This window comes from Lepeophtheirus salmonis, chromosome 14 (genome assembly GCF_016086655.4).
Source record: "Lepeophtheirus salmonis chromosome 14, UVic_Lsal_1.4, whole genome shotgun sequence".
Taxonomy (NCBI): Eukaryota; Metazoa; Arthropoda; class Copepoda; order Siphonostomatoida; family Caligidae; genus Lepeophtheirus; species Lepeophtheirus salmonis.
This window is the reverse complement of record NC_052144.2, coordinates 39,221,405-39,365,583: the sequence shown is the minus strand read 5'-3', so window position 1 is coordinate 39,365,583 and position 144,179 is coordinate 39,221,405. Positions and strand designations below refer to the sequence as shown.

The 144,179-nt window shown below is 32.1% G+C and overlaps 3 protein-coding genes across 3 annotated transcripts; 2 read left to right on the top strand and 1 right to left on the bottom strand.

The window, feature by feature from the left end:
• Positions 1–479: 479 nt before the first annotated feature.
• LOC121129090 (activating signal cointegrator 1) lies at positions 480–2,553 on the bottom strand. Its single transcript, XM_040724762.2, is given in 7 exon segments — positions 480–648; positions 712–906; positions 971–1,280; positions 1,329–1,465; positions 1,467–1,849; positions 1,918–2,274; positions 2,396–2,553. Coding segments are annotated over 7 exon segments (1,566 nt in total). The 5' UTR covers positions 2,497–2,553; the 3' UTR covers positions 480–565.
• A 773-nt stretch (positions 2,554–3,326) lies between these two features.
• Positions 3,327–6,612, top strand: LOC121129089 (uncharacterized). The gene is made up of 3 exons (XM_040724761.2): positions 3,327–3,553; positions 3,618–4,329; positions 5,193–6,612. The coding sequence occupies exons 2-3, from the start codon at positions 3,618–3,620 to the stop codon at positions 5,438–5,440; spliced, it is 960 nt and encodes a 319-aa protein (XP_040580695.1). The 5' UTR covers positions 3,327–3,553; the 3' UTR covers positions 5,441–6,612.
• A 41,521-nt stretch (positions 6,613–48,133) lies between these two features.
• Positions 48,134–97,134, top strand: LOC121129235 (uncharacterized). Its single transcript, XM_040724945.2, has 2 exons — positions 48,134–48,306; positions 95,003–97,134. Exon 2 carries the CDS (start codon positions 95,039–95,041, stop codon positions 96,854–96,856), a length of 1,818 nt encoding a protein of 605 aa, XP_040580879.1. The 5' UTR covers positions 48,134–48,306; positions 95,003–95,038; the 3' UTR covers positions 96,857–97,134.
• Positions 97,135–144,179: the final 47,045 nt, after the last annotated feature.

The window sequence follows — 144,179 nt, the reverse complement described above, 5'->3', positions numbered from 1 at the left end:
AGGATGTTAGAGAATTTCGAACTTAAAAATTTCCCCTCTTATTATATTTGACAATAATTAATTATCATTGAACTGTATTTCGAACAGATCACAATGGTCATTGATACGCATTTTTATATTTAGTTTAATTGAATGGAAAATTATAACATATTAATAAAAATTATTATTAAAATTAATATCTTAATTGTATAATGTAAATTTGATATCATTTCACCTCTGATCCCAGCACGAATCATACTCATTTTTTTGTGTGGAATATTAACTGGGCATTTAGACAAGGGACACCAATGTTAAGTTGAGTTACTCCTGCATTGGGAAGTGAACTAAAGTCACCTGAATATATACAAATTCTCCAACGGAATATGGACGAATTATATTAAGATATATTTTTTGTTGTTTGTTATATCGGACCGATAAATGATATCAAAGTCGATAATGAAGTATTTATGAATAAAATAAAAACGATTGTAAAATGAAGATAGATTTAATACATGATTTATTTCTCGAATAAATTTCCATATTAAGCAGTATTATAATAAAAAATAAAACAAAATACTATTTATCGTTATGTACCATTCAATGGAGGGTTCAAGGGTCCATGCTTCAAGGATTTTGATAAGGCTTTATGGATCTGAGGATTCAATTTATCTAAAGAAATATAGAATTAATTAAAAATTTGATACAAAGTGTAATGAGAAATCCTATTATTACATATCTTATGTTGTCCTGTCATAGGGAGCTTGAGCTTCAACTCTTGTGGATTATCTGCAACAAACACAAATGGGGACATGGACTCCCCATTCGGAAACTGTTCTCTGTAATCTTCTTGAGGTAGAACATCTAAAATATCTACAGATCCCAGTAAGCAACTTGTCGGGAGGTCAACAGGAAATTTCAAATCAGGATCTATGCAACAAATTGAATCATATATCTAGATAAAATAATTAATCATTGCTCGAAAATATATTACTTTTATACATGGACTTATAAAACTCTTGTAATGCTTGAATTTCCTTTGGTTCGGCAACTTTTGCAGCAGCATGAATCCAAAGTCTTCCTCGGTGATGAGAATACCATGATCTTCCCTCATCCACTTTAATACCCGCAACAAGGTAAGAAGCCCAAGGTTGATGCATAGTGAGACACATGCCCGAATCTGTCATTATTTGTAATTCCTTGTCTTGATATATTCCTGATCTACGATTAACATTTTCTCCTGTTTCCAAAACTTTCCGTTTCACCTTACTACTTGGATTACCTTCTTTTTCTTTGGATATATACTGATTCCATCAATAAATAGTGGTACATTCAAATAATAAATAACTTACTTGAGGTCTTGGACGATCGATTGTGGGATTTAAAATGTCACTGGGATGATTATTTTGGGCTTGATTTTTTTTTATTGGATTCTTTAGAAGACGTTTCATAAACGGACTTGACAACCTCATCCTTGGATGCGTCATAGTTAGAAAATTCATTTACATCAACGACCTTCCGACCAGCTAAATCGATTGTCATCTTCTTTTTTAACCTAGATCCATACTTGGAATCATGAATAACCTTTTCACGTTGTTGGAGTGTCTCTCGTTGATTTTTATTTAACCACTGATTCGAATCCGTACTAAAGTAATCATTTTCATCATCAATGACTTGGGTTCGCTTCTCACATGTCTTATCAAATTCAAGCAATTTATTTTTATGTGCCTCAGCTTTGCTTAACTTTGTTTCTGAAGCCATTAGTTTTTTCATAAGTTGCTCAGACTTCCTTGAGCCCCGATTCACGATTTCCATTTCTTCTTTCGTGCAAACAAGCGTATCGCAAGACATACAAGGACCAGATCCCTCTTGCCTGAATGATACAAATAATTAATTAGTTAAATGATGGAGGATTCCAAGAAAACATGTCAAATTCAGTACTCGCAAATGATTCGTCCACAGTTTAGACAATTATTGATGAGTTTGTGCTTAGTAGCCTGGCATTCACAGAAATGCCTTCCAGATAAAACAAAGTTATCTGCATTATGATCGCCATAGAAGTTGACATATTTAGTCTTCGCTCCTCCTTTGCCACTAGTATTATTGCCCTTTTCGGCTTTTTTATCCGTTTTTTGTGGAGACTCCCTCAAAGGAGGCTTTTTGTAAGGAATGGGTTTATTGGAGCGGGTGCAAAATTCATTTATGATCGCAATACGCTCTTTAAAGTACCCATCAACATCAAGGATATCTTTCAAGTAATTCACTTGACTCTCAATTGTATCCATGGACAAAACGTACCTTAATTGTTCAAATAATAAATAGCATTAAAATATATATGAGTATTAATTGATAATTATATTTTTCTAATAATATAAATAATAACGAATAAAGATTCATGAGCTATAAAGTAAGAGCTTACGATACAATTTCATCGGCAGATGAGAATTCCAGTACTTCACATAAGCATTTATCTAACCATTCAGAAAGTGAATCCTTGGAACAATATTTCTTCTGCACCATTTTGATCTGTCAACGTTAAGTTAATAGTTATATGTTGGAACAACTAGAAATAAATGAATAGTAAAAAAATAAACAAACAAATTATTAACGGAAGTTAACTCTATTATTTCACGCAATTTATATCTAATGTTTTTATAAAAATATTATATCAATCATGAAAATAATTAATTAATACATTGAGAGTTAATATTATTCAACACCTTAAATAGTCTAGTTATTTATTCCTTAAAAATATTATTCAGTCTAATTTTATTAACTTTAAATTCGATTTTTTTAGATGGGTTATTTTCAAATCCAATTTGAAGAAAAACGACTAATTGCAATCATCTCTCAATAGATTCAAAATACAATGGACATGTGCTGGTATGTTGGGCTAAATTTTAATGTGTCTGAATTGAACTAGCACCGGGTAACTAAGCCAAAAACAAAAAGTGTTACAACCTATCCCAATCTCCCCTACATAGAAAAATGGAAAGTGTGAGAATCTGTCTCGATCTCCCCTACGCCCATAGAGGAAGAAAAATATTGGGAGGCGACAAGGTTTTTAAATGGTCGCTTGGCTTACTTAGGCAGACAGATAATAAATATTCTGATCTTGAGAAGTTTAATACAGCTGTTGTGTTTGTTCTACTAGACTATTATCTTCAAATCCCCAGGGAAAAATCTGCCTATTAAATTTATGGCTGTTTTGGAAAAATCATATCCCCTGAGCATACCAAAGTTAACAGCTAAAAGCAATGGAACAGTAATTTGCATACCTTGTCACCTCTAAACACTAGCTAAAGGACTCGGGTTTCTTTAGTCACCTGCTCTATTTTTATTACCTCATAACAGTCACTCATCATAAGTCATACATATAGCATTTACATCACTCTTGTCCTGTAAAATAATAGAAGTAATTTCCTCAAATGACGTCATCATGAGATTTATTTATTGACATATAATTGCCGGGATTCAAAACTATTTCTTTATAGATCTTACCTTTTAATAATAAATAAAAAAATAGTGGGTATTTAAATTTGAACAAATTCAAGGGATTCGTAGAACTGTATGAAAGGTAATTTTGCATCTTAATAACCGACGTTTATTAAATAATACAAATTTCACAATTGAAATTATAGATGGGCTCTACAAATGCTCTTTGTCTTCAATGGAACGATTTTGAGTCCAACATAAAGCGAGGTTTTTCCCTATTACGGGATAATGAAGACTTTTTCGACGTGACCCTGGCCTGTGGATCCCGTCAAATCAAGGCTCACAAAGTGATACTCAGTGCTTGCTCTTCCTTCTTCCGATCCTTGATTAAGTCTGTGCCTCATGAGCATCCTCTTCTGTATCTCCGAGGAGTGGATTTCAATCATTTAGAATCCGTTCTTTCCTTCATGTACGATGGGGAGGTCCGTGTGGAACAGAAGGATTTGGACGATTTCCTCTCTGTGGCACAGGAGCTGAAAGTAGGAGGTCTCATGGACGAAGGCACTCCGATTCTTATACCCACTCCAGACAGAAATAGTCCTGACGTCATGATTCAAGACAAATCCCCTTCCTCTGACTCTTGGATCCCATTCATAGAGGACAATGAGAATAATGGTAGCAAGTGTGCCGACTCCAACTCCCCTCTAATCATTGACATGGAAGATGGAGTAGTATCGGATCTTGATGACGAATCGGATTTGGAGACTGTCGAGAGCATGCATTCTTTTACACCTCTTGCATCTCAAACTGGAAATGCTGAGAAACAAAATACACCCGTCATATCTTTACAAGAAATAAGTACGAGCCAAAATCCTACAGTAGACAGCGAAACATTCGAGATCTCAGCTGAAGCAAATAGTAAGTGTTTTTATCATATAGATTTCAAATGAATTATTGTATATTTGACATAGTTATAGGATTAGGTAGAAGGAGACTCACAAATATATAACTACTAGAGTTGAGACTCGGTTCGCCCTTAAGTTATTTTCTAGACCTATATTTCTTTAATGTAACTGTTTAAAAGTTACTAACACATGGGCTAAAAAGTCCAGGTTTGTTCAAAATAGATTTTTTTAAATCATTACTATTTATTTGCTTTATGGACTGGAGTCTTCATAACACTTTTCAAGTCATTGTTTAGCTTGAACGGTATTTTTTCCATCAAGAAGCAGTGTCAAATTAAAACACGATTTTTTTTTTAAATCCATTTTTGTAGAAAAAAAACGAAAGTAGCATCACACTTTACACAATAACTCACAAACTAAATAACAAATTGTCATGAAATTTTGACAATCGTCTTTTGAAGGTTCCTACTAACTGAAAAAGCCCGGGATTTTGTAGCCGGTGGGTTATTCTTGTTGAATTTGGACCTTAAGCAAGGTTACCACACACGACCGTAATCACCTGGGGGTAAAGCAATAATTTTCTACTAGTAGTATTTATCGGCCTACCAGTGAGGAGTCATTCATGAGGGGGTTCCGCAGGGGGGGGAGGTCTGTACCCCTACGGACAATTGTACAACAACCAATTATCCTTTAACAAAAGTATAGATTACAAGCTTCTTGAAGGGAAATATACAGAAAATTCAGAAAATTGTAACACTTTTAGGCCAAATGAATTTATTGTAATTAGTATATGTACAAAGTTAGGAATAAATAATATATATAAACTTCACAATTACCTAAATATGTATGTTTAATGAATATTTGATTATATTCCAGAAATTATCGACTCTGAACTCCTCAAATGCATGTCTAATCGTGAGAAAGATAAAAAATATAGCTGTCTTAAGTGTCCCTACCGATCTCGATTTAAAAGACATGTTATGAATCACGTTGAGGCCAGACATATTGTGATTGATTCTTTTCCTTGCAAGAAATGTGATCTCTCATTTAAGACTAGAAGATATTTATCCAAGCATAAGGCTCGAGCACATCGAAGGGATCCAGTATATTTTGTTGCGCCTTGAATATCATAACTCATTAACACACATTATATATATATATATTCTTATTTCACAAATATTATTATATTGACATTGATTCCCGATATATCCAAATGTTCCTATTCAATGATTACAATGATTTGTTCTTAAATTGCATAATAAATATAATACATATTTTAACCCTTCACTACCCAAATATATTTTTTGTAAAACAATTTTTTAATGAAAAAAACTTTATTGTCTATTTATCAAATATTTTATGAATAATATTTTTTTTATGTTTCTAATTTCGGTACACTAGGATTTTATATAGAAAATAATTATTTTTTACGTAAATTTTTATGTGCGCAATTTGTTACACCAGGAATGTAATTGATATATCGTTTGTTATAAAAATTAACTTTTTCTTATAGTTTTTTTTACTCACCTGAATTTGATTCCTTTGAACGAAAAAGTGAACAATGCACTAAAAAAATAAATAGTATCGACAACTGAACAATTATTAGCTTGTAATCAAATTTTATGGCAGTTTTTAACCTCCATTAAATATGTAATTAACATATAAGGATTATCACTGGGTGAATGATTATTTTTTTTCCATTAAATGAATCTAAGTTAACATACCAAATTCGATGCGTTGGGTAGTTAAAGATTAAATGAAAATTCAAAACTTTTGTTTTATTAATTATTTTAATTAAAAAACCCGTTTCACTCATTCGTCTAGCATTACATTTTTTAATATGAAAAAAACACTTTTCAGTCAGGAAAAAGTAATAATATTATACTGGGCTCCGTATTTCGTTTTTCTACAATCTCACTAACACCAAAAAATTACATTGTTGTCAGCTGTCGATATTTTTTCTTTCTTCCCCATACAATAAACCAGTGACCGAAACAAATACCATGTGATCAATATTTGTCAAAAATTGTTGGCTACTCGACAACTTTTTTTTGTCCTCTAGGGAGTGTCGAGTATATTTGAATATTACTCGAGTTGAAATGTCTGTAAAGGAAAATCTACATTGAAGAAGGAGAACAGGAAAAACAGTTGTTGCGTGTGCTCTTTCTTCTTTCTTGTTCAGTATTTTATAGGTCATCGTGGTGTGAACTTCTCCCTTTGAAGTAAGCATTTTTGTCTATCTTTTGTGTAATTAAAAAAAAAAAAAGATTAATGAAATAAACATATATTAACCCTTTATAGGCCACTGATTAAAATTTGATATTATATATTTCCGAGTCCACTACATTGAGAACTGATTAATGATTAATAAAACCTTTTCATTATGAAGTATATCAATAGTCTTCAAGATAAACTATATATTTTATTTACAAATGCATACTACTTATATCAATATAATGCACTTTTATAAGTGGGAATCCCTGGTGTATCAAATCTAAGAAAACTGAAGAATGAAGTATTCACAGGTTATATATATATATTTAATTTTGAGGCTGTCATTTTATATGAACAGAAGAACGATAACGTAAATAAACATTTCAGTTTATAATTATCCCTCTAAAAAAACAACCCTTCCTAATCATTATACATATATTACTGATCAAAAACAACTAAATAAAATCCTTCAACATGCCTAATTGGGAACAGAACAGGAGCAAAGAAGAATAAAATATAAGAAACAATAAAACATTAAAAATACAAACAGGCTCCATAGTAAGACTATTTCTTTTTAAAAGCTTTCTAAGATATTACTTTCCACTTTAAAGAGTCAACACATTTTGTGAACATCGAGGTGTAAAACCTAATAACATCACCTCCATATTTCCATCCAGAGGTGTCCGGAACCATGAAAGAGAAGGCAGCATACCATTTTCGGAGAGTCCGCCTGTGGTTGCTCCGTAGCCCTTCATCTCTTTTCTCCACTCTCTGTTCTCTGACCTGTTCTCTCAAGCCATTATGCAAAGTTCTTCAGCTCTTGTTCCATGGGGAGTCGCAACAAAAAAAGAAAGTATCCGTCGTGGTCGAAGACTTGCAGAAGATATGCGTTGTCCTTATGGTGAAAATAATACCAATGCTAATAATAGTTTAGAAATTCTATTTCCAGAAACTAACACAGATAATCGATCATTATTTTTGGTTCTATTAAAATTTAAAATGATTAATCCGTCCAAATGTATCAAAAGAAGAACTTCTCAACTAAATTTTGCTTTGATATCAATTTTTTTTTTAAATCTGTGCTTTGTCCTGTTTTGACCACTTTGTTTCTCTTTTAATTGAAAGTTCTTCCACATTATGCCCCAGACTTTTATCTGCTTCTAATAATATAAAAACTGATTTTCGGTGGTTCGATCAAGGGCAGGTAAGAGATCAGTAGTAATGACGTTTTTTTTTCTTCTTCTTCTATCTTTTGCACAATACATTGATATTTAATCTTCACTTTTGTCATCGATAATCTATTTTTTTATTTGTTAAAAACCATTTTCCTTCTACCACACCAATGGTAATATTTATTATTATTGTCTATAATTAATTAGTAAAAATCAATATTTGTTGAACTTTTAAGTGAAGTCTAGCAAAATTAATTAATACCAGGTATATTTAAAATAAAAATAGAATCCTTTGAAATATCATAATTAGTCTGTAAGACGACATTGTTATAGAAATGAAACTAAATGAGTATTTTGTACAGTGTTACAAAAAGATGGATTTCTCAATTATATTTCATTTTTAAATTTGAGGATTTTTGCGTGGAAGTACATATTTTTTGAATTTATGTGCGATAACATTATTGCTTGGTTGAACCAACTCGACTTAAATTTAAAGTGGGAACTTATGGCGTCACTAAATTTAAGCCATCTCAAATTTACATTGTATTGTTACAAGTAGGCTTAGTTGCTTTTAATCATAGCTGTTTACAGAGTAAAACATATATTTCTGAAAATTTATTGCCTTTATCCTGATTTGACTTTGATTTTTGAATCCTGCTTCTTTCAAGATGTGGTTTTTATTGTATCTCTCAACCAGGGGCGTTGCTAGCTTTCATCATTTCATAGTCGTATAATTTCTTATATGTGTTTAATATATAAATATATACTAGCAGAGAGTGCCCGTGTTGCAGGGTTAAATAGAAAGGAATAGAAACAGAGAATGAAGGTAGAAGAAAAGAGAGAGATAGAAGGATATAGAAGAAACACGGAAAATGGGAGATATATAGAAAGGTAGAAGGTAAATGAGGTTTTATTTCGGTCAAAAAAGCCTCTTAATTACCTCAAGGGCCCAACAAAATATCATTGGAACATGCTAGGTTATTTAATACGTCTACTTTCTAAAGTTCAGACTTATCTGTTAGACCATTTTGGATTCTAAGTGTGATAACGCCAAAAACAGACTTACAAGTATATATAAGATATGCTTTTTTTTTGCAGGGGTGGGGTGTAAATTTTTAGTTTTAGCGGGGCTCCAGCTCTAGAGGGATGGTTATCTGCCGTCTTCCTCTCCTCCTCTTCTTCATCAAGCATAGAAAAATTCACACTCAACAAGGGGGTGTGGTGTAGGTGGTACTGCCTTCGCCAGTCGAAGTAGCGTACTGGGATAACACGAAAGAAAATGGGAAATGTGCTTTGGGCAATTGAAACCCCGATATGTATAGTTAAAAGACACACGTGAATCAACTTTGTCCTCGTGTGAGAAGTTTGGGGGGTGTGTGTGTGTGTGTGTTGTGTATCACCATTGATTATTTATTTACTTCTACTAATATGACGTAGGGATTAGTTTTAGCCATAGTAAATCAATGTATCTTGTAGCAGTAGTTTATACTTATATATATATTATCTTATTATATTTATTATGATGTACGTCCTCTTAAATAGTAATCCCTCACGAACCTACCCTAGTGTATGATTGTATACCCAATCCAATCGTCTACTTTATTAGCTCTTCCTCCGGTCCGTTACTTCCATACTCAGGTAGCGTTTTTGGAACGCTTCACTTCTTGAATAAAGTGATATTCCTATATATATCAGAATCTCCTAAAATTACGACAGCATGGGTTGAACGCCCCAATTATTGTAGTCAAAAGTGGAAAACCCCTTTCTTCGAAGTTTTTCCAGATGTGTATTCATATACTTTATGCGTATTAGTTTCAAATAATGTTGTGTGAGTCCATATTTATTCGGACCGTCCAGTCTTAGCACGGGTCCTATCAGTCCTTGAGAGTGGCTCTGTCGACGGTTGGCCCTTTGGACTGTTCATGCTAGAACTAATATAAGAAAGAAGAGAAATAAAGCTTAGTTACGTCTACAAGGATCGAATTGTATAAGTTTTAGGACTGATATTCAGAATTGAAGTGGACCGTACCGAGACTTCAGTCCTAAATTAGGACCGACACAACACTAGTTACAAGTACCAATCAGTTTCATAGCTCAGAAGATAGATTCAATCAATCTTACTCATGCTCGCTTGGATTATGATGCCAAAGATTTATTCTTGGGAGTTCTTATTATATCGCTAATACATATTATTAGTGCCTGTTTTTTTTCGAATTGGTAATCTGAAGAATGAATTTTCTTTTCCTTAGTAGTTGTCATTATTATTTAATTCATGAGAGGTTAACTTCTTAACTCAAATATATACATTTATATTCAAAACCTGACTGGACATTCGCGTGCGCTCATAAAAGATGGAGAGTAGTAACCTTGAGGATTTGTTGCGTAGTTATAATTGTAAGTCCTTGTTGGACTCAGAGTAAAATTGATGATCGACATGGGCGTAATTCTTGCCAATTTCTTCGGTTATTTTTTTTCGCCGTCCTACTTTGTATCAGCTGATTGACGCTGCTCTCTTCCAAAACATTCTTCAAATAGCCATGTTTACTATGTTGATTTTTTTAACATGCCCAAAATACACACGATTTTCAACATTATAAGGGTATTAGTATTTTAAGATCCTACAAAAAACAGAATAAGGAAATGCTATTGAATCCATTGTCACGGGGGAAATATCTATTTCTTCTGGAATTAGACAGGCTGTACTAGAGAGTACTCTTGTACTCCATGCATTAGAATGGCACACAAGAAATCTAATGAAAAAAAATATTGAAAACATTGCTACATGGATGTTGTCTTAAGGATCCAACCGGTGTCTGTATTTCGTTTGAAGGTTTACAAGGGTAGAAATACATTATTCCCAAAGAGTAACAAAATTTTCAGTCACTTCCAAATGTGTAGTTCCTTAAGCCTTTGACATCCAAAAGCTTGAGAGGTCATCTTTGGTCTCAAATTCCATGCTTATTTCACTGTTGGAATAAAGGTCAATAAGTTCTTCTGCCAATACTTCAAACTCGTCATGCAAATCCGCCAGTTCACATTTGAAAGGATATACTATTCAGCTGACAGTATATGAATCATACTCTGGAAAGTAGTCGCAGAACATTTCCTTAAGTTTGATCAGGTATCTTGTGACTGGTTCCTTCATGTAACTAACACTGCAGTCTTCCATTACCTCCAAAAATTTTAAATTACCTCATTTGGGATAATTTACCCTCTGTTCCCGACCTCTCGATGTTCCCGATGCTCTCATCCCTGTAACAGGTGCAAATAGTACTCGGCGTTTTTCTTTACAAAATAATTGTTCACGAAGGTGATTGATTGCCTCTTCGTTGGACAAAAATCTATGTCCTCAGAGCGGAATATTTAGATGAGGAAACAAGAAGAAGTCGATTGGCGCACGATCTGGTGAGTAAGGTGGATGGTCAAACAGTTCAAGTCGTAATTCGTGGATTTTTGCCATGACGACCACTGAGGTGTGAGACTTCCATTTTCATGGCTTAAACTTTGGTGAGTAATTCTCAACAGATACTAGATAGATTCAGTAGCTTTTATTTACGAGTGCTGCCATCTTCACGTTGAGGTCGGAAACTTTTCAGACCATCTTCGTACATATTATCATTTATTGCAATAAACATGCTACATATTTTTGGAATTAATTAATATTTACAGTTAAATATTTACAATTTGAGCAAAAATTAAAGGAATTATATTTAATCAGAAAAAAAAATATTGATAGGATTTTGAAGCAAAAATTGTGTTTGAGTGATTAAAAATCGAACCAACTAAAAAAAATAAAAAGGATGGAGTTGGCTCTGAGTTTTTTAAACTTAAAAATTGAAATACAAATTGAAATCGAGTCAATGATTTATCGAATCGACACAATACAATTATGATGGATTCACCAAGTGGATTTGAATTTGAAATACAGAATAATATTCTATATAAACATTAATTTCAGAAAATACTAGTTTAATGTAGGTGAATGACTTGTTGTGCGAGATTGGGATGTTACAAGGGGAGTGGCAATTCCTCTCCCATTTGAGGCGAACCAAACAATATTCAGTTTGTATTATTTTTTTAAAAGCCCAGAAATTAAATTTATGAGTTCAAATTAAAAATTTAAAAAAATAAACGACATTAATGAAACGTGTTTGAAAAGTAAATTTTATCAAAAAAAAAAAAATCCTAGTGTCGAATTTATATTGAATTAGTTATTAATATTTCGAACAAAAATGAAGTATTCTTCCTAAAATATTATCATCTCCTACGCTTATGACTGTAAAGAATAGGTAAGTTCCCGGAATAACTTTAATTTTGATGATTTTTAGGGTGGTTGTTATTTTTGCTTTAAACTATTTTGTCTTAAACCAATTTTTCCTAAAGGATATTTTGACTTTTAACCTTATATAAATGAGGTTTATACGAGGTGATGGTATACCATTATTTTTATTTGAAATTGATGTTCCTTTTGATTTTTTTAATCAAAATATTTAATGTATATTACTATAAAACGCGTTAAATGGTTCTGTTCTGTTGAAATGAAGATGAAATTATGCTCTTTCCTCATATTATGCTTGTTTGTCAGTCCATGAGTATTTGCCAATATGATTAATCCATCATGTCTTATAACAACTGATAACGGAGAAGTGATTGTAACTTCTTCTGCTCGAATCGTTGTCCTATTTGTTTATTTTGATTATTGTACTACTTTTAGTAACTATTATTTCATTGGTTCGAACTCATTAAATAGTGAATTTTTGATAGTATCCATAATTATAGGTGCGCAAAATATATATGCCACCACTTTGGCGCACTCTCTTGGGCAAACTCGGGCACTTAGGGTGTGATTAATTATTTTCTATAGCTTTTTCAAACCTGTATTAGTTGAAAAAAAAGAAGGAATCAATTGACGAATTCCTTGACCAATCCGCGTCAGGAGCAACAAAATAACAATTACTCGAACTCTGGTACTCAGTGAGACGTTCGTTTGTAAGGTAAGAAGGGTATTTGAGGCCTTTAAACGTGGGTTTGAGTTCTGTCCCATATCGTGGTGTTTGGGGTTGTCAGCTCTGAAGGCCACGTGTGTTACTGTAAGGCCTTAGAGCCAAAACAGATGCCTACCTGGACGTTTTAGAGACCAAGTTGAAGCCTTGGATCGATCTAGATCTGAATCCAATGGATTTTTTTCTTCTATTTGAGCTGTGATTGAACGGAAAACTTACCAAACCACTTGCAACACCAAATACGAACTTATCAGTGGGACCAAGAGGGAGTTTCAGGATTTGCCAACGGAATAAGTGGAGAAGGCCTGCTCGCATTTGCATGTATTGTAATTTATTTATTTATATTTTAAGGTGAAATATCCTTGAGGCAAAATGGCTCTTAGGTAAAATAGTTTAAGGCGAAATTACTAAATGACAATTTTGAGATATGAATTGAATAGGTTGTTAAGTTTGAATAAGATGAGAAGATGCTAATTATGGTTGTAAAAAAATAAAATATGGTATATATTTTTTCGCATTATTTTGATTGAAATACCATAATATTTTGCAAGTTTCAATATTTTAACAAATAGATATATTAATGAAAATATTCTGAGAATCACTTCAATAAGGTTTACATAACATACCAAGTGGTCCATTAAAATCATAACCCTTTGAATTTTAAACTTCAACAAGATATAATTAATTAATTAACATCAGAATCTCAACAAAATATATACTATACATATGTTAGATGTGTGTCTGAGACAACCGCAACGATGGCTTCCAGGTGGCGGTGGTGGTGGAAGGCCTGGCACCCACTGCGGATGTAGTCCTCTGTCTCGGCGTCCCAGTGCTGGCTGACAGGTGCTTTGAGGTCCTCAGTGTTGAAATGGCAGACACTTCAGGCCTTTTCCTCGACATACACCCGAAAGGTGTAGACAAGGGAGTTGGCATCAGGGCTTCAGGGCAAAAGTGTCAAAAAAGAGTTTAAGAGACTCATTTAAAAGAGACTTGCAACGGAGGAGTTTAGTTTCTTGCATGGACTTTCATGGACTGGAGGGGATTAGCCAGGGTCGTTTTCTTTAACCATTCCAGGTTCAGTTTGACCTTTTTTCCAGAGCTTTTCTTCTTCTCCAACGTTTCAAACTTGTCAACGGCGTAGACGGTTGTCCTGGAGACCCCAACTGCTGGGAGTGCGCGAATGGAATTTCGTCATCACGTTCGAGAGTCATTGTCTCGACTTTTACGTAAGCTATAGGGCTAAGGTTTGTTTTGTTCTGTAACAACAAAATAATGTGGAACATATCGAAAATTGAATTTATTTCAATCACTCAACCCTAATTAATTATTGAATTAATAAGTGTTCAGATTTCAATGGACTACCCGATATATGTATGTAGTGTTGTGTCAGACCTTATTTATTTAGTACTTTAAGGTACTAAAACTGATTAAAAAAGAAGAAATAAAGTTAAGTGACGTCAACAAGGACCAAATTTAAAGAAAAATTCAGGACTGATATTCAGGATCTGACCCGTTTTAGACTCAACTGGACGGAACTGAAGTCTTCCGTCCTAAATTTAGAATTGACAAAACACTATGTGAATATATTATAAAGTTTTCAATGAAATAATATAAATAATTTCTGCTCCAATGAGGCAATTTAACAAATGTCCCTCAGACTCGATAATATAATATCTAATGCAGGATGTATTCTCCATATTATATTGGTTCCAAATATATACATTTTTTACATGGTTTCATTAACTATTATCTATTCAAGTACATATTATTTGAATGCTCAACGCTCCGTTCCAAATAGAGTATTCATCATAAGATGAGATGGAGGAGTGGTATATCTATATAATAACTGAGAGATGCAAACATATTATATTGACAAGCATAGATATATATAGTCTATAACTGAGTATACAATCTGATTGATGTTGATAAAAAGTGCTCACAATATAGACTTGTCATCATTCAAAATGGTGTGTCTAATCCCTAGGATAATGATTTTAAGGTGGGAATCAACGAACAATAACTTTAAGTTGGTTTGAATGAAAAATGTTTATGTAAACACACAAAGGGGTTGGAGAAAAAAAAGGGGAGGGGGAGCTCCAATCGGCATATTAACAAATTAGGCAATCTTAGCATATTCGGTCAATTAATTGTATTTCTCTTATTTTCAGGTTAGTCTAGAATTAACAAGAGACGTCTGCAGGATTAGATAATTGGCAAAGTAAAAAGCTCTTAGCATTATTGTCCTACTCGACAATTCCCATTATTTTATCGACATTTTCGATGATTGGCCTACCAACTTGATCTCATCTTTGACGTCCATATTACCAGAACAAAATCGCTGGCACCACCGTTTTGCTGTTGCATTCGATACTATATTGGGTCCCTAAACAACATAATTTTTTTTCATTTAAAATATTTCATCCATCATTTGACGAAATTGTATAAAGCTAGAACCATATATGCGATATTTAATCCTTCATTTCCATGGGCATAATCATTTTTATTTGAAACAAATCATCAATTTTTGTCTAAGATTGTGTAAAAATATTTCTGTTTATTTAAAATTGTAGTTTTATGTATGGGCTACACCTTCTATTAATTTTTTTTTTTGTTTTCTACGTATTTTTTGAAAAAACAGAAATTAAGTATTATTCAATTCTCGAATAACCGTATTTATTCTCGAAATGGTACTTTTAGCGCTTGTTTGAAACGTAAAATACTCAACCAAAATGGTTCATCTGACGAAATTGCATAAGCATGGCAATAAACATCCATGCAATATTTAAACATTTTAGTTCTTACTGATGACTAATAAGCGATAAGTATTAATAGCTAACAAGATGCGATTCATAACATAACTTTGCCGCCGACAACAGCTGACTCCTAATATACTACTGCAGCGCAATCAACTATTACTTCGTCATTCGATATATTCTCTATGGATATAGCTCACTTAAGACATCTAGCAAAAAAACGCTCAGAACTTTTTATTTATTTAATTTAAATTTAAAAAAATCACATTTTAGCTCCATTGCATAATTTAATTTAACTTTTGTTTTAAAGAAAATAATTCCTTAAAAAAATTTATCCCCTGTTTTCTCATTAGATTTTTTTCTTCCATTTCAAATTATTTTTTTTTCATTTGAGGGTTGGCTCCAGACACTCTTATTAACTAACTAATTAATTTAACTAGGTAACTAATATAACACATCTGCTGAAAAGTCTCAGGTTTCAGACATAGATATCCCTATTTTTTTTTAATTCGCCTCAGTTAGAACCAAGCTTCAAAAGAAAGCTCTCAGAACGTCATGACAATATGATTTTTAGTTTTGATTGATTGTACTGAGCGTGACGCTATTTTTGATATTTCCAAAACAATGGATCAAATATCAATTCGTATTTTAATTTTACAGTGCTTCAATGAGGTGGAAAAGTAAAGTTCAGGCTGAGAAATGGCTTGACAAGTGTTATGGGGGCACAGCTTCATAAAGCAAATAATAATAATAAAAAATTTGATCGAAAAAAAACACCCGGTTTTTTGTTAAGCCCGGGACTTTTCAGCCCTTATGCTACTATAGTTTGTAGTCCTTTTACAGGTCTAATATTGCCCTACAATTAACTAATATCTCATTCAATGTATTTGTTTTGAAATCTTAGTGGAGACGCTTCGCTACTGACTTGGATATATTTTACCCATTCATCCATCAGGGAGTCCTAGCTAAGGGGAACACTGCATTACCCTCCCCCCCTCCCTTTACCATAATCTTCATTGGAAAAAGTCAGGGGGGTTTAGATGAGGTGAAGAGGAGGTTGAAATGTTTTATCATAAAAGTGCTCAAAATTATATTTGGAGTTTGTTATAACAATATTTACAACTTAAGTTACGAAATTAATATATGGAATATTCTTAATTTAATGACGTTAAAGTTTATGGGACTTTAATTCTTGGCCCCCTTACGTCATACAAAAAGCCCAGTCTCAAATATTCGAGCAAAATGAGTTACCTCCTTTAAAAAATTCTCATTTCTTACGTCTTCTACTATTCGATTCTATTAACATACTAAATAGGTACTTATAACTTATTTCAGACCATCTTAGCGATTAATAATTATTGAAAAGAAAAGTTCATTCTGATTAATTATTATAGATTCAATTTTGATTATTAATGGATACATACACAAAAATTATTTAATTTTTTGCTCTTCAAGATCGGAGATTTAGGAAATAAGTGTGATAAAAACATTTCATGACTTGTCAGATTATACCATTATTTTTTTCCCACAAAACTAATTAATTACAACAAATCCTTAATATAGGAAACATAATTTATTTCATGGCCTTCTTAATCTTTAAATAAAAATACTGACAAAACAAAACCTCATACCGGGTGGTCCCTTTAATCTGAACACTTAATAATTCATTAATTAATTAAGGCTGAGTGAATGAAATTAATTCATATTTTGATATATTAAAGCATAAAAAAATTAGTTATAAAGCTCTTTAGCCAACATAAAATTAGAGAGAATTATACTTGATCGTGATCGACGAAATTCCATTCGCGCACTCCTAGCAGTTGGGGTCTCCAGGACCACCGTCTATGCCGTCATCAACTCCGAAACGTTGGATATGAAGAAGGAATCTGTCAAAAAGGCCAAACTGGACCTGGAAGTGTTAAAGAAAACAGCCCAGATCAATCCCATCAAGTCCATAAGGGCCCACGCAAAACATATCAGAGTTCTACACCAGATTGTCCAGAGAGCTATGAAAAATGTTGTTGTAAAGAGCCTTGTGAGGGTGGAGAGACCACATTTGACACCAGTAATGAAAAAAAAACCCATCTCCTCCCTTGCAAGACTCTTATGAATAAGTCTTTTGAGTTCAATTAAGTTATTTTGACACTTTCCCCCCCCCCTCTCCAGCCCTAATGCTAACCCCCTCGACCACACCTTTTGAGTGCATGTCGAGGGAAAGGCCTGCAGAGGCCGTCATCCAAACACCCAGACCTTCAAAGCTACTGTCATCCATCACTGGGACGCCATGACCGAGGACTACATCCGCAGTGGGTGCCAGGCCTTCCACAGCTGTCTGGAAGCCATCATTGCCGCTAAGGATGGCTACATTAATGATTAAGAGAGCTCAAATTCACATCTATTTATAGTTTTAATTTTATTGAAGTTCTATTGTTAATAAATAAATTATATCTTATTCAAGTTTAAAATTTAAATTTGTCAGATTTTAATGGACCATCCAAGAATTTGTACATAAAATTTCTATTTTATTTATATTGATAAAAAAAATATATATGAATATTTGTCAAGTATATATCGAAAAATTGCATTGATATAAAATATCGTACCATCAAAATTGACTCATACCTAGTGTTGGATCGGTCCTAGGACTGATATCGTAATCAGTTTTCCCCTTCCCTCCTTTAAGTCTTTTTTTTATAAGTCCGATCTTTTTTATCATTCAACAGTCTTAATGACTTTGGTCCTTCAGTCCTACGGTTCCAACTATCTATTTCTTTTCTTCCTTCCTAGTTGGATTGAATAATATAAAAACAAAGAGAATAATGAATAGCTAGAACGTATCATTATCAGTTTTAGCCACACACACTTCATACTTTACACTTCACTTGACGTTACCTTGCTAAAAAAAAAATTGTATGTAGAGTAATTTTATTTTTACGTATTTACGTCATTTTCCCAAAAGAAATATGAAATTATTTAAAAATGGGGAACCTTTGAAACCCACTGAGTGATGCTCTCGTATAAAATTTAATCTGATGATGTGATAAATTTTATTATTGAAGGAATAAAAGTCCTTATTTGTATGGAATTGGCAAGAATTGGCCTTTTTTGAAGTTTCGAAATTGCTTCTGTAATGACGTCTCCACCGATACCTGTACTTATTTATGAATAAACATTAGTAAGCAAAAAAATAATTCAATTACATTTTTTCAAATGTTCAACCAATCATATGATTATACTTTTGACTAACCCAAGTTTAAAAATAAAGGCTCCTACATTTAGGGGGGGAGGGGAGTAAGGGCTGCAGGGACACCAAAAGTGTAGAAAAAGAGTTCAAAAGACTCATTCAAACGAATATTGACATAGAGAAAATGTGTTTCTTTCATTACTTGTATCAAAAGCGGACTCTCCGTCATCACAAAGCTTTTTTCACCCACTTTTTTTGATAGTACATTCTGGTGTGAAATCCCGAGATCCCTTGCATGGGTTCTTATGCACTTGAGGGGATTGGCCTGGCCTGTTTTTTTTAACTCCTCTAAGTCCAGTTTGGCCTTTTTGACAGGGTCCTTCTTCCTTTCCAACGTTTGGACTTGCTGTTGGTGAATACGGTGGAGATCCCTAATTGCTTGGAGTGTGCGAATAGAAATTCTTCGAACTAATTGTTTATGATTTAATATATCGAAGTAAGAATTAATTTAAATCACTCAACCTTAATTAATTATTGAATTAGTGGGTGTTCTGATTTCAATGACACCCTGGTATTGCCAGTTAGATCTAGATCTAATTTTAAAAGAGCATTATTTTGTTCCCAAGTGTCTCTGTGTATATTTTCATCCAAACAGCATAAAAAAGAATGACCACATCAATCCTGTATTTAAACATAAAATTTATACAAATTTTGAATCGTAAATATGGCGCAATTAAATTAATTTATATATATAATTACATTATTTGACATTGTAATGCGATGTAATTTGAAGAATCATTACTCCATTCCCCTAGTTTACCTCTCTTTAATGCCCGTCAATAGTATGAATCAGTAACAAAAACATGGATTAACTTTACCTATCAAATCGATTTAGCCCGAAAGTTCATTACCGTTTAGTAGATTGAAATCTCATTAAAGCACAGTGTAATTAACTAGGCGTTAACTTTAAAGTATTTGTCTTATAGGTATGGACTATAGACTGATAATATGGATTTCTACAAAAAAAAGCTTATACAAATTAATTCACACATAACAACAATTATGAGAAGAGATTTTAACGTGAAATTAATACTGAATATAGACACAATAATCAATGCTGTAAGCTCAAATAGTTGATCCGCAAAAGTACAGTCGTAAATTATTTCCTCCTTTGACTTTAACGAATTAGGATGTGAAAGGAACAATCTAATCATACATTATTTTCCATTGACAAAAACTCTAAGCCAGTGTTTTCAAGAATCGAATTATTCCAGATGAAGGGATTCGTTGGAGAAACATGGTTCTTATGACGTTAAAGATGCTAAACTTTCCGATCACAAGGCAAATCACATAGTATTCAAACCCAGTAAAAGGAACTAAGAAATAAAAAGACGAGGATATTTAACTAAAAAATTATGAACAATCCAAAGTTAACAAAGAAATTGTAAACCAAATTCAAACGTATCCCAAATGCTATAGTTTGGGAAAATGTGTTTCTACTTGTGCAATCCTTGCTAAGAGAGATATATGAGGGTTGTCTGAAAAGTTTCGCATCTCCATTTGAAGATGACAGCACTCGTATACAAAAGCTATTCTCGTCTATCTGTTGACAGTTACTCCCAAAAGTTTCAGCTATTTTAGACGCACCTTTGTTATGTAAGAGTCGTTTATGAGTGTTTTTGTGAAAAAGGGACAAAATCGAGGGGTGTTGTGTTAAAATTTGACGCATTTATGTCAATCCAACTCGGAGTAATTTAGCCAATAACAAAAAATGCCTCCTGAACAATTATGTTGAAGAGAAACACGCCGAATACTATTTGGACGGGTTACAGTGATGGAAACATTGCTGAGAAAAGTACGTAAAAGTTACAAGGAGACTATGTTAAGTAATGAAAAAGATATCGAATATCTTTGTTTGGTCGGAAACTTTCAAACTACAATTTCGAACCTTTCTTTCTTTTTTTTTGGAACAAGACTTCAAAGATAAATTAAAAATTTCATTGTATCTCTATCTTGAGCCATTTTTGATTTTGATTAAAATCAGAAAAATAATATTTCATGAATTCATCAAGGATCGAATTTCTTTATTTAGAAATACAAAAAACATGATTAAATGGACCAGGATGGACTGGAATTCTAATTTAGGGCATACAAAATACTATATGCATCTAATACTTCCTAATTTGTTAGTGAATGTAAATCATTTCAAACAGTAATGCCACTCGTATGGAATTAAATCTTTTGTTAAATTACAAATACTACTAAAGGAAAATAATTCATTTCACTTATCACTAAATAGAATTTACTCTTTTTCTAATCGGAAAACTGTTTTAACAAATAATATCTTAGCAACTTGGAATGTGAATTACCATTAAACCTCGTAAGGTAAAAAATACATTATGCCGGAGTAGAAGAGTTTAATAAAGTGGCTCGATAGCTCTGAGTTATCGATGACTAGCCCTAGTACTCGGCATGGCCGGAGTTATTAGGTGGCGACGAACAGGCAAACTTTTCTTAAGGAATATAGAAAATAATTCCCCAACAAGTCCTCTCTGTTTTTCATGAGAACGTTCTCACGTAGTTATTCAGTCAATACAAAGACGTTCTCTTACTCAAAAGTAGAAAAATAATTATAACAACTGAAGAAAAAATAATAGTATGATTTGATGAAGCAAGGAGTAGTTTATCTCGTTGCTAAATCTCATCAAAAGTCACATTCATTTTTTTAAATTATAAAAAGTACTTTCCTTTTTTTCTTTTTTAATATGAGTGGGACTAAACGCCCGGGAAATTTTACTCATTTTATACAGTGCTCCCTGTATATGTTACTCCCTGTTCTTTTCTTTACAGTTTAATGCTATATGATATACATCAGCAAACACTATATAGAGTGCGCCCTATTACTGTTTTTTAAACATTCATACACAAATAAATTATTATTTACTATCTAGATGACTTCTAAGTTGAGAATTACATTTTTTTTTTGCAACAGAACAGATCTTCCACTCAATTTACTGAATACTAAAATTGTATATCAATATCAAACAATGAAATGGCATAATTTCCTTAGTAATTGAAGGAATCAATAGTTGATATTATTATTATATATATACCCCGGAGTGCAGCTTAGTTTTACTAATAAAGATTTAGATGGATTGTTTCGATGAATCATTTGGAAATATATGGATCAGTACCCATTGTATAAATGAATTAATAACTTTTTATACAAACATTTTAGGCAATAGGGCATGAGTGTAGTTCACTCATATTAGTTTGTAAATAAGGTGACAAAAAGTGGCGACATATTGTGACAAATAATACAACTCCCTGAATGAACGTTTGTATGTACTTATTCCCTGAGCAGCAGAGTAGGTGTCAAATGAAAAAAAAGTAATGAATAGGTGATGTTGGTGCAACTGTTAGAGAAGGGTTTTTTGTTAGAGAGAAAGGAGAAGGTAGAAGCAAGACTTTTGGTATTACTAAATAAAGAACATTCTTAACATATATAATTAGACATGAAAATCTTGTCTTAAATGGGCATGTTAAAAAAAACGAAACAGTAAATCAACATGGTAACCCTGACAATTTGAACAAGGACCGATGTGGATTCTTAATTCTACTCTGATTCGAACAAGGTCTTACAAATAACTCTGCAACAAATCCTCAAGTTGGACACATGAATGTCCAATCAGGTTTTGAATATAATTGAATCTATTTAGGAAATGATGTTCACTACTACAGAATTAAATAATAATGATAACTACTAAGGAAAATAAAATTCATTCTTCAGATTATCAATTCCGAAAGACAGGCCAGCTAAAAAAATATACTGGATTTTCATCATTGATAATTATGTTTATCACATAGATTAGACACGAGTGTTCTCAAGTACTTATATTAGCTCAGGCTACAGAAAGTCACAACAGCTGGTGGATAATATATATTTTTTTGTTTTTTCATACCCTATTAGTTTATTTACTTTAGATAAACACTAGGGCTGGGACGGTGCACTAAACCAACAGTTCGGTGCGAACCGTGGTAAACCCTTCACGGTACGCAGTTCGCTACAGTATAATAGTAAAAGGTCTTTTTTAATAAAATTAATGTAGTTTTTCAAGTTTTTTCGATATTTTATTCTTACATAATTTCTTTTCCGTACAAATTAGTTATGCTTAAATTTACTCAACTTCTCTACAAAATAAGGGGTGATATAAAATATACACGTGTTATATAATACCGTGACCGGAAGTTGTTTCTTATTATGAATTCGAACCGTTTTTTTACCGGTGCACTTTAGCTGACGAACAAGAGGAAGAAGGAACACAAATAAATAATTTTGCATCAACATAGACTTAGTAAGTGTTGCTACATGGAGGACTTTAATTTTACATGTTCATAGTGTTTTACTCAAGAAGTTGTTAGACATTTTAACATATACGTTGAGTATTTTTAATACTTTATTACTTATTAATGACTTTTTGGTTTGAAATGTTTAAATTAAATAGGATGAGACTAATAACTGGATTGTACAAACTAATAAAAAAAAGCGTTTTACTACTTTGTTTTAAAGCTTTAGATGTCCCCAATTTGGTGTTGATCAATCGTTTGTAAGATCCATTTGATTTGGTTTTTGAAGCAATGGCCAATACATTCCTAATATTAGCCATTCCATTTATAATTTATTAAGTTAATGTACATATTTACCAATTTATTTTAAGCACCACAATATAAAGTTTTACTTATGGGAATGTATCCCGTTAGGAATGGGATTGAACTTCCTGGTTTTGGTTATATCCACTCTATCTCATATATATCAAATCATTCATTAATTTTCAGTATGGATGTAGATTGGTTCTATCTAATATTGACACTCCTTGAGACTTTATGTCAACTTCTATCATCGTCATACATTTTGAAGTTGCAGGATGTGAAACAATTAAACAATTATGCCTTTTTTGGTTTGTATTGTTACATAATATGTAGACATGGCATAATTATCAATACTTTACCTTTTCATGTACAAAAACTCATTATTCTAAGATGATGAGAATAACCTATAAAAAATTTAATTCCACTAAATTGTCCTTTTAGGTAGACCATCGAGTTCAGAGTTTGAAAGGAGACAAAAGTTCTATATTTCGTCAATACAGACTAAAATATATCATCAGCCCGTATTTTATAATTATTGATTATGATAGGAGATGATTCTAATCTATAAAAAAATATTTACAAAGTTTTTCTTAAAGCTTTCCTATGGAGCAAAAAGAGAGAATAACATAAAACAATTTCGAACTTTCCTTTCTGAAAATGTAATAAAAGAATTCAACAAATTTTTACAACTTTTTTATCTGTTTTTTTGCCCATGGAAAATTTTATAGATAAAAACTTTTTATTCACTTTTTATCGATTAATAAAATGCCTATGAAAATTATTTTATACAAAATAACTAAAAATGTCTCCTCAGTAGTAATATTTAGTAAGTAAAAAGTTTTTGTATTTTTCCATAATCTTATGGAAATGTGCTACCTACAGATTACTTCGTAGTATGGTGCAATTTTGCATAGATTATTTTCATAACAACTTACAATTTTTCAACAATAACCATAATCTAAATTCGAAAAAGTCGGAAAACAAAACGCTCTACTGAGCATGATTCATAAGAAGGAATTTTTTATTCGAAGACATATGCAAGATTAATCTTCCAAGATTTTGTATTTTAATTCATTCAGAGTAAAGAACAGCCTTTCTTGAGTTTCTTTACAAATATTGCGCAATCCTCCCTCTTCAGATCAAAACCTCCAAATTTTTAGAGAATATAAAAGTTTTGATGGCCATCGGGCATGGAGTATAGCACCAGTTGCCATAAATTTTACACGTCATGGTGATATATCACCAAGGAATATATAAATAGATGTGTGTATGAGCTCACTTAATCCTTAGTGACGATGTTGGCTTCTAGGGGGCAGCAGAAGTCCTGGTACCCACTCCAGATGTAGTCCTCTCTCACGGCGTCCCAGTGCTGGCTGAGAGTGGCTTTGAGACCCTTGGTGCTCGGATGACGGACATTGTATGCTTTCCCATTGACATGTACCCAAGTCGAGGGGGTTTGCATCAGGCCTTTAGGGTGGTCGAAAGTGTTTGGGCCATAAGGGAATGCTGTTGGCCAACAATTCCTGTGCCTTTTTGAGGTGTGTGCAGTCGTACCATCTTTCTGAAAAACTATTTTTTGCTTGCACCCACGGCAAAAATTTCTCCTCTAAAGCAGTCACGTAGTCGGATCAAGTGAGACTATAACCGATCGGGAACCACAAGAGAAGGGCTTCCTTGCCATCAGAGGCTACAAACCAAATGAAATGGCGGAGGCAGGGTGGCTTGTGGTACTAAGTGTCCTCTTTGATTCATCAATCTCTCTAAAGCCAGAGTACCTGTCATTCTGCCTGTTCCTCACGGGGTCAACTGTCCAAGTCTTTTCGTCACTGAAGATGATGACGGGTTTGGCTTTCGCCTTCTTGACGTCATTCAAAAGAGTGTTATGACGGAAGAGATGGGCTTCTTTCATTGCTTGTGTCAACTCTCCACCCTCGCACCCATACTTTTTTTTGACAGCTCTCTTGATAGTCTTGTGTGAAACCTCGAGATCTCTTGCATGGGATTGACCTGGGCTGTTTTTTTTTAACTCCTCCGGGTCTAGTTTGGCCTATTTGACATAACCCTTCTTTCTCTCCAACGTTCGGATGACGGCGTAGACGGTGGTACTGGAGACGCCCAACTTCTTGGAAACTTCCGTCGGGATATTAACAGCGTCAAGGAGTGCACGAGTGGATATTCGTCGATCACGTTCTAGTCTTATTTTCTCGACTTGTACGTAAGCTAGAGAGCTTAGCTTTGTTTTATTTTGTACGTAATTGTTTATACTTTAATATATCAAAATATGAATTAATTCCAATCATTCAGCCTCAAATAATTATTGAATTAGTATGTGTTCAGATTTCAATGGACCACCCGGTACATATCATATCTTCTTCGAGGCTAGCTTTTCACAATTTTCAATTCCAGTATTATGTTTGGCTATATTAATAGATTGTCATTTTTTAAAATTATTTTTTGAGCATTTGTATATGAGGAGAAGACGTCGGTCCAAAACTTGACTGGAATGCTGTGCTTATGATTCTCTTCATCATATTATCCCAGCTTACTTTTATGTTGACGGGTTACATATTTCAGTGATTAATAATTATTGATAGAAAACATATTTATTAAGGACCTAATTTTTTCATACATATGTATGTATTTATAATATAAAGGAAGTCGAAAACAAAGTTATCAAACCTTTATCCACCTTGAGATAGAATTTCATTAGTGAAATCCTATTTTCCAAGGAAACATAAGCTCCTTTGAGTCAATCCTGCTCTTCTGAAACATGAGAAAAATAAGAGTAACTAGAACCTTATCAACCATTCAAGTTCAAAAATAATGTTTTTTGGATTTTAATATAATATTATGTTTATAATATAATGTTACCTGATGTTTGTAAAAGTAAATAAAAAAATCATTCTTGACCTAGACCCCAATTTGGTTGAGTACGTCACAAAGATTTATCTTTTGTTTAAAAAAAAGTTTACAACAAAGAACAATATCATAATATTTTATAGGAAGTATCTTAAGACCATTTTATATATATATATATATATGTACCTACGTAATTACAAATATGAGTTAAATGTACCACTTAATTATTTTAAGTATATGTAAACAATTTTTATATTTTATAAGCATAACTTCTCATAAGTAATATCACAAAAGGTAATAAAATAGTTTGTTTTACATTATAGAACTAGTATTAAGATAATTATATATGTTTTTAATCTTATCACACAAGTCAACCTAAGTCAGTACCTAATTCAGGTGGTGTTTGACTCATCAATTACAGATGTAAGCATAGGCTTCAAGCATAGACAAAGCGTTCTCTTATAGGCATTAAGATTTAAGTCTTGCGTCACAAAGATTCACATGGTTGTCTTGCTGGTGTCAAATTCACTAGCAAGGCCACTGACGATCACCTTACAAATTCTGTCTTCAATGGTCCCTATAACTGCCTTAAACAATTCTTTTGGCCTCTTTGACATTCATCTGGATATTGTAAAAGCTTTTGGTGTATCTCTTAAGGCCATCTGGCGCACAGTAGAATGGTTACATTACGGCTCTTTAGAGGTCTCTGATGGTGATTTTCCATACACGGATATCTCCAGAATTGCAGCTCTGCGTTGTTCCATGTTTTTGGTAATGACACTTTATTTCTTGGTTAACTTTGCTTATTTTTTAGTTCACAGTTTCTCTAGATAATAATTATTTATAATGAGTGATTACGGTTAAACATCGAAATGTAAAAAATAGGATCAAGGCGTGCAATTTAAAAATAAGTTTTAGATTATGAACAAAGTGGCCTGTATAACTGTGTTTGAGGTATATAATTAGTTTTTTGGGTATCATTATTTTTATAATGATGGATTCAGTTTTTACTATTTTTCCTGTAACTGATATCATCGGTGTTATTAATTATTTTGCTATTGGTTCATCAAGAAACAGGTGTGTTATGCTGCCTCTGATGGTGAATGGTGTTAGTGTCATTGGACTACCTAAACGGGAGATGATAATTTTGAAGGAAAATGACAAAAATTGTAAAAGTAGTAAGTCACTTTAATCAGACTATTGCTTTTAAAATAGTAACGCGTCAGATTGCTCTCTGTGGCAAAAAATAGTCGGATTAGAGTAACGCGTTACTGGCATAATTGCATATAACAATGATCAGTGATCTATAATGAAAAGTATATTTATTTATACATCGATGAATAGTGTAATTTTTTAAATTCTTCATATTTGATTTTTTAAAACTTGTAAGCGTCTCTGGCTATGGGGCAGTCAAACCAGCTAGGAGGTAGTCAGCTAAAAACAAAACAAAAAATGTTGCATGTCTCTAGTCTTTATATTCAGTGAAAAACCTATTTACAAGCCCAATGTATAGAGTATTGTAAAGAGTCCTTTGTATACTGGGTCACCAAAAAGTTTTGGAAGATTTAAATGTACTGCAGTTCGGTTCGGTACGTTTTTACCCCTGTATATATATTATCACATATTAAATATATTGACTAAAAGTTTGGTTATTATTATTACTTTTTACATTAATAGATTTAGATAGTGAACTAAGATTTTAATACCGAAGCATCATTTTATGTATTTGTTTATACAAAAAGAGATCATGACTTACAAAATAATAAAATTCATCCAGTTGTGGAAAACCAGTGGTATAATGGAGGGATAATTTAAATCACAATGTTTCCAAGTTAGGTTCACGATACCTTGCAACTACAGGTACATTTGTATCAAGTTGAAATAATTTTTTAGATAGCTGCCGATATTGTGACTGTAGAAAATGTAGGCAAGCTCATTTTTTTTGCAAAACAAGAAATCATAAATAATAATATCTTATGAGCCCTTTGGAAGTGACGCAAATTGCACATAAAGTTGACAAAAATGATCGTCACAGTGGAGTTTCTTATTTTTTTCTAAAAAAACGAGTATATAGCGTGACTAATGGATCTTTCATTTTCAAAAATATATGTTTCTAGAGAGTTTAGTTTAGCAGCAATATCCATATAATTTTTACTTTTTTGTGGCAAAAATTACTTGAAGCTGATGAAATAATACATATGTTTACGTTAAAAAATATATGTAAAACTATTTATATTTGTATATCTATACAATGTTAAAAAACTGAATTGTTATTAAGTAAAAGTTTATTTCGTGCTAATTAAGGATGAAATAATTAATGGATTTCACGTTAATCTCCATCTAGTACCCCCTAAAAATAGCCTTACACCAACAACAATTTCTTTAATTGTGTCATTAAAAGTATTATTTTTTCATTTTCATCAAGTAAAAAAATAAAAAGTCTTATTATTTGACGGGACAACAATCTTCAGTCTATAATAAGAACCGACACAACACTAGGCAGAGGTAAAGCATTAAAATTATTATTATTATATTTATGATTGCTTCATATAAATTAAAAAAATCTAATTCCAATATTTTTTATTTTATAAAAACACAACTTCCAATTACTAATCATAGTCATTAAAATATCTTTTTATATGTAATCATATGCATACATTCACACATTTTTAAGAAACATACCTAAAAGAAAGGACGGAAAACAAAAAAAAAAAAACATAGCCCAGCCGGCTGTCAAGGGAAAAAGATAAGTAAGGCATTAAAATTAGTAATGGTACGATTAAACGGAATCGGGAATTGGAGAATGGGTTTTTTTTTCTTGAATCTTCATCGGGAAAATAATGTTTAATTTGTGATTCTGATTCTTATGTATAAGTATTTATTACTGGTATTTAACTATTTATTACTTTTCTAAATAATGAAAAAAAAATTATTAAATATATCCGTTATCATTTTATGAATATTTTCATAAAAAAATTTATGATAAAAAATGATCGCAAACTGAGAAGAACCAATTGAACACAAATTAAACGTGAACAAAAGTGTTCGAAAAACATGGACTCGGTGCAGCTATTGTTAGTTTAGGGAAGAACAGTTATGAAAAGGGATCTAAGAAAGCCTGTCTATGCAAAATTTGCTTTTGGAGAGTTTGCCGTGGGATTACTCGCCCTAGGAAAATTCGCATTGAGAAAAGCTCACCGGGCAGAGAAATTGCCTTCCTTTATTAAATGTAAATAATATTTTATGTTATCAATTATAATTCTGTGAAATTTATAGTAAAATGGTGTTTTTTAACTATTATTTAAAATATTAAAGAATCGGCATCGGCAATTTTTCCCGGAAGCACATCGGTATTGTCTTTGGGATTTTTTTTGGGAATTGTCCAATCACTAAATAAAATAAAGTAACGAAACGCGGGAAATAAAATGGTGTAGCGTTTTAACATTTTTTCACAAGATGCAGTTTTCATATGACGTCACTCAGTTAATATTTTTACTGACGTAGATGATTAATGTATCTTCCGTTCTTTATTATTTCTTTTTAGCCTGAATAAAAAAGAGACTGATTAAGTAAAGAGTTTATTATTTTTGATAAAGTGCAGCTCATTTCTACCACGAACCCCCAAATAGTTTGAGTCACACTTCAACTTTATCTCCTCAAAAATGAAGTTAGGTATTTTCCTTAACCTCAAAAGGTCCAATTCAACCAATCATATCCGTCCCTTATGATTTTATGATCTAGAGGAACTCAAATGAACATCTTCTAAGAACTAAAATATGTTATATAACATCATGTTATCTAATAAGATAAATAATAAATTTTATTAACATCATCAGTCCTAATTATTTTTCCAAATAATAACAAAAACAGTGCCTCTGGAGGGTAAAAAAGTTTACGTACAGCAAGACATCTTTCAGCTATTGATCTCATTGGTTCTCTTTTCGCTACTTGGTTTAAAGTTTTAGGCAGAGGAATGTTGCAGGGGGGAGGGTTTTGCTCTACTATTTAGTATTTACCGACTCCGAGGCCGAGACTGGTGCTGTTATCAGTTGAAAAGTAGTGGATGAAAGATACACAAATAACATTTATAAAGAACCCTGGTATATTTGATGATATTTCCTTCTTTTTCTAAAATGACACTTATTTAAAGAAACGGTCTTTTTACAGGCTTGCAAATGTCCCCTAGAATTAGTTCGATAAATTGTTCTTATCAGCTATTACATAGGACCTAAGATCTAATAATCCTTTTACCGTAAAATCGTGGGTTGGTTAATTATTATGATTATATATTATTATGTAGATTCATGCATAGTGACAAAAAAAAATAAAGATATTTTCTGAAAGTGCTCCTAATTTAAGGGCACTATCAATCTAAAAACACAAAACAACTATATCTTAGAAAGAAATAGAAAGATACGTATATTCATAAATAAGGGAGGTTATTGAACACTAAAGCACATTCATTAGACTGCATTCCACACTTAAAATCTCAGCCCACCTCCAAATTCATTTTCTCTGCATGATGTATGAAGTCAATAATGTATGTATAACTAGACATACAATCAACTTTAAATAAAATAAATGAATGAATCAAATATCAGGGATTGACATTTCCTTTTGAAGGAATAATTTTAAAGCCATATGCTTACATATCCGTTGCTGTCGTCTATATTATTTAGTCTCAAAAAATGTATATAAAGCGTACGAACATAATATATATTATTCAATTTGATGCGTGACAATTTTTTTAAATAATTATCTAATCAAATTCCAAGATACAGATGTGGTTCGTCAACACAAAAATCAAGCTCGAGTTACTTTTCTCAAAAATGAGTGTAGATTACATTCGTCAACATAAAATCAATTAAGAAACGTAGAAAATCCTTATTTATTTTTTACTTCATTTATAGGGTTGATTTTATCAAGTAGTACACATTTTATTATTTTCAATTTTTCAAAGGTAAAATTGAAACGAGAGGTTTTGTGAGGACATTTATTTAGCCAAAACATCTGAAAATAGGGTTTGGCACAACTTTTATTCTTATGTGAGCCCTCAATTCTAATAACTGTCTCAATACGATGCCTAAATATATTGCAGACCTTAACTATGTAGTCATACACGATCTTGGTACACTCCTTCTTGATGGAAGCCTCTCAAGACTCGACATTCATGTGAGGATTAGTACACAGCCTCTCTTCTAGACGGGGTTAGTGTCTGGATAGGAAGGCGGCGACATGTTCATGTCCCAAAAGTTGTATCTTAGGAAGTCCTCGATCTTAGGGGCGTGACAAAACGGAACTTGAGTGAAATCAAAATGAATCCAAACTTTTCTCTGGCCCAAAGTAATGCTTAACCTTATCCAGAACCTCGGTGTAAGCATATGCATTGGCCGTGGGGGACCTGCCTTGTGAGATAATAATATTAAAACATATAAAGGCAGTGGTTATATCATGGGTCAAAATCTCTTTGAGGCAAAATTACGAGCGGCAAAAATGTTTGTATAAAACTTAACTAGAACCATTATTGACAATAATTCATAAAAATATGTCTATAAAATATTCGGAAGTATATTGTATAATGTATATATACGAGGACAGAGTTGATCTTATAGAGTGGTACACTTAATTTAAATTTAAAAAAATAGGAAATTTATTTGTCGATTGTCTTCAAACCTGGTGAAAGGGAAAGTTTTATAACTCAATATTCCTTATGTAAAGTTTCAACTCAATTAAAAACAAAATAAACGAGTACAAGTAAAATAGAACAACAAAGGAATGAAATTTTGAACAATAAATGTTATAGCTTTATAATTGTACAAATTTATATAAGTTGATCAACAGGAATTTCTCATCAGAAATGATATTGCATATTGCTCCTCCAGATAATATTAAATATTCCTATTCCTATTATATTGTTATATATTAATTATTTCTTCACAATTTTCCTTTTTCCTTCTTTGCCTACTAGCTATATAATTTATCTGATCGAGACACAATGGCAAAAAATCATCGTCAAAATAAAATGATTAGAAATTGAAGAGCCACATTGGGGCTAAATTAAGTCACGTAAATCAAACAAAGGTTTTACATAGTGTTGAGCCTTAAATGATTTTTTTCTAGAGTGACTTGCAGCAATAGTTCGGTCCATATATGGGGATCTCAGACCGTTGACCGAAATTTAACCGTTTTCTGTTAGTGGACTGATATTTTCAGTTTCAATATATGGGTTCATTCTTTTCTGTCTCAATCTATGGACCAATTTTCTTCCCCATCTTGATTTGTAAATGTGCCGAATATGTACGGCACATGACGTTATCAACAATTCATCTATAGAATCAGTCTAGACCGAATGTTTCATTGAAACCGATTCAAATCAAACTTCAATAACCCTTCGTTAGTGAACTAGGATTTTCTGAACCCCCGTTTTGATAAAGTTACTTTAAATCTGTTTAAAATAGATTTTAATGCTGGAAACTGCATTAATATGCTCTTAAGGCATCTTTCAGAATAAAGTCTAATTTTTGCTTTTCGAAAAATGCATTTTCTAGGTACTATTAGCAAATTTAACAATTTTCAATCAAGCTTTGCCAAATTTGATTCATTTGTTCACTTTTTAGGTCGTTCTTTTGCTTTTCTATTTATCTTTTTTCAATTTAACGTGGATGCATTGCTACAAGTATAATATCAGCTGTTATTCCATATATCAAATTCAATCTCATCAAAATTAATGACCCTATTTTTAGTAACAAAACTTTGTTAAAAGGAAAAAATATTTCGTAGAAGTTTTCATCAAAAATGAAATAATAAATTTTCAACTATATTAATTACAAATTATATTTTGCTGATGCCTGAATCTAATGACGTTAAAATTCATGAGTGTAAAATTTCCTTAATATTTTGGTGAACATTTAGCATCAGTTCATTACAACGTCGAAAAAATGATGTTCACTAACGGATGGTTAAAGAACTGAATTAGTTAGGTCCACTAAAAATCATAACAGTCTCAGACCGATCTAGAATTTTCAGAGCAGCACTCAACATTAGTTTCAAACTATAGTAAACATTCAGAAATTTGAATACAAATCCTATAATAGACCCAAAATATGTCAATGAAATATTGGGCTGTATGTGTAGATCGTGGTGTGTTGTTCCTTATTTATTTGGTCCAGTTTAGTCCAATCTTGAGAGCATTCCTTGCGACCGGTCCTTTAGACTGTCAGTAGTATGGTGCTAGGTAACTTTGCCTTAAACTATTTTTTGATTGGGATATTTTGTCTTAATATATAAATAAATGAGATCTATACGTTATTTTTGGTTAAAATTGATGTTTCTTTGGAATATTTTTATCAAAATATGTAATTTCTGTTACTATAAAACGTATTAAATGGTTATTTTTTGTTGAAAAATGATGGAATTATACCTCACAATTTCAATGCATACATCAACGAATATCATTTTGTGATGAATTCGAACAAGATACAAAATATTTAATATAATTAGTAAAATAAGAAAAACAAAAATAAATAAACACGGCAACGATTCAAATAGAAGAATTGTTAATCACTTCTCTGTTAGTAATCATCATAAGACATGATGGATTATTCATTCTAAAAAAGACTCATGGATTGACGAATAAGTAAAATATGAGGCAAGAGCATTATTCCATCATTACCCAAACAGAAAACTAACATTTATTGCATTTTATAGTAATAAATATATCATATTTTGATTTAAAAAATATAAAGGGAACATCAATTTCAACCAAAAATAATTAATAACGACATATAAACCTCATTTTTTTATATATTAAGGCAAAATATCCTTGAGGCAAAATGATTTTAAGGTAAAATGTCCTGAGGCAAAATAGTTTAAGACAAAATTACAAAGCACAAAGTACTAGAACTAATTAAAAACAAAGAAATAAATTTGAATGACATCATCTAGGTTTGAACAGGACCAGACTGAGACTGAACTGGACGGGACTGTTGTCCTCAGTCCGATATAAGGACACTATTTCTACATATATGATGTAAAAAAAAAATAGACATTTACCTAGGATTTCTTGATTTGTGTTAACTTCTGTTAACTCAAAACATATGTATGTAATGTAGTAATTATCCTAATATAAACATAATGATGAAGATATTAGGACATTAGGGGTTTTTCTTCCTCATTCTTGTATTGAATGGTCTTTAGATTGTAGGGACAAAAGACCATTCATTATTGACTAAATATCATTTGTGGAATTATAATTATTACATTTTTTTACTAGATATGCATTTAATTTATTGCATATATTAGTATCATACATTAAGTTGTCATATTTTTTATGTAGCAAGTTACTGTTATAGGCTAATATGAATAAATAGCTTGAATTCCTATCATGAAATCCCCTGGTTTTGATTGATAAGAAGTACGATATTTTGATAAATGAAAATATCCTTTCAATTTATAACTAACTATTTGATTATTGGAAAAGTCAAGGATAATGAAGTCAGTTAAAAATTATTTTTCAGAAAAAAAGAGCAGTTTCTTAGCAATTATTGTATATTCAATTAAAAAAAAAGTGCTTATGTTACAGAGATAAAGATATGTCGCGGATTTTTGGGAAATGTCCTTGGGCAAAAAAGTTTTCGGGCAATAGTCCGTTACCGCCTTTTAATATATACGGATTGCAGTTATGATTCGATACTTACAATATGGTACAAATGCAATTTACATTCTCGACAATATCTTTATACTCAATCCACAAATTGCACTCCCAGGAATATTATAGGGGGAGAAAAGGTCCAAAATCATCAGTTAGTTAGTCAAATAAGTCAATCATACCAACTGCTATTTTATCTCTTAAGTACTCCTTGACTATCTTTGTTATATTATTTATACACAAATTATAATATTGGTTAGTAATATTTTTTTTAAAGTGTAGCTATATGTATATCGGTAGTTGCATAAATACGCGGACTATTGGTGGCAAAATATTAAATGTGTAATAAAATTCGTATGACGTATTTTTTTTGAGAATTATATAATAGAGAATTCATTCTGGTATAAAATTTAATATAATTACTGAATATAACCACCATCAGCTGCTATGACACCCTCCAAGCGCCCGCGGAAGGCCTTGTACACATTGATGATGTAATGGTCTTCCATGGCTGCCCATTCCTCATTGACGCTGACCTTCAATGAGTCCAAATTCAGGTGGCGGGTAGCACAGGCCTTCTTCTCAATTTGCCACCACACACTATAGTCAAGGGGATTCAAATCAGGTGATTGAGGTGGCCAAATATTTTTGTTCCAGAATGGCATGTTGGCAGCGAGCCAATCCTGAGTCATTCCAGAGGTATGGACAGGTGCCCCATCCTGCTGGAAGATAAAAGGGCCCATTAGAGATCTTGAAGGCCTATGGAAGGACCTTGTCATTCAAAATCTCCAAGTAGGCCTCTGATTTAAGTAGGAAACCAGTTTTGAACCATATTAGATCCATTTTTGCCCCATTTGATGCAATGGTACCAAACATCATCCCAGATGCTGGATGTTTGACTGTGGTGATTGTCCGAAGCTCCTCAACCCTGTCCCTATTGTCATTGAAGGCCACCACACGGTCACTTGACCTGTTGAACACTGGATCAACAGTGAAATTATTTTCATCTGAAAAAATTATGATGCGACTAGCCGGGGCATGCTTGATATCATTCAGCATGACTTTGAAACGTTCTAGGCGCTTATCCCGTTGAAGTTGAGATAATAAAGGCCGCTCAATCATCCTTAGAGATCGGCCACCAACTTCTTTTTTAGCCCTGGAAATGGTGGCCTTATGAACATTCATATCTTCAGCCACCTTTGTCATGGAAGTCTTTGGGTTGGCCATGAAGGCCTCCTTCACCTCATCCACATTGATTTTCCGTGGTTTGACGGTCCGAACACCCTCCTTCAGATCTTTTCCCTCCTTGACAAGCTTCTAGACCTTGGACACAGTAGTCCTGGATAGTCCAGTGTCCTTGATTATCTCCTTGACATACCTACCGGCGCAGAGGAGAGTGGCAACTATATGACGTTTGGCCTCGTCATTCATCGTAAACGACTTTGTTTGATGTGGGTAAGAAAAACAAAAACAAAGCCAAAAGATTTACCGAGTTACTTGCACTAGAATTGTTTAATTCCGGTCACGGAACCTCGAGATATAAGCGTTTAAAAATTTGTCCACGTATTTATTCAACTACCGGTATATGATGGCCAATATATATGGTATATATAACTATACAACGCCTAAACAAGAAATTGTATTCCTGTCCTTTTGGAAACAGATCATAAACATTATTCTTACTACTTAGTTCATTTATCAAAAAAAGAAATATGAAATAGCCATGACGTATCAAGTGAGACGAGTTAATCGACATCTGACAAAAAAATAATGCATATTCTATTTTTCTATTAGCGAGATAACGAAGTGTGAAGAAGGAAATGTGAGACAGACGAAGAGAGATACGTAGAAAGGAAGCCATGAAACGGGATTTCCCGAGAATTCAATCCCTTTTTTGGAAAATATCTCTATTTCCTTTCACTCAGTGCAAAGATGGACATTTATTCAGCATGATAGGACGTTCTACCGGAATGAACTCCGGCATGTCCATTGACGTCACATATATGCCGGCTTGAGCCGGAAAACAGACGGTAAAAGTCCATACCGGACCTGATGCTAGATTGAAATCAAAACTAAGTGCCAGAATTCCTTCTTCTCAAGCCCTGTACATATCATTAAAAGTATTTTATACTTTTTGAGATATTCAAAATTTTATTCTTGACCTAATCCTATTTCTTAAAATAGTATTTGTATATATATATTACGTAATATATGAAAAGCTTTGTACAAATACACGTTTAGAAGCAGATGCATAAGACATGTACAACAATCATACATACCTGTGGTTACATGCTATTAGAAATCTATCCTTAATCATCATAAGTACATAGTATAACATGAACTCTGTCGGACTCCGGAAGTATAGAACAGTGATTTTTAATTCGAATCATCCAAGGTTGTTTGACATAATTTCCCCTCTATTTTGGATCAAAGATACTCACTCGTTCATATATATGTATATAAAAGGCTTTAATCCATGAGATTATCATCCATCAACTCAATGTAAGTTTAATTTGATGCCTTTACGCTGATAGGTTTAATATTTTGATTGATCCATTTATCTTTGAATCAATCGAATTTTATATCTAAGGAGTCAATTATTTACAATAATTGAGAAATAACTATCAACTTCAATTTAAAAAGGGCCATAATTTTATATTGACTGATATTATTTTTTATTCAAAATACATTTATGCGAGTATTTTATACATTAATGTTCGGGTACGAGTATTAGTAGTGATGAAAATCGTGTGTATTTTGGGCATGCAAAAAAAAAAAGATAACAAAAATTAACATGGCAGTTTAGCTGTTCTGACGTTTTCATTAGATCAGCAACAGTCAGCTGTGACAAGGGAGAACGGAAGAAGGAAATGAACAAGGAGATTGGCAAGAATTACTCCGATGTCAATCCTTAATTCTACTCTGAGTCCAACAAGGACTTGCAATTCTAACTCTGTAACAAATCCTCAAGGTTACTCTGCGTCTTTTATAAGTAGACACGAATGTTTAACCAAGTTTTGAATATAATTGAATTTAGTAAGATAGGAAGTTTACTATTCAGGAGTTAAATAATAATGACAACTGCCATGGAAATTCCATTCTTCAGATTACCAATTCCGAAAAAACGGGGAGATCAACAATACAAAAGTACGTGGTACAGAATAGATTTGAATGAAGTCCGTACCTTATGCCGTACCATTTTTTAGACGGTTCTATACCCGTATGTTCCTACCATTTTTTGGCTCCGTAATGGTACGTAGGTAGGCTTTTGATACAACTTGTTAGGCTCTGGTATAGTTAATGTAGAATTATAAAATAATTGAAGAAGTGCTAAGCACTTAATTCTCCGTTAACCGTTAATTATCATTCGACATGTTGGATTATTCATATTGAAAAAATACTCATGAATTAACAAAATTTACTCGATACTTCATGTAATCATCTCGTTTGCTTGTTTGCGGTATGTATGGTTGGGGCTAACTCTATGGGAAGGTAATTGCCTCTTGCCTGATATTATGCTTATGATAAGCCATTCTGTGGCACATTATAAGCTCAAATGCTTACAGTTTTGTCAAGAGAAAATAAAAAGATCAAAATGGAATGATATTTTGAACTAATAGTTTATAATTAAAATGACTGTTATTATGGGGATTGCATATGAAATTAAGAGACCTACAAACTATAACTTATTCAATCTGCTAATATACAACTCATATAAAATCACAAATTGTACATAATACACTGTACAAATTATGTTTTAATCGGCAAAGAATCAACCCCTTAAATTTTGACCAATTATACTTCAGTTATTATCCGACAATCAAATATCATTATAAAGATGAATACATTTTTAAAATGTCTATATTTAATACTTAAACATAAATATGTACTTTTTTTAAATTGATTATAACAATAAATAATGCGCAGGATTTTTATAATACGCACTTACAAGTTGAATTATACATTAGGGTGTTTTTATTAAAAACTTTTTTCGAATTTCGATTACCACTATTGCAGAAAAGCTGTGTAATGGTATGAAAGTTATCTATACAATATTGTATTTTCCTTCGAGCTCAACTTTAGGTCCCACATCTCGATCAAATTATAAAAAAAGACAAAAACCCTTTACATAGTGAACAAAGATACTAAGAAGATATTTTTAGATTCTAAATAAAATAATGTTGATAAACATCTTTTTAAACTATAAAAAACTTATAATAGGTTTGTTATTAAATTAAAAATTAAAAATAGTTGGAAAAATTGGATGATCCGCGTATTATGAATATAATTATTTTTTCTCTACTTCTAAACATTCTTCAAATTGTGAGGATTAGCATGTTGATTTTAGGCTTCTTTTTTTTTAAGCATGCCCATTCTACTCTGGATTTTCATCATGGATTATGATTATCCTATACCTTGGGCTAAGCATACAAGTGAGGATGAGGAGAGGAATGGAGCGAGACATATGGTACTGTTGATTAAAGTTTGTTGTACAAAATCAGCTGCTTATGATGCTACGATTTTGGAGGATAGAATATGTCGTGTGTTTCCTCAATATTCCATATTTCTATATTATAGATCTACTACTTTGATTTTTCTGCCCCGAAGTTGCAAATATTATAAGATATACGATGAGATGAGAAATAAAAAAATAATGATCATCACTTTACCCGTGACAATAGATTACTAGTTAATTGATAAATTAAAGTATCATAACGTATTTCGTGATAGTAAGTTATAAAAATCCAACCAACAAAACTATAAAAAAATTAATTAGAAATTTTCATAAAAGTTATGACTATGTTTTGTTTTAGTTGCAGTAGCAGTTTTTTAGGGTTTTTTTTTAGTAGTAAGAATTTTTCTAAGAAAGGTAATAATGCCGTGTTAATCGAAAGGAAGGCTGCTGGGCTCTTATTGACTCAAAAGCATAATCAATTCTTTATAAAGCCTCATCAGAGTCTTTTGAATGACATTATGGGTACGGGGAGATTTTTTCTCCGATGCAAAACTTTCAGAATGTATAATTATTCACGAATTAATAATCTATAATTCATAATCACAATATATGACAGATTTTTGTATATAAATATGAGATATTTTAAGTATTTTAATCGTTTACTAATTACTTCTTTTAAATGCGTCGCTATATTGGAAAGGTTGGGAACCACTGGTCTAAGTATTGAACAGGAGCGTCTCCAGGAATATATATATATATATAGACTGGGTCTTTGGATTTTTTTTGGCGGAAAAAAATCCAAAATTAAATCTTTTGAAAATTATTTCTAAAATCTATAGCTATTCAAAGAAAATTAAATTTCTTGGAAAAGAAAAATTAATATTTTTGAAAAAAATTTAAGAAATTAAATTTTAATTTGTAAATTTTTTGAAAAAAATTTCAAAAATTTATATCAATTTAAAAAAATTTCAAATATTAATTTTTTTTGCTCTGCTTCATAATTGCCTGAATGACTTTTTAAAAAAAGAAATCTGTGAAAAAATTTTTTTTACCCCTTTTTGTTCGTAAAATTTGTCATCTTCACCAATTTTTTTTTTTTTTTTTTTGGGGGGGGGGTGCTACAGCCCCCCCTCCCTGTGGACGATACTGTTGAGTGAGTATCTACCTGAGAGTATGCTTATGAAAAACCTCGAGCAATGTCGAGGATTTTTTTGGGCGTTATTTATAGTATTTAAACAAAATGTGTATGTTCGTCGACGCCTCATAACTCCGTACAATGCCGGGTACTACAAATAAAATTAAGGAAATACTTGTGCTGCGAGTATAAAAGTGTCGTTGCTATCACTACATACATAAATATCCTGTGGTTACAGGAACGGACAAATTCCTTTAAAATTACTTTGTAGTCCATTTCTTAATTATAATTAAAGTACCATAATTTCTTTTCCTTTGTTTTTATCTCAGGGACACCAGTCGTTAGAAACACATACACAAAAGATAAATGTCAGTTTTAATGGCTAATAAAAAACAGCTTTGATAATGATAATTATTATTAGTGAACTATAATTGTCCATCATATTTAAATGTTAACTAACAATGAAAGTAAAGATACTAGAGTAGTAGATATCCAAATTACATACAGATAATATGTCTATATCTTTTACAAACATTAGCTTTAAGTATATAAATATATTTTGGAGCCCTAGGTACTTTCGTCTGAAAGCAATTTTTCCCCAAAGATATTTCCCCTTAATAAATAAATAAATGAGATTTATACGTCGTTCTTGTTTATTTTTGATTAAAATTGATGTCTCCTTTCATTTTTTTAATCAAAAAATAATAATGTGTATTACTATAAAACGCATTAAATGACTGTTTTCTGTTGGAAAAATGATGGAATCATGCCCAAGAGTTCAATATATAGTCTTAATTAATAAGAACCTTTAAAAGTGCAAAATAATGATCAAACCCAACTTATTGATAATGTATCCAAGTTATTGATAAGTATAGGTAGAATTGTAAATTCTAAGCACTTTTGTTATTTTAAAAAAAACCAATAACTGACATGGTAACCCTGACAATTAAAAAACATTTTTTAAAAGAGAAAAGCAGCTTAGGTGCCGCAACTTTTTTTAGATTATTTGCGGGTGGTTATGATATGGAAGAAATAAACAGAAATTCAACTCCATATCTGGCAAGAATGTAGTTGAATTACTCTCATATTGATTCTTAATTCTACTCAAGGACTTACATTTATAACTTTCCAACCAATTCTCAGTATTACTCTTTGTCTTTCATGAGCACACACACTAGTGATTACTTTATGCATATTTTTTACTCTTTAACATTGAAAGAATATTGATAAGAGTTTTGAAAATTAAAAAATACTCCTCAAATTACCAACTAGAAAAAAATATCATATTTTTAACAACTCTAGGTATACAAATTATACTTAAGGGGGGAGGGTGTATTACTTTTCAAAAAATTGATTTTGGTTACAGGGCCCTCCTCAAAAAATGTACTGAGGTCTTGTGATTTCAAAAATGTATTTTTTTCTTCTGATGGATTAACATTAACACAAGAAATGTCCTCTGAAGTTTTGGCCCTCCAAGATCCTCTTTTAATTTCAGTTGATTTATAGGCTTATACTTTCCTATTGATATATTATCTTCTCTCAACATCTTATGTACATTTAGCTATTATACAGACTCCTCAGTCTAAGATTGAAATTTTTTTTTAATGGCGTGTCTTTGTCCTTTTTGTTATATTTCGATATTTGACCCTTATAACTTATTGTGACCAATTGTCTAAAGAAACCATAAACAAAAAATAGGACAAGTCAATCTGGAAATAAAAGTGTTATAGCCAAAAATATGGAGGAGCATAGAGCTGCCATTTCCTTTCTTTGACTACATCGGCTGAAATAACTTACAACTAAATTATTCTCACGTTCCAAAACATACACAAGGAATGATTAGATATCTTTTCTTTTGCAAAAAGACGATTAAACAACATTCAAGTTTGTTTTCTCGAAGAGGTTCCATAGCTCAAAGTATGAAGAAGAAGAAGTTTGTAATACTATAATTCGGTTCCAGGATGAGGCGCCCTGGAGAATGTTGCCCGTCATTTAATAATAAAATCAGAGTACCTCGTTCCAAATCTTATTTTGTGAATGGCAAGGCTACCAAGCATACTAAAAACCACTGCCACCACTTCACAAAGCATCTAAGTCCTCTCCAAATGTTCCAAAATAAATTCCCTGCCCATGGGTTATTCAGACTACGGCAGGCCCGCCAAGCAGGTTAAAAACTACTGCCAAAACTTCAAAAAGTACGTAGGCCCCCTTTGAGTACTGCAGAGAAATATTCTTTTTTGTTGGTTGTGTAGTTAATGTAGTTTTAAATTATTCAGAGGGTCCCTACATGCTTTTTGAAGTGGTTTTTAATCCGTCTAGTGGCCCTGTCATAGGACAAAACAAGTTTTGGGGTTGAGGTATTATGATTTCGTTATTAAATGTCCATTAAAAAAACCACTCACATCAACTCACTCAAACGACTGTTACATAACAATTGCACCTCTAAAATGTCTGAAACTTTGATGAGTAACTGTCAATTAATGCTAGATACATGTAACTGGCTATTATTTACGAGTGTTGTCATCTTCACGCTGAGGTCAGAAACTTTTGAGACCACCTTCTTATGTTGCATGGAGAAAGCTGTAAAATATTAATTACTCTTTCCCTTATGAACATTTTATAAAAGATTACAACAATAATGCATTTTTGAATTTATGAAGAAAAAGTCTACGATCTACCAAGTCGAATAGGTTTTCAAGAACTATGTCTTCAACCAAAAGCAACTCTTTTCAATATCAAAAGGGCGTTGCCTCCAGGTACACACTCAAGACACAAATTTGTAAAACACATTTTGTGGGATGAAATGGTGATATATCTATACAATACATATATGTACAGACATGTGACTAGCATCAACAGAGTTTGAAATTGCTTCCAAATTGCATTTATATACATATTATTAAGAATATAAAATATACCTGTTCATATAATAAATCTTAAGGATCAGGGACACGGTTATGTTAGACCTTACTTATTCGGTACAGTACAGTCTTAGGACCGGTCCTATTGGTCCTTGGGGCCGTCCTTAACTCACAGTCCTTGGAATTTTTCATAAAAAATGTGGATGGTTTATTAAGTTTATATGAGATATGTATTGAGAATATTGCAAAAATCTTGCAAAGAATATGATTTTATTCATTATAATAAAAAACATATTATGTTGTTACTTAGTTAAATAATTTATTCTATTGTATAACTGAACAATTAGAAAAAAACCCCAAAAAACACACCCTCACGAGGGATTCATTATACTTTCTTTAAGGCCTACAATTGGGACCAGACTACACTGGACAGATAACTTCAGTTCCAAATAAGAACCCACACAACACTAATTAGGGGGCTTGGCCCCCTTAACCCTCTAGTAAACTCCACCTATGCCCACAAATTCATAGAGACATTCATTTCTATAAATATATAAATAGCCAATTTGAACGGATCAAAACGGTCTGAAATAAAAATACACAAAAGTAAATAACGAAGTTATAAGGGATGATCTGCAACTATTATACGTGGAAAATTATTTGATTCGAAAACAGAAAATATCTTGGGCAGCTGAAAGGGGATTCTAAAAGTTTCCATGGTGGAACTAATAATCGTATATGAGTAGTATTGGATCGGTCCAATGTGTTTCTGTCTTTGTATTTCTCGTTTAGTTTTTTTTTAGAGTTTAACAATTCAAGGACCGATATATTGGTCCTTCAATCCTACGGTCTTATCTATCTTTATGGCTATTCTTCACTCATAGCTATGATTGAATAATATAGAAACGAAGTAAGTAATAAGTGATAGCTAGAACCTACAATAATAACTTCTTGCCATAGACCTACTTTAAATTCCGCTATCTTGTCTCTTGATATAAGTTATGTTGAGCAGCTGAAAGGACATATTTGTAAAGGACTCAAGAGAGTTAGTAACTACGTCATTTCAGTTACTTTAGTTACTATAAAAGACAAATGAGGACTGGTCATAGGACCGGACTGATAGGATTGCAGTCCTTTTAGTTTTTTTAGACCAATCCAACACTATATATGAGTTCAGGTGATCAACTGTCCTCTTACCCAATATCCTGTCCGGAGTGTCGTGGTACATTTTTTCTTCATAAATTTATAGAATGTCATGTTATTTTGAGGAATAAAGAGTTGAAGATCGACTATAAATAAAAGTAAAAAATTTTAATAAGGAAGTTGAATATTTTTTTTTCTTTTGAGAAAACAGAATGCAAAACATATTTTCCAAAAATAATAGCAACAATTTTTGCTATTGTAATTAAATCATTTTAAATATATTTATCAGTACAGCTGTGTTCATGTTAAGCTTAACCTTCATAGTATGTAATAATAATTTTTAATTACTCTTATTAATGTCTTACAATGTCTTCTACCTACTTGCTGTAATATAATTTTTAGAGAACACGTTTCTTTATTTTACCTCTAAAAAAACAATTTTGAAATGAACAGGCCTGACATTTTTATTCTAAAGTTATATTTGTGTCATCATATTTCAAGCCAAGCAAATGTAATATATTTAATTTAGAAATAAACCGACTTTGGGTCGGCCCTAGCATCTACACGGTGCGGATCATAAATTGAGAGTAAAATGAAAAGTACTTGAACATCACTTAACTAATTAATTAATCATAATTATGGAAAGTTTTTTTAATATACAGTTAATAACTAAATTTTTGGTCTTCTTCTGCTACATTTTTCCTTCTCCCAGAATCTTTTTTCACCAAAAACATCGAAACAGTATTTGTGCGTGGCATTGGAAGTATGATAGCAATGTGTAGTATACAGGTTTGATTTTCAACTTTTTCAAATTTCGGTTACGAGTAAAATTGCCTTTGGGTATAAAAATTGACTATGCAAAGTTGCATTGTCTTACAAGTCATCTTTAGGTAGCAGAACTCGATCAAATTATGGAAAAGGCAAATAGGTATACCTTTAATAATTTAATTTTTTTTTCAGAAAGGTTTGCTTTAGAAAAAAATTTTTTATCAAGATTTCGCTTGATAGTGTACCTGCAAGATGGAACAATATAGAGGGTAGTATCCAAAACAAAAATTGAGATAGCAAAGATTTAACCGTGGGAATGTTGCGTCTTGACAATGGAAATAATGAACATAGATAAATATATTTTAGGGGGACCCCCCCTCCTGACATCCCCCCTTTGGTGCTCAAAGGTTTCAATATGAAGTTCTTTTTGTTATACGTCATTTAATATGATTATATTTATAAATAATATGTATATTATCATAAAATGATTATCTTATTCTATTAGAAAAAATATCAAGGGATTTTCCAAGGGTTCAAGAAGCAATAAAGGGTTGGGCTCGCACTGTTTGTTATAGAAAGTAAGTGCCCTAAAAATATATATATCTATGTTCATTTCTATTGCCAAGACACAACTTTCGTCATGGTCAAATCCATGCTATCTCAATTTTTATTTGAGACGATACCCTCCGTAATGAATATGTTCTTATCCTCTAATACGTCAACCAATATTTCTATATCATTGATAAATTGTGTCTCTATCTTTGAATAAAGTCTTTTTGCATAAAAAACAAGTGGTTGAGTCATCCGTTTTTCCAATTGGGTTATATTCTGAAGAAGCTGGAGAATTATTAAATAAATAAATTAGAAATTCGAGAATTAATCACAGAAGAAAATCATCAAGAATTACAGATCAGATTCACCATCTTCTGATAAGCAGTCACCCCTTAGTATCTCACCTTCGAAAATATAATTCTAAAGTAAATAAACATAATTATTGGCAGATACTAAATCAATATTTATATTGATACAGTAAACGATGAATCTGATGAAATACATTAAATTTATGTTTTCGTGAATTTACCCTTTTTCAACATTTCAAATATATTCAAAAAGATAAATGCTTTAAAAATTATAAGAAATCAGTTGAAGTAAATATATTTTTGAAAATAAGTTAATTTAAACTTAAATTGTAAAAATCAATATATAATATACATTTTTGCTTTTTTGGAGGAATAAAGCACTCTGCGGCCTAATGAACACCTCCGAATTGACCTTTGGAACTGTTAATCGGAAAGGTATGATGTTTTAGAATAGGTAACCCCTAATAAACTTGTTTTAGTGTGATTTTAAATAGTGAATATTATATAGCTAACTAAAGTATGAGGACTTTTTGCATGCTTATTGATTGATTTTTACTTAATAGTGTTAAACCCCTAATAAAAAAAAACTATATTGTAACTATTGAATAAGAACATCAAAAATTGTATAAATAAGAATCAACTCATTGCTAAATAACGCTGGTATATAGCTACAAAAACAATGAACAAAAATACTAGCACATAGCCAACATTGCTCTGCTCTCGACTTGTATATAGCACACTATACAGGGCGTGCAGATCAAATCAGCCCTTGTGTACGCTGGGGATTTTGCTATGATGCAGATGTCTGATGGCGTCCCCTTTTTCCAGCAGAAAAGTTATTGTATCAAAAAACTTTAGTGATGTTTTGGGCATCATGGCAACAGCTGCTCCAGATAAAAAGAAGATTGAATTTACAGAGGAGAAGCGCTGTTGCACCATGACGAATATTTTTGTCCCCAACAACATTGATATTTCAAATCGAGAGGTCTCAAATATGACAGGTATCCTAATCCGGACCGTTCAAAAGATTCGTAAGGATCTTCTGGAGACTGATGATCTCAGACATGTCCCTGAAGTATCTGAGGAGCATTGATATGATCTTAACCTTCATTGACTCTCTGAAGGAAATATCTTCCGGAGACTGATGATCTCAGACATGTCCCTGAAGTATCTGAGGGAGCATTGGCCTTCCCCCAGCAGTTCGGATCTTAACCTGAGGGATTATTATGTCAGGGGCTACATTGAATATAAAACAAATTGAACATGTCAGGCCATCAAGGACTCTCTGATTGCATCCATCAATGAGACAATGACCAACATCCCAAAGAACTACCTAGTAAACGCCTGCTTCTCTTTCTGGGCCTGGGTCCTAGCTGTTACATTGAATGAGCTCTTTTTTAATATTCATATGTACAATTAAAGCCAATTTTCTCGTAAATCCGCCGAAAAATGTGACTTTAGTCACAATTTAAAGATTTTAGAAAAATTCACCGATTTGATTTTAAAAACCTGTATGTCAATGAAATGTTTGCTGGAATAAAAAGGTAGCTTTTATACTTTAAAACTGCATATAACTTGTTGATCCTCTTATTTATGTATAGAGTTTTTATTTTTTTAGTGTGGGAAATCAACAATCTATTTCTATGTATTTAAAAGGTATTTCTTATTCAATTTTAAAATGAAATTATAATTAATATGGATTTATAATACATCAATATTTTATAGACAAACACATTTTGTAAGGAATTCCATGCCTAAGGTCTTAAGAAACGGACATTAAATACATATTTTCCTTCCCAACAGCTGAGAAAGCTAATTTATTTTTTAAAAATCTTATGATTATCATTAAAAAAATATATTTACTTTGGTACAAAAGTGAAAACTGTCAAATATTGTTTGAAATAGAGTCATATAACTTCGTTTAGTGCATAATACATGGAGAACCATCTAATAAAATCCATTTTTAACATTTTATTTAAGGAGCGCGAATGTCTACATACAAGGATTACACAGGGCCTGCTTTGAGTCTATCTACCATGACTTTATTTTCCAACAGAGGATGATTATCTCAAATTAAAAAAATAATAATAATGGTATCAGATATTTGTTTTTTTTTGTAATCAGTTTGTTCTGAGACATTATGTGTTAAATTCCTTGCATCGTAAAACCATTTTAAATATTGTTTACAAGCAAGTGTAAGAAATGAATAAATAATATCAACGTGGGAGAGTGTGAACGTACAAAAATTCAAAAAGAGGCTTCAACTGTATCAATTGTCTAAGGTAAATTAATTAATTATTTTTCATACTTTAGTATGTTTGGTACAAATTCGAATTATATATAGGTAATATAGATGTTAAATATTTAAATATAGTAAATTTACAAGTTTGTCAAACTATAATCAAATAACTTTTGAAGAAAAATACCCTCTTTTTGGAAACATATTATTTTGACGACTATTTTTTTGAATACTTCTTATTTTCTAATAAATGATTTTTCAATTCGATTATTCAAAATATATTTAAGATATTTAAACCCGTGTTCAATCAATGTTGTCATTACATAAATGATTTAGAATATTCTGCGGAGGACAGAAGACAATTTGGGGTTATAGTACATTTTGGGTGGGGTGCCAAACTTAACACAATTGATACCACTTATAGAGGCGCGTTATGAAGCGTTCTCATATAATTATTTTTAGGAGAAGGGGCGAAAACTATTATGCTGAGATAACCTAATATATTGGCAAATCAAAGCCCCATTGGACCACTGTCCCTTCTACTATTCTTATAGTATATAAGTATCAATGATTCCCAACCTACTTATCACTGATGAATGCCTTTTTTTATATCTTTCGGCAAATCAAATATCCTCAACCAAATTCATGTAATATCTCGCGGATCCCTCGATGATGTATCAAGAAGCACAAGGAAAACCATGAATCCTGGTTAGGGACCATTGGTCTATAGAAATAGTAATTTAAGGGCTAATCCCTGCATTCTATTCACGCTAAAAAAATCTATAAAATAATAGACACGAGACCTTAATCTGTTGATGAAATCTAGCTCATGGTTTGTAAGTAACATTAATGGAACTACACTTATCATTGTAGTGTTGACTAGAATGAGCCTTGATCAGTGGTCTTTGCAAAGGAACAACGCCCTTTTTTTCTGTTTCTTTTATCACTCTTTCTCTCATATATGTATCTACATCCGTAATTATACATTGCATCTACGTACAGCCTATAATCTATATACAACATTTAAAGAAGTAAAGATTAGAATCCAAAGCTCTTATTTTTGAATTGGAAATGAATTCAATAACCATCGTCAGAGTCGTAATGATACAATAACTACTTCCTCCGTCTGATTTACGGATATATAAACCGTGATTTATTAAGATCCTTGAGATAGTTTTTGATATTATATTATAGTTGTACATATGATATGTTTTTTCCCCCATATTTATTAAAGGAAGGAATCCACCCCTATACAGGGTGCGTAAGCTATCTATACCAACAAAATGATTTTTGTTTTTCAAACGCAATTTTCTCTCCAACAAGTTATCAAATTAAAAAAATAAAACCAGATACTAAAAGTTTGATAGATTTTGAATTACATTATTCAATAAAATAACATTGAGGACTCCATTAGCAACCATGCTGATCCAGGGATTTACTTGGTCTGTAGCACCTCCAGGTAGGTATCAGTGTTGACCCTGAGGCCTTGGGGGAACACATGAGGAGGCATGACGTGGCCTTCGGAGCTAACTACCCTAAACACCATGACGTGGTCTGGGAACTCCATCTAAATGGTGAAGGGCACATTCTTGAGGTAGAAGGCCAACCACCTGTTCTGACGGTTGATCTTCTAGACCTGGCAAAAGTTTGTATCGACCGAGAAAAACCAGAGTATGTTACGATGAAATGGGTGCTTCAGATAGTTTAGGAGATTTTGGGAGTGCTTTAAGCTTTTTGCGTGCCCTATTTTGTCTAGATGAACATTGCTCTTAATCCTCCTGCATGAGTAGGAACGAAGTTTTTCGTAAATGCGAAGCCGGATCAGCGACTCTTACGGGCCAACTTATCGAACAATCACCCTGAAGGACTTCCTTGAGTCCTCATTAACAATTTGATGAATTCTAGGGACGAATTCTAGCGTCCAGGGACTGTCACTCCGTCCTTTGACATCAACCTTCTTTGGAGTTGCTTCATAATCACCTTTACAGGGCCCAAATTCCCTTTAATCTTACGAACGAACGTTTTACTGATTCCCGATGATCGAGCAATTATTATGTTGTCACTCCCGGCATGAATATACATATATTGGAGAAACTCTCATAACTATGCATGAGGCCTATAGAGATCATATCAATACTATTGTAGATTCAATTAAAGTATAGTTTGCATATATTTTTGACGCAGGACTTATTAATAGCTACTTGAATGTGTAAAAATTGTGTCTATGGATAAAATGAGTGCGAGGGAGAATAATAGACGGAAGGTCATCATATATGGTCTTCCAAAAAATTATGAGATTAAATCAAAGTTTCAAAACTTGTAACCATTCGTTCATGGTAAAACTTTATAAGTTCTATGCCCTCCCGATCTTAATGAACGGATCTAAGATCTGGAGTACTTCCAGAAACTACCTGATTAAGTCCTTGGAAAAGGTGTATCCACTCTGGATACAAAATAAAGACTACAATAAACGAGACTCTCTGCTCACAACACCATCTACCTCCCAAAACCAAATGTATGTACACATTTTCAAGCATAGTTTTTATTATAGATCGGCTACTCTTTGGAATGATATATCTTTATGCTTTCGCCAGGGAAGTGAGGCTGACCTCATGGGATTTTTAGTTAATATTGCGACATATCTATATTATTTACATCTTGGGATTATTTTATTTTGTTAATTTTTTCTTTGTACAATTATTTTAATATTCTTTTCTCTAATGTATTTTGATATTACTTTTACTAAGAATGATAATTCTTAGTTTTTCTAAACACAAACTATAAGTAAACCTTTAGAGGATTTGATTATTGTTCGAAAAATAAATAAAAATATAATGGGGATGTACATATAAGACGGTTCGTTTTTCAACTTTTTTCGAATTTAGATTATGGTAAGTGAGTTGAAGTTGTGATATGGTATGAAAATTACATATGCAAAATTTTATTGTTCTACGAGGTCATCTTTAGGTGGCACGTCTCGATCAAGTTATGAAAAAAGACAAAAACTCTTTAGTTAGTTAATATAGATACATTTTTAGATTACTTATAAAATAATTTTGATAGATATTCTTTTTTTTTGCTGTAAAAAGTGTTTAAAGAGTTTTTTTCTTTCTAAAATTGTCTTATGCAACAAAAATGAAAAAAAAGTGAGAAAAATTTCATGATCTGCGAATAGTGTCCATTATTTATGTAAATTTTCAGAAAGGAAAGATCAATTTTTTTCGTGTTATTCTATCACAGGGGAGATTTATAAAAAAACTTTAATAATATTTTTGTAGGTTAGACTAATATCAATCATAATTAAAAAACTGCAAAATAATAATTTAATCTTTATTGACGAAATGAAGAACTTTTGTCTCCTTTCAAACTTTGAACTTGATGTGCTACCTAAAAATGATATCGTAGGACAATGAAATTTTTGATAAGATATTTTCATATTATATAACAACTTTTTCGAACCAAACGTAATCGAAATTCGAAAAAAATTGGAATACAAACCGTCCTAATGTACAAATCAAATTTTATCTGCATAATTTATTCTTAACTCATCTTCATATTATGTTCATACAATAAATCGAAAACAAAAGCAACTCCAAAGTTTCTCCATAAAGGGCGTTTGAAGGACAAGAAAAGGCTTTTCCCTCAATGTTTGTAGATCTACATTCTATTTAACAAACAAATAATGAGAATCCATAATCTACGGCGGATCATTTGTTAAGAAATCCATTAAAGAGAGTTTGAATGTTTCTTTCTCCTCCTTCGATCCATAATACTCATTTCCATCTCCTTCATAAGGTCAAGGTTTCAAGCCTCTACTATTCAAGGTTACATAATAAACTGTCTCGTCATTTCCTAGAATTACATACTTTTTATTTATTGATTATATAAATAAACTGGTGAAAGTTTCATAGAAAAAAAAAAAAAACATTAAATATATTGTTTTAAAGATGGACAGAAATAAGTTACATAAAAAAGTGAAAAAAAGGAAGAAGACACATTAAATAGATAAGTTTTCGCAATTTGTGAAAATATTATACATGCAAATCCTTAAAATATGCAAAGAAAGACGAAGCATATGGACTTTAACTAAGGATATTTGAAAGACATCATGGATTTCATGCTCTACTTTTTAACATAAATATTGAATATATTTATTTAAAGTCATCAATTTGGTAGTAGGCTATCCTTCTTGATATAAATTACCCAATTATATAATAGGTGCCCGGTAATTTTGCCTCACGAATATTTTGCCTTAATATATAAATAAATAAAGTTGATAAGTCGTTGTTGTTTATTTTTGGTTGAAATTGATGTTTCCTTTGATTTTTCGAATCAAAATATGTTATATTTATTACTATAAAATGCATTAAATGTTTGTTTTACTTTGGAATAATGATGGAGTTATGCTCTTGCCTCATACTATAATTGTTGGTCAATACATGAGTCTTTTCTAGTAGGAATTATCCATCATGTCTAATGATAATTACTTACGGACTAGTGATTTGCAATTCGTCTATTCGAATCGTTGCCGTGTTTATATATCTTTGTTTTTCCTATTTTATTACATATTTTGTGCCTGGTTCGAATCAATTACATAGTGAAACATTGTTGGTGTATACATTGAAATTTTGGAGCATGATTCCATCATTTTTTAAACATAAAATAACCATTTGTTGCATTTTATAGACACTTTTTTTATTAAAAATTTTTAAGAAAACATCAATTTTAACCAAGAATAACAAAAACGACGTATAAATGTCATTTATTTATATATTAATGCAAAATATCCTTTAACGTTACAACAATAAATATACCTCCAACATGGTACTGCTTTTTATTTTTTTATGCAATCAGTCAATATATTCTAATTTATTTACTAATCCTTCTCACAAAAAATAAAAGTGAATACAAAATTAAAATAAAGTTGTGTCAACAAGTTTCAATATTCGTTTGGGGCTATTAATACGAAAATCAAATACATATTTATACAATGAAAGATTCATAATTATGAATAGAGCGTTGATATTCCAAACGTTATTTCCGTTTCAACTATAGAGTCTCTTGATATTTAGCCATGAAAATACGTTAGCACTATAATGATACATGAATATGTGTACATAATTATTAATTCAAATAAAACTATGGGGGACCTATGAGTAACGATCTTATCAAATATATTCTCAAAAATGAGATGTATTATGATATGATGCTATAGAATAAAAGCTCATTTAAGTTAAATTTATTTTTTTAGATGACTATAGATTAAATACATAAGCATGTGATGTATTAACATAAAAACAACCTCAAACAAAAATCAAAAAGATGAAAAATGTGGTGCTTCAAGAAATTTACCAATCTTGAACAGAAAAGGAGAAAATCCTTTTCTGGTACCTCCATACAGCCTAATATTTCATTGACATATTTGAATCAATAATAGGCTTTGTGTTCAAATTTGTGGGATAAGTTTCGATACCCAAGAATTTTAGGTATAGTTTAAAACATTTATTTGAATTAAGAAACTAATATTGACCCAAACGGGGGAATTCGAATCTATTTTTATTTTTTCATTCTTTTATTCTAAAGATCAATTTTGACTACTTTAAGTATAATTTAGAGAGTCTGCAAAGGATTGATCAAATAATTTATTCATAGAAATTGACGATAATAATTCGTCAAAGAATACAAATGTACTTAATCCAGACTCAATTTGAGAAATTTATTCTAATTTGGGTATGTGTTGATGAGTCACATATATTGAGGTGGTAATTGAGAAATATTTATATCAGCGTTTCAAGTCCTTAGGAAATTGCCATTAATAATGATAAATTTAGCTAAATAATATATATTATTTTAGTTACATAATCTATTTTTAAGTTGCATGTAATTGCTATTTATTTCCTAATTCGCTCTCTAATATTTCCTCAACACTCTCTTAAGTCCGAACAAGTTCTTATTACCCTATTTTGAGCTGTTGGGGTTTTTATTATTATTCTTGAAACGTAACGAAATGGATCCATTTTTGAAGCGTATGTTGACAGGCGATAAAAAACGGGTCACATACGAGAACAACAGCCTAAAATAGAAAATAAGAATATACAATACAAAGAGTGGTGTATTCCATCTAGACAAAACCAGGCCACACACATTTTCAACTACAGGCCAGAAGATCCATAGGCTTGGATGGGAGGTTCTATTGCGCCCGTCGTATAGTCCAGACCTGGTGCCAAGTATTAATCACCTTTTCAAACATTAATAATATTTTCTTCATGGTTCAAAACATTGTCTAAATAGAGGCTTGTGAAAATGAGCTGGTCAAGTTTTTTATCAATAGGAATAAAGACTTCTTCAATGACGGAATTATGAAATTGCCTTCAAAGTGGACAAAAGTTATAAAAAACAAAACGGCTCTTATTTTTATCTAAATAGGATAATCTTAACTTTGTTAATTTTATTGTTAAAATAATGTGAAAAGCGCTCAAAACTTTTGACTTCACCTTTTATTTTTTTTTGAAATGTGCGGTTATATGAGTTTTATGAAGATTATAAATATATGTACTTACATTTCTTCAAAGAAAACAACGTCTAAGGTATCATTTCTAAAAAAAATATTAACCTTCCTCCTCTACTGATCGGACCATATGTCCTTCTTTTTGGAAATTAAAATATATTGGTCGCCTTATCAATATGAATACAGAGTAACTGAAAAAAATAAAAGACAGAATCGGATTTTATGTTTAATTATAATTAAAAAGGGTGAAGTTTGAATTATTTGAAATTTGACAACACTTTTTGAAGAGATAACTTTGAGAACTGGAGACAAATCCCTATTTATTTATACATGAAAAATTATGAAAAATGTTGATCAAAAAATGTGTTTAGCAAATCCTTAGAAGGTCTATTAAGGAACCCTCGGATTATTTGGAACATCACTTTGAGAATCACTGGTTTAAAGTAATGGAATCGATGTGTGTCTAGGTATAATTCTTTATAATGATGATCCTTGATGTAGTAGTGTTTAGTTCAAGATCCCCTTGGCCGGAAATCAAAACAAGATGTTCAAAACATTGAAAGATTGAGACCAGAAGAAACTAATTAATCTGATTAATATTGATATTTTTATTTTTTACTCGAAAATGAATTTTAAATATTTTTATATAATAGGATGTAATATTAACAACAAGACCAAGACTTTCATGTTGGTAACTACGTCACAAACTCGGAATTTATGTCATGGGTGTTAAGATGTGTTTGGATACTGTAATGTGTTTTTTTTTAAATTTATGAATGTCCTTAAACTTTTCCCACAGAGGATAAGTACACCAGAGTAATACGCTCACTTTTTATTTTCAATTTGGTTAGCACCCATGTATCTAACGTGCTTATTATAGGGCTCGTAAATAATAAAAATCTACATGAAGTGAATAAATCTCATCCGTATCTAAATGTGAACATTGTACAATCGTTGCCAAGAGTACAATCATTATTTTAAATATTTATACTGAATATTATAAGTTAACATTCACTACATAGGTATTATTCAGCGTCAATATTACAAAGAAAGTTAAATAGTCTTAATGATGGATTGATATAGATAATATTAAGAATAATGGTATAAGTAATAAGATTTAGAACGAACTTGGGAAGGACGTCTGTTGTGAATTTAATACATTAAAAAATCATTACAAGTGAAGGTCGAATCATGGGAGGAGATGAGTTTTCTTATCCCTAGAATGTACTACATACATGGATACACAACACACATGAGAGGTGTACACAAATATATATATGTACATAGTTAACAAGTGTTTGTGACCAATAAATACGCTCATTTCTTCTCATTAATTATACAGACAAACGCCCATAGGCCATAACAGACAGACTTGGTAAATGTTTTTACATCACAGATATTTATAAAAAATGATTTTCTGGAACGTTAGGATGTATGGGTCCCAAAATGTTGAGATCCCAATCAATTCTATCTTTAATTTTAACAATGTGTCCGGACGGGACGCAAGATATTGATAGGGATGTAGCAGTTTTAAATACCCATATACCCATCTTGACTAAATCACGTCATCATCAATTTTTATAAGAGGGATTAACACACTAGTTAGGGCATGAATTGAAAATGGCGATAAATTATTCTCATGAATGAGATATACTTAAAGTTTTCTTTAACTATATCAATCGGACATACCAGGTGGTCCATTGAAATATGAACAATTATTATTTCAATCATTAATAAAGTTTAAGTGATGGAAATTAATTCATATTTCGATATATTAAAGCATACGCAATTAGTTACAAAAATAAGCAAATCTGAGCCCTCTAGCTTACATACAAGTCGAGAAAATGGCACTTGAACGTAATTGACGAACTTCCAATCTCACACTCCACGCAGTTGGGCGTCTCAAGGATCCCAATCTACGCCGTAAGTAAGTCTGAAACATTGGAAAGGAAGAAGGGCTCTGTTAAAAAGGCCAAACTAGACCCAGATGAGAAAGAAAACAACCCGCGCCAATTCCAACAAATCTATAAGGACCCCTGCAAGAGATCTCGACGTTTCACACCAGACTGCCCAGAGAGTGGAAAAGTGTGTGAAAAGAGCCTTGTGAGGGTGGAAAGGCCACTTTTGACAACAGGTATGAAAGAAACCCATCTTCTCTGTTACAAAACTCTTGAATGAGTCTTTTGAGTTCTTTTGAACTCCTTTTTTTTTTTGGACACTTTTGGCCCTCTACAACCCTGATCCCAACTTCCTCGACTACACCTTTTGGGTGCATGTCGAGAGGAAGGCAGAAGAGGGATTTCAGGGTTACAATTGCCTGAGAGCCACGAAGGGAGTTCTTGTGCTTCATTGCCAATATTATACTTTGTACTTTAGAGATAAGCCACTCCATCTTATACTGTGAAGACATTACAATGAGCCCATGCGAGATACATTAGTCTTACATCAAAGTGTATCCAGATCTCTTCCCCTCAATTTCATGGATCTGTGTAATTTTTACACATTTGTAGAATAGATGAAACGTGGTCTCCAATTCTTCATGAAAAAAATAACAAATTTTCTCTTTAGGATCTACTCGAGACTTGTTTGTATAAATACAGGATGTTCCTAGCCTTTACTTCAACCATTTTTCACGTGTATCAGGTAATGGATTCTTCAAAATAACGTTTAGATCCACATTTTCCATGCCAACTCTAAGAACAAGTCGGTCGAACATTCGCCTCTTGCGATAGATGATGGATTCTTCTCTTCATGACTAATGCTGGAAGCTTGCTCAATCATTTTGTTTGGAAATACTTCTAAGGCAATGAAAGGTAGGATTGGAGGACGGAGATATTTACTTTTAAAATCTCGTCCTGAGAACATCCGCCGGAAGCAAGTTGATCTAATTCTAAATATTCAGGACTGCAACTTTGGAGAAAATTATAAACACTATAAATAGCATATGGAACGTTTTTCAAGGACCCATAAAAGGGATGGGACGGATTTTAAGTCCTCTATTAAGGACCAGTATAGGCCTAAGATACAAGGAGTATGTTATATAGCTTTTTTAGAGACTGAACTCTCGATCAATCGGCTTATCACACATTTTTAAATACATACACATCATAAAACTTTCTTGCTTTGCCCTTGTCTGTCTTATTTAAGTATCATCTGTTCAAATTTCTTTTGCTCATTTTTTTGTCAGATGGTTTCTTATCAAACACTATCATACATATAATTAATTTAAAGAGAAAGAGGAGGCAAAGTATTTCTATTGTGGAGAAATCATATCCTGATGGGTAAATCAATCCTCAAAACATATTGGGTGTATATAAGTACTACCTAATCAAATTCCACTAAATAAACGGACATATAAATATACCTCATGGGTCTACCACACCATATGGTACACATCATCGTCATCATCATATTATTATGTGTAATTGTTGTACGTTAGGGAAGTTTGCTTTTCAACTACCTTCGAAATTCGATTACCAATGCTTAAGAAAATAACCGATGCAAAATTTAATTGCCCCACGATATCATCTTTAGGTAGCACATCTACTACAAAGTTTAAGAGGAGGCAAAGTTATTTATTTCGCTAATAAGGATTAAGCATTAATAACTATTTTTCCTTTATTAATTATGATAGACATTATTCTAACCTATGAAATATATATATATTTTAAAGCTACCCTATGGAGAAAATAAGAGAGAATAACAAAAAAAAAAAAGATTTATCTTATAGGGAAATGTAAAAAAAATGATGCGTGCTATACGCAGATCATCAAATTTTCCTAACTTTTTTTCTATAGTACAATTTTAGAAGAAAAACTTACAAATTACATAAAATTATTCAATGCAAAGACACTGAAAATTTCTTTTTAGTATTTAAATTTACAAAGTAAAGTATTTTTGTCTTTTTTCATAATTTGATCGAGACCTAAAGATGACATCGTAGGACAATGCAAAATTTGTATATATAATTTCCATAACATATTATCATACTTTTTCCACACTAGCCATCATCGAAATTTGAAAAAAGTTGAAAAACAAACCACTCTTGTGTGCGTCTCTATATACACTTTATTTCCTCTTCTCCATCAGTCAAACGTTGAAGTCGAAAGTAGATTGGAATAATCAAGTGAAAGTATTTACCATAAAATTCAATTTCGTGGGATATTTTTTAATGTCTTTCATTGGTTACTTTTACACAGAAACTTGCGTACGTATATTTCTATGTACTCACAATATGTTCGTGTTTTATTTTTTAATACTAAAATGAAACTTAAACCCCTGTGGCTACATATATAGCTCGTGTAAGGTGAATTTTTTAATTAAGAGAAATAGATTTAACCCTTCATTAGTGAACTGGTATTTTCCGTTTTGAGTATGCTCCACATACATCTTCAGAATGAATGCAACTTTTTGTTATTGCGAATATGTATTTTCTTGGAACTATTCAAAAATTTTAATCAAGGTTTGGTTAATTTGTTCACTTTTAGTCGTTCTTTTTCTTTGTCTGTTTCTCTTTTTTTAAATTTTATCTATACGCGTTGTAATATCACCTGTTATCCCATATATATCACGCAATCTTATCAAAGCTAATGATCACATTTTTAGTATCAAAAGTTTTTTAAAAGTAATCAATATTTTGTAGTAGTTTTTATCAAAAATCAGATTATAATATTTCAACTACAATTATATCTTGTTGATACCCGAACATAATGCAGTTTTGATTAATTAGCATAATTTTGAGTCTCTGTTATCTGTGTATCATGAAATACAATCCGCTTAATATTCGCTTTGGTTATCGTTTAACTCAAAAAAGGATGTTCACTAACGGAGGGTTAAGGTGTAGGAAAGGGGTTTTTTCTTTTTCCGGGATATTTGCCTAACAGCGAGATACCGAGGTACAAATTTCTAGCGATTTAGGGGGCTCAAGAAATTTTGGCTTGTGACAGTATAAAGTAAATACGTATTGTGAAATTTAAGAATACATTTAACATCTTAATTAATTTTGAATTATTTTAAAATGTATGCGTGGATGGGATTTTTGTAAATAAAAACAAAAAAGTTTGGCAAATAGAAAAGGAAAAATAGTTGGTCGTTGTACTTTTTTTCTTTTTTGTTCATACTTTAATAGATCATCGTGGTGCAAACATCTACCTCTAAAAGGATAACTTTCGACTATATTTGGTGTAAATTGATTTAATGTATATGAATTTAAAAACAATTACAATATTTTCCCTAGATTTCATAGTTCAGGGAGGCTTAGTCGTAAAAATTATCTTAACAGCTACGTAATTACTTATATAAATAGGTTTATTTTATATATACTAGCAGAAGGTGCCTACGTTGCAGGGATGAGTAGAAACAAAGAATGAAGGTAGAAAAGAAGAAACAGAGATAGGGATGTTGAAAGATACAGAAGGAGAAGTGAAGATGCCTACCGAACATTTTTGTCGGTTTGTTTCAATACATACAATATGTAAAGACAAAAGGTCACCTTCAATTACTTAGCATGAAGTTACATCTGCATATTTTGCATACATATGACACTTTAAATAACAATAAAATCATCAATATTAAGAAATATTCATTTATTTTGCAATAGTATTTTCTTTGGAATTTTTCTTACTATATCCATGTATAAAAAAAGGAATAATAAATGTAAATTAGAGTGGTTTGATTTTCAACTTTTTTCGAATCTAAATTAAGCCTAGTTTGGAAAAGTTGTCAAGTGGTAAGAAAATAACTTATGCAATGTACCATTTTTTTACAATGTCATCTTTAGGTAGCACATCTAGTTTAAAGTTTAAAAGGAGACAAAAGTTGTTTAATTCGTCAATAAAGATTAAAATACGGCATTAATCATTATTTTGCATTAACTAATTATCATAGACATTATTCTAACGTATAAAAATGATTTAGAATTTTTGCTTCTAAAGCTACCCTACATAAAAAGATTTTGATCTTTTCTTTTTGAAAATATAAAAAAATAGATGGACTCTAAACGTGGATCATCAAATTTTTAGAACTTTATTCTCCTTTTTTATTCCATTAGACCATTTTAGAAAAAAAAAAATAGGAAAACTTTTTATTGGTTAAAATTTTTTGATCAAAACTATTTTAGTCAAAATAAACTAAAAATGTATATTGAGTATCTATATTCACTAATAAAAAGAGTATTTGCCTTTTTTTAATAATTTGATCGAGATGTGCGACCTAAAGATGACCTCGTAAGATAATAAAATTTTGCATAAGTAATTTGCATACTATATGACAACTTTTCCGCTCTAATTGTAGTCGAAATTTGAAAAAAAAAAAAATTTCAAGCCGTAGTAATATAAATACATAAATATAAAGTGCAGTAATCATGTCCTTGAATGATGTATGTAGATTGTACAATGTAATGTACAAAAATACATATGTTGGTTAACTCCAAGTCAATTCAACTGGCGTGGCTACTTGTTTCTATTTTAATAAAATAATTGGCTGATTCTGTTTGTTGTCTTATGGACACTTTTTTATTTATTGATAACATGCATAAGAAGATTCTATTAGAAATAATCTTAAATAGAAAATGATTAATTAGTTGCGACATCTTAATACTTAATTATAAGGTCATAAGTACCTGTGCTACAACTTTGGACAAGGTTATGTCCATGTATGTGAAAATAGAGTTTCTTCTTCTGGTATGTAGAAATAAATACATATATAGGTTGTTTGTTAGGCGTGTCGATCCTTATACCTACTCAGACAATAGTACAGACTACTAGGGCAGCCCTTAAATATCAATGCTTTACTTTTACTTATACAGAGTGGCCCATTAATGTCTGAAAAATTTCAATTTGAAACTTCAAAAAGATATAATTGATTAATTAACATTAGAATTTCATCAAAATTAATACTATAAATAGATGTGTGTCTGAGCTCTCTTAATCGTTAATGTAGCCACCCTTAGCGGCAATGATGGCTTCCAGGCGGCGATAGAAGGCCTGGCCCCACTGCGGATGTATTTCTCTGTCATGGAATCCCATTACAGGCTGATAGTGGCTTCCATGGCCCGGTGTTTGAATGACGGACACTGGAAGCCTTCCTTTTGACATGCAGACAAAAGGTGTAGTCGATGGGGTTGGCATTAGGCGGCCAAAAGTGTCAAAAAAGAATTCAAAAGAGTCTTGCAACGGAGGAGATAGGTTTTTTTTTATTGCTGGTATCAAAAGTGGACTTTTTCATAGCTCTCTGGACAGTCTGATGTGAAACCCCGAGATATTTTGCATAGGTCCACATGGACTTGAGCAGATTGTCCTTGGCTGTTTTCTTTCACTCCTCCGGATCTAGTTTAGTCTTTTTTACAGAGCCCTTCTTCTTCTCCAACGTTTTGGACTTGATGACGGCGTAGATGGTAGCCCAACTCCACAGTGTGCGCGATTGGAAATTCGTCGATCACGTTCAAGTCTCATTTTCTCGACTTGTACGTAAGCTAGATATATCCGTTTTGTTTTGTTAGCAAATAATTATTTATATTTTAATCTATCGAACTAAGAATTAATTTCAATCAGTCAACTCTCATTAATGATTGAATGAGTAAGTGTTTAGATTGCAATGGACCACCTGGTATCACCATTTCATATTTTCCCTCCAACATAGTAAAACTGTGTACACTGTATAAGTTTGCGCGCAAATGAGTTGTTTAGACTAATTTTGCCATGAATTGAGATATTCAAGAATAATATTGGTATTGGGGAACTGATTCCTCTGTTGGTTCTTAATACAGTTTAGCAAGGAAAAAAAAGTTTCACATGCATATGTTGAATAGAAAATTATCTACAATACTTTTGAGAGCACCAAACAATTCATGAATGCTATTTCAAGCAAGCAAAAACCATTCATTTTGATTACCATGGCCTCATCCAGGCAACCTGTCTAGCTCACGTTCTTCTAGATTGGTACTAAGACAGATATACTTTTGTTTCAAAGTGGAGCTGTATTGGAATGCTATGAACTCAATTTCTAAATTATCTTTGTTTATTCATTTCAACAAATCGAACAAATTTTGGTAAAATTTGCCTTGTCAGGATTTTGTATGATAAATTTCTTCAAGTGCCCATAATTGTGGAAATTTTAACTAAAGTTGGTCTTTCAGAAAGCATAAAACTAACGTAAAATTGTCTTATTCAGCAAACCCAATCACTCAATTTCTCATGGTTCTTTTTCAGTCTATGAAAGTATTTGTAACTTTTAGTTTCGAAATCATATTAGAAAATATGTAGCTTACTTTCAACAGCCAATATAATCCCGAATATAATAACGATACTTTTACCATATCCTTGTAGCTTAACATTTAATTCATTGATATGCACTGATAGATCAGTAAAAAATATTAGTCTACTTTGTGAGACATCATTCTCATATAACGCACAAAAGTCGTTGTTATTTTTCATGTTTAAAAATAGCTTTATCTCATTTAAGCATTCGACAAACTGTTCAATAACTTTTCCTTTACCAAGCCAGAGTACATTATTGGATTAACAATCCAAGATAAAAACTTCCCATCAGCTTTTTTTTTATAATTTTGCCATCACTGGTTTAGACATAGGTATAATCAGTGATGAAAATCCTCCATATAATGGGCATGTTAAAAAACAAAGAAATAGAAAAACAATATGGTAACCCTGACAATTAACGGAATGTACAATTTCAGTCATCAATTGAAGAGTCAAGGACGGTCATCTCTGAATATCCCTCAAATGTTAAAATTTTTGGCATAAGAAATTATTTTCATTCTAAGAAATAATTACTTCTAAATATTTAGTTTACTAAAATAGTTTATTTGTTGAAAGTGATTCCTGAATTTATTTACGCTTAATCGTACATTAAAATATATCATATGTAGTATGCGTAAAAATAACATAACCCTGACATACTTAAGATCATAAATAATAATTAAGATATTAATAATATTTATATTTATTTATAAATGTACAGATATTATTGTCAATATTTGATGTTAAACAAGTATCTTTACTTAAGTTTGTCTATATACACTATACATATTTGCTTGTAAAAATAAAGACATATCTCTAGTGATCTCTGCTTATAACCGAATTGTGTGATCTCAATATTTACATGGATTTTTTTTCTATTTCAATCTATAGACCAATTTTTTTTTATCTTCATTCGGTCATCTCAATATTTGATCATTTTTGTAATGATTAAATTTTAAAGCAGAAAATTGCTTTTTAGTTTCTATACATTAACATAGTCAAGGTTTTAAGTATCGAAAACCAAACAAGGATGTGAGGGCCGATCCAAAAGCCAACATTTTGAAGAGTAGAGACAAGACCAAGAGCATTAAAAGTGCTCTCAAGACCAAGAATGTTCACGAGATGTGTTCTTAAATAAATGATAGTTCAATATAGGGAAAAATGTACTTAATTAGCCACGTCAAATTGGTTTATGTAGAGCTTTTTTTTCTCTTTTAGGAAAAAAAAGATTAGAAGATGCAATTAAAATTGTTATCTGACGGATGCATTCTTTTATTAGGATCAACAAATGTTAAGATATTTAATGAACACTTGCAATAACAATTCTGAGATAACAACAGTTGCATTTATTCTAAAAGATGTTTCAAGAGCATATTAAACATTTCCTGCATCAAAATCTATTTTAAACAAATTTAAAATAATTTTTATACATTTGGGTTGCAGATAATTCCAGTTCACTAACGAATGGTTCTTTTATAAAAATATATCTTCTAAACAGTCATACATTGGATTGTGTTACTTGATAATTATATTTTTATCAACTTGAAATCCTCGTTTTCAATTTGGATGATAAGTAGACAATTCCTTGTCTTAGTTACTCTTTCAAAAAGGCCATTAATATACTGCATCTTAGAACAGGTCAGCTTCTCAAACTTTGAGGCGCATCAAGAGGGGAGGGAAGAGGTGTTTCAAATTTTCAAAAAGTATCTTTATTTAAGGAGTTGTGCATTCATATTGCTAGATTTAGGGATATCCTAGGAAAGGGAACAAGCTCAAACTTTTGAGAAACACCGTCTTAAATTGTGATATTGATGATGAGTGCACAAGTCAGCTTCTTCTAACTCACTGGTTCTTAGCATTTTTTGGTAAATTTACTACAATAATTGCTTTATTATTGATATTTACCCCTTCTCTAACAAATTTTATCAATTTATATAATATTTTTTACTAATATTTAACCCTTGAGATAATAAAATATATCTCTCGTCGCAAATTTTGCACAGAGTAAGAAATATTTGGTTATGATATATGAACACTAATTGATCGAATGGGATTACAATGGATGGATCCTAAATACTGTAAAAAATTAACTTCAAATTAAACTTAAAAAGTCATATTAATTTAGAGATACCGTTCTAAAAATGTTTGTGATAAATTATTGATCAATTGTCCACAAAGTTTGGTCAATCTTCATTTATGAGAGAAGAGAGAATAAACAGAACCAATAAATTTCTTAGAGTGTTGAAGTGTTGAACATTGTTTTTAGTGATGCAAAAGTTTTTTTCTGTTGAGACTATTCTCCCCTGAAAATGATCAAAAAGGATACTATTTACCCTGTAAGATTTATTGCATGCACAAACGAGAGTCAATGAGGGTATAAGGGACCATCAGCTGGTCCGGTAAGATGCTCATTATTTTTGTGCTTTCGAGGGTCAAAACTAAGAGCAATGAACACGTGGGCACTATCCTGTAGAAAAGCCTCTAGCCATGAGCCAATTTTCATTTCTTGTAAGAGACTTAGACCTTTCAACAAGATGATGCTCACTCGTACACCTCCAATATGAGGAATAAGTGATATGGGACTTATTTCATTAGCTTTTGGAGCAACAACTTTTAACCTTTATCCATTCCAAATTTGAATCCATTGGATTTTGAAATCTGTCCTTTTTGGAGGAGAGAAATAGGTGACCATTTTGATTTTTTTTTTTTATCTATTACTATGATATTTAGGAGTATTTATGGGAAATTTTCGATTACTAAATATAGAAATTCAAAAGTTACCCTTTTATTATTCATTTTACAGTATTTAAGATCCACCCTGTATACTGTTTTTCGAATTTATTTCATTACTAATTTTAATTGCAAATCTAATTTCTGCAAAATTAAAAAAGTCTTAATGACAAGTAGTGCATTTCTTATTTATAAGTTGATTACAAAGGAATTACTTTTTTAAATATTACATATAATGTAATATTCATGTAATTATTAAAATGAGGAAGTTTTTACTGTAAAACAAATTTATTCCTTTTGTGTCGATTCATCCTCACTAAATTATACAATATATATGTATGCATGGCTGATTGAAAATTGAGACAATTACTATTATTTTTGTGACTGCTATTGTTTTTATCAACATGGATGTATGTATTATATTCATGGATACATAAATTCTTTATTGTTCTATTATAACTCATTGTGGCTTAGAAGTCTACTACAACCTTCAAACTTATCTTTTTTATCCTTTACCTACTATTGATAGTGGTAGTACAGTTGAACTTAATTGTATAATACATCGTCCGTCACAAATTGCGGAAAAATCATTATAGGCAATTGGCGATAAAAAAAATTAATTTTCGTCTTTTTGTAGAACAAAGGTTTTGAAGATCTGAATTTTAGCTTTCAAATGATATTTGTTTTGATCAAATCCGACAACATTAGTGTTCGAAATGGAAGCAAAAAGACAAAAGTTACAGACTTGCTTCGTGCTGGACTACAAGTGTCTTCTATTTGTGAAATTGTCCCTAGAGGAAATACATTTGTTTGAGGGGAAAAAGAGGATCAAGGATGAGGAAAGTCTGGAGATGAATCTCAGGGAGTAGAGGGATTCACAAATTGAGGACTGAGAAGTTTTTGGAGCAATTGGGGGGACACTATCGAGTATAATTCAAAAAGGTCAATGTGAAAACTTTCAGGGCAATCGAGTGTCTTGGAAACTACAGTGCGCAGAGCGGTGAGGGACCTTGGTGTGATCTCATATGTCAGAAGGAAACATCAGATACTTACTGAATCAGCAGACTAGATAGAGGAAAATGCGTCATTAAATGGATGAAGAAGAAACCTTGATCTACTGCTCTAGTATTTTCAGATAAGAAAGAGTAGACTGTGGCCTACAATACCTGGTACGACATGTATATTGCATTCAAGGTGGATGAGGTGCCCCCATCAATACCAAAAAGCATATCTCCAGTGCCATGACACTCGGGCTTTTTGCCTCGGATGGGCAGCGCATTCCTCCGTATTGGTTCCCAAAGGGTCTCAGGGTCGGAGCCAAAGAGTACCTTGAGGTCATGGAAAGAGTCATGAAGCGCTAGTTGGAAAATACCTATCCTGAGGGTAACAATATATGGCAGCAAAATAGCGCTCCAGGGTGTAAAAGCCAAGACAGTCCAAGAGAGGTGCCAATCTCTTCTGACTGATTTATGGCTATTCGACTCTTGGCCTCCATCCTCCGTTAAAGCTCCTGTTGAGGAAAAATGAGCTGCTATACCGAACCACTATGTTGTGAGGGTCTGCAGTGTCTTCAGTGGTAGAATTGAGGCAATGGTTCAGACAGAAGGTGGACATTTTGAGAAATAAAAGTTGAATATGTGAATAATTAATTGTATTGGCTTAGGCTAAGTCGTTTCCACAATTCGTTGATGCAAGCTGTATCTTACATTCTACAACTACAGGATTTGGATTATTAAAAATTACCACTCCATCAATTTTCCGGGCTTTTCTATTGATTCCTAGACCTTTTTTATCTTCCTTAAAGAAGTTCAAAATTTTCCTCTTGCGTAAGAGTGTATAATATCATTTTTATCATCGGCCTCTAACATATTATGAGGAGCAATGACCTCAAATGGTATTTAGATCAACAAGGAAGACTAAATACTTATTCAAGAAGTGTTTGGAGTAACTCCAATCTTCTTTCAAAAGGATAGAGAATCCCCCACATTCCTATGGGAGTGAGTGTAATTTGGAGCGAACATTTTTGGCCTTCTTGTTCTTTTGATTGCAGATCCCTGGACTTTGCCATGTAGGGTATGTTGAAGAAGAAGGTCTACGCAAAGAGTAAGCAATAATATAATATTCCGCAACTGTCTGTGCAAGCTGTACTATTGATTTTAATAGACTTAAGCCTGTGGTTCGTAGCAAAGAAGAAAATATTGAATATATTCTTAATATATATCTTATGGACAATACGTCTTATTTAATACACATTTGGGTAACTCAAACTCCTGAGAAGATATGAGCTAATATTGATGCGATCATCGTGTATAACAACCCTATATCTGAGCTTTTTTTTACTCCATGATTATTAGTATTTTTAGTTAAAGATTAATATCTAAATGGTGAAGGCCATGAAAAATTATATTTCCTATATTAAGGATTCCTTGTAATTAATCAATTTGGTGTAAAAAAAAAAGATTAATTTATAATCTAGAGAGTCATGGAATGTTGGTTCCTTTAACCAAATTAAAATTAGACAATAATAATTAATCTTAATGAACTTCAATAATAATTCATTGCTAAGATAGTTTGAAATCAGTTATAAATACATATTTAGGATGAAGAATAGATAAGCATAGAATTAAAGAATTTGAGCGCTTCTGAGATAAAATATTTTGGCATTCCTCATCAAATGATCTGAAGCCCATAAAACTCTTCAAAGTAAGGCTGTGGTTCCAAACTTTTTGAGTTCGATACTTAAAATTTGAGGTTAGACAATGTGAGACTCTTACACATCTAATTGAGAAATGAATATAAAATTTGGAGTGCATTTTATGCCAATAGATGACTTAAAGTCCTATAAAGTTTTACTTACCAGCAAATAATATAAATTAATTGACTATATTGATCAAAAATAAAGATTTTAACTATAAAAGAAAAAAAAAAAAGAAATACAACAAAGAAATAATCCGAATATATATTGTAAATAAAAATCAAAGATATATTGACTACATGGAATCAATTTTATGCAATCCATTCTCTTATTTTTCTTATGAATATGAACATTCATAATTATTTAAGTTTTGATGACACTCTAAGTAATGTCAATTTAAATTATGTATTTCTTTTTGGGAAATCATCTCATGACCCCTTCCCTGTGTACGGCGACTCTCACTTTGGGAACCACTGATGTAGAGTATGGTCAAGGGATGGGTCAATGCATTGTTAGGCTCAACTAGGACTCCCTTACGGCAGCTGCACAGGCAGTGTGGACCTAATATCTTAAGTAAGTTACGAGGCATATCTGCAAAGTTTTTCGGATCTAGGACAATAACATTGAATTAGATTGTAAAATTGTTGGGAGGATTGGATCCCTTCACCTTTTTTTGTTCCTTCATTTTCTGCAAAGTTTCGTTCGTTGTTGATTTTCTGAAAAGTTTACGTTCATTTTGACCGGTACATCAAATGAGTTCTATCCAATAGGTTATCAATTTTAATCGATACATATGTTTTCACAATATAATTAGTTATTATATTTTCTATAAGAGCCTTACAATATTTATAGGATTCATTCATTAAAAAACATTTTTTTTCTCTTCCAAATATTACCCAATTGGAGAAAAGTAATTTTGAGATAAATTTTTCTAATTGTGGTCTGTGGCAAAAAAGTAACCATTAAGGATTGTAACATTATTTTTGAAACCGAAAAAGTTCATTTCCATGCTTTAGAAAATTTATGAACGAAATAATATTTGTAATTGACATGCAAAGTGGATTTAGTAAAATGTCTCTTATTGTTTTTTAAACTTAGATTAGGGAATAAGGTATGAAGTAATTAATTAAAAGTTTCTCTTCTTCAAGAAATTATATGAATATATAGGTCTCCCTTTATCTCCTGCACCAATGACACATCCTCTATCCAGGATCTTCTCGAACATTGATTAAAAAAAGTGAAGCGATGTACCGTCGATACTGTAACCATTTGTAGGAGTGTCCAAGAAGGGGTTTCTCAGGAGGTCCACTTCTTTTTAAGCCTCCTCCAAGGTTAAAAGAAATACAAGGTTATACCATAACGCTTTTCCGACTGATGTTTGACTTCCGCCACATTTTTTATAGTGACGTCAGAGAGTATATACTGTTACTATTAATAATATAATTTATAGAATTATAGGCTGTTAATATACCGTTGTTATACTCTATGACGTCAAAATCTGTCTGTCTTGCCAGCAGTTGGTACGTTACATCAAATTGGAAATTATAGCAAGCCCGAATACATTATTGTATAACTATATTCTATTAACCTTCGCCTCTTCAAATATCTTTTGTATTCCAGGACTGCATCAAATCCCTACAGATTGTTCAAATGACCCAAAGCGATGCAAATCGTTGTTGGATGATCATGAGACCTTGACGCTTCTTTTGTAGATGGATAAAGACGTCGAGGTATTGAAATGAGGATAAAGTTTCTGAGTTAGACATTTATGAGGGCCTGGAACTACCCAACCAAAACGATGTAGAATTCATTTTTTACTATTGAGTATTTCATTGAAATTCATTGGCTCATTAGGCCCAAAAAGCCAGAAAAAAGGCATTTTATTGAATATATCCTTAAAAATAGTTTACTTATAGACAAGATAACATTCAATTAAGGCAGTGCTAACATAAAAAAATAAAAATTTGGGAGTTAAAAAAATTAATGTATAATACACAGGATTTAAAAAACTGGAAAATCCCCTTATTATAAAATTGTAAGAAACGAATCATTAGTCGTAGATTGCAAAGTCACTCCCGTGTGAGAGAAATATCATTTACTTTCCAAGGACAATAATAAAAAGAACAACAAAGACAACAAAAAAACAACGATTCATATCCACACTTTTTTATTCATTCTAAGTGGTACCAACAGAGGATAAATATGTAACGTTTAATCATAATATTTTCTCATGGGACAGTGTTGTATATGCACAACAGATGCTGCATGAAATTTCCCATTAGCATGGAAATCTTAAGGAGTTAAAAAAAATTCATTACCAAAATATAAAAAAGTATATTTTTAATAGGGAGCTGACGTCATCTCAAATGCATATAGAGTGCAAGGTAGTCATGAGATCACCATTCATAGGAAATCTGGGAGCAGACAGATTCAGGTGTTTGAGGTCTGACATACGAACAAAGAAAAGTGTGAGTCATATTCTAGGATGCTGCCCAACAATCAGAGAACACTTTGAGCATTTGAAGAAAACCCTGGGGAAATATACTTCAACGAAGGCCTATCAGAAAAAGAGATTAGAAATGGAGTTATTATAAAAAGAAAAAAAGATACACTAAAAAGTAAATCTGAAATTAAATGCGAAAAGATGGCGATTCAGGGAGTCTCAAACAAAACGTAAGATAAAAACTGGCATCTAACAGAAATACGATTCCAAATATTCATCATCCCCTGACTGTGCTCCTCTCTAGATTATGGGATCTGGGGCTATGAAGAAAGTAAAGCATGTGCCAAATCCCATTCCTTTGTCAACGCCCTTAAAGCGGATGTTGATGAACAATGGACTGCGACGCCGAACGACTATTTTGTGAAGGTCTCCAGTGCCTTCAGAGGGAGAATCAAGGCTATGGTTGAGGTAGAAGGTGGACATTTTGAAAAATGAAGGTCGAATATGTAAATAATTAATTGCATTCATAAAGATTTTTTCTATCACCCCCCCAGACTCCACGAGGAATTGGACTTGTATAAGTTTTTTCCCGCGATTTTCTGATGTAGGATGTACATATTCCCAACTGATTTTGAACCCTTTTCTACTTTTCTTTTCGAAGTACATAAAGTTGGGAATATAGGATTAAAAAAACCAATTTTATGGATAAATTTACATATAGAGAATGACTATTGTTAATCCCTCATTACGAAAGGTTAAGTATGGAAGATGCTCAAAAGATATGTACATCATATGACATAGGTATATGTACGTAAATTATATTCAGTCTTCAATTATATCAACATTGAAGTATCATTCAAACAAACAAAACTGATTCTACATCCATATATATATACTCTTATAGGGGGGGAGGATTTTAAATCCACCGTACGGCCATTATTGTATACCTCTGTGCCTGGCTCTCACCCAATGACGCAAATAATTCAATAGGTAATGATGTTAGATAGTTAAATTGATGTTAACAGATCCAGTGTCATGATATACTTTTAAATTGGTGCGATTTGTCCAAATTGTGTAATTGGAACCGAATTTATTACGGAAAACACACATTTTTAAGACTTTATGGATATACGTATTTTTTTACATGAATACAATTTTTTAATAAAAAAATTGAATTAAATCCCTTGTTCTTGTGAGTATTTTAAAGCAAATATCTTTGAAATCGGTTGACTCTGAGTGGAGTTATTTCCCACTCAAGTTCGATTATCCTTAAAAAAAGGCCAAACTTTGAGAAACTCCAAAACAGGCCCTCATGCTCGCTTAAGTCGAATATTTCAGACATAGGGTTCTATTGTTGATATACACATCCGCACCAAAAATTATTAAAATCGATGATGAACATGACTAAAAAGTGTGTACACTTGACATGGAATCTTCTCTTTTCGCCAAGGAAATATGAACTTCTATTTCGTCTGATCTGAACCCCTTCGACTTCTAATTGTGGCTGTATTATAGGGAGAGTCCAATAAACGTGCACATAACATTGCCCCTTCCATTATAGAAGGCAGTGGCCAATATGGAGAAAGAGTTCCTAATCAGTGCTTGTCCCAGCTTCAGGTCCTGGTTTGAGGCTGTAGTTGAAGCTAAAGGTGGTTGGTTTGAGTGATTGACTTGACTATGGAATCTATGACGTAAGAGAAAAAGATTTGTGAATTGGTGAATATATTTAGGGAAATAAATTGTAATATTCTTAAACTTTCCAGATTTAAAGTTCCCACCCTGTCTATATATATATATATATTTGAAGGAACTTATCTTACTTTAATCTCGTATATTGCAGGGTATTAATTTTGAAGGTAGCAAACATGTTTATTTATAAAAAAAACTTCTTACAAAAAGAATGCTGACTATTATTCTCTCTCCATTACCTATAAATACAATGTATGTAGGAATTGTTGTTAGTTGTTAAATCATTTAATTTTTTAGGTTTGTCATCTTATGTAATTATATACCTATACAAGCCGGCCTCATAATTGTATCATCCTCATCAATAATAATAAATATACAGGGCATTCCAGTGTTATCAATTTAAATTAAGAGCTGGGGCGTTGCTGACTTTTATCATTGGGGGAGGGGGGGGATTATCCCCAAAAATGATGTCATATAATTACTTATATAAATAGGATATTTTTTGAATTTATGTGCGATAACATTATGGCCTGGTTGAACCAACTTGACTTAAATTTAAACCGTCATAAAAAAAACTTTTAATTCAAAACAAGTATTGACGATGGAGGAGAACCCGGAGGAACACCATCATCTAATTGACTTGCGCAGGACACAGCCAGCTTACATCAAGAAGATGCTCGGTTATCCAAACAGCAGAGTCTACGACGTCCACAACCGTTGAAAGGATGAAGGGTATAAAAAAACAAAAAACACTAGCCACGGAGTGATAATAAATGCACTCCCATATTCCTCCTAGAGCTGAAACGTTTCTTGAAGTCATCTCTGGGACTCCAAGTAACGCTCTTGCCAAAAAGTGTCAAGTAAGCCTTGTCACAGTCTCCAGGACCATAAACACTTACCCGATGATGAAGTCATACCACTTCTACAAAAGACATCTCCTTACAGACAAAATGAAGACCAACCGGGCTGCCCACGGAAGAAAATTGCTGAATGTTTTGAAGTCCCATGGTAACCGAATCATCTTTAATTCGGATGTGAAACAATGTACTGTCAACAGATCCCACAACATCCAGGGCGACATATGGTTGGCCACGGGGAGAGCTAATGTCCCCCACGTCCTTAAAACCAAGTTTCCAGTCAGCATCCTGACCCTTGGTCTCATTGGGAGCCGAAAGGTACTGCGAACTCGTGTATGACCAAGTGATACTTTTGATGAAGGGTGAGCTAGGCCAATTGTGTCAAGTTCCTGTTTCAATTAGGCTGAACCCTCTCTCCCATGATGCCCCAAAACTTGTTGAAAGAAGAGAAGGTGACATTTTGGTAACTCCATACCTAGACCTCTAACTCCCCACATGGATTACTTCTTTCGGGGGGAGTTAGAAAGGAAGTCCTGCAAGTCCCTTAGGCCTCGTATCGAGCGAATGATTGCCAAAGATGGAAGACACGTTGAATGGTTTTTTTTCTTTTGTATCATTAGAACTTGGAAATAAAATTTTAAACCTCTACTTGCTTCCCTAATTTATCAGGATGTATTTAAAGGTGGTACTCATATGTATGAACGACCCTGTAACTATATTGTAATCAAAGTATTCTTTTTTAAATAGGTGGTTGTTGATAAAAATATAACAATACCACTTATTATTATTTAACTTGATCTAGAATGATGTGATATTTTTATCCTGCTACATCATCACCTTAAAGTCGCACAGTGTATCACCTCACATTCATAATATATATTTATGTTAGTATAAAAATAAGCACAGCTAATTGTAACGTGACAAAAACTATAACATACAAATAAATCTTAATGATAAGTTGCTGGAGTTATTTAAGTAACATTTTATATAAGAAGATATATGAATTTATTCATGGAGAAAGATGATTTTATTTGAAAAAGGATTTCGTCATTCACCTTTGAAATGATTCATTTGAAAATATTTAAAAAAATAAAAGGAAAAGAAAAAAATAGTCCATTCTCAAGATTAGTGATGGACCGAGACCTGAATTTTCCTCCTCGAGTATTTTCCAGTTTCTAAAAAAGGAAGATTTGAGTAATTAAAAGCTATACTCGTTACTCTCCAAACACTTTTTGGTCTGTCCAAAAATCATATTGTTTGAAGAATTATTGAAAACTTATCATTTAATTATTTTTTTTCGTAATAAATATTCTGCAGATTAATCTACAAGTATTTTTAACTTATTTGAATAGTTGTCATCAGCGTTATTCAACAGTTTATGTAATTATTTGTCCTTCAAGGCCATATCGGCCTTTAAATAGTACTTTTCTAAGAGACAATTTTTTTGACTAACAAACGCTATTTAATATCAAACAAAAATAAAGGCCATAAAATTTTAAGAATGACGATACTGCAAAAGATGAGGGAAAAATAGTTCAACTTGAATATTTATTCTTCTCAAAACCTTAAAATCTCCTTTAAAAAACAAAAGAGTTCAGATTTAATTTTAATTTCTTCATGTCCCATGCAACGTCAGACAAACCTACTTTACTTCCTTATAAAAAAGGGTGCAAAGATACATGTTTTATATTAAGCAGAAGAGTTCTTAATTAATACACCCCTGATGCAAACTCCCTCGACTACACCTTTTGGGTGCAAGTCGATGAGAAGGCCTGCAGTATCCGTCATCCAAACACCGATACCCTAAAACCACTGTCATCCAACACCTGCACGCCATGACAGAGGACTACATCAGGAGTAGGTGCTAGGACTTCCGCCACCACCTGAAAGTCATCATTGTATATATCAATGATTAAGAGAGCTCAGACAAACATCCATTTATAGTTTTAATTTAGTTGAAATTCAATTGTTCATTAATAAATTATATCTTGTTGTGAAGTTTAAAACTCAAAGTTTTCAGATTTTAATGGACCACTCGGTACCATTGTACCCTTTACAATTAATAAAGTTGGAAGTCAAATGTAATAATCGATGAAACGATTTAAGAAATAAACAAGATGTGAGTTCACATCTTTGTCTGAGTATACACACATAGCCAATAAATCAAAAGTGAGCAAATTACAGATTTAAATGTCATGGATAGTAGTCACAAATTGCCATTTCTCTCACTCATGAATATAGAATTTCACATAAGATGATATTATTAGTGAGTTATTGTTGCACAAAAACAATATAATCAATTTTAATAGCTGGGTAAGTGTGAGAACCTTTATAAGCAACAATTTATAGAATGCTTCGTTGACTTTTCATAATATAGCTAGATACAATATCAAGCCCTTGCTGTAAATATTAAATCCATGACAAGATTAGTTCTCCATGGTTTGCTTCGTTACATATGTAGAAATAATTGATAAATTTTCACAAAATAAAATAGTTGTTTACACATAGGTATATTAGAGTGGTCGCTATTTTCTAAAATTGACCAAATCGAAAATTATCTTCGACCACGAGATGTGTTTATGTGTTGATAATGTACTCCTAAAATATTTATTCTAAGCCATTAAAAACCTTTACTCCCCATCCCTTCAAAATTCCAGTGTATTGGAAGTACTCAATTAAAAAAAAAAATCTTATTACAATAATGGCATTTGAAAAGAAAAAAAATATTTTATAATTTTTTTAAAATTGTTAGTAATTTAAAATATAATAATATAAATTGCTGAATATATATTTCTAAATTTGTATGCCGTCAGTAATTACTTCATGACTTTTTACTTAGAAAACCGGCTGCATAATAATATATAAAAAATACTAAAAAATTAAAAGAAAAAAAAAAAAAAATACATAGTTATTATAAGATTTTTTCTGTTTTTAATTCAATGTCATTTGGAAGTACTTACAGTACACTGGAACTTTGACCAGATGGATGGTAACGGTTTTTGATGGCATAGAAAAAATATTGTAGAAGGTCATTATCAACACTTAAATACATCTTGTGATCCATGATAATTTTTGAATTTGGTGAACTTAGCAAAAAAGCAAACACTCTAACATATTAGTATTTATACCAAAATTTCATTGTCCTTAAAGAATGCAGTACGTATATATATTTTTTGAATTAGGGTAATATTTATCTAAGCTTCATAAATAGTTGAAAAACGATTATTTTAAATGTTCATAAAACCTTCAAAATACTCATTATTAAGATTCATGGATAAAATGTATAATAACTATTGCATATTATTTTATCGTTATTGTTCCATATCCTTCAAGACTCCGGTCTAACTATATATATATACATACTTGGAGAGATTTAAATAATTTACATATAATTAATCATCCTGCTATCTCAATAAGATAAGTAAAAAAAAAAAAATATATATATATAAATGAATCAATGACATTATATATAATTTTCGTTGAATGAATCCTTTGAAAAATGCATAAATGTTGAAGTTCAAACTACTCTAATGCAATTAGCTATTAATACTTATTATTTAATAAAAAAACTAGTGTCAAATGATATCCTTGGATCCTATGGATGAAGGTTTTAAATAGACGGAATCCTCTATATCTTTATCACGACCTTATCCTATTAACATGAAAATCTAATGTAATTTTTTTTGTCTGCTACTTGTATTCCTTATTAGTGCTCTTATCGAGAGGTGGATTCGGTTTAGGCCCGAGCCCGAAATCCTGCCATCGGAACCTCATTTTGCAAGCCCGAAAAGTCCGTATACCGAACCTTCCAGTCCAACATTTATTTATAATGTAAAATAATTCCTTTACAAATAATCAATAAAGTCATTTTCAACTTTTCCAAATGAAGAATTTTTTTTATGGATTTCAATTTTATTCTAAATACATTTTCATTTCGAATATTTAAAAAAAAAAAAAATTGAACCTCATCAATTAGTTATTACATTATGAAGTTCAAATATATTTAACTCTCATGAGTTATTGGAATATATTTATTGTATAGATTCTCTTATTTCAGCCCAAAAGCGTGCAAACTGGCCCGAAATCTAACACCTTGTAGTCTGACTTAGTCTGAAGCCTGATATTTTCTAGTTCAATCCACCTCTACTTTGATCGTTGATTTGTGGAACTCAAATTAGATCTTGCTATGCATTGAATAAATGATATACTATTAAGTGAAAAATATTCACACAAAAAGCTTTAAAACAATTTGGCAAAGGTGTTGTGACATTATGCAATTTTGTAGAACACAAATAAGTAACCCCCCCCTTTGACATTAACTAATAGAAAAATAAATTAGAAAGGATAAGCTATGATTACAAATCTCGAGATTCTTTTTTCCTCATGTCGTATAGGCTATTATCTTTTTTGGAGTTGTATTATTTCCCCGCAATATGGCGCAACTCTCTGAAGCCTAAACTACAAATTAATATAAGCAAACAACGCTCATGCCCAATTGTAGATTCATATCCTAAGAATACAATATTTAAACTACATCAAAAATAAATATTTACATGTAGCTTTTCGTTGACAAGACTTTTATTATAAGCTGGAATATGACTGCTGAATTTGGAGTTGCAAAAATTTAAGAGCATGATGCTCATTCATCTTGTATAAGCCCTTGTTGGTTAATGCTTTAATTGATCAAAAAGACTGACTCATGAGAGACCAATCTATTTGAATAAAAAATATTAGAGTTATATTGTACGGATTAATTTATTTGATCCCGGTTTAGTAATGTTGGTAAAAGGACCGTTTACAAAAAAGTGCAATTTTTATGGGAAAAAAATCGACAAGCCTACGTAATGAATAAACAATATCTTATATTTTTACCTAACTAATGTACAATCTATCTGTGCCGTGAAAATGATTTTTTTTTTCAAACAAAACCATTTATCAGGTTAAAAAAATAAAACTAGATTCTGAAACCTTGATGGATTCTGACTTATTATATTTCATAATATCACCACCGGCCTTAATTACAGTGTCTATATCACTCCGAAAGTCTTACTGCCACGTGTAAGGGCTTCCATTGGCAACCATGTCGACACAGGACTTTATCTTGGTTTCTAGCACGTCCAAGTAGGGATCAGCCCTGACTTTGAGGGCTGGTGGAATACATGTGGAGTCATGAGGTGTCCTTTGGAGCTAACCACTCAAATCACCAACGTGGTCTGGGAACTCAAAATTCCCTCCAAACTCTGCAAACGAACGTCTCACGGAGTCAAAGAGTTCGAGTAATTCTTATTTTTCGCTCCCAGTGCGGATTCTAAAGAGGGCTCCGTGCCTTTTCTAAATATTTGGTACAACAAATTTGTTAATTGATTCAATTTTCCCATTAACTGGTACATAGCTGGGGTGTCCATATTTTTATTCCATCCTTTTACTTCCTGAATAATCGAAGAAACTGGACTATTCATGTATTTGTAAAAAAGTCCCCGGACTTCTGAACAGGATATAAAAAAAGGACAAGTCTAGGAAAATGAGGGTGGTAGGTCACCCAACATCAAGCAGCACAAAAAATCTTCTTCTTTTTTAAATTAAAGCTATTGTCCCTTCAAAAACGGTGGACAGAACCATTATCGCGCGGTCTTTTTTTCTGCATGCAAGAAATCAATGACCACTAACCGATTTTCAATGTCAGGAATTTGAAACTTACTTGAAATGACTTTTTGTGAACAAAAACAAAGCACGTAAAAACATAATTGAAACGCAGGCAGTTCAAACAGTGTAGTTTTATATTTTTTAAATAATTACCCTAAAACTTATGATGCACCATGTAGCTTATATAATATATTTAATTGTATAATATAATCTAAAGGGTATCTCTCAATATTTCTTATAAAAACAGTAATATAAAATATAAACAAAATCAGTTGCTAATGGTTAGCCAATTTTACTTCATTTTATAGTATGGAATTTGTTCACATTGAATAAGAGATAATTTGAGTTCAACCAATCATCAACCAATCAAATTTCGAGAACTAACAAGGAGCACTGCTATAAACTAAAGTGACAAAAAGTGTCTGTCAGTATCTTGAGGAGATTTTGGGTCTAAATAAAAACTTTTTTACCCGTAAGATATCACTTTTGAGGTACTAATACATTTAACTTTATCATTTTTTTCTTAATTTTGGCAATTTTTAAGTCTCTTGGTAAAATTATAAATGCAATTAATGGTGTGATTCATTGAGGTTTCGTTGTTGTTACAGGATAATATTTATAGTTCTCCTAATGTATTATGCGTACAAAATGTTGTCATGTAGCCAATAGGGCATGAGAGTGATTTACTTATATTATTTTGTAATCAAGGCTTCAGGAAGTGGCGCCGTTTTGCGGGAAAATAATACAACTCAAAGAAGGATAATAGCAGGAATAGAAAATATTTGTGTTCAATTTTTGCAGCTAGGAAATCCTTAATATGCAGAGTACTCATACTTAGGTGAAGGGATTTTTTGTGACTGGTGTACTTCTTATATATAAAGAGTTTGCCTCACTTGTGTGATAATGGTGTATTTTCAAAAATTAGAATGAGCATGGTCCCCTGGCCCTCCCTATTACGTGGTCCCTAGATATTGTTGACAACTTAAAGGTTTTCATTGCGACAAAAATATCATCAACGAGTTTCAAGTAAACAAAAACATCGAAGACAGAACGAAATCTACATGGGACGAATTGTTGAATTAATTGCAATCTACTGCAGTGACCCGACTTCGACGAGGAAAACATTTGTTAATTGTTCCAAGGAGTGAGTTAGTTGTTTAAGACTCTTCCAGAGCTGATGGAAGTGAATGTTCGGATTTAAATTAATCAAATGTTGTTCTTTCAATTATTCTTTAATATAACTTTTGTCACATCCCCACAAAACGAGTATTATTGATTGATACGGTCCTAAAACATTTGGTTTTGATATTATTTATTAGGATTGACGGATTATAATCACATATAAAACTTTTAAAAGGAAAAATATGACAATTATTTATTACTTTGAATTACGAAACAAAATATACATATTTATCTAACAAAATCCCTGACCTTGTTGCATTTGTCAATGTCATCACTCTTTAAATAATTATTAGTTCTATAAATTGTTTTATTACTAATTGTAAGAAGCAATTTTAGATCATATATCAAAACAAAGATAAAATATATATATATATATATCTGTACTTAAATGCTTTAATGAAAGTGAGAGTTGAATTAAGTAATGAAGAGGACAATAATAAAAAAAAAAAAGAAGATATATATAAGAAAATAGAAATTTTAATTTCATTGTTTCGAACATTAATTTTGCTGTTTGCTTCTTTTTTTTACTAACACAAAGAAGGTGAAACAAAAACATAACACCACCCTTTTGGTAAATGAGAAATTTTTCGATCCACATATGTATGTACTTGTCGTCGTCACGTTTTCGATCTTCATTAAAGACATGACAAGATGTGCTTGGAGTCATTTTCCTTCACACTCTGAGTTTAAATTAATATGTGAATGTTATAAGTAGTGTTTGTGGCTTTACGTGTAAGAGTCCGTAGGTCTAGGCACACTTTTATCAAGGTTAAATCTGTTTGGTTTCTTAAATATAGAATAAATGTATTGTATCAACTCGACTTGAGTTGATTTTTCTCAACTCGGCTGGTGAGTCGATTAAACTTTTATCAGTATAACTCATGAAACATTGTTTTTAAGTTCGTGGAGCTGACTTTAAGGTATTTTTTAATCAATCACCATTTGTAATGAAGTTCGTCTAATCTCTAAAAGAGATAGATTAAAAATTTACCACGGATTTTGGAACAAATTACACGCCCTCCCCTGATGAGTGGACTTGAGTCGTTCAGGATGGACTCAATTCGAAGAATTACATAGACAATCATAATAATTTCGCTGCAATATTGCATAAGATGTAGGAAAATATTAGACAAAGTACAAGGTTCTATATAATTTTGCAGCATAAAATATTCACTGACTTTTTATATTTGTATACGAAGATGTTTTGAAAAGTTTCTGATCTCAACGTAAATATGGCAGTACATGTAAATAAAAACCAGTCACATCTATCCCCCATCTTTTGACAGTTACTACCCAAAGTTTCAGCCAATTTGGACGTGTACTTGTTATGTAATAGTCGTCTATGGGATTTGATGCGAGGTTTTTTGTGAATATGGACACAATAGAGTATCGAGCTGTCACATAATATATATTTTTGAAAGTGTAACTTTTAAAATGATTCAAACTATAGCCAGACATATAAAGACGTGTTGTGTTTAAGTTTGACGCGTATAAAACAATCCAGCTCGGATTAATTGAGGCTAAGGCTAAAAGGGTCCCTTGAACAACTATTTTGTAGAGAAAAACAACGAGTACTATTTCGACGGGCTAAAGAGATGGGAACATTGATTGGAGAAGTATGTTAAAAAATAAAAATAAATTGAGAAAAAATGTCTTGTATCTTTGTTTGGTTTGAAGCTTTTCAGACCACCCTCGTATTAAAGGCTCAATCTTTACCTTCAGTTTTAAATTGTGAAACATTCCTTTTTTTCTATCAATGGAGTTCTTACATTTCTTCAAGATAATAACCATGCATTAAAATGTAACCCAACCATATCAGGCTTTTATAATTTTTGTCATACAAATTTATGAATTGATCAAGTGTGCCAATTTTAGTACATAAACTTCAGTTGTTCCTGAGATATAGATTCTCGGTCCCAGTTCCTATATGTACATATTATAATGAAAATATGAATATTTTTTTTGGTAGGTTTGTGCAATGATCTTAATACGTAAATTATATATTATCTTATTTGGCTTAATAAATTATCAAGTGATAAACAACAATAGCTGATATACGTATTGATGTGTTGGGAAATGCATTTTGGTAGTGATATATTTTTTTTAAGGACATTTCCAATTTCATATCTGATCCATTGCCCTTAAAAAAACTGCCTTCAGAACAGGTTCCTAAATGGGGTTGATACGGTCAAAAAATTAATATATATGTAGATTAATCATTCACTTCAAAATAATATCATTTATGGTTGATAAATAATGATTCATGAATATTAAGACTTATTGGTATTTTTATTGTTAAGAAGTTTTAATATTCTATCTAAAAGTATCTAAATATCATTAGTGTATGTAAAACCAAAAAAAAAAAAAAAAAAAAGAGTCATTTGACGTTATCAATTTGGATAATGTTAAACCATGTTCGAAAAACCATCAATTGCACTTATGTTGATTCAATATAAATATTCCTATGTAATAAACCATAACCTTATCAAAGTAAGCACAAAATTATAAAAAAATAATTAATTTATAGATGTATATAAAATGAAGGTATGTATCAAAAAAATGGTGCGATTTATTTACTCAAAACTTACTAAATGAGATATTTTGAGGTTATAGAATAAGAATAATTATATGTTTTTAATTAATGCTGCTAATTATGATTGAATTAGAAATAATTGTAGTTAGTTGGGAGAATATAAATTGATACGTTTAGTCAGTTCAATATTTTTTATTACTGGCGGGATTTTCTAGATAACGATGAATCTAAGTATTAACTGCCTGAAAAGTCCGGGGCTTAACAAAGAAAACTCGTTTTTTCCGTTCAAATTGGCTTTAATTTTTTTTTATAATATTTTTATTATCCCATAACACTTTTCAAGCCATTGTTTAGCTTGAATAGTATATTTTCCCATCAAAGAGCAATATGTAAAATAAGATTTTTTTTTTTTTTTGGATCCATTGTTAGAAAATAACAAAAATAGCGTCACACATAGCACAATAACACACAAACTATAGAACAGTTCTTGGAATGGAATAAAACTGTGATTATGATTTTTCTGGGAGTTTACAAACTCAGAAATGCCATGCTTCTTTTTTTTTTTTCTTGAGAGAACATTTTTATTCATAGTGAGGTTCCTACTAATGCCTAGACTTCCAGTGTCGACTTTTGGGTTCTTGCACAATTTGAAACGTTTTTGAAGATTTTCACCGTCTTCAATAAGTTTTTTGGCTTGATAAATGGTCCTACGGACCACATTTAACGTATTTGCCATATTATAAATTTTTAAATCACTGCAAAGCAAAGGCAATATCTCCCTGAATTTTGTCTTTCTTGTAGTCATTCTTTAGCATAGGGAAAAATTCTTTTTCCTTACTGAAAAGGTAAAATATTTATTTCCTAATAACTTTAATCGGAAACCGATTTTCAGCGTCTATACTATTTTTTGTAACACTTCGTAACTTTATAAAAAATAGTTAACAGATACAATAATACATGAAAACCACTGTACTACACTTTTTTCAAATCTTTCTTTAATTAGTCAGATGGAATTGCAAGAATTAAGTATTACTAAAACATTATATGTACTCGTGTCGTATCACAATTTATCCATCTATCCTGGAAATAGTCTTTGAAGTCTATATACTTAATGTATACATTTTTGCTATGAGTGACTGTAAATATAACGTGCACATATTGAGTCCAAGATTTCTCCCGAGCGCGTTACTAGACATTTCTTAAATTAAATGTACATGAGTTAATTAAAATGAAAACAAAATACGAGACACAATTATTAATTGAAAAAAATAAAATAATTGTATGTATTAAAATACAAAAAGAAAAAAAAAATGTGAAACTTTACGCACGATTTGTACAAACTTCAATACATCATGGCATGACTTTCAATATACATCCTTTAAATTTGCATAAACATATCTCGAATCACATGTGTTGTACATTAGGTCGGTTTTTTTTTCAAGTTATTTCAAATTTCAATTCATCATTAAACATCTAGTTTAATGTTTGAAATGAGACAAAAGTTGTATATTCCGCCGATAACAATTAAAATACAACATTAATCATTAATCTTGCATTAATTAATTATAGTTGACATTATTTCAACCAATAAATGAAGGTTTTTTCTAAAGCTATGATATAAAGAAAAAAATAATGTGTGTTATACGTGGATCATCAAAATTTCCAACTTTTTTCGCTTCTTTTGTTCGATAGGACTATTTTATAAAAACAACTTTTAAAGTATATTTTATAGGTTAGAAAATTGTCTATCTAAATAATTCATGCAAAATAATTAAAAATGCCTTCTTAGTATCTAAATTTGCTAGGTAAAGAGTTGTTGTTATTTGTCATAATTTGATCGAGATGTGCGACCTAAAGATGACCTTGAAGGACAATACAATTTTACATAGGTCATTTTCATACCATATCACAGCTTCCCCACAGTAAACGTAATCGAAATTTCAAAAAAGTTAAATACAAACCGCCCTATTTTATATACTAGGAAATGTTTTCCATTGTAAAACATGCGTGGATAACAGAAACGATATCACATTTTACATATATCTGTGTGTCTAAGGTCAAAAACTCTTTTGCATGAACATACACGTGTATTTAGGTATATACAAAAAAGGCTTACTCCTAAATCTGTTATTTAAAACATATGTTACAAATACATAGGGAAGACGGGGAATAGTTGAAAAATAAATAAATATTTATTTTCATTATATGCTACGAAGAAATTCACTTTCTCACAAGAAATCGTGCCTCGGGTTTTAATTGACAATTCAGTTCATTTGAAGCGTAAATGATACAGATTTCTTTTACAAGAGAATATTTGGTTATAAGAAGTATAATTCAGCTCCAATATTAATTTATTTTCAAATTGATTGGGGAATAACCAATGCAAGGTTAATACAATATTATATAATCTCAATGGGATATGAGCGTTGTTTACTTATATTAGTTGTAAACAAAGTGTCAAATAGTGGCGCCAATTTGTGGTGAAATAATACAACTCCCTAAATGATAATATTATTTTGTATAAAACATAGATATGAATATACATATGAAGTATTCAGAGTGAGCCTTAATGATTTGCGAAGTAATGGCAGTGATTTTTAATCTACTTTGTGTCCCTGCCTTCGTACAAAACAAGTTTTGGGCAGAGGTATTCTGGCTTTGTTAGTAAATGACGGGAAATTTTCTCAATGACAATTTTCTTTAGGGTAATTTTGACATGGCAATTTTCTCAAGTGCAATTTTCCGTGCGCAGCTGGACTGAACTGGACGGGACTGCAGGCTTCATTCCTCAATAAGGACTCATAACAATGGCAATAAGTCATTTTTAAATCTCAAAACTTGTTTTGTGAATAGCAAGGCCACCATGCAGATTAAAAACAACTGCCACCACTTAACAAATCATTTAGGTTCCCTCAGAATACTTCAAAATGAACACCGAGCTCATGGGTTGATTAAGACTAAGGTAGGACTACCAAGCAGGTTAAAAATCACTGCTAAAACTGAACAAAGTATATAGGTCACCTCAGAATACTGATAAATAAATTATGGGCCTTTGTAAATTGTAAATATGTTACTTTTTATATGGTTTATAGAAGGTTGACCAAAAGTCCGGGTTTTACCATGACACTTCATGGGCTCGATCTTTATTTTGAAGTATTCAAAGGGGTCCTAAATTCTTTATGATGCTGTGCCTGAGGTTATTTAACCTGATTGGCCCTATCATTGCACATAACGTGCTCGGCAGGACTGAACTGCAGCGGACAGAGAGTGAACTGAACGGTATTTTCGTTCTCAATTCTAAATAAGAGCTTAAACAAAACAAGGAATAATTGATTTTAATACCTACCTAAGGAGTAATATAATATGTACCTACGCCCTACACTCTATCTCATTTACATACATAGTACATATATACTTAAGAACAAGGAAGTATAAAATAAGTCATTCGATAAATGCACGATTTGATTAATGATGCTATGATATGCAATACAAATCTATGAACCATGTTTACAACAATATCTGATATATAAATGTAGATATTTATCTACTGATAGAAAGAGGTTTAATCATTTCTGCACACATTCATCATCATAGAAACTAACTTTGTTGCCTCTTTTGAAAGTTTCAGTATTTTGGAGGAGCCTCGTATATTCAAATAAAAAATATTATTCCAAGAGGAATAAAGGTTCCATAGTAAGTAATAGTTTCAATTATAACTATTATACAAATAGGTATAATATACCCATTATAAAGTATATCCATTTCCTTGTTTGGCATTCCATTTTTGACAAATAATTAATTTTGAAATTATTTATAACTATCATAAATATTATAGAATATTTATTGTTTCTATAAAGTATTACTGACGGAAGTTTGCATAGGTACGGGGTGATAACCAACTCAAATGCGAATGAAGATACAGAAGCCAAACTATGTTGTTTATAAAAAACTTTATTAGACATTATTTTTAAGATAATCTCCATTTCTCTGGATCGCCGTGTTCCAGTACTCCATCCACTTGTTAAATGCTGCCTCGTAGTCTTCCATGGTGATTGTTTTTTTGCACACACCCACCCACACTATTTTGATAGTGTTGCTAGTAATTGAGGTACCAACCAGGGCCCCTTTGGCCTTGGGAAAAGAAGAAGTCTGCTCGCACGACTTCAGGTGATCAGGAGGGAGGAGAATGATCAATCAATCTGATGGATCTGGTGGTGATGAGCTCCTGTGGGGTTCTTGCTATGTGACTGTTGCAATTTTTCATGTGCAAGAACAACCCCTGATTGGCTATGAAGGCCGTTTGACATTTAAATTTCTCTTAAAATCTACTGTAGCCACTTCAAAAAGCCTTTATTACCCGTCACAAAATTTCAAAATAAACCACGGGTCCATGGGTTGTTTAAGGCTGCAAATACAGAAACCAAGTTAAAAACCACTGCAGCTGATGCACAAAGCATATATACACCTTCCTCTAGTATAAACCCCGGGTCCATGACACCTCACGAAACATTTAAGCCCCCTCCAAATACTTGAAAATGAGCCTTGGGCACATGGGTTGATAAAAGCTACGGCAAAGACACCAATCAGGTTAAAAACAATTGGCCCAGGGTTCATTTTGAAGTATTTGAAGGGAGCTTGAATGCTTTATGAAGTGTTGGCGGTGGTTTTAATCTAGTTGGTGTCCCTGCTGTAGTATTAAACGACCTACGGGCTCGGGGCTTATTTTGAAGTATTCGGAGGGGTCTAATTGCTTTGCAAAGTGGCAGCAGTAGTTTTTAACTTGCTTGGTGATTATTTCTCCGGGGCAATTTTGCTAGGACCAATCTATTAATCTTTTTTGATAATGATTATCGTCATATTATACAATTATATAAGAAAATTTTGGGGCTGAAGTTTTTTTTGTTTGCTAGAGCAAAATCCCTATTGTAATCGTCCCGTGCCGCTACTAACTAAAGTCATACTTCTTCAATAATATAGTTTCTTTATACGAGTTGAATACGTATAAATGATTAATACCTTACTAAGGAGTGTTTAAGTCGTCTAACAAGTATTTAGTTCTCATAATTATGTAGTTATACGCAAGTAAATATTTACACGAGTATAATGAACATCCCAAGTTGACGATGATGAATGAGCTGTAATTATGATATGTAGGTATTTTTATATATATTCAAAAATTCATTTAAAACAAAGCATGAATAAATTAGATCTTATAAATGCCTTCAAATAAAGATAATACCAAAACCAACATTATTACATAAATACATATGTGCTCAGGAGATTTTTATGGAAGGAATGATGAAATCTGGCCTTCCTTTATTCTACATACATTTTAAAATATATGGCTTTCACTATGTACTATGATAAAGTTATTGCAATTTCTTTAAATTTCAAAAAAAAAAATTCCCTACTAAAAAACTATAGCATTAGTTACAAAATAAAGAATCCAAAACCTCCTTTATGAATATCATTTATAGATATTATACAAAAAAGTAAATAAAAATCCCGTAGCCTAAAAGTTTGTTTTAAATTCACTTAAATAATTACTGTTATTAAAAAAACAAGAAAAAACTTGTCAACTTGTGTTTCACTTTTTTTTTTAAACTATGAATTTTGCGTTAACATTGACATAACAAATACGTCATAATTGAACTAGGCGATGCTATTTTGGACGCTTATAGCTAGTTTGTTGATGGTTTTACAATTGCTTGAACTCTGGGACTCATTGAGACGTTCGTACGCAAGGTTAAGAGCGAGTTTTATGCCTGCAAAAGTGATTTTGAGCCAGCAAGAATGAGGGGTGAGGTCGAAGTGACTGTGTCCCACGCCAGAATTCGTGGCCAGAATCAAGCAAATTGTGAAATGAGGACCGAGGGTAGTCCATCTGTACAATGAATTGATAAGTTGGTCGGTCAGAGTCGCTGACCCGGCTCTGTATTTACAAAACTTGAGGAAGCGCCAGATCTTGACAAAAAAACAAACAAGGAAAATTGCTTAAAACACTCCCAAAAGCTACTCCACCGCCTCCAGCATCCCCTTCATCGATAAATTTTCTCAGACAGGAAAAACTCTTAGCAGGACCAGAAGTTTAACAACTAGAACAACAGCTGTTTGGTCTTGTACCCCAATGATGTACCCGTCGTCATGCAGACAAAGTTCCCACCCCACCTTATGGTGCTTGGGATAGTTATCTCCGAAGGCCGCGTCATGCCTCCTCATGTGTTCCCCAATACCTCGGGGTCAAACGCGTATTCCTACATGGACGTGCTAGAGATCACGTTGAAGCCCTGGATCGAGATGTTTGCCAATATGTGGTAGCAGGACTCGCTTCCCTTCCACACCTCGAAAAAAAGTCTCATTTAGCTCCAAGACAATTTTGACAACTTCCTCTCTCCGGAATTTTTGCATCCAAACTCTCCAGATCTGAGTTCGATGATTTTTTTTGGGTAGGTGCGATCTAACGACAAACCAACCGAACCCTCTGCAACACCAAAGACGAACTTATCAGTTCGATCAAGAATGAATTCCAGGATTTGTTAAGGAACCAAGTGACAAAGGCCTGCTCGTGCCTTCGACCACGTACAGAGACTGTAATTGAGGCTTGAGATAATTATATTGAATAAAATAAATAACAATCTATCATACTTTCTAAATCTAATTATATTTTTTTAATCTTATAACTGGTTGGAGAGAAAATTGCTTTTAAAAAAATCATTTTCGCAGCATAGATAGCTTGCACATTCTGCATATTATGTAAGCTGGTTGTAAATTGTAAATCGAATCAAATGTCAAATAGAGTAAATGACAAAAGCTTTATGCACTTACATACTAAGTTTTGTTGCATTATATCCAAGTATGGCTACCTAGATAAATTCGAAATACATTTATCCTTGCAAATATAAGTGGTATAACTATGTATTAAAAAAAACAAAAAAACAACAGATTAAATGTAAAGAAATTGCTTATTCAAGTCTCTCATTTGAATCCCTTTTCTGTTCACAAATTCAGTCATCCTTAGTGAAATCATTATCCTTTTAATGAACATACTAGTATAATATATTTCATTGTTAGATATGAAATTCAAAGAATAATTATCTCTTTTCATAGTGAATAACTTTTATTCTCTCATAAAAGTGTAAAGTACTTATATCTGTGGTTCATTCATAGAATCATTTTAAAGACAAAACTACATAATAATTTGTATGTTTGTACGAATAAGAAGCCATATAATATTTTTTTTTGAAGGCATTGCAATCAATGTTAACCCGTTGCAGGTGATCCGTGGTACCCCAATAAGAGCCAGTTAATCAGGCTTTGACAATGAACGAAAAAACGAACGGCGTTCACGCTTTCCGTTCATTTTTTGAACACATAAAGTACGAACAAAAAAAATGAACAATGAACGGGAAAAAATATGAACGGTGTTCATTTTCTTAGTGTCTATAAGGGGTCGCTTTTTAACTATTCTTTCCGAAGATTAGTACTTTTTTTTTTCTTTATTATGGGTATAATTATAATTATTATCCTTGATGGTCACCAAAATATAGTTTTATAATTATATTCAAAAATTATAGAGATATGATTTTGTGTAAAAACTTTTAATTACATTGTACATTTATTACTTTCTATAAAATGTATGACCACACAATTTATAGTTTATTGACCAGTTGTTATAGCAGGATCATTGTTATTGTCCAAGTTGGATGGAGAGGCTTAGATTTGGCTGAAGTGATCATTTCCATACATCGCAAATTGAATAAAAAGAATAAACGAAGCCATAAAAATAGGCTGCAGTTATTGGTAATTCGAAATGAAAGGGAACTGAATTCATTACGATTAAAAGAAGTTCATATTTATTCACAGAAATGGCCACGTATTACTCAACTGATTTGATTGTATAATCTTTTTTTTTTTCTACATATCATCCAATGTCCAGTTACAATGTAAAATTTAACAAACAAATAAAACAAAACAATTATCAAAAAAACAAAAACAAGACAATTAGCACTGACATAAATTGAGGTGTTAACACTTCCTCGATTAGGAAGACTAAAAAATACAATTGGTTCCCTATCACCAATTTGCTTGTATAATCGAATGAATAAATTTATAAAAAGATATCGTATACTTTTGAGATTTTTTTAAAAAAAAAAAAAAAATAAGTAGAAAATTACCATTTCACTTAAACAAGAATATCATATTTCATAAAATAATGAATGTGCCTAGTAAGCCGTGGAAGATTTATTAATACAATATCAAATAATAAGTTTTAAACTATAATTCGGAGTTGTGAGTTTTTGAACACATAATTCCAGTCAATTTTATAGCTTTATATTTGCGTTAGTTAGACTTAATTACTCATTTGTGGGCCTCATGCAAAGCATGGATTTCTCAACTACTAAAAAGTTGTGAATAAATTCATGGGCAAATCCAGTTGAAATAAATAAACATAAGGCTTCTTGTAATAAAAAATATCATTTGTTTGGTATTGTAATCAGCTATGCAATTGAATAGGGCCAATCCAAATCAATTTGGCGCCCTATACAAGATATTAGCCAGTAATATGTATATTTAATATTATACTCTCACACAAAGCTGAATAGGTTATTTTTTTAGGCATTTATTATATTCTGAGAGAAACAATTACAACCTCTAATTATTTAATAAATAATTAAAAAATGTAACGTACATAGCCAATACAAATTATACAATTGAACTATGCATAAAAAGAAAACTGATGACAAGTGTTAAAATAATAAGAAATGCAGTCCTTAACTGGTCGGGCAGTGTATTCAGTTTGGGTTGTAGCTGAAAATATATACAAGTGAAAATTAAAGGCCGATCAGGCCCAAGTGTTATAGGCTCAACTTGGCCCAACTGTCTTGTCGGAAAAATTGAGCTTGACCCGAAAGTCGAGTTAGGTTTGGGTTCACCTTCTTTTTTTTCGTACCCATTATGGCACTCCCTGAATGAACGGCACCGTCAGCATTTGCATATATTGTCTATTCCACAGGTTGGCCTTGGTAGTAAATGAGGATACTCTAAAAAAAATATGTCCATTCAACCATTTTTTAAAGGAGGGAGGCTGTTGAAAATAAATTGAAGATTGCCTTGAGTAAAAGTAATGCCTTTAGACACTTTTTGAGACCGCTCTAAAAAGTACCTGGATACTATTATGTGGCTATTCAATGAAAAAAATTGAATTAGTGGGATACCTTTTTATAAAAATTGAAAGCATCATTTTTATCAGTATATTGGAACCCTGTACATTTCAGCACTCATTTTGCTTTTAGTAAGCTCCACTCTTGAGGCTCATTTTTATGTATTGATAAAGCTGTATTTTGAAGGATGGACTTTTTATAGTAAATATATATTAAATCAATAAATAAATAATTCAAAAATGAAAGATTGAACGGGAAAATGAAGGAATGAGCGGGGGGGAAAATGAACTAGTGAACAACGAATGGAAAGTTTTTACATAATGAACGATTGAACGGAAAAGGGTGAACGGGTACAAGCCTGCAGTTAATTAATTTATATATCAGGAGTATCTGTAGCATTTAGATGAAAGTAGAGGTACAATAATTGTAGCTTTCATGGGTCGCCAGGTTCACTACTGCTCAGTGGAATAGAGGGTATTTTCTTCATCAAATGATCTTGCCATCGACATCTATTATTGCACACTATAGATCCATTCCTCCTATGCCCTTGTTATAATGTGTGAAGTAAAAACTTCTGACCTTTTTCGCTTTAATTTGACAATTAAAAAAAGAATTAAAATGAATAAATAAAATTAACATGCCGGTTTAACTCGACAATTTCAATTATTTTATGGAATTTTCGATGATTGGTCTACCATATCCTCCTTCATATTCGACGTCCATATTACCAGAACAGAATCCTATGAACCACCGCTTTGCTCTTGCATTCGATACTGTATTAGGTTCATAAACAGTACAATTTTTTTTTGGGCGCCTGCTCTATCTTTTTACTTTAGTTGTAGTGATATTAAAGAATGCGTCAAATTTTCTCTTTTTTTACTTCCAGCACAAAACTGTAAATTAACTTTTTTAAAGTGTGCTTTAAGCTTTTTTTATGTAATGTATTAGTCGTGAGACATATAGTTCACTAAAGACATCTAGTGAAAAACGCTCAGAACTTTTTACTTCACCAAATATTTGGGAAATATCAGGTTAACCTACTTTTTTATACTCTATTCTGCCTTCTTGCAATAGAAAATGGAATACCTTTGAAATTGTCTCTAAAGCTTCGTTGATAATAAGATATTTCCTTTGAAAACAATGTATTATTATAAAACACAATGGTTATTTTACTGGCAAAAGATTAAATTTTTTACAATCTAATTTCAAAATGAGATAAAAATGTAGAAAATATATATAGAATTGATTCAAAATTGATCCTTAGTAGCATCAAGGATCACAAAAACATTTCTATTCAAAATTTAATATCTTTTTGTTATACTTAACGATATATTCATCTTAGGCTATAATTTGGAATTAATATAATCTCAATTCGAGAAAGACTCTTGAGTATTGCAGTGCCCAAATAAATGAGGCATATTTTTCTTATTATATAATACTAAATAAAGTATGTCGGACGACAAATAAACATAAATTAATCAATAGATGTTCTAGTAAATAAAAAAAATCATACTTATATATAGTTGTAAATTAATTAACCTATTGCCTGTTATGAGGTAATTCCTTGATTAAGAAACATCAGTCTTCTTAAGATTTTACTTAATTAATAGAGGGTTGATCTGATCTAGTTGTACACCATTGATTATTTTCAATTTTTCAAGAGTAAAATTTAAACAAAAGGTTTTGTACGGATATTTATTTAACAAAATCATCTGAAAATAGTGATTGGCATAACTTTTATCCATTATGTGAGCACTCAGCTCTAATATTTACCTCAATACGAGGCCTAAATCCGTTGCAGAGCTTAACTATGTTGTAAAACTCGAGCTTGGTACACACCCTGCTTGATGTAACCCTCTAGAGACTGACACTCCTACTATGTGTGCACATACCCTCTCCTCCAGATGCACCTAGATAGAGTAGTCCAATGGTTTCACATCTGGAGAGGAGGGTGGCCAGATGTTGAGGTCCTAAAGTTCCGAAAAGTTGTTTCTGAGGAAGGTCTGGGTCTAAGCGGTGCGATGATACGGAGCTCCGTGTTGAGTTGGAAAAAAAAAGATGTCTGTGAACTTTTCTCTGGTACATGGTAGTATTTTGTGATCCAGAAGTTCAATGTAAGTATCTGCATTGAACTGCACCTTCCTCTCCACAAAAATGTAAGGGTAGACTTCTTTTGTGCTGACCAATTATGGAAGCTGAGACATTGTCTGGATCAAGGTTAATAAAAATACAAGGTTATACCATAACGCGTGTACGACTGATGTTTGACTTCCTCCACGCTTTTAATATTGACGTCATAGTAGATGAGTGGTTGCGTGTTTCGTCGAAGTCTGTTTTTCTTACCTAGCAGTCGGTACCTTGTATTAAATTGAAAATTCTAGTAATAGTGACGTCATAGACTATGAGTGGTCGCGTGTTTTGTCAAATCTGCCTATATGGGCCAGCAGTCTGTACAATACATCAGATTGAAAATTCTAACAAGTCAGATTACGTGGTGGTCTAACCTTGTATTTCTATTAACCTTGGTCTGGATGTTCGGTTGTGATGTAGCGGCTGTTCTGCTTATTCACAATAGGATCAACTTTGAAAATTTTATCATCAGAAAAGAGCACAACTTTGCCCAAATTTTTGTTGGCCTTGAGAAAATGTATAATCTTCTTTACTCTTTCCAACCTTCTTTACTCTTTCCAACCGTGTCAGCCTGCTCTGTTCGGAGATAAGATGTCTTGTTGTCCTACTCCGTGATTTTATACCAATGTCATTCTAGATTGAAAATAATAAAATGTGTATCACTAGATAAGATCAACCCTTTAGATTTAACCATTTGAGTGTATAGATATAGAACCATAAGAGATTTAATAACTCCTATTTTTTTTTTTTACTATCTGTTCTATTTTGGGAGTAAAATAATGATAATGTATACCCTATCTTTAATATTTCTTAGCAAACTGGTACATTAGAAAACTCATTTAATGCATTTAAATTATTTGTAATAAATAATGGATTCTAATATTAGTACTTAATATATTTTTATCTTTTTCAGGGTATTCGTGAAATTGAGTAAATAGATCAAAGCATCATGAAATCCTTCAACTGCCCCCTTTTGCTCATCTTTATTGCCTTAACTCTTTATCTCATCCCATTTTCTTCAGGCCTTCGAGGTCGGTCAAAATATAGACCTCAAAAGACTTCATACTTTGATCCTGTCTCTGGGATATTCCGGCGTGCACCTCATTTATCCAATGTACAAAGTCCTTCATCCTCCATCCATACAACATACTTTTCCACTCCAGTACCAGAGATTTCAACTTCAAAAGTATACACGTTTTTTCACAAGCCGGAAGATGTAGTACTACACCCAACCTCCTCATTTGACAAAAAGTACAAGAGACCAGCCATTCCCAAAATTAACTATGATTTTTCCATTGGACGAGACGAAGAGCCACCAAACGTGTCAAAAGAGAAGAATACCTCTTCATTACCTGATCCTAATGAAAAATCATCCCTAAAAAATTTGTATGACTATGCCATAGGGCGTGATAAGGAGATTCCCCTTGTTAAAAAGAAAAAGATTTACTTTGATGTTGAAGAGGTGAAACCCTCCAAAGAGATTGAAAATAGCGTAGAGGATGAAGAGGACTTTGAACGAAGAAATCATCGGCCAAAACCAATAATTACATTCCGTACAAACAGATTTAGCACAAAAGCACCATCTTATTTCCTTCCAACTGTTGCGTCAAATTATGACATAGCTTCAACTTCGACTACAACAACCACAACCACTACTACAACGACAGAAAGTACTACTTCCACGACTACAGCCTCTACTCCCATAACTACCACTTCAATACCCCCTGCCACATCAATCATACCTGAACGATCAACTTGGAGGACCACAACCACAACCGAGAGACATTTTACGTTTAGTAAAAAGTCAAGTATTCGGGATCATTATCGAAATATTAGTAAGCAAGGTTCGAAACCGCAAGTGGCTCAACTATATACTGTGTATGAAAATGAAAAGTTCCCTCACTTTCCTGAGCAACCCATTGGATCATTTCCTTCTATCTTCACTCCTAAGATAGGACAGCCATCTAATGATACAAATAATGGAATTACGGAGGTAGAAGATAAAATAAAAAATATTGAAAATCATGCCATGGAAAAGGAAGATGAAGGAGAAACTGCAACTGAGTCTCAAAAGACTCCGTATGATTGGAATACTAAGACACGTATTCGTAGTAAACTGAATATGAACAAAAAGAGACGTATTCTTGGATTTACTTCATCTACCACAACAACATCAACCACAACCATGACGACAACAACAACGGAGGCAACATCATCAAGACCCTCTGGTCAACTAGAAACCAGGCATAGGTACTACTTCACCGTTTCCGATCAAGAGCCCGAAACTCTTCAACAGAACCCTGATATATATCCATCGAATGCCAAAATAACAACTCCAAGATCCCTACTCCCCTCAACAACAACGAGTTCTCATTTCTACGTTGAAGATTTTAGCCATTCAGACGCTCAACCAAAATTCGTTCCTCGTTTTAATGCAAATCCGGAAAGCTTTGCACGTCCCAGAGTTCCCTCACTATTAGAGTTTCATCCTTCTTACCAAGAGCATGACTTTGCTCCTCGAGATCACGTATATAATCGATTAGAAGAATTAGAACGGGAGAATGAGTTCCTTCTTCGAAAGAAACCGGCATACGTTAATAGAGGACACAACCAAATTCGAAGAAAAGGACAAAGACGTCATGATCGACCTCGTCCAAATCGAAGAGCAAGGAGACCTAATAGACGTTCTCGTCATCCTGATGCGAAGAGACACAGATACAATCAAAGTCTACAAAAGCGTCGAGGACCCCAACATAGGTTTAGTTAAGGAATCCATCTTTTAACTCAGTTGAACAAAATTGATGAGCCCTAACATTTTTTTAATGTTGTTTACAATTGTTAAGGAACACAAAGACTTACGTATACGAGTGCTCATTATTTGAACTGATTTATTTTATATGTATAACTACAGACCTATTTTACCTATAACCAATTCATTTACACAATTAATCAAATGTATATAACCATTTTTTACTTTGAGAAATATATTAAATTAAAATGAGAATCAATTTGAACTTTTAAATAAATTTATTTACGAATATTTAATCATTTTTTGTCTATTTCATTTAACAGATTGTGAGTATAAAAAGTGATCATTTTGAACTATGAACAAAATATTTGGCAAAGAAATGATGGGCAAAAATAATGGACTCGTTTATTCTTTTTGAAAACGCCCATATTATGTAATAACCTCAATCTATAAGGGTGCATTTTATTTATATAGCTTTTAGGTAGTAAACATTAAAAAAACGAGTCAATGTTTTGTTATGAAGGACCATGTTTCTTATACTAGGTTGGAGATAAAGTAATAACTTATTTTTCACTTTATTTCAATTCTTTATGAGAAGTGATAAAATCATCCGATTTAAGCCTAGGATGACACCCTCTCTGTTCAATAACTTGTTGTTGCCAATGAGAATTCAACTTCATCGTAGCCTTTATCGTAAAGTCCTTTTCCCTATTGAGAAAAAACTTAGACAATCAATTTTCACACGTCTTCATGAGATCAAATTTGTACCCTCAAGCGTGTTGGCCATGGCCAGGAACGGGTAGTAGTCACTTTGTGACAGGTTTGGACTGTAGGGTGGATGCATAAAAACTTCCTATTCGAGCTCCCAGAGCTTCTGGCGCGTCATCAAAAATATGTACGTTTTGGCGTTGTCTTGATTATGTCTTGTTGCCTCCTATTCATCAATGTTGGGTGGTTTTGTTCGACTGAAGGTTTAAACGGTTAAAAATTGTTCAGAGTAGAGGACAAAATTGAGGTGGAAAAAAAAAAATCGGTCAAACCACGGCTGTGCAATGCACACCGAAAAAGTATCGGCCCCGTATACATTGGAAATTATCTTGGTTGCTTTAGAAGCGTTTTTCCCTTTCAGGAAGTAAAAATGTAAAATATGCCGAATTTGAACAACTGATCCGGTCAAGCATAAAACTGTCCGAAGGTAGAATTAATAGTATTCATTTACTCAAACTACAACGAAACCATGCACACAAGCGTTTGTAGTGTACGCTCACACCTTTACAATGCTTTATCGTATGACCTGATGAGACTTATAATCAACAATATATACCTTCTTAGTTTAGTGGTGTGAGATATGAAATAACCTTTTCCCCAGCCAAAATACAAGGTACATTAAATGAAGGCCCTGAATTACATGCATCATTAAAACGAAGGCATTTAACGTTCACATACTACGACATTTTTTTAGAGGTTCTAGAGCACTTTGCCGAAATCCACTTTTACGAATACCATTTTGACACCATTGCCAAAAAATGTGTATATATATATATATATATTTGATGATGATTAAATTTTAAAGCATTAAATGCCTAATTCATTATTTGCACGAATTGCAATAATTTAGTTTTCATTAATTAATCCTAATTTATTGATATAATTAGGAGGAGGCTTCAAAAGTTGTCTTGAATCTCTATTTGAACAGTAGTAACAAAAATCATCACAAGTGACAACCACCCAATAAATTAGAAATATAAGATATGTTTAAAGAATAGAAGAAGTCATTTATTACTTAAAATTGGAGTAAAATGAACAGGAGTCATAATTCATAACTATGTACATAGTCTTGCAGCATGAATCAGCATAAAAAATATTTTTTTTCTCTTAAGCGTCTGCCAACAATTTTTTAAATATGTGCCGATTTAACACAAAATCCATCTTGATCAAAAATCAAGAAAAAAATAAATACCGAAACATATACGAAGGTGGTCTGAAAAGTTTCCGATATAAACACGAAGACAGCAGCACTCGTAAAAAAAGCTAGTCACATCTATTGAGAATTACTCACCAAGTTTGAAGCTATTTCGGATGCGTAGTTGTTTGAGTGAGTTGATGAGTGTTTTTTTTGTTTTGTGAAAACGGACAAAATCAAGGCTCCAGCTGTCATTAAATATTTGTTTTTGAAAGTGTAGCCTTTAAATAGATTCAAACTATAGTAGAATTGTAAAGGCTTGTTGTGCTCAAATTTTACGTGTAACTCGGAGTAATTGAGCCAAGAACAAAAAGTGTCTTCAGAACAATTATTTTGTAGAGAAAAACAAGGAATACCATTAGGGTGTCCCGAGAATGTATTTTTTTGAGCTATGCAAACACAAGAGGTATTAAAATTTGCATAATTTTACACAAATTACGAAAATAGTAAAAAAAAAAAAATTCAACATAATTTGGAGGGCTCTACCGCTCTTCAAAGTTTTGTAAAAATTTACATCTTCACAGATTTAAACCGAATGTCGAAAATAATACAAAAATTAATTTTGAGAGTTATTTTAGGATTAAAACATCAATAGGCACTCCGAAGAGTGAAAAACCTCTGTCTATGGTCATTTTTGGGTGTGCCCTTGTCCTTGAACTTGACCTTGACCTCTCAAAATGTAAACGCCTCTTACTGTGACCTTACATAATCTAAGCACCAAGTTTGATCAAAATGAATTATAACTTTTATTATCATATTTTATTTTATTATTAAAATCATTGATCCTAAAATTTTGCATAATTTGAAGGGTACTGCCGGTCTTCAAATTTTTTGTAAAAATTTACGTTTTTCCATAATTAAATGGATCGCCTAAAATAATACAAAAATGAATATTGAGAGGTATTTTTTCTGAGTTTTGTCGTGGATTATAATTTCTAATTTATTTATATTATTTGTCTATATTTTAAATCCTTGATTTTAACAATAAAATACCTTTCAATATTCATTTTTGTATTATTTTAGGCGATCAGTTTAATTATGGAAAAACGTAAATTTTTACAAAAATTTGAAAAAAATGGATTATTCTTTTTGGAAAGTGTGCATAGATTGGTCAACCAACCTATCAACATATATTACATTTCATTTTTCACCCAAATATCCCAAATTGTTCTTCGGCAAAATATTTGTTTGGAGAATTGTCCTTCGGCAAAATTTCATTTGGTGAATAGTCCTTCAGCAAAAATGTTTTCGGCCAGTTTTCTGAGAACCATAAAAATTACATATAATTGAAATCAAAATCAGATTGGAAGCAATTAAATCTAGTGTTGTGTCGTTGTTCCTTATTCATTTTTTTTTTCAGAGTGAATATTGATTTATTCAGTCCCAGATCGTAATGAATACATTTTTGAAAATTCAAACGAAAATACAGGTACAAGCATGATCACAATGAAATAAAGAAAAATGAATAAAAAACCAAACTAAACATGCGTCAACATAAAAACAAGTAAACATCTTTTTTGAAGGCATGTTTTTTCTTTTCTCGTTAGACTCCTTGCTCACTCTTTTTCTTCACTCCAATATATGATTGAGTACTTTCTCACTTTGGGGCATCTATGTTTATTGACTTATATATGGAATATATAATATATGTAAATATATTATGAGGAATATATTTATATTCTTATGATTACCATTTTTAATCAATAAAGCCGCCATCAGCTCAGCAGCGATGCAGTCCTTAAGGCGTGATCGGAAGTCAGTGCAGGTATTCTGAAGGTTCTTGGCAGACATTGAGGGCCCGGCCTTGTCCACTGAGGCCATGAGGGAGCTCACGTTAGGGGGGCAAACTTTATAGGCCTTGGCTTCAATATGCACCAAGATGCTGTAGTCCAGTGGCTTGAGGTGAGTACTCTGGGGGGGGGGAAGGGCTAAGTCCTTAGCCCAGCAAGCAATGTTCAAGGAAAGATTCTTGAAGAGGAAGTTTTGGAAGGTTTTGGCTCTGTGTGCTGGGCCCTGTCCAGCTGGAATATGACAACCCCTCCCTGGACAATTTCCGGAGCCTCAGGACTACCTTCATCTTGCGAATTTGGAGGTAATCGTCAGCTTTAAGACAATATCCGGTGGGGAACCAGATTGGTTTCATCTTTTCCCCCTATGATGGAACGAGGCCCATCATCATCACGGGCGCGGCATGATTTGTGGAGGTCACGTACCTGGCGGAGCCATCTAAGGGTACGTCGGGCAATGACAAAACCTGCTTATTTTACCGGTTAAATACCTGATCCACCATAAAAGTCTTCTCATCTGTAAATACGACGCTGTCGGCTGGATTTAGCTTCCTCACGTTCAAGAGTTTTTTGGACCTATAAATTCTGTTCTCACGCTGTTTTTGCGACAATAGAATATTTTCAACTCAGTTTAGAGATTGGCAGCTTTTTTTTTATTCAAAGAGATTTGGTAGACCTCGCCACCCCGAGATGTGATTGTGGCGTTTGGGTACGCAGTCGTGACTTCCTTGTACCTCGTCTGATCCAATATTTGTTTTCTCTCACTTCAACTGCGTCGCTTAAAGTCCTGACCAGCTTCCATATGCTATTAAACGTTGTAGACGGTCTTGCAGTCGCACTTGAGCTGTTCAGCGATCTTATTGATGGAAACGTGTGCACCGAGGAAAGTGGAGATCCTTTCTCGTCGGAACTCCATCGTGAAAACGACTCGTATTAACGTAATGGACAAAAAAAAACAAAAACAGAATTCTCATAACTTTCTGGACAATTCACAAAACCTCTTTACTTATTCTAGAGCCCGATATATAAGCCCACATAGTTGTGGAATTTCTTTTTTGAAGAACCGGTATACTACAGGGTGGTTCAGGTAAATCTGCACAAACTTCCACTTTATATAGATCAAGGACAAGAGGTTCTGTGATGATTTTTATTTATTTATTTGAAAGCGTATTATATCATCAATAATCTACTCATAATGTAGCCATCCTTGCTGACCACAGTCTCTACCTCGCGCCACAAACTCTGAACATCCCTGGCGACCTCACACAGATCCAGGCTGGCCATTATCTTCGTGATTGAGGCTTTCAGCTTGTCCACAGAAAGGTGATAGGTCTTGCAGGCCTGACTATCCACACTGCCCAACAAGTAAAAGTAACAAGGATTCAGATTCGGGGAATTAGGTGGCTAGAATGATGGTGGCCAATAATCTGGCGTGTTGAGTGCTAAGAAGTCCTCCACCTGCTTGGCCTAGTGTGCAGGAGCAGAGTCCTGCTGGAACGTGTATGGCCTTTAATCAGCCACTTCATTCATCCAGGGAACCACTATGGTTTGCAGGACATCCAGGTATGTGTCCTTGTTCACACTTTGGCCATTTGCAAATAAATAAGGTGGGATAACGTACCCATCACTACTGATCACGGCCAACACCATCACTGAGGCTGGTTTCTTCGTTTTAATCACTGGTTAGACTTCATCTGGATCCTGGCAGATGCACCAATCATTCCTAAGGTTGATCGAGGCATTCATGTTGAAAATCTTCTCATTGGAGAAGAAGAGCTTAAAGCCACCCTTTGTCTTCAAGACATTGAGGATCTTCTTCCCCTTGATTACTCGGTCCTCTTTATCGAGCTCTGTCAAGATGTGTTTCACACTTCAAACTCTAGAGAGGAGTCCAAGGTCTTCTTTTTTTGCTGTTTTGATTGTCATTTGGTTGACATTACTATCCTTGGCGAACTTTTGACCTTGAAGGTTGGATTGGCCTTAATCGATCGTTTCAGTCTGTCCAGGAACCTTGGGGTCCGAATTTTATCTTTCCGAGGCTTATGTTGGGCTCTTGTTGTCTTACCATCTTTGTCAAAGGCTGCCACGACGTTGTAGACAGTTCTGCGAGGATAATTCGTGATCTTGGTAATGTCAGTTGTACTTTGACCTGCGCGACGCATTTCGGTAATCGTTGTTCTTCTTGCTTGTTCCATGGCGCCCAAACACAAACTGAACAACTAAAGATGCTTGGGCAATAGCTGACACATTGCTGCATTCGTAAATTAAGAAATTTTCATCACACAACCTCTTGTTGTTGATCTATGTAAAGTAGAACTTTGGAAGATTTACCTATACCACCCTGTACATATATGACATACTATCGGTCAACTCTCTGTTGACGTCATGATGCGAGAGTCCTGTTCATTTATTTAATTTAAAAGTGACAAAGAAGAGCCATCTTGTATCTCTCTGGTCTAGAGAATTCCCTGGTCCGTCGGTAGGCTTTATACAAACTCAGCGAGACCGTCCTCCCTAAAAGCGTCTAAAATGGAAATTGACTTCACTATGAGTTTATCCAGCCCTATGGGTATGTTGGAATTGCTAGAACTGGCCGCTAGAGGACAAGTAAAACTTTAATTATAACTAATTCTCATTTAAAGTGGTTTTTATGACTGGGAGAAGACAGTACAAGCCACTCATCCAATGAGATTAGAGCCCCATACGCTTCTTGTAGCAACTGGAGGCCAAAGCTACAATATGGGGGACTCTTTGGCAATCATGAAATGGATGCCTCGAGGTTTCGATTGATGAACTTCAGAAGGAGCAAATCCTCTTCTCTTCTTCCTCCACGGATTTATTAATGAAAATATATGAGGTTGCCATGCTATAAGGGATCCAATTTTTCTCTAGAAGACGTGAAGAGATTGTTAATAAGTAATCTGTAGTTTGTCTTAGCCTCCTTAGCTGGTTGACAATGCAAGCCAAGAAAGCGGTTTCTGACTAGATGGACAGACGAGTCAGATAAAGCTAGGTAGCTATCACGTATTCTTTTCTGAGTGCACGAAGTCGATAAACCTTCAAGAGCGTAGTAAAATGGGATAGGTGAACAAAAAAACTTATAGGAGAAATCTTAACTTTGGTTTTTATCTTCTTAAGTTAAAGGAAATTCTGGGGTGAGGTCTTTGGGGGTCGTTTTTCAATTGACCAATTGATGTTAGTCACTTGCTTAAAAAACTCACTCACAGTTTCAATCCTAGGATTGAAATTGATCGGCTCGTTATGTTCCAGCATTGGAAGAACAGACTTGATGACCGAGCTTCACGACCTTGACATCAGCTTCCAGAAACCGTCGAGTCCCATTGTAGTTTTAAAAAAAATCTTACAGGCCCATGCTAATTTTCTCTTGAAACGTAGTGAGAGTAGGTTCATTAAAATTGGTTCTTTATTTATTCGGTTCAGTTCAAGGCAGTCTTAGGATATATATTGTATATATTACATGTTTATTATTAACACGTCAAGGTGCAAGTAAACCACATAAATTTTTTGTTTTTGATCTGTTTAATTAAATGAAAGGATGAACTTATTATGCTATTTGATTCCATATATAACGTTGTAGTTTAAGATTTGTCAAGAATTTAAAAAATGGGGAAACAAGGATATTTAGTCAGTACTTAACTGACCTTTCACGCCTGAAATCATCACTAAAATGAAGTGAATAATATTATTTTTTGTTTCCACATTCTTGAATAAAAAACCATTAATTACATACGTTGAATAAAATGTACATCTTGTATATAAATATAAAATAAGAGACCCGGTTTTTTCGGGATGTAATGTGGATTACCGGTAATTCCTTTGTTTAATGATTTCATAATATAAACTTAATATAATGATTTACAATGATTAATTAATTTAAACGTTGAATACATTTTATGTTTACCCTTAAATGTTTTATATTCCAAAACGACTATTCAATATAATATTTAAAGAAAATATGTAAAAACTCCAACAATTTTTACATCTGCAACAACTCTGTTGGTATTTATCAGTCATATAATACTAGAAACTATCAGAACACCTGCTTCATATTTAATTAATACCTCTGATGTCCTAAATGAGTAAGAGTGGGGTGGTTGCCTGTTTCAAATCCAAACTTTTATAATCTAGTAATATATACATTTTTTTCAATCCAAAAAAATAAATAAAGTAATTAAGGTTTAAATATTTAAACGAATTCTAAAGTCTACGTCCACGTTTTGCTTCCGAACCCTGTAAAAAATACTTTTTAATTTATTTAATTTTGAAATTTAGATTGATTGGAATCGGCAAGAATTTGTCTTTTTTGAGAATCGGCTCAATATCTGATAAAATATAAGTATATATGTATATATTATTATGAACTTTAAAAAAAAATTGTGCTATAAACTTCAAATAACATACCAACTTTTTCTAGATAACAAGTCCATCTTTTATTTTTGTAGAAAAATTGTAATATCAAAATTTGCAAAAAAAAAGTAAAAAACTGTTTTGCACTAATTTTGGAAAAAACATATATATATGCAAGCGAATCTCCATACAAATTTTTACAAAATTTATCATATCTACGAATCCAGTATTCCAATCTTCACCGATTTCTTTTTTTGTCCATAGCTGTTATGATTTTGAAAAAGTTTAGCTAATATGCTCATTCGTACAATTGTTTTTTGAGACGTTAGTCACTTTTTGAATTATAACTCAACCCCTTATCTAGTCTCCTTGAGCTCCAAAAACATTTTTCTGTTTTCGGTGTAGAAAAATCCCTTTATAAAATGCCCCCCCCAAAAAAAAAAAAAAAAAAATCAAAAGAGGCACCCATGCTAAGCTTCAGCCTCCTAAGCCCAATTTAGGAGCCTATCAAAGACACAAATACAAAGCAAAAATTGAGGAAAAAAAGGAAAATGTTTTTTTTTAATTTTATTTATTTTTAAAAGTCAACCAATAAAAGTGGGTGAGGATCATAGTATACAACAACATAGATTTAATTTTACGGGCTCCTATATGTAGGGGGCTCGGATAAATATATTTTTTTTAAATTTTTATTTTAACATGTAAAAAGTACATTAATAATAGACTTTTTATATCAAAATTCAGATCATAACATGTTCTTGGTCTAAAATTACTTTTTTTATTTGACTGTAGGTCCTAAATTGCAAAAATGGCACTTAAAACCTTCAACATATCCTCGTTTGGCTTTAAGTACTTTTCAAATAGTTCATGTTTGGCGGATATTTTTACAATTCAGACCAATATTTGGCCGTGAAAGAAGCCTATAGAAAGAAATCAAAGTTAATAACGATTGATCAATAATGAAACAACATTTTCTGAGTAAACATTGAATCCACAAAATCGCACGCAAAGATAACTTTAAACTTGTGACCCCTATAAATATTTCTCTCAATGTATTTGATGTGGTTATCTCAGAATGATTCCCTAAGGGGGTCAAAATTATGTAAAAAAATGTGGTCTCTTGCACCAGGAGTTCCAACATCAGGACTCTCATGTCTTACTTATTTGGCGTGATATTAAGTTAATTTCATTCTCTGAAAATGATTTCTGTATGTTTTTATATAAGTAAATTGACATAAAATCTCCAATTCTCACGCAAATTCACAGTTTAAGAACCTTGAATCATAATCTGGGTTTACAAAATTTGAGCAAGAACCAATCGTCAAGTACCCCAGAGCATGAGATCTTTTATACCTCCACAGGTAAAAAAACATATCCTCTAATATTTTAAGAACACCGAATAGTATTTAAAATCACAAATTCTAGCATTTAATTTAAATTGATTTGGATTCGTTTTCATTATTTACTTGAACTTGATTTGATAATCCCCGCCTTCATCCATTTAAAGTGGAATGACTATTCAGTAATATTAGTAATACATATGTATATATTGGCAATGTTATACCTTTTTACATAATAAATAATCGGAATCGTCCATAAAGATGGTTATCAGATCGGCATCGGCTTAAACTTTGATATGGGAGCATCACTATTATTTACAAATGGGATTTAAAAAAAAAAAAAAAAAATCCCAAGGTGCCAATCTACCACATTTTACTGGGATATGAGAAACATTATGTATACCAAATTGATTAAGGTTTGAAATGTCATAAAAACAAAAAATCACAGCCGTTACATTTTTAAAAAAATATAAAAAATACACATAAATTTATATATGTACAATATATTCATTTCTTATTATGAAAATACTTTCTTCAAAGATTTATTAAGATAAGTATTTCCCTTGAAGATAAAATAGTTGTTTAAATCCATGTTGAAATAATTAAAAATATAAATAAATTGGTTAATGTACTAACCTTAATGGGACTTCAAATTATTTTAAGAATTTAAATAAACTCTAGTATAAGCGCAATAGGGCATGAGCATTGTTTACTTAGATTAGTATGTAATGGAAACTTCAGATAGTATTGCGAGGAAATAATACAACTCTAAGAAGGATAATAGCCAATAGGGGATGAGCTTTGAACTTACTTAATTTTAGCTCGACAACCACTTCTTGAACATTCATATAGCAATCAATACACTCCCTAAAACTAGATTTTCCTAACTTTTTCCCCCTGCTAAAATGGAAAATTTAAGAACAAAACTTTGTAAACACTATTAAAAAGTATCAAAAATGTCTTCTTAGTAAATATAATTACTAAGTTAAGTGTCAAAGTCTCCTTCAAAACTTTGAACTTGATGTGCAATCTAAAGATGATCTCGTAGGACATAAAAAATTTCATAGGCAATTTGAATACGATATTTCTACTTTTCCGCACAAGCGATAATCAAAATTAAAAAAAAGTTTAAAAACGAACCGCCCTACTGTTCATGTACTCGTATTTTCTAACTTTGACATTTAGGATATTCTATACCCATTTGAATATAAAACATGCTATTGAATATATTTGTTAAATAATTTATAACATGCTTAAAAAGAACGTATAATTAATGAATTCGAATATTTGCAAAGTAACCTTAGTTGCCCCCATACTTATAAGTTATAGGTACGTAATAGAGGAACAAACAATTTCCTGATATTTATAATAATCATATAGAAGTCAAATCTTTATAACCCCTTAGTTTATTTATGCAAAATCATTTAGTAAGTTAAAGTGTTTTTAAGAGGATTTTAAATAAAGGACAGCATTTTTATCAGTATTTGGGTCAATTTAAGCTAAGTTATTCTCTTTTTCCTCTTGACAACCTTTTAATGATATGATTATGGGGTATAATGACAATTTAGTCTTATTGTCATTTTTGGCTTACATATAAGCACTAATCTGATTATGTTTTACCATAAATAAAACCTAAACAGTTTGAATAAAAATAATTACTTGATTTTGAGTTTTAATGCATGGCTGCTCCTTATAATTCTGCCCTCAAAGAAACTAAGCGTTGTTAGCTCCATCTGTCGTATCCAATTGGTAGCTTGGTATTTAAAAGTATCAACTTAATAATAACGTTTTTGAAATTTACACATGATTTGAGTATTTTTAGTGATTTGAAATATTATTAATTAAATAGCCTTTTTGATCATTCGTCAGATTACGTGAGATCTAACGTAAAAAATCTTATTTACACCAATTTTCATGCAATAACCAGTAGATTCTGGTCGTACTGAGCGGATTTCATCTTCCAGCTCTGTATATAATAAATCTATTTGTATAAGTAATTATATACCAGTGTTGATAATGTCTAGGGGTTCAGCCACTCCAAATGATGAAAGCTAGCAACGCCCCTGCTGGAGACTATGATGAATGCAGAAAAAGATGATTCTGAAAAAAAAAAAAAAGAAAAGTTAGTATACAATCATCAGAATAAAAAACTTATGACTTGCTTACTCACACTTTACATAATATTTTTTAACCTTGAATAATGAGTTTAATTATTAAATATCTACTAAAAAATTAATAACATTACACAAAAGCATATTTTTTGTATTAAAATGTTATTTTTTTATTTCACAACATAAAAGCTAACTATTAAAATCTGGTTACAAAGTAAAGCTCAAATTTTGTTGAATACTGTAATTATTTATGAATAAATGTTAACTTTCTTAATATATTTCAGTTGCACCAGTTCAAAAATAAATATTCCTTTTTTAAAATTCGTCCGTACGAAAGAATATCTATCCCAGAAAAATCTGAGTTCATTGATGCTGCAGGTTTCAAAATTTTGAGACGGTCCTACTTCTAATTACCAACCTATGATACCATCTCTACGAACTTCAAAACATATGACTTGATTGAACTGGTTATTTTTTGGAAAGTTTGAACTGATTATCACACGTTTGATTTAAATATCGTACCTATATTTTACAACATTACATATACCTATATTGAGAAAATGAGATACAGACAGACAGAGAGAGAGAAAAAAAAGATACTCCGTGGAAGGATAATCCCTTTTTCAGCATGATTCAATGGTCAACCGGAACCCTTTCTAGTCAAATAAAAATATAATCAATTGAATAAAAATTGGTTGTCGGAAGGGTTATTCAAAAACATGGCTTAGGTTTTCACTTCCAAGATGGGGATCTAAGTAGAAGTGATGATGGTTATAGATTTGAGTGAATACATAAAGTTTAGCATTTAATTTTGTTCCATTTTGCATATTTTTTAATCTTTCCTTCCTTTTAAGTGCAAGCATTAAAAATAAAAATGAGTTAGCCATTATGCATACAACTTACAGATAATTGAAGAAGTGTACCAGAACAAATTATAGCATGCTGACATGTCAATTTCCGGCATAAAACATGCCATGTTGAGAGGGAAAACAGCCGGTAATAGCCCATACCTGACCGGATGCTGTGTTGAAATTAATTCCTTGGTTATCACGCAGAAATTATCCAATTTTTCATATCATATGATTCAATATATTCTAGGTCATATGAATAATGATAAAGTCTAAATATCTTTAGAGGGATTAAAATAACAATTTAAAGACAATCTGATAATAAGTACCTACTTCTCAAATTTCATTTGCATCACGGATAATTAATTATATTTTTACTTCGGACACGGAATCAAAATAACTGTCATTACCTCTCCGAATTTTTATGGGAGAAATATATTATCTTAATGTACATATGAACTGTAGAAAAGGATTTTGTATGCATGAATGTTTAATAAAAGTTACTCTTTAAATAACAAAGTGTTTTTTTTTTAAATAATATATTAATATTAAATATAATTTGGTCATTACAACATAATAGAGAATATTCTCATTAGCTTCAGACCTCTCGATTATGTACCTTTTAAGAGCATGACAAAATTTTATTTTATATTAACCCAACAGTTGTTGATTAATGATATTATACAGGGTTTTTAGGATAAAATTACTTACGAAATTAGGGAGAATTTAGCGTCATCAAGAACAACAAAAATAAGAAGGCTATAATTATTTTTCATGAAAGTTAAAATGTATACATTCAATATGATCACCTTTGGTCTCAATTACATTATTTAGATGATGCTTGAAAGACTTGCAGGAAGCAACAATTTCCTAAGTACATACGATACGTTATATAAATGTAAAGTGTTCCAATGGGTTGAGTTAGAGGTCCATGTTTGAGGGTATCAAAAATAAGGAATATTTTGCTTCAACCATGAAAGAGTTCTGTATGATATATGTGCTGGAGTAGAATCCTGTTGGATATATGTGCTGGAGTAGAATTCTGTTGGATATATGTGATATTTCATCATCTGTATTGTCCATCCAGTGCTTCTACTTATACGTAATAATCGTTAAATACATATCACTACAGATTAAGGTTGTTTGTTTTCAACTTTTTTTCGAATTTCGACTACGGTTAGTTTGGAAAAGTTGTGATAGACTAAGGAAATAATGAAAATTTTATTTCCCATGATGTCATCGTTAAGTAGAACATCTAGTTCCAACCCTGAAGGGAGACACATGTTATTTATTTCGTGAATAAAGATTAAAATGCAGTTTTAATTCTTATTTTACAATAATTAATGATGATAAACATTATTTCAACTTATAAAAAATATTAATAAAGTTTTTTTTATTAACTACCCAATGAAGCAAAAGAGAGAATAAATTAAGAAAAATATGATCTTTTCTTTCTAAAAATGTAAGAAAATGTGTCAAATTTTCCTAACTTTTTTCCGTTTTCTGTTCCATTGTACTATTTTAGAAAATAAACTTTTGAAACACTTTTTATAGGTCAAATAAATGCTTATCAAAATTATTTTATGCGAAATAGTTAAAAATGTCTTTTAGTATCTATATTCAAGAAGTAAAGAGTTTGCATCTTTTTTCAAACTTTGAACTAGATTTCTGACCTAAAGTAACCCTCGTAGGACAATGCAATATTGAATAGGTAATTTTTATACTCTATGACAACTTTTCAGCCCTAGCCGTCATTGTAATTCGAAAAAAAAAAAAAAAATGAAAATCAAACTGCATCTATTGCAAATTGTTTCCTTAGGTCAAAAATTTTAGGAGACATGACATGTCCTTAATTGCTGATGAATCCCAGAGACATAATACAGGCTGAATGTTTTGTTAAAAAATTGAGAGGAAACTCAAATTTGCAATTGAATATCCATCTTCCATAAATTTTTGATTCCCAATCCATTATTTTCCAACACTTAATGACACCAATTTGATAGCATCCTGATGTTTCAGTTTGTTTAGTTATCTTGTGTATCTCTCCTACTTGAAGTCCTTCATCCTCTCAGTAAAAATATGTCTCTTCCATGCAAGGTCTTTGGTGACTGCTTTATGAAATAATGAGGTCGAATCATTGAAGAACCAGAACCGCAAGACCACTAATAGCACAACCTTGCAAATAAAAGTGTTGGGTACGGAAAAGTTTTAAAATGCGTTCCTTTAGGGTTGCTTCATACTAAAGAATAAAGATTGACCATTATATATTTATAAAAGCTTAAGCTGACTGCCTTTACACACACAAAAAATTTCTATCTAATGTGTCGGGTGCATACTTAAGAAAGCATGAGTTAGGCACAAGATTTTCTAGAAATTAAATAATATATATATTTTTTTCAATAGTTAAATATATAAATAGTCAAAATTTAAAAAATAACAACTTCATTCTTATGAGAAGAAAATCAGTTTTGGACTAGATTAACAAATCCAAATCCGCATGCTTTTGTAGATAGACTAGGCAGCGACAAAGGTTTCTTGGCAATTGGTGGCACCCAATTCTACAATATTATGAAGAAGGATAACATGAAAAGCACTCGTGGAATTGGTAGAAAGTCTATGGATCAGAAAACCCCCTAATTTGATTCCCATTAGTTATCAACTTAATTCGACTGACTACATGAAGGTGTTACCCATATCTAGGAAGTAGAACACATTTCCTTTTAGGCAAAGTGCCCCTTCAGCAGGATTGTAGGTTACACCTTCACACACCTTTTGCAATGCCCAAAAAGTGAAAGGAGATATAACTTCGGTGTAGTCCTGATTAAAGATAGGACAAATCCAAGTCGTTTCGTGTCCTCTTTCAGAAGGTGATGTGGGATCCTCGTGTTTGTGGACAATACCAAGTCGCCCTTCGAGGGCCTCCTGATGGTCTTAGTAGCTACGGAAAAGTCGTTGGCGAGGCGATTCATCGATTTAGTGGGGGTCTTCCTTGATCTGGACAGGGTCTCCGAATCCCACTTTAAATTATGGCCTCCACTTCCTCCTTTCCTGGAGATGTATTCTCCATCATTAAACATCTCGGCAATGTTGAAAACCAGGCTTCACAATGTCCATAGTCCTCATCTCCTCAACTTCAGTATCTAGAAGATCTGAAATACTCTGCCCTTTGGCTTTTTGTTCACTCATAATGACAAGATTGATGAAATGTTTATTTTAGTTTGTTTATGCATAAAGGATGGCTGAACCAAAGTTACAAAAAAAATTCCTATAATCATGAAAATAATTAACAGTCAACATTTAGCTGCCCAACCCTGTATAGTGATGTAAATTGTGTGTATTTTTAAGCTTACTTAAAAGATGCATTGTAACCTTTACGATTTGTTTTAGAGATATAATTGTAAACCCTTGTTGTACTCAAAGTAGAATTGAAGATCGACATAAGAGTTATTTTTGCCAAAGTCATGGTTTTTTTCCTTCTCCAACTCCTTCCTTGTTAAAGCTGATCTAATGAAACGTCATGACAATTGAGCTCCTCTCTTCTAAAGATTTACTATTTTTATTTTCGTTTTTTTGTTAGCATACCCAAAATATAGACAATTTTCTTCACTATTTATGTATCTATATATGTTATCCTTAGAATGTAAAGTAATTGAGGTTAAAAGTTGAAAATGCTTTTAAGGAAACGAATTTTCAATAGTTCATCAAAGAGCTATAGATCATCTTTTTTATATATATTTAAAAAAAAAAATGATTTGGCTCATACTATTATGTTATGTACCTACCTTTTTAAGGAAATGAGATACTTTATGCCAAAAGAGATCATCATCATCCGGTAGGGCATTAAAAGTAAAGTAGATTAAAATACATATACTGTAAGTATACAGGGTGGATAAGGAAAAACCGGAATAACTTTAACGGCTAATTATGAGACTTGTGTAAGAGATAGAAAGATTATTTTTATACATTTGAAAGTTACATTATATGGTAAATGATTATTCATAATGAAAGCCTTCGTTCTCAATCATAATCTGTACACGGCGCCTGAATGCCTTGCATGCCTTTGCTACCTGGTATGGATCCATGTTCTTTATTGTATTGACGACGGAGGTCTTCAAAGTCTCAACTGATGCATGCTTATTCTAGCAGGCGATCCTTTAAACCCTGCCCTGTAGGTAAACATTGCAGGGATTGAGGTCTGGCCTGTTGGCGGACAAATAGAATAGAGGTCTAAAATCCGGCACATATTGTTCTAAGAACTTTTGGACAATCTTGGGCTTATGAGCAGGCGCTGAGTCTTGCTGGAATGTATATGGCTTCCCATTAGTGACTTCATTAATCCATGGGATGACCACGTCCTTGAGAACGTCCTTGTAGACCTCATTAGTCCCCTTCTATTCTTTTTAGAAGACGGAAGGGGCATGACGTGTCCCTTCATGCTTCATCCGGTTGCAGAAAGATCCATTTATCGTTTCTACGTTTATGCTTGACGTCAATGGTGAAGATTTTCTCGTCCGAAAAAAACCGAGTACGTAACCACCTATGCTCTTCATTTGGTAAATAAAAATCTTGCCTTTGCTCATTCTGCTCTGTTTGGATATACTTTTAGACAAGAAACGCAGGTCAATCCTGATAATGCCTTTGCTCACGTTGCAGTTCTTGGCCAGCCTAGCAATTGGTGTGTCTGGATGAGTGTCAATTGATCGTTTCAAGCCAGCTATGAACCTTTTAATCCGAATTTTGTCAAATTTTGTTGAAGGAGCTGCTCTCTCAATCTTTTCCCCCTCATCAAAGGCCTTCATCACGTCATAAGCTGTTGGTTTTGGATATTTGAAGAATGAAATTATCTCCTGTGTGGAGTGTCCCGGGAAGCGAACTTCGAAGTTGAAAATTCTCATGACTATTTTCATGTTAGAACGACGAAATACTAAAAAAACAGGCTATTAAATTCGACAACTAACACATTCAGCTTGAGCAAGTATTAAAATTTTGATCACATAACCTCTATAATTCTCATAATTAGCATAAAATAAGTTATTATGGATTTACCTTCTCCACCCTGTAATTAAAGTCCATGGAATACTTATGTTTTTCATAAACCTATAAAATTGAGCATTTGAATTTGATCATTGAAAGCTGTTTCTTATACATAGGGAACATATAAAATCTTACAATAAAATTTTTATACTTAATAATATCAGCAATATGTAATACTCAGTGCATGATGAGGAAGTGTCTAAATCTTCTATCACTTACATAGCGAATGCCATATTTTTGATCAGTCTTTTATATACCGGGTGAAATGACTACTAAAACCTCTATTGCTGACTAAGAAACATGAAACATTTGAAAAGTTGACTCGTTTTCTTAGGAAAATCCTTCTAACCCAAAAATAAACGAGTTTGACCCCACCCTACTCTACGTTCTAAACATACCTTTGCTAAGACATTTTTGTAGTGAGAAACAACATATGTGGTAACTAAAGGGTCAAATGCAATTTGTACCAAAACTACTCACTAGTACCTATTATTAAAGATAGGATTTGTGTGAGAGCGCGAGAAGAAGACATATATTATTAATGAATTAATACCATTGTTAGTATCAGCTGTTAGTTATATGATTTTGGAGGAAGAAATGGATTACCGCTAGAAAGAGGAGAACCTTTTATATTTAAAATAACATTAGTGCAGGCAAGGTTAATAGAACTACAAGGTTAGACCATCATGTACTCAGGCTTGCTAGAATTTACAATCTGATGTATTGTACCGGCTGCGGGGCAAGACAGGCAGATTTTGACAAAACACGCAACCACTCATAGTCTATTACGTCACTATTGCTAGAATTTTTAATTTAATTTATAGCACCGACTGCTCGGTAAGAAAAACGGATTTTGACAAACACGCAACCACTCATACTCTATGACGTCAATATTAAAAGTGTGGTGGAAGTCAAACATCAGCCTTACAGACGTTATGGTATATGTATTTCTATTAATCTTGAGTGCAGTGACAATATTATAGTTATATTTAAATTCATATATATTTATTTTATCATGCATGTATAAATCAATTTACACCAATGATAGGGGGGAATTATTTTTTTATAGACTTAGTTTTTTCTTTACCCTTTTTTACCTATTATATCTCAATAACTTCACTCAATAACGGGTATAAATGGTTTGTCAGCATAAGAACAATCTTTAACAAGAATCCCAAACAAGAGACAATCCTTTTTTGTTTTGTTTTTATACATAAATAGAGCCCAATATTTCACATATATATTTGAGTTAATTAGAGGCTTTGTAATTTAATTTGTGGGATGAGTTAAGACACTCAAGAATTTTATCTGTAGTTAAGAACCTTTATTTAGATTTAGAGCCTTACATCGGCCCCAATATGGGGTTTCAAATCGATAAAATATATCAATTTCTCAATCTTTTATTTTGAAGATTAATTTTGGCTACTTTAAGTGCCATTTACGATAAACCTAATGAGTTAATAAGAATATTTTTTTATAAAAATTGTAGGTAATTAGTCAAAGAATAGAAATACACACTAAATATGAGAAAAATCCTTCTAGCTTACTTTTGTACTGACGAGCCTCATATGTACAGGAATACATTGGAGCAACTTATGGCTTCTGAGTCTCAATTAGTTGCCAACTCCTTGTCTAGGAACTAACATAAGTGCATTGTGCATTCAGTCTATGTAAAGTAGAGAATCAAGGCCTATGTAATGTTTTTTTGTAATGGGATATTACTAAAAAAAGGTATTCAGTCGCAAATTAATTAGTAAATGATTCTTATATACACGCACAAAATATGAAGGAACAAATTAAACTTCCCTGTCCATAAGTACCTATAAGATTTTTTAATTTTTAAATAAATACATGGTCTCATAATATTTAAAAAAATAGAAACAATATTGAAGAGTTGGCTAAATATTGTAATGATCAGGATTTAAAAATAAAAAGTCCTTCCTCATTAGTACTTGATATATTGTGATTCAAGAAGCCGCAGGATATTTAACAATATGTCACTCGTTCAAGTAAATGCCGAGTTTTGCATTATCTCTACTCATGATATTGTGGAATTATTTGCATTAACAGCAGGGGCGTAGGAAGTGTTTTCATATTAAAGGGTCCCAGGTATATATATATATGGATATTTTTTCCCCTTTCACCATATACAATACGTATAAAATAACTCAAATACCGTCAAATCATATGATAATTCCCAGAAGAATAAAATTACTGTTCTAAATTATTTGGCCACCCGTGATAATTTCTTTTTTACCTCGAAATTGGATAAAGCGAAGACACCTATTACGTTCAGCCTGTGATTATACTGTAATGGTTTATCGTAGATACAAGTCCCAGAGCTATACTAAATGAGATCTCCCCAGAACACGGATAGACTCCTAGCCTTCCCCCTCAGAAATTCTGACTGAGTCAGAATACTTAATAATAGACAAACTCATAACCTCCACCACATAATGAGAACAGCCATTGAATATCTTGCTCCTCGAATGTGCGAATTGTACCCCAGGACAGTTCTGAAACTACGGTGAGAGTCACTAGAAGGACGTGCCCCAAAACGATGTTTTTGCTCTCTTTTTATTCTACTAGAACTTCATAATTGTGACTGCATTTATTTAAATGTGTGACTTTTCTAAAAAAAAAAAGTTCAAAACTTTCTTCAAAATAATCAGGACTAAATAAATAAAAATATAATCTCATATTGTTCAACCCACGTAGATATATCTTAGTCACGGCAAAGGCACATCCTAGAATTTTGAGTACCCAGAGGCGTGTACATAAATATACTTGGGAGGAAGGGCCTTGGTTTTTTTTTAAATTTCAAGGAATAAAATGTCATCGAATGACACACCTGTTTCCCCATTATTTTTCTCCCTCTAAAAAGATTATTTTCTTAACCAAGGGAAAAATTACTTCATTTGGAGGGTGAAGGGCTACAGCCTTTATGATATAGTTCTGGCTACAAAACATATTTTATCTCTATAATATATGAGCCAATACTCGAGAAAGATACCTTTTTTTATTAAACATTGTAGAGTTGATTGTGAAATCTAATGAGGGAGGTTTGAGATTTAAACTTCCTTCTCGAACCAATAAAACTGGTATCTTCAAAATATCACTGAATATAAATGTCATTAAAGTCTTGGTTTGCTCATATTATGTATATATTTAGTGAGGGCTCTATTGGAGTTCAATGAATTGAATGACATCCTTGGTAACTAAAGGTAACAATTATGTTACTGGGTGGATAATACCTCTGGGTGTGTCGCACAAAACATAATATATTTTGATTTTGATTAGAAGAATATGATTTCGAGGTTTGGTGTATATATTTATCAGTTCCGTCAAATGAGAAATAATCGTAAGACTTACTTAATATACATGTATTAATTATTTTTATTGTTGTATTAATGAAAAATAGGGATGTACTGATACCAAAAATTTTAGCTGATTCCAATACCATCTTTATGAACAATTCCAATTACTTAATAATATTATCTATAAAGGAATGACATAAACAAATAACAAAATGATTTAGTTTTATTAATGTTTAACTTTAATATAATTAGGAATTGACGAGAAAAGACAAATATATATAAATAATAATAATGAATATATTTAGTTGTAAATAATTTGAAATTAAAATTATTTAAAAAGTTAGTTCATCTCTGTGCTCAGGGGTCAATTTATTCCTGGTTGGCTCATATTTATTACCTGCACTACTGAATAGAGTTTCATTTTCAATGGATGAGGTAGTTATAAACTTATTTTTTTCAGAGCTTTTCTCAGTAGTTGGGGCAGCTTTAGCAATACAATTTTGTGTGACCCAAATTGATATTAGGGTCATCATTGCTTATTCCTCAGTTGGACACATGTCAATAGCATCTGCAGGATTTTCACACTTTCCTCCACAGGGGTACTTAAGCTATAGGGCAACTTCGTAGCCCATGGATTCACTTCATCTTTCATATTCTTTTTAATCGAGTTTATCTATTATTATTACACTTATTATATGTTAAAATTTAAGAAAATATAATTTTATTCGGGGCCCCTAGAGGTAGGAGCCCTAGTCTTAAAAATAAGTTAGTTTAAACTATGATCCTCACTTCATTTTATTGGTTGACCATTTGACAAAATAAAATTATATTTTTTTATTTAGCTTAATAATGTAAGCAGACGTATCGGCGTTTTTGAGCCGATTCCGATGCATCGGTCCCCCCTAATGCTAAATAAATATTAGAATCTGTCAATTAACATAATTTCATATACATATTTTACCATCTTTGGTAACTTTCATAATATGCTTATTTGACATATTTTCTTATTAACTAAGAATATTAAACAATGGATGATTACAACATGATTTACCATGTAGTTTGATCATGAGTTATTTATTGATGAAAATAATATTGGATACATACTTGGCTATTGATATTATGTATATGTTAACAAAAACAAGACGTATTAAAGTCAAGAAAAACATAATAACAGTCATTTTATTGAGAAATAAGTAGAATTAATACATAACATTGAACATATCACAATATCCCTACAAGTAGAAATGTATTTGAATTAAAATGACTGATATTAAGAAAACTTTAAACTGAATAAATAATTATTAAATGTGCGATAAAGTATATTTAGTCGAGTATTCAACAATTAAAAAAAAAATAAATAATGAGTTTACTCTTATTGAAGTGGGGTATTATATACCCCGAGATTTAAAAAAAAAGTTTCATATTCTTTTGAGTCGACATATTATCGCAAATAATTTTCAGTTTGCTCCTGCAACATAAAATCTGATTTTATGTTATTCTTTATTTATCTTGATACTGCCTTGATTAGGATATATTTTTATCCAAGTTTAGTGAATTTAATTAAATGTTTTGATTCAAAGAGTTTCTTTTGTTATTCCATTTGATTTCTTGGATTTTTCATTCTTTTCAAAACGAGGACTAATGACAAAAATTGTCAAGACTTGTTTAAAAAAAAAGGATATATTTTTTCACAAGAATAAAAGTATTTGATCGTTTTTATTGATATTAACAGATAGAAAAATGAAATGAATAGTTAAAAAGGGATACAAAATTTAAATGACGTAATTATTACAATGATTCGATTGCTTATCACGCAATTAAATACATTCTATTTTTGTTCTTCCTTTTTACCTAGTTCACTAGCTGCGTTATAAAAAAGATGTTCCCTAAAAGAGTGTTAAATTGTAATTAAATGTTCCGAATATCAAGATGGAACAGTTATTCGGTACATTTGAACCAATTTCACTCAACCTATTCAATAAAAAAGGGATTTTATACATGTGGTGCGTCAACTCAAAATAGTCTTACAAGGATATGCATTTTTTACTTATAAATGCACGCCTATTTAAGATATTTTATAGACGTATTTTCGTCAATTATATAGATTGTAGTCAAGTTTCCAGGATGAGTAGAGATACTCTGGAGTGGTAGCTATATTTAATCATCTTCATTTTAATTAAAAATACTATATTGGTCCCGATATAGCCACTTTAAAGTCAATTTCTCATTTTTTATATATTGTGGATATGAATTTTGGCTAATTCAAGTGTAAATTACGACACACCCAAAGAATTAATATATAGTGATGAAAATCAAGTTTATAATGGTTATGAGAAAGAAAAAAAACTAACCGAAAATCAACATGGTAACACTGACAATTTGAAAATGTTTTGGAGGAGATCAGCTACGATCATCCGTGACAAAGGAGGAGGGAGAAAAATAAATAAATAGGCACATTAGCAGGAATTAATTCGATGTCAATCCCCAATTCTACTCTGAGTCTTACACTTATAACTCCGCAGCAAATCATCAAGTTTACTCTCCGTCTTTTATACACAACGACGAATGTTCAATCAGGATTTGAATATAATTGAATCTATTTAGGAAATGAAGTTCACTACTCAGGAATTAGGTAAATAATAATGACAACTGCTAAGGAAAAGAAAACTCATTTTTCAGATTACCAATTCACAAAAAACCGTTTGCATACCTATTTATAAGAATAATTAGTTGACAGAAATTGTGGATAATTTGTCGAAGAATTCAAATGTAATCAATAATCAATTTTAAGAAAAATCTTTCTAGCATGCTTTTCTGTTGAAAGGCCACATATATTGTTTTAATGGCTTGTGTTTTTTTTATTTATTAGACATACATATATAGCTTTGAGTATTTTAATTCAAATTCTCAAATAGTTTAGTGACTTTTTCTTTGAAATACTGTATTTTTTTAAAACAATTTTACACTTCCATATTTTAAAGAAATTATTGGCTTATAAAAAGTAAAAAGGGGGGTGGGGTACTCTAATGTTGATTTTATTGCAGTGATAACTAACCATAATTGACTTTAAAAATGCATTCATCACAGCTGATGTTTCAAATTCCCTTTATATACTATCAAATTATTCACTAGCAAAACTAAAAGGATTCTTATGCAATGTCAGTAATTGCATATCTATTTTTATTTATTTTTTACCATTGAAAATTATATTAGCTGCTCCTTAATTAATATATCAAATAAATTGTTGGATTAAACCTTGTTTTAATTGCATTTTTAGAATTAATAAATAAATAATAAAAAAAAAAAATACACGAGCAAAGGGTAGAACAAGGTTAGGCTATAAGAAAATGCAAGCACAGCAGATTTAATAAATAAATCTCTCTCTCTTTCTATTTCTGGTGACGTCATTGGGACGAGTCTTGGTTATTGATACTATATAAATTTAAAAAGTAAAAATTTAAATAAATGATATCATTATTACAGAAGTGGTTACTCTCTATTTCTTAAGTGATATTTTAATACCAAAAGTTAGTTTTTAAATTTAAAAATTCGACAAGCCGAAATCCAAGCCTTCCGTCTGGCAAGGTCTTTCGGGAATCAGCGGGATGAAATGCCTTTTAGGTTTTTACAAATAGCCACTGCAGACTCTTTTAGTTTTATTTACCGAATTAAATTAAATATATGAAAAGTCAAAAGTATTATAACATATTATTAAATTTAAAAACTTACTTTTGGCAGTAAAATATCACTAGTTTCTATTTACCTTGGTATAAATAATCAAGACTCGTTCGAATCACGTTACCAGAAATAGAAAGAGAGATATTTATTTAATAAATCTGCTGTGCATGCCCAGCCATTTTCTTTTTGCCTAACTTTGTTCTTGTAACATATGTAATTTCCCACTCATGCTAAAGCCAGGCAGGTACAAGGATTTTTTTTTTGGGTGAGAGACTTAATATTATTTTTTAAATTTAAGACTTACTTTAATCTAATTGTTTCACAGTCATGAGGTGAGTTTTTATTTAAAAATAGATAGGACCCTTTTAATTTTTACCAAAAATAATAAAAGCCTTGAAAATGATCAATAATTTCGTCCTTATTTGATCTAATTACGTTTTTTGTTAGAAAATAATGCTTTATATAGTTCGGGAAAAAGTAATTTCGTATTTCCTGCCCTTCTTTAACTAATATCCTGTTATTTATTGGTCACATCGGATCATACGATATAGCGTTGTAAAGATGTGAGTGTATACTACAAACGATTTTTGGACAGTCTTGCGTTATCAGTATCAGTCGTGAATTATTGTTCGTCGATTATGGAGGTCTCAAAGGAAGAAATTCGTCATATTTTACTATCTAAAAGGTACCTGAAAAGACTACAAACCGTTCTTGTCTATGGGCAATTTGGCTTTGATTAAGCCCGTAAAAACTTGCTGTCTCAGTTTTTGCCAATAGCGAAAAGGGCTTCTACGAAAAGGGTATAAAGAAGTTGGATTTTCTTTGGCAACAATGGGGCATATTTGGCATAAATCGGACGATTGAAACACTTCTTATAAAACATTAAAATAAAGCGAAAAATACGAAATTACTTTTCCCCAACCTATCAGACGTTTTTGTGTCCTTTTTCCAAGACTATTAATATTTAATTTAATGCCATTTATTTTAGAAAAGTAATATTTATTTATCTCTATTTCTAAAGAGTCCTTTTTGAAGAAAATTTTTTTTTTTTTTTTTTTTGAAAAGCCTTAATTACAATCTTCTGAGTCAGTAAAGGCATTCCACGTCTAGTGTACAAACTCTCACGACATCATTATCACAAAATTTGACAATTTTTGACTTATACTTGAACTTCAGTGGAACATAACACGATTTCAAAATTGTTTGCATTGAAATACTCAAAGAGGCAAATCCTTTAATTTAACTTTATTAAAAATAATATTTGTCCTAAAAAATACATAGAAACATTATTGCGAAATATTAACATGGTACCCATTCATGCTTCAAGTTTGATTTTGACAATTTTTTGGAAGAAGTTTAACCTCCTCATACACTATGACTATGCCAAAAGTTAGAAAGGGCTCTCAATGGAATCATCTTCATGTAGGCCTATAATTAAAAAAGGTCATATTGGCCATAATTGTAAATTCTTAATTTTTCTTTTAAAAAATATGATGATTTTTTTTAGTATATCAAAGGTGAATTTGTTAACAGTGAATATTTTTCTGAAAATTACAGGTTTGTAATCCAAGGCACTCCGTGGAATTCCACAATATCTAAATAATCAAAAATTCTGAGTGATTATTTACAACTAAGATACTTCATGGGGAGAGGGTTGCCCCGTCGTAACAGCCCTGGTTAAAATGTCTTAAATGGGCTAATGTTTACTGCATATTAGCGATAATTAAAAGGTAGTTTGAATTCAAAGGATAGAAAATCAATTCTACGAGACAATAAGAATTTTAGCGTGAGCAGGTTGAATACTAATTTGCAGACTCCTTATTTTCTCTCTTTGAATTGAATATATTTTAGAAAAGAATTTTCGAATCTTAAATCTCTAGAAAATAAAGTTCAGGATACAATGCTCAGTTATAATATTTATTAATAAAAAATAACTACTTTCATTGAGGCCACGAAAAAATGCCCTGTATGCCTCCCCTTAATCCCAGGACTGGTATGAGTACTAGATTTATTCAATCAATGTCCCTGAATAACAATTAAGTGGAAGCATTTTGGAGTGAGAAAGTTTTATTTATTATCTTAATATAAGGGGTCAATGCCAAATCATGAAAGCTTTTTCTAAAAATGAAAAATATGTAGACACTGAAATAGATAACATACAAATGCATATATTTTTTGAATTATAGGATTATTCATATCGTTAATCCAATTATTTCAAATTCCAAGATCATATATCAAATATTTTTGGAATACATACTCGTTCTTTCTACTCCTTGTATGTATATTTTGCTGAGTTGCTGAGAATAAAACTCGAGTCACACCAAATTCAACTGCAGGTGTCATTATACTGTAAGTCCAAGTCGAGTTATGAGTCTTTGAAAGTACGGTAAGACTTCAAAATATGGACTTGAGTCCAAATATCTACTTTTGGTAAACTGTGAACAATGGCGCGGAACCATAGAGGCCATTGACCTCTTTTTGGGCTTTTAAAAAAAATAATAATCGCATTAAAAATATTCATCTTGTCTAAAATATATTATATGTCATAATTCTCTCCCCCCCCCCATCCCTCACAAAAAATATGTTATTCACGTTATAACTTTATCCCTCTAAAAAAGTTTTAAATCCAAAATTATTCAAAAAAAAAAGTTGGGCTAAGTTGGTTTTACAATAAAAAGATGAGGCGTCACATTGCAAGAATGTATCAGACTCATTTACGTGAGTAAAAACTATCCGTACGTCCTCTTGACTCTTGAAAGTGAACCCCCGAATACTCTTTGATTTCTTTTCATACATATAAATTTGTACATAATACGACCTACTATACCGATTTTTATAGTCGATGCTATGTACAAAGGTGTTAATTTTTTCAAATTTCAATAATTCATTTTGATTATTTATATCAATTATTATCATCATGCATGGCATTAAGAAGTTTCTACGCTGTTATAAACTGTCTTCTAGAAACTTTGAAAACTGACAACAAAATACAGTGTTCATTTTTCCAGCACGGCTACACTAATCAGTGTTTTGAACGTTGATTGGTTGAATTATGATTAGGTTCCATTAAACTGCGAACAATTCTCAATAATCATTGAACAATAGTTTCAAGAAGAATTGGCTAACTAACCAATGATTTTGGTGTTTTTTTATGTTTCTTTTCGGAGGAAAGATTGCATGATACAATAAAAGCAACGACATGTAGAATAACCACGTGATGCAACTGTTTATGTATATGTAACTCCAATCATTCTTGGATAATACAATTTTAATTATAACGTACTTGGCTACTTTGGATCCAGATCCAAAACATGTCTTATTATTATTGTACGCTCGACTCGGATTTGAAGTAAAAAGACCTACGGTTAGACTTGGGCCCAAAAAAAAAAAAAAAAAAATCTTACTTAGAAATCTTAATTTTTATGTTCCTTTAATTGGTTAGATGGAGTTGCAATGCTTAAGTATCAGTAAGCATTATAGTATCACAATTACTCTAACTAATCGTGGAATCTTGCATGATGTCTATAAACTTAAAGTATGTTTCTTTCTATAGGGATTACCTGGGTGCGAACCTACACACATTTAGTTCAATAAAATAATTCCTCCCGAGTGCGTTGTCCATGAGCTAAGGCGAATCCATCTCTTAATTGACTCTTTAACAAACACTAGATTAAATAAAAAAATATTTATTGCGCTTTGCACCATTTATTTTTCTATATTATATTTGAATATTATCAAATTGAATATTATAACTAAATCAGAGCTGGAGACTGACTAGTACTCACAACTATATTCTAATTAAACTGCTACTAGAGATTCCAAGTTACGAGACTATAAATAAATCAATTTGGACTATAGGATTCAAATACATGATAACTACACTTAGGATTTGTGAACAGTCGCTCGATCGCTCAAAAAGCTGCTTATTTTGCCTTTTTTGTCTGAAAATTGTTCATTTTCTAAATTTCTATAAAATATATAGGGAAAATTTGGGGTCTAGTTGTATTACACAACAGCTTTTGATGATTCTTTGATGATATTTCCCTTGTGAAAATCCACAAAAAAAAAAAAACAACATTTTTCATACATAATTTACTCTTGAAAAAATCTGATGCCAGGATTATGAGTCTTGATCGAAAAAACAGATTAGAACTACTTTTATTTCAATTTACTCTTGAAATATCCTGATCTTCGTAGAATTGATGCAAAAGATTGGTCGTATAACCAGAGGTACTTATGATGAAATGGCTCCATTTAGCCAACTAATTAATTTAAATTATCCTTATATAACAATATTTTTCTTTAATTACAAATAGTTCAATTTTAATACTTTGGTGCACATTTTTCAAAAAATGGAAGCTCCTTTTTGATCATTTTGATCCAAAAAATCGATCAAAATCTCAAGTCTACTCATCAAATTTAATTTTTGTTATCTTTTGAGTTGATTATAATGTATAACCCAACTCGTTTCTTTGTGGCAATTATCCATATGCCTAATACTGTGAGGATTTTGGATTCTAACAAATTGAAAAAAGACATGAAACGTCCTTTTTCGTGGTTGATCATTTTTGTAAATTTTATAAGTGAATCAAGTATATATCCTTTCTGTATTTGTTATGGTATTATATCAATAGAGCATGAACAATGTTTACTTATATTAGTTTGTAAATAAAGCGAATGATAATATTATTGAATATAAACTATCACATTATTAGCTTTATTGTATCACGCATGCTTTTTCCAAAAAGAAACATACAAAAGACCCCAAAATCTTCCAATAATTAGCTAAATAAGTCAATCATAAATCAATCTCGACAATATCTTTATACTCAATCCACATATTGCATTCGCAGGAATATTATAGGGGGAGAAAAGGTCCGAAATCATCTGATAGTTTGTCAAATAAGTCAATCATACCAACTGCTATTCATTTCTTAAGTACTCCTAGACTATCATTGTCACATAATTTTTCCACAAAATTTTAAAATGAATTGAATTTATGGCTACTACCTATATTATAATAGAGGGTTTTCCAATAAGAGGTGTAATTTGATATTCAAAGAAAAGTGGTATTTTTCGAGATAAATGATCGAAAGTTTATTTCTATGTAAAGAAAAAGGTATGCCATTATTAATGAAAACAATATTTGCCATATTTACTGCCTAATAAAAAAATAGTCCTAATAAATCCTAAGTATAAATATGAGACAAAACTCAGACTTGTAATTTAAAATGAGATTTTAAACTTCAGTAGATTTATAGGGCATTCCCTCCATAAAATGATGCATTTTTACGATGATTTTAACTCTAATATAGGCTACAATGCCTCCTGTATGTCTGGTTTTATACAATGTACCATATGATTATGGACTTTATATAAGTAGGTACAATGGTGAAACGCAATTATTATTTATGAAGGTAGGACCATTCCTTTCAACATATATCATCATATTCATACTTTCGCAAATCGAACAGATAGAAGTACATTATTATTACTATTGCAAAAAATAATAAGCAGATTATTTAGACATGGAAAACATGATGCAACCGATTAAATGAAGGATTCGTCAGACTACCGCTACATATTTATAAAAAATAAGTTATGAAGAATGGAATAGAGTTCTTTCATGTATAGCATGAAATATGTAAGATAGAAATCTCCAAATAAGAAATATACATCGGAGGATGGTATAATATTAATAAAGTAGGTATCATAGATAAATCACTTTGAGATGTACAGTGTGCTTAAGTAAAAATGCATCATGGCAGACAACATTAACATAATGATCAAGTGCTCAAACGTGATTTAAGTTAGACTCTTGAAATTTATTAGAGAAAAAAATACATCATCGTTTCTTGAAATTTAAAATGCCCTGAATTGCAGCCTCTACACATGGTCAAAAGTCCTTGCGTACTCTCATGACAAATTCATCAGATATGACAATCCCAATGGAGTCCTTCAGCTCAACCCGATTTATATGGTGGACAGCAGAGGCCTTGGCTTCAATGACACCACCAATCCCATAATCTAGTGGGTTCAGATCTGGCGAGGAAGGAGGCCTTAATGTACAGGGCCAGAAATCGCCCTTCATCCAATTTAGGAGTTTTTTGGCCCTGCTCAATTTGGTAGCCTTGATCTTTAAAACAGTGGACCGGTTCACTTCCACAAGCTTGACCTCCTCGCAAATAGGAAACCCCGTGTGGAGCAAATCAAACACTCTACGCTTCTTCAACGACATCACGAAACTGACGTTGTGTACAAAAAAATGTGTTACTTAAAAATGAAGTTCTCAAGACTGCTCTTTTAAAAAATGTATGTTTCAATACCCCACGTTAATTTATTTAATTCCAAATGCTTGGTGCATTTTTTAACAAGGACGGCCTAATTGTATTTCTCGTGCTGGAGTGAATACTTTTTACACAAGAAAAGCAGAAATAGAGCATAACCTCTATATTCACCTTGTACCTTTCATCTGATATGTTGTCAATCACTAGTGAACAAAATCATGTGTATTTTGGGCATGTTAAAAAAAAAAGAAAACGAAAATTCACATGATAACCCTTACTATTACAAAAATCCCTCCCATATCGATCCCCCATTCTTACAAGGACCAAACAAGGACTTACAATTATAACTCTGTAACAAATACTCAAGGTTCCTATCCATCTTTTATCAGCGTACACGGCTCAATTAGGTTTTGAATAAAATATAATTTATTTGGAAAATAAGTTCACTACTCAGGTGTTAAATAATAATGACAACAGCTGAAGAAAGGAAAATTCATTCTTCAGCTTACCAATTCCACAAATTAAAACACCAAAAACAGGAAACCTAAAAAATACACACGATTTACATCACTATCAGTAACTACAATATGTGCTACCCTTTGAAGAAGTTTGACTATCGATTTCATCATTCTTTCCTCCAAATGCGCCATTCAATACTTATATAAATGTTTATTGACTATTTGAGGTACAAATATTATTTTTTTTAAATATGAAAGTGCCATTGCTCAACCTCCAAACATTGAGCAATGCGGCTCAAATTTTATGCATATATATTTCATAATTCATGAACAATTTTCCTCATCCAACACTTCCTAAAGAGAATAAATTTAAGGACCACTCTAATGCTTACTTCTCCTGACCTTTTATTTTTAATCCTTCTCAAGTATTTTTGACATGGAATAAAGTCCTATGTACAATCTACGTAGAGGGCATTTATATACAAACTACACATAAAAACTATTTTCCTTTTTTCTAGCATGAGTTTGATTATAATTTATGTGCATTAGGTTAAATCATGCTTTAGAATTAATCATAGCATTATTCCATAATGAAATAAGAAATGCCAAGGTTGAACCCATTAGAGGATTTGAATCTGATTAAAAGTGTAAATAAGTACGAGTATGTATAATTAAATTTCTAAAGCCTTTACTTTGGTAGTATTATTTTTATTCTTATGAGTATGTGTCTGTGAAGCAAGCTACTCTCTTCAATCCATTATAATATCTTATATTTATAGATATACTTGATTAAAGTATGTAGACTAGATTCAAAACATTTGCATCCGCATTAAATATTACATTGAAAATGCAATTATGTATTTTTTTGGATTGGAAATATTTTAAGTGCTTATTGTTTGGCTTATACGCAGTAAGAAAGTCTTAGCTACGGTACTCGAGTTCAGACTCGGACTTGGCTTGTACTCGGAATCATATAATCTCAGAATTAATATATTATTTTTTTTTCAAAGGAAGAATTGACCTTTTTTATTTATTTATAAAATCCATATTTTTGGATTATAGTTCAGGCATCAAATTTCGGTAGTGATACCCCATTTTTTCAAACTCACATAGCCATGGTATGAGATCGAACTCTACCCTATCGTAGGAAAGGCCCTGAATTTACGCACTCCTGTTTTCCAGTTTTTGTAACATACATAATGTACAAGACTCAAATTCGCATTTCAAAAGGAGTATTTATGTATGGGGGCGTTGCAAGCTTTCATCAATTTCGTAATAAAATTACTTCTATTAATTGTTTATTATATATATATGTGGCGTACAAGTTGTGACCAAAAAATGAAATGACGGATTTTAAAATTTAAAAGTGTCCTTTTTTACTATTGGACTTTAGAGGCTTCCATCAAGAAGGAGTGACCAAAGCTATGAATCTGACTTTATAGTTAAAGTCTGCAAGGGATTTATACCTCGTATTGAGGCAATTATGAGAGTTGAGGGCTCATATATGGAATAAAAGTTGTGCTTAGCACTATTTTCAGATGATTTTGTTAAATACATGTCCTCACAAAACCTCTCGTTTAAATTTTACTTTTGAAAAATTGAAAAGAATAAAATGTACTCCACTAGATAAGATCAACCCTGTATATACGATTAAAAATTTGGAAGCTTTATAATTTTTTTGGATGGCTGTAGCCTCCCCAAAAGGGGCTATTTACGCCCTTGTTTATGTATGTACCTCATATACTCATTTTACTTTTTGTTCGTAGAGACTAATGTAATTTAATACAATATCAGTATTTATTTACAAATCGGTTGGAATTAAAATTAAATATAAATATTTTAAATATATTTTTTCGTCTACAGAATATTTTATTTACTCAAAGCTGTAGTATTTGAATTTGTACTCAGACTTGATTTAAGGTGAATTTGAGCTTGACTTCGATTTGGAATCAAGTGGGCTTGATATAGATTCAGAAATAAGTTGATTCAACCTTGAATCAAACTCGGAACCATATGAACTCACCCTTAGAGGCAACTGCATTTGGACAAACAACCCTGAGAGTATTCGAAAGTAGAGGGTAGCAAATTATATAATAATGCCACAATAGTCACGCAACCTTAAATTATATTGTAAAATATTAAATATTAGAATAAAAATACAAGGTTATACCATCATGTAGCGGATGTAGAAAAAGTAATGTGATCTTCTAAAAATACTGTTTTGAATAGATATTACTGATTAAATCTTAACATTCTGATTATTTATGAATAGCTTAGATTCTAAGCCTTTGATTGATGTACATGTTGGTAACAAAAAGTATGTAGATATCGCGATAGAGGTAAGAAGAGCCATCATAACAATTTAATCTACGGCAGGAGGACCACTTCGGACATCATGAAGTACTTAAACGTTAGCAAGGCCACTGTCTGTCGGGTCAGAAATTGTTTGACTGATGGGAACAACCTTAAGGAGAACCCCAAGAGTGGAAGACCCACCAAAGTTAAGCCTGAAGAGATCATGGAGGCCCTTAAGGTCATCCCAGCGATGAAAATGTCAGAGTAAGCCATCTTAAGAAGAATAAGGTGCATTGGTCTACGGTGCACAAGACCATAAGAAAGCCTGGAGGAAGGTCACTTAGAAGAATTGAGCGGCCACTCCTGTCCCAACGTCAAAAAGAACTCCGTCTTCAGCGATATCAACAACTCTTGAATGATCTGAAGCATAACAGGAACCGTTTTTTTTTCCTCTAATGGAAGTACACTTACCGTTGACCCCGTCTACAACAAGCAAATTATCAGGTGGTATGCTTTGTCAAGCCTGACAACAGTATCAAGACATTCACTAAGACCGAACATGATGCTTCTGTGATAATGTTGGGGGTTGTTGCATCAACTAGATATAAAATATCTCCAATTTGGTTAGATACCGGTTACCTGCAGCCGACTACTTGATGGTGTTGAAGGAAAGTGTGGTCTCATAAATCACCAAGACCATGGAGAAGTCCAACAAGGCCACATACATATTTCAGCAGGACGGGCGGCTCCGGCCCATACTACTAATACTAAGAGTGGATGGGTAATAACATTAACTTCTTGCCCAAGAACCTTTGGCCCCCTCAGATACCAGATCTGAATCCACTACATTACTTCATTTGGTGGTAAATTGAGAGTTGAGTTGTCCAACTGTGGAAGATTATGAAAAAGGACTCTGTTGTCCAATGTGGAGGTGAAAAAGAGGTTCCAATGTGGAGGCGCTTGGCGGCTGTCATTGAGGTTGATGGTGGCTAGACTCATAATAAATGTCCATTGTTAAAGTAAACAATATTGTAAAATAAAAATTTCAATAAAAAGCATCATCCTGATCAATTATGAGTATTTTAATGACTACTTAGGGGCAGGTCTTAGTACTTTTTCTACACAACGTAATTGGGCTTGCTAGAATTTTCAATTTAATGTACGGTACCGACTACCGGGCATGAAAGACTGATTTTCACGTTACAGAGTATAACTACGGTATATTAACAACATATGATATTATAAGTTATACGAGATTAACACTAACAATAACTCTTTGACGTCACTATTAAAAGGCGTTGTGGAAGTAAAACATCAAAAGCGCAATAGTGTGACCTAATATTTCTATTAACCTTGACTCAGCCTAAGAAATTGGAGCAATTAACACTTAGCCCGTGTGATTCCGTCACCACTTACTCGAACTTGACTTTCAATTGGAATAAAGTTTACTTGGACTTGATTTGGAAGAGGAAACAAGTGGATTCGTCCATAACTTAAGCTTGGAACCATATGGACTTGGCCTTGACTTGAAGACAAGTGCACTCAGAACAGAAGCCCTTCCTGTATTTGTAAGTCAGGAGTTTCCAGCGCCACTGACTCGGACTTGCCTTAACCTCGGAAGACGTAGACTTAAATACAGCCCAAGAAACGTGAAGTCTATACAAAAAAATCAATCAGACATCCATACTCTTTAAAAAACGAGTTTTATGGGGTTTTCTCCACTAAGAATCACACTTAATGCATCCTCATAACGTCATAAGTACATATCTGTTATGGTTTTCACTTGTCCATGTGTTGAAAATGAAGTCAAAAATCGTGTACAATGTACATATACCATTATATCTAGTATTTTCCCTTTCTCCATGACTTCAAATGAACAAAACCACTAAGGACAGTTGTGTGTGTATCTGTGGACCCCTTCTAAAAGGTTATTTCTAATTACAAACTTGAAAGAAAAACTCCACAAACGCATACATAAATCAAATTCTATGAAAAATGAAAACATCTAATCATTTAAATGAGGTTGTCTCAACTTTATTTTGTCTTTGAATAAAAAAATAAAAAAGAAAGGTTATTAAATGATTGCGGTTCAAAATAAAATCCATTTCAAACCATACCGCATTACATATATTATATAATAATGAGGTTTTTAATTAACTGGCCTCTTTTTTTTGTTTGTTGTTGTTGTTGGTAAGGATTTCTCTCTATCACACACACACAGCATTAGCTCGCTTAGCCAAAAATATACCGTTTATATTCAAGGGCGTCCACCGGGTTGGGCTAGAGGAGCTGTAGCCCCATACCCCAAATTAAGGAAGTTTTCCTTTTTACTAGAAAATTTACTTTTTGAATTTTTTTAAAAACAATTTCCTATTCGAAATTTAATTTTTCAATTTTTTTTTTTCCAAAAAATTAATTTTCTCTGAATATCTATGGATTTTTGAAATGCTTCCTCAAAAAAATTTATATGTAAATATTTTTCTAAAAATGTATTTTTATGTGAACTGTGGATTTATGAATTTTCAAAAAGTCAAAAAAAAAAAAAAAAAAAAAATCGTGAGGAAAATTATAGTTCTATTTGAACAGTTACGCATATTGGAGCATCCATGGAAGAAGTTTGTAGAATTACAAAGAGACTACGCTGAAAACTAAAAATTCCTCAAAAATATCTTGTATCTTTATTAGGTTGTGAACTTTTCAGATTACCCACCTATGTGCTAAAGTAATTCGTCTATCTATCTCCACTCATCTTCATATTAAACAACTCATAGATCATAATAAATCTTTCTTGATCATTAAAATATTTTTTTCTAATTACAAACACCCTCAATGCATTCAAAAGGGATTAAAAATCAAATGCAGATATCGAAAAAAACATAATTAACTCAAAATGCAAGCCTACACGATATTTTGCTCATTATTATTACGAATATAAGTATGTTTGTACCTATTTTGAACAAATTAATTGAGATAAAGAGGAGCTCACATAGAGATCCCTGAACCTCTCCGACGTCCCAAACTGAAATGTACTGGGTAGTCCATTGAAATCTGAACACTTAAAAATTCAATAATTAATGAAGGTTGACTAATTAAAATTAATTCATGTTTCGATGTATTAAATCATAAGCAATTAATTACAAAACAAAAAGCCTCACCTACTTAGCTTACGTACAAGGCGAGAAAATGTCACTTGAACTTGATCAACGGATTTACTTTCATGCACTCCAAGCAGTTGGGTGTCTCCAAAACCACCGTCTACGTCGTCAATAGTCCGAAACGTTGAAGAACAATAAAGGATCTGTTAGAAAGGACAAACTGGATCCGAAGGAGTTAAAGAAAACATCACAAGCCAATCCACTCAAGTCCATGTGGGCCCATACAAAAGATTTTTGGGTTTAATACCAGACTACAAAAAAGTGGGTGGAGAGACTACTTTTGACACCAACAATGAAAGTAATTCATCCCCTCCGTCACAAGACTCTTTTGAATTCTTTTCCGAAACTTTTGCTACACATAAAACCCAGATGCCAACACGTTTAGGGTGCATGTCGAGGGAAAGGCCTGTTGTATCCGTCCTTCAAACACCAAGGCCCTTAAAGCAACTGTCAGCCAGCACTGGGATGCCATGACAGAGGACTATATCTGCAGTGGAAGCCATCATTGCTGCTAATGGCGCCTACATTAATGATTAAGAGAGCTCAGACACACATCTATTTGTAATATTAATTTTGTTGAAATTCTATTGTTAATTAATAAATTATATCTTGTTGAAGTTTAAAATTCAAAGTCTTCAGATTTGAAATGACAACCACTCGGTAGATCGCAGCCTTCCTACAAAAATAAGATTATTAAGATAGCCTAAAATTAGTTGGTTGCTCTTAGTCAATTTATTATTCACAACTATGGAACCATTATTCAATAGTTGTTGGAAATTGTTCACAGCTTAACAAGAGCTTATTCTTATTCAACTAATCAACTTTCAGAATACTGATACGGGGAAGTAAGTAAAAAAATCGATAGTTGACAACAAAAGAATAGGGTTTGATAGTAAACAAAGAGGTTCAAGGTAAATCCATCAGATGACATTATTTTTAACAGCCCTATATTTTCTCTCATTAGTTCTTATGATAAGCTCTGATGGTTAAAATCTCTCAAAATATGGATTTAAAATCAAATTATTCTGACTTGAAATTGACTGAGCTGAAGTGAGAACTTTCAAAAAGAGGTGGCGGACTCATGGAAGGAAAATTCAGTTATTTAAGCGTCCTTAATCATATGATCTGAATAATGTTTTCGTTGACTCCTCCGTTTAGATTCCTGAAGAGAATCCGATGCAACTCTGGCAAGAATCCTCAGAATTCAAGACTATCGTTTAATATAATACCTTCTATAACAAATGCTCATATTTGGGACTTTGTCGTCTACCGCCAGGTGGGAAGTAGCAGTCATAACCAAGATCTTACTTCAATGTGCAAATGGAATAAGATATGTAGCTTAGTAATGGTATTAACTTTTTCAAAACTGATGATCAGAAGATGCTCTTCACGAGAATTGTAGGAGCCGATATGAAGAGGTTTTTTTTTTTTTACAATATAAAGCTTCTTGTAGCAAAAAGCGGGGAATTTTTTAAACAACAGCTTTCAATGTGGAGTTTGGATTGGACATCACGCTATGCTCAAGCAACTAGTATCTGACAATTCTAGTTTTGGAAGAATTAATCTTCAATGGAACCATTAACGTGTTTAAGTGTTGTATAGAAAAATTGCAATCATTCAAATGCTCGTGAGAACATATTCAAACAGAAAAAATCGTTCGAGGATTACTTCAAAGCTATCACCGTTACAAATTCATCTCTTAACTAATATTATGTACATTTAAGATATCCACAATGATGATGATCCTAGATCTAAACCAAATTTGATCCCACCTCTCCTCGAGCAACCAGGAACAGCACAACAAGATGGCATATGGCTTTTTTAGATGCAAGTATTTGGTAATAGTTCATCCAGTATTAATTTCAAAAGAATAGTTGCATACTTTGATTAAGGCTCTTTCTCAGTAGTGGCATCAAGCGGTATATTTTATAATACATATTATGTATGCTTTTAAAAACAGTGAGGCATGGCATACTATAACAATGTTTATGTAGCACATACCTACCCACTCTACCGTTAAATTCCTCCTTACTTATGTATCAATATTGACTAAAAGGTATTTTGAAAGACGACCTACGTCCAGATAAGTTCCAACCAATATATGTATTTATATCCGCTCCGATTATAATATTTTCTTTGTAGAGAAAAAAAGATAAATAAATAAAAGTTGAAATATATAAATGAATCTGAGATAACCATCAGACAGTCAGTCAGTCAATATGTACAATACGTATAGGTATAGGTACTTTCCTATAGAAGCAAATAATAAATATATATATACTACACTTTCACTTTTGTTATATCATTGATGAACTACCTATAACAATCTATCTATCTATTTATATAATATGCTGTCAATCAGTTCTCTATCCGAACAATAAATCAATAGATATTGAATGCGATAATTATTTGTTTCACCGAATTAAGAGGGAGAGAACGGATAAAAGGAGGCTCAAAAACACTTTAAAGCTTGATTTTGATCAGATTAATAAAACAATTCTTTGTTTTGACAGCTTCTTAAAAAATGAATTTATACACTATAACATAGGCACGTTCGAGGCTGGTTTGAAAAGTTTCTAACCTCAGCGTGAAGATGGCAGCATCTATTAAGGTTCTGTTGACAGTTAATACCCAAAGTTTCATCCATTTTGGACGCACAGTTGTTCTGTCGAAACAGTAGTTTGTTAGTTTGTTGATGTGAAAATGGACAAAATTGAGTATGTAGCTGTCATTACATATTACGAAGTTTTATAAAGCAATCAAACGACAGCTGTAACAAAAATAAATAAGTTTTGTATTAATTTCATGTCTCCAAGTGTAAACATTTCGGAGCAAAGCCAAAAAAGGCGATTTTTGTTGGAAACGGAGTCTTTTATATATCTGGCCATATAATCAACTATTGGCAACCCTGATTACATTCCAAAAGTAAGGAGGTTTCTTTATTACATTATTCATTCAAAGTGTAGAATTCTATACTACTACACTTGTTATTGTATATAACATTATTATGTAATACAGTCCATTAATTTCATTACCCTTGGGTATAGAGAGAGGCCTACATCTTCAAATGGTCCTTCAAATATGGTTTTACAATTGAGTCGATTGTATTTAAAGACCACGATGTTCAATCAGTACACTCACATCAACTCACTCAAACGACTGTTACATTAGAACTGCCCGTCCAAAATGACTGAAACATTGCTGAGATACTGTCAACAGATGCTGGATAGATGTGACTAGTTTTTATCTACGAGTGCTGCTATTTTCATGTTGAAGTCGGAAACTTTTCAGACCACCATTGTATTCAACGTATATAGGAGGAACCTGGAACACACATAAAAAGAACAAATTATATTCTTCAATAGAAAAGTGAAAAAAAAAAAAAAAAATGATAATTGCATTGTCTCGATTATGAAAAATAATAATTTTGTATGCAGATGATGCAACCTTCTATTTAATTTATCGAATTCATTAAAGTATGAAATTAATTACTTTTCTTCAGTTTTTACTTTTTTCTTTTATTATTTTTTGCCTCATGATTTTGTAATTGAGGATAGGTTATATAGTAAAAGGACTTGAAAATGCTTCAACAGTCTATCATCATTGTCATATGACACGTCATTACCTAGAGTGCATGTCACAACCTTTCCTCCTTCAAAAAGAAAGAAAGTGTCAAGAGGCACATAATCAGTTAATGTTACAAATAAGACGGCTCTTGAACGCAGATACAAAGCACCCTAGTACGGTTTTAGTGAAGCTGTATTATCCCAAACGATCCGAGACCCGAACTTTTACGGATCATAACAACAATCCGAAGGATTTTCAGATCTTAAAAAGTATTGTACATACATTATATTTATAATCATTAGTGATTGAAGCAATATCGACATAAACAGTTGCAATGCGTAGTTATTTCAAGCAGTGTTGCCTCATGCACAAAAAAAAAAAAATGATACATTATTTGGTTGTCAGGTTTTGAAGTTAAGTTTTCTTTTTCTCTGATCAGTGTTGTTATATTGATTCGTTGGATACGAACTATTTCCAAGGTTTTGCCCTGATTGGTCTAGCGGTTCAAGCGGTTCCAGTTCTTGAACCGCTAGAATTGGAACTAAGACCGAGACTGCAAGGTTGTACCCGGTTCAGGTTCAGCGGTTCTATCAGTCTCAGTTCTTTCATTCCAACGGTTTCGATCTAGGTTCAACTTTATAGGTCTCAGTTCTTGTGGTTTTGTTCATATATAGAATATATAAAGAAAAAACAATATATGTTATAAAAAATAAATTAGCTTTAATCAAAATAAGTCAACTTTCTCAGTTTTTTTTGTTATTTTTTGTGAAAGAGCTGGGTCTATGTTCTAAAAAGGTAAGGACTTCTTATAGATCTGGAAAAGGGGTTTTAGGCACCAGACATTGTAAATAAAAGAAGGGTTGGGATAAATACACATACATTTTTAGCTGTGGTCCTTTTATACGAAAAGTGTATTATATATATGTAGACTGAAAACAATCCCAATTCCCCTTCTTCCTGCGCCTCCCTCTCTAGCCTCCTCTGACGCTCCCTTTGAAAACCATTCTCTTACGCAACCTTAGTTTTCAGAGCACAAGTTTCTAACCAAGCCCCTTGTATTTAGTCCCTGTTACCAAGCTGAGCCTGTCTAAAAAAGGTCCGATAAAGTTGAACATAGACCGAACCCGTTGAAATGAAAGAACAGGACCCGATAAAACCACCGAACCTGAGCCGGGTATAGCCTTGATTATTTATTATTAAGCTGTAAACAATAGCGAATTATTATTGAATAATAATTCCATAGTTGGAAGAATTGGAAAACTTGTCTATATTTAACTTTTGAAATACAATATGGGTTCCTAGTTTGTTCTTTGGATCCTCCTCACCTTCAGTATTGATCCTATTGAACTATGCACTCCGTTCAACTAGAGTTCACATTTATAAACATGTTCATTACTTATTTGTGTTCCAAACTACATGGATTACCTACTTTTTTATGATCAAATAAACTATGTATGAAGTACATATTTATGTCTCTTTATCACGAAAAAGCTTACTTAGATAAATAACAAATTGCCCTAAGGGTTTGACTAAATCAAAAAAGATGGATAAACTACAACATGTTATGATCTCCAAAAGATTTAGAGTGGAATGATTGCTCTACATTTCATGTTTGCTTTGAAATACCTATTCTTTCTTTTTTAAAGCCCAGTAAAGCATATTTTTATTCTCAATTATGAAAAAAAAAAACAAAAATGTAACGTAATAAAATACAATCCCTAAACAACTGGAGATCCTCGCATAACACAGTATCAAATACTGCGGATTTTTTGTGTTTGAAATTATTCTGTCCCACCGTATGGTGCGGTATACTCGCCCCATATCTCTTTTTTTAATATTATGATAATGAATAATAAAAAACTATATATTCAGATAAACAAGATTTTTTGTAGTTGTTGATATGATTGTTCATATTATACCTATACAAGGGTGGTCTGAAAAGTTTACAACTTCAACGTGAAGTAAATAAAAGTAAAGCTACAACTAATACTCTTGGGAAAGAGCAGTCAAGGGGAAAATAAACAAGGAAGACTATATTACTATGACCTATAATATCGTGTTATTGTTCTGACGTAGTCGCCCTTATTCTTCTTTTTTCACTAAGGGGGAGACAGCCTGTTCAAAATGACTGTGTACCTAGAGGAACAATTTTAACCCAATCAGAATTGAGAAGTACTAAATCCTACCTTCCTTGCCTTGAGTGTCTACTTTTTGCTTAGAATCCTTTAGTTACAACTAAAGCTCTAAGGCATAAAGAGAGACTAAAAAGGAAAGAGGAGACAAGGTAGTTGAAATAAAAAGTAAACAAAACTATGTATATAAATTATGTTCAGGATTCACGTAACCTCGATCAAAAAATATAGAATATAAATACCCTTCGTTGATGATTAAGGTTATGTATTTAACCTCATATAATCATAATTATGATTCAGATACTATGAATTGTTGTTTTATTTAATAGTTTAGATTTCTAGTCTGTCGTGTAAGTATTTGATTTGATACCTAGATTTTTTGTTTTTATTTATGATACAAACTTGGAATTAAAAAGGTTGCTGAGTTAGTTTTGTTTAAGTTCCGATTATTTAAATTTTACTGTACTGAATTGACCTGATTAAAAATAAAATAAATACCCTTTTAACATTAAATTTAACAATGATTTTATAAGTGTTATGTATTATTTTAGGTAATTTACGATGAATAAAATGCTTTTTTTGCCTTTACCATACGTAAAAAACAAAGGAAAAATAGTAAAAGTGGACTTTGAAGAATAATTTCTCTCATTTTTTAAGTTTTAGAACTAAAAAAAGTCCCTGTACAAAGCGCATTTTCTTGTTCCCCAAACCCAGGGTAAGTGGAGAGACCCTGAATCTGACATGTGTAAAAATAATGTGGTAATACTGTACAAATCTACAATCAAAATCACATTTAAAAAAAAAAAAAATCAAATATTTGAAAGTCCGAATTAACGACCATTGTCGTAGAAATTTGCCAAAACATCGAGTTCTTTAGCAATTACACATAGTAAATGTATTGGAATGGTTTTCCTGTTGTATTTGCATGAATAAATTAACCACTGCATTTTGTTGATGAAGCCACCCCACCTTAAAACCCCTTCAAAGATTCGTATCATTGGCCACTCTCCAATGAGTTTTTTTAAGTAAAGTCTTGTAGATTGTCTTCTTCTTTTTGTTCATACATTCATACTAAACGATAAATCTTTTCACATTCATAGAGAATATGTACTGACGTTTCAAGTTTTCGCTACAAAATGTGCAATATAAACTCTCATCTGGATGATTCCACTTATTAAGATAAATTGATGAGGTAGCGGGGAATACCTACTTTTTGTATATTAAATCAATTCAATCATAACTCAAAAAAATAAATAAATGGTTTTCACATCAAAGGATATCTATGTTGATCTATATTGAGCTATGAAGCATGAACAGGCCTTGATATTGCTCACTGATATCATACGGATCCAAGCGCAAGTTTCATAAACAACCATCGTTGTTTATAATTCTTCTTTTAAGATACTCATTTAATACTATGGTACTAATTCGGTCTTTGGTCCAGAAAAAACATCAACAATGATAAATTGATTGAATATTGTGTCAATAATATTATGTTAAGTTAAAAGTTCTGAGTGTTTTTTGCTAGATGTCTTTAATGACCTATATCTCACGATTAACACATTGTATAAAAAAAACTTTAAGTATCCTTAAAGGTTAAGCGTACTCTTTGAAAAAGGTCATTTACAGTTTTATGTTCAGTGAAGTCAGTTATGTGTTACAGGGTTCCAAAATGGATGTAAAAAAAGAGAAAATTCGATATATTTTTCAGGATCACTAAAGCCACGATGAAAAGGTGGAGCAGGTAGTCAAAAAAAGTTGTACTGTTTATTGACTCAATAAAATATCGAATGAAACAGCAAAGCAGTTGTTCCAAGGATTCCGTTTTGGTAATATGGACATAGAAAATGTCTTTAAAATAATGGAAATGGTCAAGTTTGACCGGCATGTGTGCACTTACTCCATTGTTCTGGAACTGAAGATTAGCCAGAAAACCATTTGGAACCGTTTAAATCGGATAATCCTTACAATGTTAATTTTATTGTCAAAATAAATCGAAAAAACACTCCCAACTTCTTATATCCCCTATTTTGTGACGTTATGTTTATAAAACTAACCCTTCTTCCCTAATAAGTAAGTTCCGGCTTAAATGAAAATGTCAAAATAAATTGTTAGATAGAGAATAATACGAACCCGTTAGTATCTGAAGGAGTTTACCTAACAATGGACCTGTAAAAAATCGTTCTCGAATCGAGTATTAACTCTATTGGAGTACTCCTTTTTTGAACGACTGATTTAAAAATGGTGAAATCCTATTTAATGAATATACAATACATATATGATTATATATTTACTTTGTTCAAGGTTTTTAAATGTTCCCATCTAACAAATTAGTTTCACAGTTTGTGGAAACCATAAATTCAATGACTAACTAATGTAATTTTCTCCTCGTTTATTAATGGATAAGTCAAACAACAAATTACTTACGTCTCTGAATTAAATGAATCAATTATCTACCTATGACTACTCCTAGGTATATCCACCCTACATTTGTTCTCCTTAAGAGATACAACCTTGCCAACTTTTACACTTATTACTCAACATTTAAGAATTTCCTAATCCATTAGTTCATTTTTGAAAATTAAACGAGTTCACTCATTTATATTTAATTCCTTTTACTTTGGTACACGTGAGTTCTAAATATAAGTATATATATATATTTTGAGAGATAACTTTTTTAATACCTTTTGTTTTAATTTGTTTCGTTAAGGCCATATATTGTTAAAAAATTATGCACATTTTTGTAGAGCATTGATTCAGATTTCATGGAATTTGACTCATTTCTTGTAATGGTTTTTTTTTTTTTTTTTTTTTTGAAGGACATTAAAGAAATGTGTTGAATTATTTCTTATTTATTCGGACCAGTCCAGTTTTAGAAACTTTGGTCCTTGCAGTGGCGTCTAGTAGGGGTGGGCTGGAAGGGCTGTAGCCCCCGAAATTAAGGAACTTATGCTTTTTACTGATTATTTTTCTTTGGTAAGGATGAATTTTTTTTTCGGACAAATAGGGGTAATTTTTTTTTACTTCTTACCTTCTATAATGTTTGTTTTTTTTCAAAATATGTAATATTATACATTTTTGAATTTTTTTTCCAAAAGATGAAATTTCAGAATTTTTTTTTCCAAAAGATGAAATTTCGGAATTTGTGCCTCCAAAAATTTAACTTTTTGTGAGGAAATGTGAATTTTATTGCCACAAAATTCAATTTTTTGTGAATAGCTTTGCATTTTTTTTTGCAAAATTTAATATTTTAAATCTAATTATTAGCTAAAAATTTAATTTTTTGTGAATAGCTGTGGATTTTTGAAAGTTTATTCTAAAAAATTTAAGATGTTTTTTTCTTTTCAAAAAATTTAGGATTTTTTTTTTTCAAACAATTTGACATTTGAAATTTATTTTGTGAAAATTTTTCCTCAGTTTGAACATATTACATTTTTATTTACTTATATATTTTTGTTCAATATCATAACGAAATAATAAAAATGGAAACAAAGCCTGAATGATGAGAAGATAAAAAATCATTTTGTAAATATTTATTCCCATTCCTCTCCCTATTAATGGAGTCATTATAAAAAAAAAACTAAAAAAAAACATTGATAGGATAAAACAGTTAATTTATAGTTTTTTGTACTTAGGGAGATGTCTTTAAAGATAATTAAAAAAATTGGGCTGGGAGGAAACTTTCATTAAAAATCTTCGACTGACATTGTGTCAGAGATGTCAATAAACAAATAAGTTGGATTATTTCGGTGAGATTCTCTCTGAAAACTAAAATTCAACCTACTTTGAGGAATGGAAGATGAAGAGAGTTCTTAATAACATAACAGTACCTGGAAGGGAGATTCGAGAGAGGGATATCTGCATCAATCCATTTTACTAGGAAGTCATATTTATCCATTTGGATATCCTAGCCACACGCCTTTTGATCCTCTCCTCATGTTTTGTTCAAGGGATCTGGTCTCTGTGTGCCTCACTCACTGGATCTCATCTTCTTTAATGGAAGAATAGTTCATTTTGCAGTTACCCCTTCCCATCAAGCTCTGTGACCTTGTGAATCATTGCCTCCATGCTCAAAAATACATAATTTCCTCCAGATCTTCTACAGAATAATTGCATACCTCTATCAAAACAAATGGGTCGGCAATAAGTGGGGCAGGGCTGTACTGTGGTCCTCGGTACTAAATAAGGTCTGATAGAACTATCTTCACTGCCTATTTGATAGGAAATAGCATTTGGACTTATTGTGGTGTCGACTTAAACAGCTAGATTCGATGATTTTTCGACTCGACTCGAATGGCCAGTCGACTTACAAACTCCACAAAAATCCCAGTCGAATTCTTATTTTTTTTAAAGGCAGTTTAATTATAAACCCTACTAAATGATTTGTATTTTGAGGCACTGTCCCTGAGGAATGTTCTAACTAATCACAATTTAACAAATTTATAGGCCCACATTTAATAATTGTTTTTTTTTCGGGGAGTTATAAGACATTTTTCAGGAGTTCTAAGGACTTCAACTATTAAACGGGGTATCGGCTTTGTATGAGATGTTGGTAAAAATTGTTGCTCAAAATAGACCCAACACAATTTCTATATTAAATGTATAAATAAAATGAGGGTTTTTTTTACAACCCAGCCCGACACAAATTTTATTAATTTTTTCTGCCGTAATCTCTAACATTTAGAAATCAAATTCAAGGTAGAGTAACATCCACGACATTATTTAAAATATTGACTTATAACTATTTTGGGAAATTTATTTCCATTCCTCTCCCTATTAATGAATTCATTATAAGAAACTAAAATAACATTGAAAGAATTATACAGTCTATTTATAGTTTGTTCTACTTAGAAAAAATTGAGAAACTCTTTTTCAAAATCTTCGACCAACTGCGTGTCAGAGATGTCAATAAAACAGAAATTAGATTATGTAGGTGAGATTTTCAAGGAAAATCTTAATTCGATGGAATTGGAGATAAAGAGAATTCTTAAAAACATAACA

What these genes read in the sequence shown, in the direction of transcription:
- LOC121129089 (XM_040724761.2), top strand. Translation starts at nt 3,618, where the DNA reads ATGGGCTCTACAAATGCTCTTTGTCTTCAATGGAACGATTTTGAGTCC. An exon ending in GATCTCAGCTGAAGCAAATA is followed by an intron (nt 4,330 to 5,192) that starts GTAAGTGTTTTT and finishes ATTATATTCCAG; the next exon opens with AAATTATCGACTCTGAACTC.
- LOC121129235 (XM_040724945.2), top strand. Translation starts at nt 95,039, where the DNA reads ATGAAATCCTTCAACTGCCCCCTTTTGCTCATCTTTATTGCCTTAACT.